General features: G+C 40.2%; 3 protein-coding genes and 1 long non-coding RNA gene across 5 annotated transcripts; 2 read left to right on the top strand and 2 right to left on the bottom strand.

Annotated features, from left to right (window-relative positions):
- Nucleotides 1–69059: 69059 nt before the first annotated feature.
- Nucleotides 69060–106078, bottom strand: znf638 (zinc finger protein 638). Of its 2 annotated transcripts, XM_034149610.1 has the most exons (35): nucleotides 106005–106078; nucleotides 99321–101517; nucleotides 97894–97955; nucleotides 97637–97675; nucleotides 97357–97551; nucleotides 96408–96706; nucleotides 96013–96173; nucleotides 95031–95165; nucleotides 94567–94665; nucleotides 94448–94470; nucleotides 92667–93424; nucleotides 91014–91136; nucleotides 90868–90920; nucleotides 90538–90690; nucleotides 89966–90094; nucleotides 89786–89824; nucleotides 89429–89560; nucleotides 89220–89346; nucleotides 88273–88368; nucleotides 88112–88146; nucleotides 87074–87238; nucleotides 85836–85970; nucleotides 85709–85747; nucleotides 85482–85622; nucleotides 84156–84238; nucleotides 84023–84046; nucleotides 81981–82380; nucleotides 80338–80400; nucleotides 77588–80128; nucleotides 76486–76591; nucleotides 76271–76378; nucleotides 71983–72276; nucleotides 70525–70641; nucleotides 70097–70218; nucleotides 69060–69774 (listed from the first exon to the last, which is right to left on the bottom strand). In XM_034149610.1, the coding sequence occupies exons 2-35, from the start codon at nucleotides 101238–101240 to the stop codon at nucleotides 69703–69705; spliced, it is 8988 nt and encodes a 2995-aa protein (XP_034005501.1). In that variant the 5' UTR covers nucleotides 101241–101517; nucleotides 106005–106078; the 3' UTR covers nucleotides 69060–69702. The 2 variants fall into 2 exon arrangements, with proteins under 2 accessions (XP_034005501.1, XP_034005503.1); XM_034149612.1 differs by lacking the exons at nucleotides 69060–69774; nucleotides 70097–70218; nucleotides 70525–70641; nucleotides 71983–72276 and adding an exon at nucleotides 73686–74618.
- Nucleotides 106079–118124: 12046 nt separating this feature from the next.
- On the bottom strand, nucleotides 118125–124423 carry LOC117497656 (type I phosphatidylinositol 4,5-bisphosphate 4-phosphatase-B-like). The gene is made up of 7 exons (XM_034149655.1): nucleotides 124176–124423; nucleotides 122774–122949; nucleotides 122262–122368; nucleotides 120909–121020; nucleotides 120655–120707; nucleotides 120477–120567; nucleotides 118125–119532 (listed from the first exon to the last, which is right to left on the bottom strand). Exons 1-7 carry the CDS (start codon nucleotides 124276–124278, stop codon nucleotides 119389–119391), a joined length of 786 nt encoding a protein of 261 aa, XP_034005546.1. The 5' UTR covers nucleotides 124279–124423; the 3' UTR covers nucleotides 118125–119388.
- Nucleotides 124424–135459: 11036 nt separating this feature from the next.
- On the top strand, nucleotides 135460–136315 carry LOC117497672. Its single transcript, XR_004557452.1, has 3 exons — nucleotides 135460–135561; nucleotides 135909–136050; nucleotides 136276–136315. It is a non-coding gene; the product is annotated as an uncharacterized LOC117497672 (long non-coding RNA).
- A 3342-nt stretch (nucleotides 136316–139657) lies between these two features.
- On the top strand, nucleotides 139658–143938 carry LOC117497671 (the record flags this gene model as incomplete). Its single annotated transcript, XM_034149673.1, is given in 7 exon segments — nucleotides 139658–139842; nucleotides 140170–140357; nucleotides 140893–141030; nucleotides 141200–141338; nucleotides 141453–141621; nucleotides 143064–143205; nucleotides 143795–143938. Coding segments are annotated over 7 exon segments (1034 nt in total), but the record flags the coding sequence as incomplete, so codon positions are not given.
- Nucleotides 143939–144179: the final 241 nt, after the last annotated feature.

Here is a 144179-nt window from a genome sequence, read left to right as displayed (position 1 = left end):
ATAGACAGCATAGATGCAGAAGTTGAACCCTAAGAAACAAATTAGCTCCATGACGACCATGTGGAAAGTGACGATGTCCGAGTGACTGTTCGTTGAGGCTGTTGAAGACGTGGAGCTCTGCTGACGCCATCGTTGGAGACCCAGGTAGAGGACGAAGATGCAGAGAGGGAGGAGGAGGAGGATGAAGGTGATGCCATATGAGATTAATTGAAAGAAGCCTGGCATGACGACGTAGCACTCGATGCCAAATGTAAAGTATGGCTGAGGAAGGGACTCATTGGTGGAGGAAGAGTTAACTTCCATATCTGGAGGAGAAAAAGAGATATATTCAAGTATTTATTTCCATTTATTTGTAGGCCTAGTTAGCTTCACCCTGGTTCCCTCAACGAAAAGGGAAAACATGGGAATTGGCTTTTGGGATATTGCAGAAAATATTCTCTGTGGCGAACAATCGTTGTTTGCAAAATCATCTCCACATCTTAAAGGTAGGGTAGGTAAGAATGGAGAAACCAGCTCGAGGGTGCTAGAATTTGAAAGAACGCAGCCGAAAAAAATCTGCCCCTTCCTTCAGACTTCCTTACAGAGCCCCTCCTCCAACACACACAAACGCGCACATGACCAATGAGGGCACGAGATTAGTTTTTATGTATTTATTGTCAAAGCATTTCATATATTCATTGCTATCGGGATGTTAAGAGCATTCCATGTAATATAACAAAAAGTGTTTCTGAAGTGAATTACCTACCCCACCTTTAACTACACTTTTGTGATTTTTGAAGTGTTAAGGCAATCTCTTAGAAGTTAAAAGCTAACGTTAGGCTATAATAATAATAATAATATTAATAATAATAATAATAATAATAATAATAATAATAATCATAATAATCATAATAATAATAATACGTTTATTTATTATAGCACCTTTCACATAAATAGATTTCAAAAAGTGCTTCACAAGTCAAAAGTAAAAATTAAGACCACAGAAACATGAATACAATAACCACATGAGGCATACATTTAAGGTTAACATAAAAACAAAACACAGACCACGTGGTGTCCTGAAAGGAACAAACATAATAACAGGACACATCACACACATTTCAAACAGAAATAAAAGCCAATGTAAAGAAATATAAAGGAACTACAGCACGGTCACATGACTAAAAGCAGCTAATGTTGGGCGTGATGACGTTTAGTCGTCTCATTTAGACATGTGAGCAACCGCTTATTTAAAATTCAACAGTGGGGTATTTACTGACGTATTTTATGTAGTAGAATAAAAATCTCTCCAGCTTGTGTTAACCACAGACCTTATTTCAGTAACCCATCCAAAAACCATTGACAAAGGGAGCTTGGAAAGACTGAAACGACTCAAATTAGACTTACTGTAGCAGCAAACAGACAACGTGAGTGACTATCTGCAGAACATAGTCAAATATTTATCCAGAGACAGTGATTTACAAAGCTAAAAATGCTTCAAAGAAAAATAATTCGTATATTTGTTGTGAGGTTCAATATCGCTTAATCCTACATTTCCCATAATGCAACACTAATAATCTTTCACTAGATGGTAACCAGTTAAATGCCTATTGCTCTATAAATTCAAGCCGACTTTATAATGCATATTTTTGCCCGAATATTTGAATTCTCAAGCCCAAACCTCCGCTAGAAACGCAGAAGACATTATGACGTAAGCATTTTGAGTAAACTGAAATCAAATTGTATAAAAAATGACTATGAAAACCTACCTTAAGTATAAGTTTCCTGTCTTCCTTCCTCTGTGACGTCCCTTGTATGAGTTTATGATTTAAACATACTGCACTGGATGTATATACCTCTCTCATTCTGTGTGTGTGTCTCTCTCTTTTAAGGGTCTTTTCAAATTCAAATATGTCTAAAACAACATGTGAACAACACAGCTGCCGTCACGCGTTCCTATGGAAAACACAGAAAACAAGGAGTGTATGGCCGTGACCCCATATCACATATCAACACACCTGTATGTAGGGCTTCCACGATTTGGACACACACAAACACACACACACACACACACACACACACACACACACACACACACACACTAAATGTGCACCAGTTTTACTCACACATGATTTGAATGTTGTCAAGCTGATGATAAATGAAGCATTGTTTGTTCTGTTGGAAAGTATAGAGTAGGTATGACATATTGTATTTTGTCTCTCTGTAGGGTTGCACTTCATATTCCATTAACCATCATCTGTGTATGGTTGTATGGTTTTAGCAAATTGCCTGAGTCTATGCACAATGTAATCAAAGCACTTTCAGTGCACTGCGTAGCTGTGCAATATTGTCCATTGTCGTGCATTGAATTACTCCAAAAATCAGTATTGTAAGGTGGTTTTTGCAGCATTTAAACTTTCTTTGACCATGTTAAGCATAGAGAAAAGTCAAAGGAGTTGAATGAGGTTTGTAGTCTTTCATGCCATCTGGAGGCCATTTGTATATCTCAGCACTATCCTGCAGAAGTCAGGGAATCTCTGCAGTGGGGAGCATTTGCATGGATTCAGGACTGTATGATACTTCGATTTAGTGAGTTTGTTTCTCTTGAAAACATGTTTTTCCTGCAGCTTATTTGACGTGCTTTGATTGTGACATGTTAGGAAAAGGACGTAGAAAATGCACAAACATCTAATGGGGAAGCAGTACTTTATTAGTATCCATTGTTGTTGATATTGCTCTCCATCTTCTAAAAACAAATGCTTCAGAAAATGGTGTTTAACCTTAATTCACTTCATCCTAAAAATTGCTCTTCACGGCTTCAGCTCTCAGCTACCTTGAGTAACTCAGCCAATAAGATCATTTCTGCCAGGGAGGCATTTTAGTAAAGCTCAAAATCTTTCCTTGTTCATTCTTACTGTTTCTTCTCACACACACACTCGTATTCTCTCCATTCTTTATCGGCATGTGTCCTCACACCTTGCGGAAATGAAAATATGGTAACTTCATTCATCTTGTGATAACCTGTAACAGTCAACTGCATGAGGAGTTGGAAAGGTAGTTCAGTAAATCAGTAATATCTTTAAAAACTACAAGTCCCTTTCTATCAGCTGTGCACCGTTATGGTGTAAATATAACCTATCTACCAATTGGATCAAATATAAAAGTCAGCCGAATTAGTATTGATACTGCAAGGAGACGTATTGTGTGAAAATAAATGTAAGATGTTGTGTAATTGCTGATATATTTATGATCCACGTCACATATTCAGTTTTGGCGGCATTTCTTCCAGTTTGTCCAGAAGTCTTCTCATCAGGGCTCTATAAATAAGGAACTACGGCAGATGTGTAATATTTAATGCAGCCGAACCGTGTATTACAATGGGTTAGGGTTAGGAGTAGGGTTAGGGTTAGGGTTAGGGTTAGGGTTAGGGTTTAGGGTTACAGAATTTTTTTTGTCCGATTTCATATCACATACACACCATATCCCAACATGCATTGCAGCTAAAACATCCAGGATTATGGGTGTAGTTCGATGTTTTCAAAACCTCTGAAAAAATAAATATGTCTCTCAGAATCGAAAGAGAAAAACCTATGGGAAAAACCCAAAAGCATTGTACACAATTTAAACCAATTAATGTCGTATAATTAACAAGGATAAACTGATGTTTTTTAGTGGATGAGTACTGATATCACTATTAAATCATTTGATCATTGGTTTTATTATGAAAACGTAGAGACCGGAAATACTGTTTTCAACCCGTAACTTTACATGGAAGCTGCCGCATACCTCAAATCATCTTCGTAATATCTATCAAACTATAGATCCTACATATCGACTGGACGTGGATTCTAAAAGTACAATATACACTTCTCGCTAGAAATCTAATCAAAAAGCATTTTAATGGCCAAACTATCCTAAAATGTAGGATTTTACAGAGAGGGTTATTTGTGAATAAACGACCCTCTGTAACGTTTGCATTCAACGGGAGCACTAGAGGTAGAAAACTTTAAAAGGTGATTATAGGTCGTATTAAGCGCTTGAACAAACGACATATTTGGTCTTATAAGGGCTTGAACAATCGACCCATTTGGTCGTATGAGTTGGAGGACTTGTTGATTTATTTGGAGTTGATTTTATGGATAAGTGGTTTTGTAAAGAAGAGGAAGGAAGACCAGACAACCCTCCTGGATAAAGTGAGTTTCATTCATCCATCTGAACATGTTGGGTACCTGATTTCTTACTTTTTTAGAGACATTCGATCATATTACTGGGGTTTTATCTTGGTGACAGTGTCTGCTGGACTTATTTTAATACTTATGTTGCAAATGCATGGTGCCACATCACATTTAAGACAAAAGGAAGGAGCATTTTGATGTCAAATATCTTCTTTAAACTTAAAAATATGCATTCATACCATAAATTAAATACGTCAAACTTTTAATTTGTTAGATTTATTACGGGGTGTGCAGGTGTTGCTGTTGTATTTTTATTTTATCTGCTTGTGAAACACTTTTATAGTGTTTCTTTTGATAACATATGATTTGATTATGTTGAAAATGTGTCTTACAGCATGAATCATATCCAGCTATCCTGTGCTACCAGGAGGAGGGGCTTCATGAAGACATTGTGTTTAAATTGTTTTAATATCAGTAAAAGTTCTGCAATAGAAATGTTAAAAATTGTGAATAAAAAATCAACAAAATTAAGCAAAAACATCATATTTTACTTCATATTTTCATGCCAAACTTATAATTTGGAAAGCTGTTAAATAAAAGTAGTGAAGTAAAAATATGATGAAACCTTTACAAAGTTTACATTTTCTACTCACAGCCGGACAGGTGTTGTTCCACATCTCACCTGAGAGGAGCGCTACCTGGCTGTCATTGGTCCAATCAGGTACCTGAGAAAGGTGGGCGGAGCCTCAGCACTTCTTTCTACAGCCTCTAGTTCTCTACACTCTGATTGGTCCAGGGCCAGGAAGGGGGCAAGGCCAGAGACAGGATGGACCAATCAAAGAGGAGGGCTTTCCAGTTTCAACTGGCTGTAATAACTGGAACTCTGAAATAAATGTATAGATGATCAGAATTATACAGATTATGGGATGTTATTGCACACACTACTTTGTTTACTGGAGTTAAAGTTAACTCCTCAAAGTAACCAACACTAATATAGTGCCTGAACAAATCCAAAAAGTCGTGTTTTCTTACTGCATGTAAACAAAAGTTAATAAATAGTTGAACACTTTTTTTTTTAAAGATGCATGCTGGGAGTTGCAGTCCATTTTCCTTTTTGTAGTTGAAGTTGAATGAGCAAAAGATGAGTCACCATGATGGTTAAGTGAACTCTTCACCGTCCGGTTGGGACTAAGTGTGATTTGCAAGTTGTTCAGGTATTAAAATAACACAAAGCACACAGAGACGTGTTGGGTCTTAATCATTTGAATGAGTTCACGTTTTAAGTTTCAACTCATTTGAATCCACTTTAATGGAAACATTAAGGAAAGAACAGCGAAGTGTGTACATTTCTGCACTTAATAACGTCTTGAATTAAAAATCGTATGGCTCTTTTTAATCCTCTTTATACGTATTTACCTTGCTTTCCTTTTGTATTTTGTATTAATGCATTCATGTCTCATCTTTAAAAGTGTAACATAAAACAAATTGAGCTCTCCTCGCTCTGTTGGAGTGTCTTTAAACAAACACTGTCCTGGAGATGATCCTGAATTTGCCTTCGAAACGCTGACAGAAACAATAGTTTTTCCAACATGCAAAAATCACGCAGTCACCCGTCTTGTCACACACACACATACAAAAAGTGTTACAGTATATAAAGACAAGACACCAGTGTTTCTGAGGAGACGCTGAGACAGAAGGACCAGAGACTCAAACACTGATGATGAGGTTAGTGTTCTCTAAAACGATATAATATGTTTAATTCATATCTCATTGTATTTTAAAGTTTCAGTTCTGGTGTTTATCATCTTCAAATATGTTGAGTTTTTCACACAGATTCTCTAAATGGGCTAAAACAGGGATTTTAATACTGCTTTTATTTTTGTTTCATAAAATACATAACAAATATAATTTATAAATATAGAAATTATTTATATTTCAATAATGAATTCCATGTGATTTCAATATGTTGTCTTTTTTTAAGTTTGTAAGGTCCTAAAAATTAAAGGCATTGGTACAATATTCAGATTGAATTATAACAATAAACACCTCATTATTATTTACTCTTAATTTAATACATATTTTAATATTATTTATATGTAAAATATATTGTTAAATATTTGTACTTTTATTTATTCTTGAATTGAGCATCTTTCCCCCGGGACAGAAATGATTAAAAAAAAAAAAACTCTTTTTCCTTCGCCCCCTTCTCTCCTCTTCTTCAGCGCCATGGACGCCAACACCTCTTCCTCCCAGAACTCCTCCCAAACCCCCTCCTCCTGCTTCAGTTCTCCTCCTGGTTCCTCCATCTTCGCCGTCTTCACCATCACCAACCTCCTCCTCCTGCTCCCTCTCTCCACCTTCATCCTGGGCTTCGGGTTTCTGCGCTGGAGGAAGCAACGCCCGGCGGCCATGAATCCTTTGGACGTCTTCACCTTCCACATGGTGGTCATGGAGCTCTTCGGCATGTCCTCCTCCGTCACCTGCTTCACTGGCGCCTACAAAAACTACCAAAACATGGTCAAGGTGGGGTGCAACATGTTCGCCATCACCTCCTGTGTGAAGATGTTCTTCCACGTGCTGACATGTATGGAGCGCTACATGGCCGTGGTTCACCCGCTCACCTACAGAAACCTGAGTAAATCGGGCGGGGTTATGATCAGAAACATCTGCGTGGGGTTTGTTTGGTTCCTTCTCGCCGGGTTGATCGCGTTAAGGCTTCAAATGGGCAATAATTTCAACATGATTCTGTTTTTCTGCAATCTGGTTTTGTCGTTGATCGTCAGCTCTTTCTGCAACATCTCCGTTGTCCGCGTGCTGAATCGTGCAGGGCCGGGGGAAGAAGGTGCGAACGCGGGAAAGACGGATACATTAAAGCAGAAGGCGCTCGTCACAATCACGGCTATAATGGCGGTTCTGTTGGTGAGGTTTAGTGGGAATCTGATTTGTTTGTCTCTGGGGTCGTCTCACGTGTTGAGCAGCTACGACACATGTGTTGTTTTAACATCTGGAGTCTGGTTCTGTCTGCCCAGCAGTTATGTGCTGCCGCTGCTGTTCCTGCACAGAGAGGAAAAACTACCATGTTTGAAATACAACAAGAATTAATTTGGGATCGGGAATCGGGCTGAAGGAGCATTATAGTTGCTCAGAGGTTAAATCTCAGACCATGGAGCAATGTTTTGCAAACTGCGGGAAACCAAAGTTGCATGACATTCTCCGTGCCTCTTTTACTTTCTTATCTTGTCTTTATTTCTATGTAACCTTAAACACTGTTATGCACTTGAAATGTATGTATAAAGTGATTTAGTTTTATTTTTCCCAATCCTTTATCTCATCACAATTGAGCATATATATTGGAGAAACGTATCTTTACCCACAATCCTCTTTTACATATATGTATACAATGTTATAATTTAATATATTGTAATGTCTGTAATTCTTATGTTATCCTGTATGACATGCTTTTTGACCTGTAAGCCATGACTCATAAAGTAAACCATGATAATAAAGGAATAAATATACACATGTGCCTAATGTCTCCTGTGATTGAGGGCTGTTTTTCTAGTCATTCATGTGCATGTTAAACCTCTCTGTGTAACTGTATTTGTAGTGCTTCTACAAAGAAAAGGTGGAGCTCTGCTGACGCCCTCGTTGGAGACCGGTAGTGGATGGAAATAGAGAGAGGGAGGATAAGGAGGGGGCTGGTGACGTAGTTTAAGGTAAAGATAAAGGTGCCTGGTCTTTTGAAGAAGCAATCAATGTCCACGTAGAGTAACGTGTGTAGAAAGGAGTCTTTGACTGCCATGTCTGGAAGAGAAAAGCCCATTCAAATGACACATTTATTTCATTTACTCCCATGAGTTTCTTCCTTCTACTATACCAATATCCAGAGAGGTTCTTTAAGTCAAACCACTGATTTTAAAATAAAGAATCAACTGTGCAAGTGTCCAAAATAATGTACACTCAATAAAACTATAAAAAAGTAGTAAGAAAAACCCTTATCGGTGTCACTTTCTGATCTTCTTCCCTCTGTGGCTTCCCGTATCTGAGTATATGAACCAAATATTTGTCTGTATTATATTTTAAAAAACACACATCCACCTTCCTCTCTCTATAAAACCAATCCAAATTCAAAACTGATATTTGAATAAAATCAAAGTCACATTGACATGCTGCCTGATGGCCTGATAAATCAACAATTACAGTGACACTCCAAATAAAAACACATCAATATATAATATACATGAATGCATTTATGTTATTTAAGATAGACAAACTATAGGGTGTTGCATGATGCACACATGCCACTCCATACCATTTGTGTTCAACTATAATATACTGAGGCTAACTTTGTCATGGTTTCCCTATCAACAAATTGGGCACCAGAATCTGGATTGTTCTGGTTTTACCTTGGTAAAAACATTGTCCGATGAACTAAAGCAGAGCCTTTAATATGTCTTGGCAATAATCTGAGTGTTCCCATCATAATACTGTGGTAAACAGATCTTTATTCACCATATTTTTTAAGCATATCAAATCCGATACATTTACCCAAGGTGGTCATACAATTTATTTTAAGCCAGTTATTAATGTTTTAATGTATAATTTAACTGGTTCTGTACAATACAGAGTCGTCAGCATAGAGAGAAAATGTTCTGTAAAAATACTCTAAAACCTTAATATATAAAAGAAAGAGCAGAGGACCTAAGACGCTTCCCACCACAGGTTGTTTCTTAACCTGTTAAGCCCTGAGCCTGTTTTTCAGGTCTCAGGCTCGAAAATGACATTCCCAGAACAAATGACCATATCTTCACTTCTAAAAGGGAAATTATTATTATTATTATTATTATTATTATTATTATTATTATTATTATTAGTTATATTAATAATCTTTTTTCTCAAAGTAATGATAAACCTGTGAGTTGGATGTAGAAAAGTCAGAATCAATATAGATGTTTTTTATTTTAAAGAAAATTCAGATTTTACATAGTAAAAAACTGTAAATTATAGTGTCCGTCCAAAAATTATTTTTTACTTATAATGAAAACCACCCTTGGATGATGGGTTAGTAGACTAAAAGCTTTAGGAATCCAAAGTACAACATATAATAAGTACCCTGTATCAAGATTGATGCAAAACAAGTGACATTTGACCTTTTTAGAGAGATTTAGCAAAAAGAAACCACTTCTGGGGTCATTTAGGTGGATTTTCCATATCTCTGGCTTCCCTTGCTCGATTTTGATGGTTGACACCTCTTTCTGACCGTTAGAGCCAATAGAATCGAAGGGGGAGTCCCGCACACACACTCATTGTAAAGAGAAAAAGTGGGGGCTTCACGCATGTAATTTTCCATCAGAGTGAACCTATCTCTAGCTTTGACATCTGGAAACGGAAAAGCAGTTTTAATGCTTATGGATTATCAGAAATCATTTCAAAGGAACACAGACACATTAGATTCACCTATGGATTAACTTCAGCAGCGTTTTTATCGTTTTAATGCCATTGAAGACCACTTTGGAGAGACTACAGAGCCAAGGTAAAAATGTTAGCATTTTTAGCTACCTAGCGTCAAATGTTTTGATATCCGTTTTTGCTTATAACGTCGCAAATACGTATAATTCAGTGATAATGTCGGTGTCAATCGATTCTGTGTCACCTCACGATGTGAAATGATGTTTTGGAATTGGTGAAAAGATAAATAATAAGGTTTTGTGAGTGATTTTTGGTGCAGTAAGGTGTTAGCATTTTTCGCTCGTTGCTAATTCAGAGGCTCAGTGTTAGCATTGTGGGTTTTCTTTTGAAAAAAAAAAAAGAATGATCAGTTAGATGAGTTTCTTCCCGTTACATGGATATAAAACATTCATAGTTTTATTAAATGAACATGCCCTCAGACACTGTTTCCTGCAAGATGTTGCGGCAGTGCCCCGGTACCGGGGTCTCTCGGGCTTAACAGGACTCATATAAAGTGCTGTTTATATGAACTCTTGCTCTTATCAGCCAAATATGACTGAATGCACTCCAGCTCAACAAAATCAAATCAAATCAAAGTTTATTTATAAAGCACATTTAAAAGCGATTTTTGGTCGGGCCAAAGTGCTGTACATGTAATGAATACTACAATCACATAAAAACACAATACTACAATCACAATAAAAGACAATAAATTACAACAGATATATAAAAAAACACAGGGAAAATCTCCTGAAAATCAGGAGTCGTGCTCTGCTCTGACTAAAAGGCCAGGGAGAAGAAGTGTGTTTTAAGAGTAGATTTAAAAACCCCTAGGGTCTGGGCCGACCTCACAGGGAGGGGCAGAGTGTTCCAGAGCCAACAACATATTGATGCATCTGTAGTTTATTTAGTCAATCCAATAGATGGACAGTTGACCAAATACAAATTATGCTAAGACAAAGCCTGCTGAGTAAACAAATCAAATCGAGTCATGAACTGTTTTGCATGGTTTTTCTTTTTCAAACAAACTTTTGTTTCCTGTATACACAGCTTGTGTGCTCTAAGTTGAACCTCTTCAGGTGGCATCAACTTTGTGAACACATGAATCAAACAAGTACGGTGCAATCACCATACAGTACAACATCAATCACTATAACTTATACAGTCTAATATATAAAGGCAAGGCAAGTTCACTTATATAGCACCTTTCAACACAAGGCAATTCAAAGTGCTTTACAAAAATGAAAGACATTAAGAAAATGGCATTTAAAAACATAAACTTGAATTGGATATAAAAAATGTACTGACAAATGTATGAATATGCCTTATATACTTGGCATTTGTACATAATGCAACTTGTAAAACCACTAACCCTAACCATCTCCAAACTGCTTATGCATGAACCTAACCACCTCACCCCCCATCACAAATACCCCCTGAGGCTCAATCTAGCAATGCAAAATAGCACAATTTCTCTCAAGATGGCCCTTCATTTTTCAGCATACACATGGCAATGGAATTAATTTGACGTGGACTAATTCACTGCGAGACGGCGGTGAAAAAATAAGGTAGAAAAAAGCCAAACACAATATGAAATCAGTAAACCATCAACTGCCAGTATACCACCTTAGGCTCAGAGGTCCAATAGCAGAAGAATATTCAAATGAGTTTGATTGGCAAGGTTTACTCTATTATATTCATCGCTATCCTTAACCCCGACCACTAAACTTAACCCCCCTCACACCTGGACACAGATTTTCACAACATTTTACAATTGAGGCGCAATGACAGCTACATCAAAGGAAGCAACTACAAACACTAAACTTGCTGCACATCAGCAAGGGGAGCAGACAATCATGCACACCACATTTGGTGATTGTACCTCTTACCTATTGGCAGCTATATGAGGGTCTTACCGTTTTTTCTACAATGGCCGTCAATGACAGGTACATCAAAGGAAGAGGCTAGAGGCACCAAATTGGGCACACATGAGAGGAAGGAGGACACCATCACACATGCAAAATGTCACCACTCTAGCCTCACCCTGTGAGAGTTATATGAGGATCACACCTTTTTTTTCTGGTCGTATCGCCTATATCTAACCCTAACTATTTAAAACTTGCTTATTTTGACCCAAACTATGTTTTTAATCCCAAACCTAATGAGTTTTGTTGCCTAAACAGATTCTACACGGCAGGGGTTTGGACAGGTGCTTGCGTGTTTAGCAACCAGTAGGATATAAGGAACACAGCCAGATGGTTTCTTTTGAACAGGTGGAGAACAAAACAAGACGTATTTCTGAAGGGATTTCATGCAACTGTAAAAAAATCCTAATCCTCATTTGGTGTTTTTCTTACAAAAGGCACATTTTCCTGCTCTGTGCAGGAAAAGCAGAGGTAACACCAGACTGCAGGGGAGAGAAACCCAGTCTTCAGATGTAATTCCCTCACATTTCATTTCCTTTTTGACAAAAAGAGCAAAATAAACCATATTCCCACAAAACCTGATCAACAGCACTCCCAGTATAGCCACTATGGTGTAAAAGGCCCTGCGCTTTGATTGGTCAACTCTTTTCCTGTCCCCTCCCTGTTCTCCCGGCCCTGGACGAATCAGCTCGCGGAGAACAGCAAGGCTGCAGAAGGCAACGACCATCAATGAGAATATCATCAGGCTTAAATTAAAGAATAACACATATTTTCTTAAAGACACCGGAATTATTGCTGCAATGCAAAGCAGCCAAACACACCCAATGCAGATGTTTCTGATTCTGACCCCTCTCTGTCCTTTCAGGTTCAGGTAGGTGACGGGATGCACGACAGCCAGGTAACGCTCCACACAGGTGAGGACGTGACAGGAATTCTTTCCATACCTGGTGAATAAACAAATATAGGACCCCACACCAAATATTTTGTGATTCACCGAATAGATTGCATAGATGCAAAGGGTGCACCCTAGGCAGTGCCATAGCTCAAACACGACCATGTGGAAAGTGAAGATGTCCGAGTGACTGTTCGTTGACGCTGCTGCAGACGTGGTGCTCCGCTGACGACATCGTTGGAGACCCAGGTAGAGGACGAAGATGCAGATAGGGAGGAGGACGAGGATTTTGGTGATGTAGGCTGAGGTAAAGATTAAGGAGCCTGGTCTGTTGAAGAAGCAGTTGTCCCAAGGTGGATAAGAATGTGCAGTGAAGTTATTTGAGTCATTTACGGCCATATCTGAAAGAGAAAAAGACAATCAAAGGACAAAACATATAAATGGACTCCCGTGTTGTATTTCCTTCTGCAACATCGATATCCAAAGAGATTTTCATAAGGAAGTTTCACCTGTGCAAGAGTCATAGAAACGTTGCCAGTCCAGTTAAGTCATCCACAAAAATGTGGATTCAACAAGACTTTAATAAAAGTGTAGAGAAGAACAAGACAACCAACCTTTATCAGTTATAGTTTCTGATCTTCTTCTCTCTGTGAATTCCCGTTTCTGAGCACATGCTCCAAATAAACGTCAGTATTATATTAAAACCTGACACATCCTCCTTCCTCTCCCTCTCTCTCTCCAAATGAAATACAAATTCAAATCTGATATTTGAATGAAGTCACAGTGGCACTAATGAATAACCTGTTGAAAAAAACGACAGAAAAGAAAAACCCTGTGTCATTAGTCAAAGTGTGGCTGCATTAAAACTGAACCTCTTCATGCTTTCCTTTTCCAAACATTGGACCTGATGAGCCAGAAATGAGATGTTCTGGTTCATCTTGGTAAAGATCTTTGACCCATACTCTTTAAAACGTTTTTAACAATTAAAAACGTTCCACTATAAAACTGAGGTCCTAGGACATCCTTACCCCTATTTGGAACCAAATAAAATAGATTACTATCAGATTTAATGATTTTAAATGAATCATTTCAACTCATTCTCTACAAAGTATTCGTCCTTGGTTAGAAAGGAATAAAGCTGCGTCTTCAGCATGGAGGAACATATCTGCTATAAATATGTTCCGATCATCTTTTGCACCATAACACTCTGTTTCTAAATACAATATCTTTGTTGTTTCTTCTTAATAGGGTCCAAAATATTGTCTAGTTAAAAAAGAAATAACAAACAAATAAATTGCAAGTACATTTTATTGTATTGATCCATTAGATGGAGAGCTGACAGCATTCAAATGAAGCGAGGACAAAGCCTGCTGCGTAAACAAATCAGAGTCATTAACTGTTTTGCATATTTCTATATCTTATACAGTCTAATATATGTATATGTTCATCATTTGGATAGCTTCAACTTACTGACAAAGATATGATATGCTATATACGGTGCATATTCACACAATTAGTTTAGTTTAGTTTATTTTTTTTTTTCGAGCGTGTAAAACCAAAGAAAATACAAATGAAACAAAAGGTGATACAGACATGATACAGTACTATACAAATGAATGCAATAACAAAACGAAACATTTAATTAATAATTGAATAATCTGTAGTATCATTGTCTGATATCAATAAACAACAAAGATGTAGCTCATTACACGTCCGAAAAGGGGTCGGAAGAAGTTTACACTTATTTAATCCGACCCCTTCTCCCTTTTTACATCTTAATATTGTGAACACCCTAACATTAGTGAATATAAATGAACCCCGTAAATAAGAATTCCCTTGTCTTTCATTGAACAATATCTGAATATTCCCAGGTAATTGAAAGTTTTTTGCCTTAAACATGATTTGTGCGATTTGGAATTCAACAAGATCTGTGGTTACAATGGAACTTAAAACACGATCAATGCCCTTTATTATGGTTTCTTTTTACTCCTAAAACTATTCAAACCACAGTTCATCTTTTACAGGAAACTCAGTTTCCAGATCCTTGGATTATTTCAGGATGTTTTCACACATTGTTCACTCGTATACCTAAGTTAAATCAAGCTATATAATAAATGAATAAACAATAATTCTCCCCAGTCGTTGTAACAGAAATACAGACGAGATGTTTGTCTCTGGAACGGTTGAAGACTAAGCCAACATGTTTCCAAATGGTTTTCGTGCAAAGCTGATTGAATCCTCATCCTCATTTGCTGATTTTCTTACAACAGGTTAATGTACCCGCCCTGTGCAGAAACAGCAGAGGTAAAACCAGACTGCCGGGGAGAGAGAGCCAGTTATCAGCCACCGCCATCTCACAAATAGTTTCCCCTGACACAGCAGAAACAAACCACATCAGATTCGCACAACAATTCACTAACATAACGGCAAGTATGGCCATTATGGTGAAGAAAGCCCTGCGCTTTGATTGGTCAACTCTTTTCCTGTCCCCACCCTGCTCCCCTGGCCCTGGACGAATCAGAACGCAGAGAACAGACATGCTGCAGAAGAAGACAATGCCCAAGGAGATAATCGTGAGGCTGAGATCGAAGTAAAACAAAGGTTTCTCTACGTTCAGAGGTGTCACTGCAATGAAAATCAGCCAAACACACCCAATGCAGATATTTCTGATTCTGACCCCTCTCTCTCCTTTCAGGTTCATGTAGGTGACGGGATGCACGACAGCCAGGTAACGCTCCACACAGGTCAGGACGTGAAATGAATTCCTTCCATACCAGGTAAAGCACACAACAAAATAACCAACACGGTATATAATGACATGAACTGTATAGAGACCATACAGGTAGAGCGTGAACCCTGAGTAATCCACCAGCTCAATCAGCACCATGTGGAAAGTGAAGATGTCCGAGTGACTGGTCGTTGATGACGTGGAGCTCCGCTGACGCCATCGTTGGAGACCCAGGTAGAGGACGAAGATGCAGATAGGGAGGATGAGGAGGGTGATGGTGATGTAGAATGAGAGGAAGATTAAGGAGCTTGGTCTGCTGATGAGGCACTCCATTTCCTTTGGGAGGATTTGATGAAGAAGGGAGTCATTGGAAGATGGAGAATCGAGTGCCATGTCTGCAAGAGAAAAAGTCAATCAAGAAAACATGAATGTAATCCTGTGATGCTCTTCCTGCTATACCGATAGCCGGAGCATATTTTAGGAAAGCCACTGAGTTTGAAAAAATAAAAAATCATCTGTGCAAGTAATCATCCATAATACTGTTAAATTCGGAGACAGTTTCTTCCCGCGGGCAGTGAGACTGTTAAACAATTGAACTGCTAAAACAATTTCATAACATTCATCAGTAATATATATCTACTATCTAATATATATCATTCCAATAACTTGTATATAGACTCGTACTGTACTATTCCACTTTTTTTTTCTCTCTCACTTTATTTTAGAACTATTTTTCTTTTTGTATTACTTTTACTATCTGTATTATTATGTTGCATTGTTGGAGAAGCCTGTGACCTAAGATTTTCAACGACATAATTACTCTGTAGCTATGTTAGTTTGACAATAAAGAACCTTGAACCTTGAACCTTGAAATTAGAAAATGATAATAAAAGTGGTAAGAAAAACAAAGTGACCAACCTTCATGAGGACTAGATTCTGATCTTCTAGCATCTGCTGATTCCCGTATCTGAGCGTCTGATCCAAATCACCCTCTGTATTATATTAAAACCCCACTCCTCTTCCTGCCTCTTTCTCTCTCCCAATAAAATACAAAACTGATATTTGAATAAAATCAAAGTGGCACTGACGGTGACAACAATGACATTGATTGAGTTGTGTTCAGTGTTAATGTACTGACACAACTTAGAAAGACTTTGTGTGGAGGGTAAGGTAAGGTATGTTTATTTATACAGCACATTTTTACAGACACAGAGGCAATTCCAAGTGCTTTACCTCAACATTAACACACAATAGGAAGCACTTACTCTAAAATTGGAACAGAGACTGGTTTGATTTGATTCATCTGAAAAATCAATTATAGTACTAGTGTGCCATTAGAAGCTAATCAAATTGGGCTGTGTTCAAACTGATGCAACTTTTTCATGCCTTCCTTTTCTATAAATTGGTCTTTAGCCACTAAAAAGTAGAGTTTCTGCTTCACCTTGTAATCTGTCCACCACGAGATATTTATGATGTTTTGGCAACAATCCGAACATTTCCCACTGAAATACTTAAATCTGAGGACCTACATAACCTCCAAATGTAGATTGAGTTTTTCAAAGGTGTAAATACAATGTATAAAAGACAATAAGACATTCAGTTCCTTATGTTTTTTATTTATTTATCTTTTAACTGGTTCTGTACAATGTCTTAGTGTTTTTGGGGGAAAGAGATAAAGCTGAGTTGCCAGCATAGAGGACAATGTTTTTGTAAACAAATGTAAAATTAGAAAGAGCTGAGTTTCAAATACTGATGAAGTTTCTTGAGGTTACTCCTGACTTCAGTTATTTTATCACGGAAAAATTGCCAGTATCCTTTCTGATCATATTTGCTACTATTCAACACAGTTTATAACTGGAATATCTCTGTTGTTTCTTGAATAAAAAGGGTCTAAAACAGGGGTGTCCAAACTACGGCCCGGGGGCCAAATGCGGCCCGCGGACCATTTTGAATCGGCCCTTAGCAAATTCAAAAAGTATAATATGAATATGGCCCACAAATGAAACTTGTGCTTGTCTTATATTGTACTTCTTAACTATACATGTAAACATACATTACACAGTATAGTATTCATGTGTTAATAAGACCGCTTTTCAAAAATAAAAGCAGTCAATTAAAGTTGGAAACATTTTCTAACATATCTTAGTTGATAAGAAAAAAGCCCAATGACTTATTTACATGACAACCTTGAAATACACCCTTCATATTTCCCCTTATTATATCTGAGGCTTCTGTTTTAAGGGATGAGCTGCCAACACTCACAAGAATCATTTACCTACATTTGATGGATTTTACTAAATTATAACTGAACTTATGAGGCAATATACCTCTATAAGGGGCCCAGCCCTTCGTATCTTTTTCTGTATGTGGCCCTCAGTGAAAAAGGTTTGGACACCCCTGGTCTAAAATAATGTGTGGTTCAACACGTGCAAGAACCTCTTTATGCAACTGAGGTTTGTTTAACCGATCCAGCAGATGGACAGTTGACCAAATTCAAATGGAGCGAGGACAAAGCCTGCTGCGTAAACAAATCAAAGAGTCAGGAGCTGTTTTGCATGGTCGTGTTAGTTTAATCACATCGGCAGCATCACTGTCATAAACATACAAATCAATCATGGGTAGGGTTATATGAGTTCCTGTAAATCAAAATCATCTACTACCATATATGTCTAATATACATTATTTAGATAGTATCAATATACTTGCAAAGGTATCAATGCTTATAAACTGTGCATATGAACGTAATGTTACTAATATCAAAGCTATATTTATTCTATCAGTCTTTCAAATCCTTAAACCATTCAAACATTTATGGAAACTTGCATTATTTCAAGATACAATGTACATTTATATATAAAAATGTATTAATTCAGTTTCTAACCCACATAATTAACTATACAGGACAAAAAAGTCTACGTAATTCCAAACAAAAATGCCCTTTCTTGTGTCCTGTTGGAAACCACAAGTCAACATTGAAATTGCATATCTTCCGTTGCAAACTGAAAACGCATCTATTTAAAAAAAAAAGAAAAGCACTTTAATTGACTTAATTTAGGCCTTGTATCTGATTCACCAGCACTTGATGGTATGATCTTGCTTGAAGTGAATATATCTACAGTTTCCTTGTTGTTCGGAGTTTGATTCTTTATGGTTTTTGCACTTATTGTTATTCGCTTTGGACAAAAGCATCAGCAAAATGATATTTAATGTAATGAATATTTTTGTTACATGACATCCGTACCAAACTAAGGCCATCTCCAAAGTTATTCGACCCCAAATGTTGACGTATTTGTTACGTAATCCTGAAGTTATTTGAAAGTAAACCACAATATTTCCCTTACGACGACCGAGGAGTTTCTTATTTTGACCCTAACCAGCAAATCTAATTGAATCCATATCCTCATTTGGGGTTTTTCTTGCAACAGGATAGCTTCCCTGCTCTGTGCAGAAACAGCAGAGGTAACACCAGACTGCTGGGGAGAGTGAACCAAGAGTCAGACACTATCATCACACATATCCCTTCATTAAACACTTTAAGAACAACCAAAGTCATATGCCCACACGACCTGAACAACAGCACTCCCATTATGGCCACTATGGTGTAGAAAGCCCTACGTTTTGATTGGTCAACTAGTGTCCTGTCCCCGCCCTGCTCTCCTGGCCCTGGACGAATCAGAACATGGAGAACAGAAAGGCTGCAGAAGCAGACAATGATCAAGGAGATAATCAAGAGGCACAAATCAAAATAAAAAAACACATTTTTGAACAAGGAAAACAGAGTTGTTCCTGCAATGCTAAGCAGCCAAACACACCCAATGCAGATGTTTCTGATTCTGACCCCTCTCTGTCCTTTCAGGCTCAGGTAGGTGACGGGATGCACGACAGCCAGGTAACGCTCCACACAGGTGAGGACGTGAAAGTAAGCCCGTCCATACCAGGGTAAGAGCGTTATAATGAACCCGGCTCTGTATGCATTCTCATTAACCAAATGGAAACCCAGGTTGACTAGCGTGAACCCTAAATAATCCACCAGCTCCATCAGCACCATGTGGAGAGTGAAGATGTCCGAGTGACTGGTCGTTGATGATGTGGAGCTCTGCTGACGCCATCGTTTGAAACCCAGGTAGAGGATGAAGACGCAGAGAGGGAGGATGAGGAGGGTGCTGGTGATGTAGGCTGATATGAGGATAAGGGAGCCTGATCTGCTGATGAGACAATCCTTGTCCGAAGACCCCGAGTTGTTGAAAGAGGAAACATTTACGGCCATATCTGGAAGAATTTGAATGGCAAAAAAACATAAAACTGACTGACTATCCAAAAAAAATCGTTAGGGTTTCATTACCAGGTATTAATTGTGCAAGTGTCCAACAGTAAAACCTTGTTTTGTCCGATCCCTCGCAAGAAGATGACCAACCCGAATCAGAAACTGTTTATGCTCCTCTTCCCTGTGTGGATTCCCGTGACTGATTATCTGATCTAAATAAACATCTGTATGATATTGAAACCCAACTCCTCCTCCTTCCTCTCCCTCTCTCTCAAAATAAAATCCAAAGTCAAATCTGATATTTGCATGAAATCAACTTGGCACTCATGAATAACCCGTTTATAAAAACAATGTACTTATTCTAATATTGGAACAGACAATGGTGTTGTGAATTATTTGAGTAATCATATAACTTGTGCTCCATTAAAGGATAGTTAAAGTGTGGCTGTATTAAAGCTTAAACTTTCCTTATCCAAACATTGGACCTCATGCGCCAGACACAATACTTTCTGGTTCATTTTGGTAAAAGATCTATGGCCAGTGGCGGCTGGCCCATAGGGGGCGATAGGGCGCCACCGTCCCTAAACCACACACAAAAACATTATTATTAATAATAACAATAATACTAATTAATTATATAAATTGTCAATATTTGTGTGTTTAAAATATGTTACAACCCGGCTCTTGGGCTGCAACAAAAAGCTGGGAGGCGAGACGAGGGGTCTGAAAGTATAACGACCCTTTATTTAGTGGGCACCAAAAAGACAGCCGCGACGGGGAGTGTGCGAGAGGAATGAGAGGGGCCTCCCGAAACGCGATGGGCTGTCTTATAACAGCTGCCCAGGTGCAGCTCGTCAGTCCATGATCACCCACAACACTGGAACATGCAAACAAGGAGAGAGAGATAACGGAACACCTAGTGGTGTGGAGGGGTTGTCACACTCCCCCCCATAAAGAAAGGAGTTCCATTAGAACACCGTCAACTACCTAACAGTACCCTCTTCACACCAACAATAATTATAATTATCCCCTTGAAATATGTTTCCCTTTTTTTAAAGGAAGCGTTTAACAAGTCAAAAGACTTGTCGCTACCTCCTCACCGAGATGTTGACTGTCCTATTGATCTCCTACCGGGAGCCCCCATTCCCAAGGGGAGACTATATTCGATTTCGAGACCTGAGAGAGCAGCAATGGACGACTACATCTCCTCTTCACTCAAGTCAGGGATTATCCGTCCTTCATCTTCTCCAGCCGGAGCGGGGTTTTTCTTCGTGGGAAAGAAAGACGGGTCCCTGAGACCTTGCATAGACTACAGTCCACTAAATGACATTACGGTGAAAAACCGCTATCCTCTGCCACTCATGTCATCTGCTTTTGAACTGCTTCAAACTGCCAAGATATTCACCAAGTTAGATTTCAGAAATGCATATCACTTGGTTAGAATAAGAAAGGGGGATGAGTAGAAGACAGGATTCAATACTCAGAGTGGTCACTATGAGTACCTAGTAATGCCTTTTGGACTATGCAATGCACAGGCTGTGTTTCAAGCTTTTGTGAATGAGGTTTTGCGGAAATGTTTGAATATTTCGGCGTTCGTGTATCTTGATGATATTTTGATTTTCTCCCCAGACGCTAAATCTCATGTTAACCATGTCCGCCAGGTTTTGCAGAAACTGCTTGAGAATCAGCTATATGTCAAGGCAGAGAAATGTGAGTTCCACACAGAAGAGGTGTCTTTCTTAGGATACATAATCTCACCCAATCATATCCAGATGGATCCTGCTAAAATCAGTGCAGTTTCCCAGTGGCCCACACCAGACTCCTGGAAGAAAGTTCAGCAGTTTCTAGGGTTTGCTAACTTCTATAGGAAGTTTATTAGGAATGTCAGTTCTGTTGCTGCCCCTCTGCATGTTCTGACTTCTCCTAAGGTTCCCTTCAAGTGGACTCCCCAGGCAAATTTCGCTTTCCAGCGCCTCAGAGAGAGATTCACATCAGCTCCTATACTCATCATTCCAGATCCCCAGCGCCAGTTTGTGGTCGAGGTTGATGCTTCCAATGAGGGAATTGGAGGGGTATTGTCTCAGCGTTCTGTAGAAGACAACAAGATGCATCCATGTGCTTACCTGTCGCGGAAGTTGACAACGGCAGAAAGGAATTATGATGTGGGAAATAAGGAACTGTTAGCCGTAAAAGCTGCCCTCGAGGAATGGAGACACTGGCTAGAGGGGGCAGAGCAGCCGTTTTTAGTCTGGACAGACCACAAGAATCTGGAGTACATAAGAAAGGCTAAACGCCTCAACTCCCGTCAGGCCAGGTGGACACTATTTTTTAGTAGGTTCAACTTCACACTCTCTTTTCGTCCCGGATCCCAGAATCAAAAACCTGATGCTTTGTCTCATCTTTACGATCCAGAACCACTTGCTGTAGAGCCCAAGACCATCCTTTCACTTAACCGAGTGGTCGGAGCCTTTTTCTGGCAGGTGGAGTCGGACGTTAAAAAGGTGAATGTCATGAATCCAGCACCTAGCGAGTGTCCCAACAATCTGCTGTTTGTTCCTCAGTCTCTTCACTCCAAGGTCATCCACTGGGCTCACTCGTCTGTGCTTTCGTGCCATCTGGGAGTAACAAGGACAATGTTCAAGATAAAACAGCGTTTCTGGTGGCCAGCCATGAGGAAGGATGAGACGGAGTATGTAGCGGCTTGTCCGGTGTGTGCGTGTAATAAGACCTCGTCTCAGGTCAAGATGGGCTTGCTCCAGCCGCTGCCGGTTCCCCAACGTCCTTGGTCACACATATCAATGGACTTTGTGACAGGACTTCCCTCATCCAGAGGCAAGACTACGGTCCTAACAGTGGTGGATCGATTCTCAAAGATGGCTCACTTCATCCCATTGACCAAGCTTCCCTCTGCCAAAGTCACCGCAGAGGTCATGATGAATCAGGTATTCAGGATCCATGGATTCCCTGATGACATTGTTTCCGACAGGGGTCCCAATTCATTTCCATTTTTTGGAAGGAGTTTTGCCGACTCATAAGGAAGTTACTAATGTTACCCTTTAAAACATGATTTGCTGAGTCGTCAGCATAGAGTCAAATGTTTTTGAAAACATATTTTATGACGATGTATACCAGAAAGAGCAGAGGACCTAGGACACTTCCCTGTGGCACACCACATTTGATTTATTAAGCCCCACATAAAAAGCTGTTAAGATGAAAGTACATTTCCCAAAATTAGAACATACCTCTGATCTGTCTGATTTGATTTATTTGACTATTTAAATATAGTACTAGTGAACCAATAAAGGCTAATCGAAGCGTAGCTGTATTAAAACTGAGGCTAACTTTTTCATGGTGTCCTTTACTAAATATGGGGCCTTCTATTCAGAAATATGATGCTCTGGTTTACATTGGAAAAAGACAATGACATCGTTTTGTCGCATAAGCTGTCCACTCAGAGATCTGTAACGTTTTTATTAACCAAGTTACTAATGTTACTTATTAAAAGATGATTTAACTTGCTCTCCGCAATGTCCAAGTCCTTGTGTGGAATAAATAAAGCAGAGTCGTCAGCAAAGAGTACATTTTTTGAAAAAATACACTATGACGATGTATACCAGAAATAGCAGAGGACCTAGGATGCTTCCCTGTGGCACACCACATTTGATTTTTTTAGCCCCATATAAGCTGCTGCTTGGATGAACTGTTGATCCTATTGGTCAAATATTACTGAATGCATTTGAAAACCATGTTATTTCAACCATTAGTTTAGTAGGCTGGTGGTCAACGATGTTTCAAAGACTGATGTTTCTTATGGTTTCTCTCGACATGTCTTGTTTGTGTTACATGTTTTATTTCAAAATGTATTTTCTATTTGTGACTTGTCTTGTGTTATGCTTCCTGTATTTTGTGTTTTTTCCTGTCTTTGTAATTGTCTGCCCTGATTCTTTCCGCCTGTGTTCCCTTGTGTTTGTACCTGCCCTCTTCAGCTGTTTCGTGTATAACAAGTCATGTCACTATAAATTACTGTCTTTCTAGGTGTTCTTTGTCAGTCCGTTTTCCTCGTGTCCCATGGATATTTTCTGCCGTCATAGTCTTCCCCGGTGTGGTTCGACTTCCCAAATGTCCTGTGTCTTGAATATTCCTCGTCTCTGCCTGGGTTGTCCGTCGTTTTGTTTCCTACTTTACCTTTGTTTACCTTGCCTGCTCTTTTAGTTGTATTTGTTTTGGTACCAGCTTTAATTTAATATAGCCTGCTTTTGGTTTTTCGTACCTGCCTCCCCTGTTTTGTACCGCATTTAGGTCCTGGTGTTCAGTTATTCTTCACGGAGAAATGCCCATACCCTTTCTGACAGTTTTTTGCACCATATCACTCAGTCTCTTCTACAATAGCCAACAACCTCTTTATGCAAGTGTGGTTTATTCATCAGATGGACAGTTGACAGAAGTCAAATGATGTAAACACATAGCCTGCTGCGTAAACAAATCAAATAGAGTCATGAACTGTTTTGCATGGTTGTGGTATTTTAATGACATCTTTTTCAAACAGCCCTTTGTTTCCTGTATACACAGTATGTGTGCTCTAGGTTGAACCTCTTCACCTAAGCATCACTGTCAAAAACATATAAATCTAATCACGGTGGGATTTATTCCTATTCCTCTGCAATAACCCTGTAATACAAAATCATCTACTGCACTTGTACACCATAAACAGTCTAATATATTTGCTAAAAATCATTTGAATGGTATAATTATATTGAAAAAGGTATTAATATGTGTTATATATTGTGCATAATGTAACATAATAACATGCTATATTTGTGGTAGCACTCTTTTTGCTCCTCAAACCATTCAAACCCTTTTTCATTTTTTACAGAAAACTCACAATACAGCAACTTAAATGAATTCATTTAAGTTGATGTTTTTTATATAATGTTAAAACAAACACCTACGGAAAATAATGCACTATAATTCATATATAAACAATGCAACATTATATAGCCCACCTGAATGTGTACATGAAGTATACAAAGCAAAAAAGTCAGTATGGGACCGTGAAACCACAAGCCAACATTAACTTGTTTGTTGCATAACATCCATACAATAATAACGCCATTTCCCTAGTTATTCTAACCAAAAACGTTAACTAAATGTCATATAATCAGTTATTTTAAAGTAAACCACTGTATTTTCTTGTGTGGTGAGTCTTTTTGACCCTAACCCTAACTCCCCAACGCCAACCCTTACGAAGTCTCTGGAACTGGCGAAGACCAAACCAAAAAAAGGGATTTCATGCAACTCTAAGTGAATTCATATTCTTATTTGTTGTTGTTCTTACAACAGGCTAATTTCCCTGCTCTGTGAAGAAACAGCAGAGGTAACACCAGACTGCTGGGGAGAGTGAACCAGACTTCGGCCGCCATCAAAACACAATCCTCAGGTTGGTCTAACAAATAAAATACAGTCCTAACAAGAATAACAAAACACCTGACCAACAGCACTCCCAGTATGGCCACTATGGTGAAGAAAGCCCTGCGCTTTGATTGGTCAACTATCGTCCTGTCCCCGCCCTGCTCCCCTGGCCCTGGACGAATCAGAACGCAGAGAACAGAAAGGCTGAAGAAGGAAACTACGATCATGCAGAAAATCATCAGCCCGAGATCAAAGACCATTGAGAGGTTAGGAGGTAGATATGACATTGCAAAGCTAAGCAGCCAAACACACCCAATGCAGATGTTTCTGATTCTGACCCCTCTCTGTCCTTTCAGATTCAGGTAGGTGACGGGATGCACGACAGCCAGATAACGCTCCACACAGGTCAGGATGTGAAAACTATTCTGTACATACCAGGCAAAACACCAAATAACGAACCCGACAGATAACATTTTGTAATTCTCCACATAGACAACATAGACGCAGAAGTTGAACCCTAAGAAACAAATTAGCTCCATGACGACCATGTGGAAAGTGACGATGTCCGAGTGACTGTTCGTTGAGGCTGTTGAAGACGTGGAGCTCTGCTGACGCCATCGTTGGAGACCCAGGTAGAGGACGAAGATGCAGAGAGGGAGGAGGAGGAGGATGAAGGTGATGCCATATGAGATTAATTGAAAGAAGCCTGGCATGACGACGTAGCACTCGATGCCAAATGTAAAGTAAGGCTGAGGAAGGGACTCATTGGTGGAGGAAGAGTTAACTTCCATATCTGGAGGAGAAAAAGAGATATATTCAAGTATTTATTTCCATTTATTTCTAGGCCTAGTTAGCTTCACCCTGGTTCCCTCAACGAAAAGGGAAAACATGGGAATTGGCTTTTGGGATATTGTAAAAAATATTCGCTGTGGCGAACAATCGTTGTTTGCAAAATAATCTCCACATCTTAAAGGTAGGGTAGGTAAGAATGGAGAAACCAGCTCGAGTGTGCTAGAATTTGAAAGAACGCAGCCGAAAAAAATCTGCCCCTTCCTTCAGACTTCCTTACAGAGCCCCTCCTCCAACACACACAAACGCGCACATGACCAATGAGGGCACGAGATTAGTTTTTATGTATTTATTGTCAAAGCATTTCATATATTCATTGCTATCGGGATGTTAAGAGCATTCCATGTAATATAACAAAAAGCGTTTCTGAAGTGAATTACCTACCCCACCTTTAACTACACTTTTGTGATTTTTGAAGTGTTAAGGCAATCTCTTAGAAGTTAAAAGCTAACGTTAGGCTATAATAATAATAACAATAACAATAATAATAATAATAATAATAATAATAATAATAATAATAATAATAATAATAATAATAATAATAATAATAATAATAATAATAATAATAATAATACGTTTATTTATTATAGCACCTTTCACATAAATAGATTTCAAAAAGTGGTTCACAAGTCAAAAGTAAAAATTAAGACCACAGAAACATGAATACAATAACCACATGAGGCATACATTTAAGGTTAACATAAAAACAAAACACAGACGACGTGGTGTCCTGAAAGGAACAAACATAATAACAGGACACATCACACACATTTCAAACAGAAATAAAAGCCAATGTAAACAAATATAAAGGAACTACAGCACGGTCACATGACTAAAAGCAGCTAATGTTGGGCGTGATGACGCTTAGTCGTCTCATTTAGACACTTGTGAGCAACCGCTTATTTAAAATTCAACAGTGGGGTATTTACTGACGTATTTTATGTAGTAGAATAAAAATCTCTCCAGCTTGTGTTAACCACAGACCTTATTTCAGTAACCCATCCTAAAACCATTGACAAAGGGAGCTTGGAAAGACTGAAACGACTCAAATTAGACTTACTGTAGCAGCAAACAGACAACGTGAGTGACTATCTGCAGAACATAGTCAAATATTTATCCAGAGACAGTGATTTACAAAGCTAAAAATGCTTCAAAGAAAAATAATTCGTATATTTGTTGTGAGGTTCAATATCGCTTAATCCTACATTTCCCATAATGCAACACTAATAATCTTTCACTAGATGGTAACCAGTTAAATGCCTATTGCTCTATAAATTCAAGCCGACTTTATAATGCATATTTTTGCCCAAATATTTGAATTCTCAAGCCCAAACCTCCGCTAGAAACGCAGAAGACATTATGACGTAAGCATTTTGAGTAAACTGAAATCAAATCGTATAAAAAATGACTATGAAAACCTACCTTAAGTATAAGTTTCCTGTCTTCCTTCCTCTGTGGCGTCCCTTGTATGAGTTTATGATTTGAATATACTGCACTGGATATATATACCTCTCTCATTCTGTGTGTGTCTCTCTCTTTTAAGGGTCTTTTCAAATTCAAATATGTCTAAAACAACATGTGAACAACACAGCTGCCGTCACGCGTTCCTATGGAAAACACAGAAAACAAGGAGTGTATGGCCGTGACCCCATATCACATATCAACACACCTGTATGTAGGGCTTCCATGATTTGGACACACACACACACACACACACACACACACACACACACACACACACACACACACACACACACACACACACTAAATGTGCACCAGTTTTACTCACACATGATTTGAATGTTGTCAAGCTGATGATAAATGAAGCGTTGTTTGTTCTGTTGGAAAGTATAGAGTAGGTATGACATATTGTATTTTGTCTCTCTGTAGGGTTGCACTTCATATTCCATTAACCATCATCTGTGTATTGAGGCATGGTTTTAGCAAATTGCCTGAGTCTATGCACAATGTAATCAAAGCACTTTCAGTGCACTGCGTAGCTGTGCAATATTGTCCATTGTCGTGCATTGAATTACTCCAAAAATCAGTATTGTAAGGTGGTTTTTGCAGCATTTAAACTTTCTTTGACCATGTTAAGCATAGAGAAAAGTCAAAGGAGTTGAATGAGGTTTGTAGTCTTTCATGCCATCTGGAGGCCATTTGTATATCTCAGCACTATCCTGCAGAAGTCAGGGAATTCAGGACTGTATGATACTTCGATTTAGTGAGTTTGTTTCTCTTGAAAACATGTTTTTCCTGCAGCTTATTTGACGTGCTTTGATTGTGACATGTTAGGAAAAGGACGTAGAAAATGCACAAACATCTAATGGGGAAGCAGTACTTTATTAGTATCCATTGTTGTTGATATTGCTCTCCATCTTCTAAAAACAAATGCTTCAGAAAATGGTGTTTAACCTTAATTCACTCCATCCTAAAAATTACTCTTCAAGGCTTCAGCTCTCAGCTACCTTGAGTAACTCAGCCAATAAGATCATTTCTGCCAGGGAGGCATTTTAGTAAAGCTCAAAATCTTTCCTTGTTCATTCTTACTGTTTCTTCTCACACACACACTCGTATTCTCTCCATTCTTCATCGGCATGTGTCCTCACACCTTGCGGAAATGAAAATATGGTAACTTCATTCATCTTGTGATAACCTGTAACAGTCAACTGCATGAGGAGTTGGAAAAGTAGTTCAGTAAATCAGTAATATCTTTAAAAACTACAAGCCCCTTTCTATCAGCTGTGCACCGTTATGGTGTAAATACAACCTATCTACCAATTGGATCAAATATAAAAGTCAGCCGAATTAGTATTGATACTGCAAGGAGACGTATTGTGTGAAAATAAATGTAAGATGTTGTGTAATTGCTAATATATTTATGATCCACGTCACGTATTCAGTTTTGGCGCCATTTCTTCCAGTTTGTCCAGAAGTCTTGTCATCAGGGCTCTATAAATAAGGAACTACGGCAGATGTTTAATATTTAATGCAGCCGAACCATGTATTACAATGGGTTAGGGTTAGGAGTAGGGTTAGGGTTAGGGTTAGGGTTAGGGTTTAGGGTTACAGAATTTTTTTTTTTTTTTTTAAATCTTTTCCGATTTCATATCACATACACACCATATCCCAACATGCATTGCAGCTAAAACATCCAGGATTATGGGTGTAGTTCGATGTTTTCAAAAACCTCTGAAAAAATAAATGTGTCTCTCAGAATCAAAAGAGAAAAACCTATGGGAAAAACCCAAAAGCATTGTACACAATTTAAACCAATTAATGTCGTATAATTAACAAGGATAAACTGATGTTTTTTAGTGGATGAGTACTGATATCACTGTTAAATCATTTGATCATTGGTTTTATTATGAAAACGTAGAGACCGGAAATACTGTTTTCAACCCGTAACTTTACATGGAAGCTGCCGCATACCTCAAATCATCTTCGTAATATCTATCAAACTATAGATCCTACATATCGACTGGACGTGGATTCTAAAAGTACAATATACACTTCTCGCTAGAAATCTAATCAAAAAGCATTTTAATGGCCAAACTATCCTAAAATGTAGGATTTTACAGAGAGGGTTATTTGTGAATAAACGACCCTCTGTAACGTTTGCATTCAACGGGAGCACTAGAGGTAGAAAACTTTAAAACGTGATTATAGGTCGTATTAAGCGCTTGAACAAACGACATATTTGGTCTTATAAGGGCTTGAACAATCGACCCATTTGGTCGTATGAGTTGGAGGACTTGTTGATTTATTTGGAGTTGATTTTATGGATAAGTGGTTTTGTAAAGAAGAGGAAGGAAGACTAGACAACCCTCCTGGATAAAGTGAGTTTCATTCATCCATCTGAACATGTTGGGTACCTGATTTCTTACTTTTTTAGAGACATTCGATCATATTACTGGGGTTTTATCTTGGTGACAGTGTCTGCTGGACTTATTTTAATACTTATGTTGCAAATGCATGGTGCCGCATTTTGATGTAAAATATCTTCTTTAAACTTAAAAATATGCATTCATACCATAAATTAAATACGTCAAACTTTTAATTTTTTAGATTTATTACGGGGTGTGCAGGTGTTGCTGTTTTTATTTTATCTGCTTGTGAAACACTTTTATAGTGTTTCTTTTGATAACATATGATTTGATTATGTTGAAAATGTGTCTTACAGCATGAATCATATCCAGCTGTGCTACCAGGAGGAGGGGCTTCATGTAGACATTGTGTTTAAATTGTTTTAATATCAGTAAAAGTTCTGCATTAGAAATGTTAAAAATTGTGAATAAAAAATCAACAAAATTAAGCAAACACATCATATTTTATTTCATGTTTTCATGCCAAACTTATAATTTGGAAAGTACGAAGCTGTTAAATAAAAGTAGTGAAGTAAAAATATGATGAAACCTTTACAAAGTTTACATTTTCTACTCACAGCCAGACAGGTGTTGTTCCACATCTCACCTGAGAGGAGCGCTACCTGGCTGTCATTGGTCCAATCAGGTACCTGAGAAAGGTGGGCGGAGCCTCAGCACTTCTTTCTACAGCCTCTAGTTCTCTACACTCTGATTGGTCCAGGGCCAGGAAGGGGGCAAGGCCAGAGACAGGATGGACCAATCAAAGAGGAGGGCTTTCCAGTTTCAACTGGCTGTAATAACTGGAACTCTGAAATAAATGTATAGATGATCAGAATTATACAGATTATGGGATGTTATTGCACACACTACTTTGTTTACTGGAGTTAAAGTTAACTCCTCAAAGTAACCAACACTAATATGGTGCCTGAACAAATCCAAAAAGTTGTGTTTTCTTACTGCATGTAAACAAAAGTTAAGAAATAGTTGAACACTTTTTTTTTTAAGATGCATGCTGGGAGTTGCAGTCCATTTTCCTTTTTGTAGTTGAAGTTGAATGAGCAAAAGATGAGTCACCATGATGGTTAAGTGAACTCTTCACCGTCCGGTTGGGACTAAGTGTGATTTGCAAGTTGTTCAGGTATTAAAATAACACAAAACACACAGAGACATGTTGGGTCTTAATCATTTGAATGAGTTCACGTTTTAAGTTTCAACTCATTTGAATCCACTTTAATGGAAAAATTAAGGAAAGAACAGCGAAGTGTGTACATTTCTGCACTTAATAACGTCTTGAATTAAAAATCGTATGGCTCTTTTTAATCCTCTTTATAAGTATTTACCTTGCTTTCCTTTTGTATTTTGTATTAATGCATTTATGTCTCATCTTTAAAAGTGTAACATAAAACAAATTGAGCTCTCCTTGCTCTGTTGGAGTGTCTTTAAACAAACACTGTCCTGGAGATGATCCTGAATTTGCCTTCAAAACGCTGACAGAAATAATAGTTTTTCCAACATGCAAAAATCACGCAGTCACCCGTCTTGTCACACACACACATACAGTATATAGTAGTGTTACAGTATATAAAGACAAGACACCAGTGTTTCTGAGGAGACGCTGAGACAGAAGGACCAGAGACTCAAACACTGATGATGAGGTTAGTGTTCTCTAAAACGATATAATATGTTTAATTCATATCTCATTGTATTTTAAAGTTTCAGTTCTGGTGTTTATCATCTTCAAATATGTTGAGTTTTTCACACAGATTCTCTAAATGGGCTAAAACAGGGATTTTAATACTGCTTTTATTTTTGTTTCATAAAATACATAACAAATATAATTTATAAATATAGAAATTATTTATATTTCAATAATGAATTCCATGTGATTTCAATATGTTGTCTTTTTTTAAGTTTGTAAGGTCCTAAAAATTAAAGGCATTGGTACAATATTCAGATTGAATTATAACAATAAACACCTCATTATTATTTACTCTTAATTTAATACATATTTTAATATTATTTATATGTATTCAATTTAAAAATATTTTATTCAATAATTTGTTTTGTATTAAACTTAATTCATTATTAGTAAAATATATTGTTAAATATTTGTACTTTTATTTATTCTTGAATTGAGCATCTTTCCCCCGGGTCAGAAATGATTAAAAAAAAAAAACTATTTTTCCTTCGCCCCCTTCTCTCCTCTTCTTCAGTGCCATGGACGCCAACACCTCTTCCTCCCAAACCCCCTCCTCCTGCTTCAGTTCTCCTCCTGGTTCCTCCATCTTCGCCGTCTTCACCATCACCAACCTCCTCCTCCTGCTCCCTCTCTCCACCTTCATCCTGGGCTTCGGGTTTCTGCGCTGGAGGAAGCAACGCCCGGCGGCCATGAATCCTTTGGACGTCTTCACCTTCCACATGGTGGTCATGGAGCTCTTCGGCATGTCCTCCTCCATCACCTGCTTCACTGGCGCCTACAAAAACCACCAAAACATGGTCAAGGTGGGGTGCAACATGTTCGCCATCACCTCCTGTGTGAAGATGTTCTTCCACGTGCTGACATGTATGGAGCGCTACATGGCCGTGGTTCACCCGCTCACCTACAGAAACCTGAGTAAATCGGGCGGGGTTATGATCAGAAACATCTGCGTGGGGTTTGTTTGGTTCCTTCTCGCCGGGTTGATCGCGTTAAGGCTTCAAATGGGCAATCATTTCAACATGATTCTGTTTTTTCTGCAATCTGGTTTTGTCGTTGATCGTCAGCTCTTTCTGTAACATCTCCGTTGTCCGCGTGCTGAATCGTGCAGGGCCGGGGGAAGAAGGTGCGAACGCGGGAAAGACGGATACATTAAAGCAGAAGGCGCTCGTCACAATCACGGCTATAATGGCGGTTCTGTTGGTGAGGTTTAGTGGGAATCTGATTTGTTTGTCTCTGGGGTCGTCTCACGTGTTGAGCAGCTACGACACATGTGTTGTTTTAACATCCGGAGTCTGGTTCTGTCTGCCCAGCAGTTATGTGCTGCCGCTGCTGTTCCTGCACAGAGAGGAAAAACAACCATGTTTGAAATACAACAAGAATTAATTTGGGATCGGGAATCGGGCTGAAGGAGCATTATAGTTGCTCAGAGGTTAAATCTCAGACCATGGAGCAATGTTTTGCAAACTGCGGGAAACCAAAGTTGCATGACATTCTCCGTGCCTCTTTTACTTTCTTATCTTGTCTTTATTTCTATGTAACCTTAAACACTGTTATGCACTTGAAATGTATGTATAAAGTGATTTAGTTTTATTTTTCCCAATCCTTTATCTCATGACAATTGAGCATATATATTGGAGAAACGTATCTTTACCCACAATCCTCTTTTACATATATGTATACAATGTTATAATTTAATATATTGTAATGGCTGTAATTCTTATGTTATCCTGTATGACATGCTTTTTGACCTGTAAGCCATGACTCATAAAGTAAACCATTATAATAAAGGAATAAATATACACATGTGCCTAATGTCTCCTGTGATTGAGTGCTGTTTTTCTAGTCATTCATGTGCATGTTAAACCTCTCTGTGTAACTGTATTTGTAGTGCTTCTACAAAGAAAACGTGGAGCTCTGCTGACGCCCTCGTTGGAGACCTAGGTAGTGGACGGAAATAGAGAGAGGGAGGATAAGGAGGGGGTTGGTGACGTAGTTTAAGGTAAAGATAAAGGTGCCTGGTCTTTTGAAGAAGCAATCAATGTCCACGTAGAGGAACGTGTGTAGAAAGGAGTCTTTGACTGCCATGTCTGGAAGAGAAAAGCCCATTCAAATGACACATTTATTTCATTTACTCCCATGAGTTTCTTCCTTCTACTATACCAATATCCAGAGAGGTTCTTTAAGTCAAACCACTGATTTTAAAATAAAGAATCAACTGTGCAAGTGTCCAAAATAATGTACACTCAATAAAACTATAAAAAAGTAGTAAGAAAAACCCTTATCGTGTCACTTTCTGATCTTCTTCCCTCTGTGGCTTCCCGTATCTGAGTATATGAACCAAATATTTGTCTGTATTATATTTTAAAAAACACACATCCACCTTCCTCTCTCTATAAAACCAATCCAAATTCAAAACTGATATTTGAATAAAATCAAAGTCACATTGACATGGCCTGATAAATCAACAATTACAGTGACACTCCAAATAAAAACACATCAATATATAATATACATGAATGCATTTATGTTATTTAAGATAGACAAACTATAGGGTGTTGCATGATGCACACATGCCACTCCATACCATTTGTGTTCAACTATAATATACTGAGGCTAACTTTGTCATGGTTTCCCTATCAACAAATTGGGCACCAGAATCTGGATTGTTCTGGTTATATCTCTCACAGGCTCCGCCCTCTACTGGACTCTATGGGTACTACTCTCTATCATGCTGTGCGTGCTTTCACCTACTGAATTTACGTAAACGTAGCCGGCCAATCGGGGCGAGCCTACCTGAATGCTCGCGCAGGCCCACAGTATATAAGGCGGCTCCAGCCGCCGCCCCACTATCATTTTTCTCTTCAGACGAGCTGACAACCGAAGAGTTAAATAAAAGTACGAAGATTAGAAGAAACGAAAAATGGACTCACCATTACTGGAATCTCGGCCATGCCCCACCTGCCTTGGTTTGATCGCGGGCACCGATCTCCACCACCTCTGTAGAGTGTTTGGGGGACCAGGATATGGCCGAGGCGGTGCCATTCACGTTCGCCATTCCAGCGGGGCGGATGGCTCCGTTTGCCGTTGTCAGGCACTTCCGGGTTCGGTCCATGGAGGTCCACCGCCCTAGGTGATGACCATGGCGGCGGAGCGCAGCTGCTCCCAGCGGGCAGCAGGCTGGGCAGGGAGCTGAAAAGAGCTCTGCTACGCTACCGCGTGACAGGGCGACTGCAGATAAACACGGGTGTGTTGGGCATCTCGCTCATTGCTGGAGATGCCCCCACCTCGCCAGATCAGCGCGATTATTTGTAGCTTGATCGTGGCCGCCGTGTGGTATCCCGGTGAGGGATCATTTCCATTTTTCACCATAATGTCCGTTTCAAAGAGATGGCAGTTGACAGAGCCGCGGCCCCACGGGAGCTGCCGCGGTGCGTTCAAGAACCTCATTAGAAAATCGGCCCCTTTTCCTGTGTCAGGCCCCATGCCAAAACTCCCTTTTATGGAAGGTTTGGCAGCGGAGTAGGCCACCAGAGAATACTACAGCTTCTTAGCTGTGGCTCCAAAGTTGAGTGATTTGTGTGTGAAAAATGCATTTAGTAAAACCAATTGCATTTATCCCAGAGTAAGAGTCATATCTCTCCACAATTCCACATTTTCCCATAATGTCTCGTTGAGATCGGCAAGGCCGCTTTCATACGATGTTAATTGGACACCCATTATGAGGCGCGGCCCCCGTGAGAGTGGCCGCGGTGCGTTCAGGGACCTCCGCAGAAGAACAGTGCGTTACGTAGTGTAAACTCTAGTTCTAAAGTGATATGTGTGTGTAAAATGCATTCAGTAAAAACGATTGCATTTATCCCAGAGTAAGAGTCATCTCTCTCCACATTCCACATTTCCCCATAATGTCCGTTTCAAGGAGACGGCATTATGACGACGCGCGCCCCCCCCCGTGAGAGTGGCCGCGGTGCGTTCAGGGACCTCCGCAGAAGAACAGTGGGTTACGTAGTGTAACTCTAGTTCTTGAGTGATATGTGTGTGTAAAATGCATTCGGTAAAAACGATTGCATTTATCCCAGAGTAAGAGTCATCTCTCTCCACATTCCACATTTTCCACATTTCCCCATAATGTCCGTTTCAAGAGACGGCATTATGACGACGCGCGGCCCCCCCCCCGAGAGCGGGCCGCGGCGCGTTCATGGACAGAAGAAGCTCCGATTAATGCTTATTTCTCTCTAAGAGAAAACAGCATTATGGTGGAGCGCGCGCTCTCACGGGAGCATGCCGTGGTGCGTTCAGGGACCTCAGTTAAAAATCGGCCGTTTTTTTCTCTGAGTGGAAACTACATTATAGAAAAACGGCCCTTTCTGTGTCAGCCCCCCATGGGTCAAACTTCCTTTTATGGAGGGTTTGACGGCGGAGTGGGCCACCAGAAAGTACCACAGCTTCATAGCTGCGGCGCCGCAGCTGATTGCACATCCCCTAACACAATGTTATGGGGAATGGAAAATCAGTGGTGTATTAACAGAGCGCATGGACAGGACACTGAGACTGGGTTATTCACTCCAGTTTTGCAGCATCCCTCCTCCGTTCAGAGGCAGGAGAGAAGCACATCTGTCATCCCAGGAGGAGGTTTCCTCTCAGCATGTGCACTCTCAAGTCAGAGAGAAGGGGCATTATTCCCTGTACTTCCTGGTTCCCAAGAAGACAGGAGAATTCAGGCCCATTCTGGATCTTCAATGCCTGAACCAGCACATTGCATGCAAGAAGTTCCATATGTTAACTATGAAACAGTTACTGAGACTGGTGCAGCCAGGCGATTGGTTCACAACCATCGACCTGAAGAACGCTTACTTTCATGGCAAAATTGCTCCAAGAGCACAGAAAGTATTCGCGTTTTGCCTTCCAGGGGGTAGCCTACGAGTACAACAGACTGCCGTTCGGCTACTCCCTATCCCCACGCACGTTCAGCCATGACGCTGCAACCGCTGCGGGACCATGGCATGAGGGACGACCTCATAGTTATAGCCAGGTCCAGGGAATGGGCAATACTGCACACAGCCCAATTGATCCTACACCTAACCAAGTTGGGTTGAAAAAGAAGTTGCGGTCAATTGGAAGAAGAGCTCCCCCATACCTCACCAGCAGGTAGAATATCTGGGGGTGATGCTCGATGCAGGCAGACTACGTGTCACCCTGACAGAAAGCAGACAGGCATCCCTGCTGCGGGCAGTCTGCAGGCTGCGTCAGGGGGCGACGGTGACAGCTTTGATTATCATGCAGACTTTGGGTCTCATGACGGCTGCTCACTCCGTAGTGCCACTCGGACTGCTGCATGCACGTCGCATGCAGATGTGGTTTACCGGCCTTCGTTTAGATCTTAAGACACAAACGACGTCTGGTGGCCATCCCCCCCCCCCTCAGTAGAGAGCAACCTCCGATTCTGGGGGTCCCCAGAGAATCTGCGGAGGGGAGCTCCACTGGGGCAGGTAACCTCCTATATCACAGTCTTCACAGACGCTTCAAAGAAAAAGAAAGTGACAGGATGGGGGGGGGGACGTGTCTAGAAAGGGCTGTGGGTGGTTGCTGGCCTCTGGCGGAACAGCAACCTCCTGGAGCTGCAAGCAGTGATGTTGGTCCTACAGCACTGCAAACCCTTAATACAGGGAAAACAGGTGCTAGTAAGGAGCGACAACCGCACCACAGTGGCGTACATCAACAGGCAGGGCGGAGTCCGCTCAATAGCCTGGTTGACCGCAGCAGAGAACCTGTGGCTGTGGGTTTCACAGATTGTGTTGTCTCTAAGGGCTCTTCACATCCCGGGACGGGAGAACAGGGGGGCCGACCTCATGTCAAGAGGCGGACCCCTGCCAGACGAGTGGAGGCTTCACCCGGAGGTGGTGAAGCAGGTCTGGACTCAGTTCGGTAGAGCAGAGGTGGACCTGTTCGCCAATCGGCGCAACAGCCACTGTGCCCTGTGGTTCTCCCTGGCTCGGTGGGACAACCCGCCCTTGGGGGTCGACACGTTTGCACACGAGCCATGGCCAAGAAAGCTGCTTTACGCCTTTCCACCGCTGCACCTTATCCCCCCCCTCCTGGAGAGGGTGAGGCGGGAACAGCTGTCAATCATCCTGGTGGCCCCAGATCGCCGCCTGGCGCCGTGGTAACGCGGGGGTAACACAGATGATGGTGGGCCAGCCCTGAGGGATTCCTCAGGTCTGGGGAGCGCTGTCTCAGGAAGCAGGTGCAATAGGGGCGTTACCCACTCCGGGCCAACCTCTCCAGGCTTGGCTCCTGAGAGGGACAGGCTGAGACAGGTGGGGCTGTCTGATAACGTTATTCAGACTATCCAAGCAGCAAGAGCAGAATCCACCACAGCTTGTTACAGGCCAAAGTGGGCGGGATTCCGGCGATGGTGTGAAGGAAGGAGTCTAGAGCCTCTGTCGTGCACGCTGGGCTCTATTCTTACCTACTTACAGATACTGGTGGACAGGGGGCTGGCTCATTCCACAATTAAGGTGTATGCAGCAGCCATTTCGTCCTGCCATGAGGGATTTGGAGGCAGGTCAGCCTTCAGTCAGCCGCTTATGACGCGGTTTTTGCAGGGGGTCAGGAGGCAGCGCCCGGTAGTGCACGCCTCCGCCCTGCAGTGGGACCTGCCGTTGGTGCTCGAGGCTCTGGTCACAGAACCATTTGAGCCTCTGGAGCTTTCCTCCCTAGTAGCACTGTCATGGAAGACAGCATTGCTACTTGCCTTGACTTCGGCTAAAAGAGTGTCCGAGCTGACCGCTCTGTCGGTACACCCAAGTTGTCTTTGATCCGGGGTGACCGTAGCGGGGCGACACTTAGGCCGAACCACTCCTTTACTCCTAAGAGTATCAGAAGTTCATTCAGAGCAAGGGCTATTCAGTGAGGTGGCTTTAATCTTCCACCCCATATTGGGGCCAGGGAGGCTAAATTGCACCTCCTCTGCCCAGTGCGTGCGCTAGCATGCTATGTAGAGCGCACGGCTGCCATTAGGCGCACTGAACAACTGTTTGTGTGCTTTGGGGATGGTGTGGCTGGAAAAGCCCTCTCAAAGAAGCGCCTAACAGGATGGCTATGCAGGTGCATTACACATGCCTATGGACGGGCGGGGAGAGCCCTCCCCACTGGGGTCCGTGCACATTCTACATGGGCTGTGGCTGTGTCAACAGCCTTATTCAGCGGCGTGAGTGTAGAAGATATATGCACGGCAGCGTCTTGGTCTACGCCAGGCCCCTTCATAAAATGTTATCTCCTGGACATGTCTGGCTCCTTCTCGTCGTCGGTGCTTGCCGAGGCAACGCATGACTGGTGAGAGGGGGGTGGCTGTGGGTCAGCAGGTATCTGACCCCCCCCCTGGACATAAAACACTTGTGTTTTCCCATGCTCCTGAGGGACTCGGGAGACATGGTGTACAATCAGCCCCATACAGGGCTGGAGGACTCTCCCCGCCTGCCCATGGGCAGGCTGGGAGAGCCTTCCTCACTATTGTCCATGCCCACTCTACACGGAGCGTGTGTGAGTGTGGGGGATGTGGTGCACTTATGTTTTCCCATGCTCCTGAGGGACCTGGGGAACATGGTGCGCGGTAGGCTTCAGACGGAGTCTCCGCACAATTTTTTTCCATGCACACTCTACACGAGGTAAGCGTGTGTGAGTGTGCCTTATCCAAGTTGCGGCCCCGACTTCTCCACGGTTACAACCGGATGCGAGGAAGTGGGGATGCAGTGGATATTAGCCAAAAGCCGGTCAGGGACGGTGTGGTGGGTCGATGTTGTTGGACGACAGGGCGTTTATACATCGGGGCTCCACCCACTGTACCCATAGAGTCCAGTAGAGGGCGGAGCCTGTGAGAGATATAACGGGGGGTTACGTATTGTAACCCTAGTTATATAAACACAGGCGGAGCCCTCTACCTGGAGGCCCTGTCTTTCCTAGTCCGCTCGCTGAAGAGTGTATAAGATAGTGGGGCGGCGGCTGGAGCCGCCTTATATACTGTGGGCCTGCGCGCGCATTCAGGTAGGCTCGCCCCGATTGGCCGGCTACGTTTACGTAAATTCAGTAGGTGAAAGCACGCACAGCATGATAGAGAGTAGTACCCATAGAGTCCAGTAGAGGGCTCCGCCTGTGTTTATATAACTAGGGTTACAATACGTAACCCCCCGTTTTACCTTGGTAAAAACATTGTCCGATGAACTTGGCAATAATCTGAGTGTTCCCATCATAATACTGTGGTAAACAGATCTTTATTCACCATATTTTTTAAGCATATCAAATCCGATACATTTACCCAAGGTGGTCATACAATTTATTTTAAGCCAGTTATTAATGTTTTAATGTATAATTTAACTGGTTCTGTACAATACAGAGTCGTCAGCATAGAGAGAAAATGTTCTGTAAAAATACTCTAAAACCTTAATATATAAAAGAAAGAGCAGAGGACCTAAGACGCTTCCCACCACAGGTTGTTTCTTAACCTGTTAAGCCCTGAGCCTGTTTTTCAGGTCTCAGGCTCGAAAATGACATTCCCAGAACAAATGACCATATCTTCACTTCTAAAAGGGAAATTATTATTATTATTATTATTATTATTATTATTATTATTATTATTAGTTAAATTAATAATCTTTTTTCTCAAAGTAATGATAAACCTGTGAGTTGGATGTAGAAAAGTCAGAATCAATATAGATGTTTTTTATTTTAAAGAAAATTCAGATTTTACATAGTAAAAAACTGTAAATTATAGTGTCCGTCCAAAAATTATTTTTTACTTATAATGAAAACCACCCTTGGATGATGGGTTAGTAGACTAAAAGCTTTAGGAATCCAAAGTACAACATATAATAAGTACCCTGTATCAAGATTGATGCAAAACAAGTGACATTTGACCTTTTTAGAGAGATTTAGCAAAAAGAAACCACTTCTGGGGTCATTTAGGTGGATTTTCCATATCTCTGGCTTCCCTTGCTCGATTTTGATGGTTGACACCTCTTTCTGACCGTTAGAGCCAATAGAATCGAAGGGGGAGTCCCGCACACACACTCATTGTAAAGAGAAAAAGTGGGGGCTTCACGCATGTAATTTTCCATCAGAGTGAACCTATCTCTAGCTTTGACATCTGGAAACGGAAAAGCAGTTTTAATGCTTATGGATTATCAGAAATCATTTCAAAGGGACAGACACATTGGATTAACCTATGGATTAACTTCAGCAGCGTTTTTATCGTTTTAATGCCATTGAAGACCACTTTGGAGAGACTACAGAGCCAAGGTAAAAATGTTAGCATTTTTAGCTACCTAGCGTCAAATGTTTTGATATCCGTTTTTGCTTATAACGTCGCAAATACGTATAATTCAGTGATAATGTCGGTGTCAATCGATTCTGTGTCACCTCACGATGTGAAATGATGTTTTGGAATTGGTGAAAAGATAAATAATAAGGTTTTGTGAGTGATTTTTGGTGCAGTAAGGTGTTAGCATTTTTCGCTCGTTGCTAATTCAGAGGCTCAGTGTTAGCATTGTGGGTTTTCTTTTGAAAAAAAAAAAAAATGATCAGTTAGATGAGTTTCTTCCCGTTACATGGATATAAAACATTCATAGTTTTATTAAATGAACATGCCCTCAGACACTGTTTCCTGCAAGATGTTGCGGCAGTGCCCCGGTACCGGGGTCTCTCGGGCTTAACAGGACTCATATAAAGTGCTGTTTATATGAACTCTTGCTCTTATCAGCCAAATATGACTGAATGCACTCCAGCTCAACAAAATCAAATCAAATCAAAGTTTATTTATAAAGCACATTTAAAAGCGATTTTTGGTCGGGCCAAAGTGCTGTACATGTAATGAATACTACAATCACATAAAAACACAATACTACAATCACAATAAAAGACAATAAATTACAACAGATATATAAAAAAACACAGGGAAAATCTCCTGAAAATCAGGAGTCGTGCTCTGCTCTGACTAAAAGGCCAGGGAGAAGAAGTGTGTTTTAAGAGTAGATTTAAAAACCCCTAGGGTCTGGGCCGACCTCACATGGAGGGGCAGAGTGTTCCAGAGCCAACAACATATTGATGCATCTGTAGTTTATTTAGTCAATCCAATAGATGGACAGTTGACCAAATACAAATTATGCTAAGACAAAGCCTGCTAAGTAAACAAATCAAATCGAGTCATGAACTGTTTTGCATGGTTTTTCTTTTTCAAACAAACTTTTGTTTCCTGTATACACAGCTTGTGTGCTCTAAGTTGAACCTCTTCAGGTGGCATCAACTTTGTGAACACATGAATCAAACAAGTACGGTGCAATCACCATACAGTACAACATCAATCACTATAACTTATACAGTCTAATATATAAAGGCAAGGCAAGTTCACTTATATAGCACCTTTCAACACAAGGCAATTCAAAGTGCTTTACAAAAATGAAAGACATTAAGAAAATGGCATTTAAAAACATAAACTTGAATTGGATATAAAAAATGTACTGACAAATGTATGAATATGCCTTATATACTTGGCATTTGTACATAATGCAACTTGTAAAACCACTAACCCTAACCATCTCCAAACTGCTTATGCATGAACCTAACCACCTCACCCCCCATCACAAATACCCCCTGAGGCTCAATCTAGCAATGCAAAATAGCACAATTTCTCTCAAGATGGCCCTTCATTTTTCAGCATACACATGGCAATGGAATTAATTTGACGTGAACTAATTCACTGCGAGACGGCGGTGAAAAAATAAGGTAGAAAAAAGCCAAACACAATATGAAATCAGTAAACCATCAACTGCCAGTATACCACCTTAGGCTCAGAGGTCCAATAGCAGAAGAATATTCAAATGAGTTTGATTGGCAAGGTTTACTCTATTATATTCATCGCTATCCTTAACCCCGACCACTAAACTTAACCCCCCTCACACCTGGACACAGATTTTCACAACATTTTACAATTGAGGCGCAATGACAGCTACATCAAAGGAAGCAACTACAAACACTAAACTTGCTGCACATCAGCAGGGGGAGCAGACAATCATGCACACCACATTTGGTGATTGTACCTCTTACCTATTGGCAGCTATATGAGGGTCTTACCGTTTTTTTCTACAATGGCCGTCAATGACAGGTACATCAAAGGAAGAGGCTAGAGGCACCAAATTGGGCACACATGAGAGGAAGGAGGACACCATCACACATGCAAAAATGTCACCACTCTAGCCTCACCCTCTGAGAGTTATATGAGGATCACACCTTTTTTTTCTGGTCGTATCGCCTATATCTAACCCTAACTATTTAAAACTTGCTTATTTTGACCCAAACCATGTTTTTAATCCCAAACCTAATGAGTTTTGTTGCCTAAACAGATTCTGCACGGCAGGGGTTTGGACAGGTGCTTGTGTGTTTAGCAACCAGTAGGATATAAGGAACACAGCCAGATTGTTTCTTTTGAACAGGTGGAGAACAAAACAAGACGTATTTCTGAAGGGATTTCATGCAACTGTAAAAAAATCCTAATCCTCATTTGGTGTTTTTCTTACAAAAGGCACATTTTCCTGCTCTGTGCAGGAAAAGCAGAGGTAACACCAGACTGCAGGGGAGAGAAACCCAGTCTTCAGATGTAATTCCCTCACATTTCATTTCCTTTTTGACAGAAAGAGCAAACCAAACCATATTCCCACAAAACCTGATCAACAGCACTCCCAGTATAGCCACTATGGTGTAAAAGGCCCTGCGCTTTGATTGGTCAACTCTTTTCCTGTCCCCTCCCTGTTCTCCCGGCCCTGGACGAATCAGCTCGCGGAGAACAGCAAGGTTGCAGAAGGCAACGACCATCAATGAGAATATCATCAGGCTTAAATTAAAGAATAACACATATTTTCTTAAGGACACCGGAATTATTGCTGCAATGCAAAGCAGCCAAACACACCCAATGCAGATGTTTCTGATTCTGACCCCTCTCTGTCCTTTCAGGTTCAAGTAGGTGACGGGATGCACGACAGCCAGGTAACGCTCCACACAGGTGAGGACGTGACAGGAATTCTTTCCATACCTGGTGAATAAACAAATATAGGACCCCACACCAAATATTTTGTGATTCACCGAATAGATTGCATAGATGCAAAGGGTGCGCCCTAGGAAGTGCCATAGCTCAAACACGACCATGTGGAAAGTGAAGATGTCCGAGTGACTGTTCGTTGACGCTGCTGCAGACGTGGTGCTCCGCTGACGACATCGTTGGAGACCCAGGTAGAGGACGAAGATGCAGATAGGGAGGAGGACGAGGATTTTGGTGATGTAGGCTGAGGTAAAGATTAAGGAGCCTGGTCTGTTGAAGAAGCAGTTGTCCCAAGGTGGATAAGAATGTGCAGTGAAGTTATTTGAGTCATTTACGGCCATATCTGAAAGAGAAAAAGACAATCAAAGGACAAAACATATAAATGGACTCCCGCGTTGTATTTCCTTCTGCAACATCGATATCCAAAGAGATTTTCATAAGGAAGTTTCACCTGTGCAAGAGTCATAGAAACGTTGCCAGTCCAGTTAAGTCATCCACAAAAATGTGGATTCAACAAGAATGTAATAAAAGTGTAGAGAAGAACAAGACAACCAACCTTTATCAGTTATAGTTTCTGATCTTCTTCTCTCTGTGAATTCCCGTTTCTGAGCACATGCTCCAAATAAACGTCAGTATTATATTAAAACCTGACACATCCTCCTTCCTCTCCCTCTCTCTCTCCAAATGAAATACAAATTCAAATCTGATATTTGAATGAAGTCACAGTGGCACTAATGAATAACCTGTTGAAAAAAAACGACAGAAAATAAAAACCCTGTGTCATTAGTCAAAGTGTGGCTGCATTAAAACTGAACCTCTTCATGCTTTCCTTTTCCAAACATTGGACCTGATGAGCCAGAAATGAGATGTTCTGGTTCATCTTGGTAAAGATCTTTGACCCATACTCTTTAAAACGTTTTTAACAATTAAAAATGTTCCACTATAAAACTGAGGTCCTAGGACATCCTTACCCCTATTTGGAACCAAATAAAATAGATTACTATCAGATTTAATGATTTTAAATGAATCATTTCAACTCATTCTCTACAAAGTATTCGTCCTTGGTTAGAAAGGAATAAAGCTGCGTCGTCAGCATGGAGGAACATATCTGCTATAAATATGTTCCGATCATCTTTTGCACCATAACACTCTGTTTCTAAATACAATATCTTTGTTGTTTCTTCTTAATAGGTTCCAAAATATTGTCTAGTTAAAAAAGAAATAACAAAGAAAGAAATTGCAAGTACATTTTATTGTATTGATCCATTAGATGGAGAGCTGACAGCATTCAAATGAAGCGAAGACAGAGCCTGCTGCGTAAACAAATCAGAGTCATTAACTGTTTTGCATATTTCTATATCTTATACAGTCTAATATATGTGTATGTACATCATTTGGAAGCTTCAACTTACTGACAAAGATATAATATGCTATATACGGTGCATATTTAACTTATCCGACCACTTCTCCCTTTTTTTTTTTTTTGACATCTTAATATTGTGAACACCCTAACATTAGTGAATATAAATGAATCCCGTAAATAATAATTCCCTTGTCTTTCATTGAACAATATCTGAATATTCCCAGGTAATTGAACGTTTTTTGCCTTAAACATGATTTGTGCGATTTGGAATTCAACAAGATCTGTGGTTACAATGGAACTTAAAACACGATCAATGTCCTTTATTATGGTTTCTTTTTACTCCTAAAACTATTCAAACCTCAGTTCATCTTTTACAGGAAACTCAGTTTCCAGATCCTTGGATTATTTCAGGATGTTTTCACACATTGTTCACTCGTATACCTAAGTTAACATTTTATTGTATTGATCCATTAAATGGAGAGCTGACAGCATTCAAATGAAGCGAGGACAAAGCCTGCTGCGTAAACAAATCAGAGTCATTAACTGTTTTGCATATTTCTATATCTTATACAGTCTAATATATGTGTATGAACATCATTTGGATAGCTTCAACTTACTGACAAAGATATAATATGCTATATATACGGTGCATATCCACACAATGTAACTCAAAACACGATCAATGCCCTTTATTATGGTTTCTTTTTACTCCTAAAACTATTCAAACCACAGTTCATCTTTTACAGGAAACTCAGTTTACAGATCCTTGGATTATTTCAGGATGTTTTCACACATTGTTCACTCGTATACCTAAGTTAAATCAAGCTATACAATAAATGAATAAACAATAATTCTCCCCAGTCGTTGTAACAGAAATACAGACGAGATGTTTGTCTCTGGAACGGTTGAAGACTAAGCCAACATGTTTCCAAATGGTTTTCGTGCAGAGCTGATTGAATCCTCATCCTCATTTGCTGATTTTCTTACAACAGGTTAATGTACCAGCCCTGTGCAGAAACAGCAGAGGTAAAACCAGACTGCCGGGGAGAGAGAGCCAGTTATCAGCCACCGCCATCTCACAAATAGTTTCCCCTGACACAGCAGAAACAAACCACATCAGATTCGCACAACAATTCACCAACATAACGGCAAGTATGGCCATTATGGTGAAGAAAGCCCTGCGCTTTGATTGGTCAACTATTGTCCTGTCCCCACCCTGCTCCCCTGGCCCTGGACGAATCAGAACGCAGAGAACAGACATGCTGCAGAAGAAGACAATGCCCAAGGAGATAATGGTGAGGCTGAGATCGAAGTAAAACAAAGGTTTCTCTATGTTCAGAGGTGTCACTGCAATGAAAATCAGCCAAACACAACCAATGCAGATATTTCTGATTCTGACCCCTCTCCCTCCTTTCAGGTTCACGTACTGTAGGTGACGGGATGCACGACAGCCAGGTAACGCTCCACACAGGTCAGGACGTGAAATGTATTCCTTCCATACCAGGTAAAGTACACAACAAAATAACCAACACGGTATATAATGACATGAACTGTATAGAGACCATACAGGTAGAGCGTGAACCCTGAGTAATCCACCAGCTCAATCAGCACCATGTGGAAAGTGAAGATGTCCGAGTGACTGGTCGTTGATGACGTGGAGCTCCGCTGACGCCATCGTTGGAGACCCAGGTAGAGGACGAAGATGCAGATAGGGAGGATGAGGAGGGTGATGGTGATGTAGAATGAGAGGAAGATTAAGGAGCTTGGTCTGCTGATGAGGCACTCCATTTCCTTTGGGAGGATTTGATGAAGAAGGGAGTCATTGGAAGATGGAGAATCGAGTGCCATGTTTGCAAGAGAAAAAGTCAATCAAGAAAACATGAATGTAATCCTGTGATGCTCTTCCTGCTATACCGATAGCCGGAGCATATTTTAGGAAAGCCACTGAGTTTGAAAAAATAAAAAATCATCTGTGCAAGTAATCATCCATAATACTGTTAAATTCGGAGACAGTTTCTTCCCGCGGGCAGTGAGACTGTTAAACAATTGAACTGCTAAAACAATTTCATAACATTCATCAGTAATATATATCTACTATCTAATATATATCATTCCAATAACTTGTATATAGACTCGTACTGCACTATTCCACTTTTTATTTCTCTCTCACTTTATTTTAGAACTATTTTTCTTTTTGTATTACTTTTACTATCTGTATTATTATGTTGCATTGTTGGAGAAGCCTGTGACCTAAGATTTTCAATGACATAATTACTCTGTAGCTATGTTAGTTTGACAATAAAGAACCTTTAACCTTGAACCTTGAAATTAGAAAATGATAATAAAAGTGGTAAGAAAAACAAAGTGACCAACCTTCATGAGGACTAGATTCTGATCTTCTAGCATCTGCTGATTCCCGTATCTGAGCGTCTGATCCAAATCACCATCTGCATTATATTAAAACCCCACTCCTCTTCCTGCCTCTTTCTCTCTCCCAATAAAATACAAAACTGATATTTGAATAAAATTAAAGTGGCACTGACGGTGACAACAATGACATTGATTGAGTTGTGTTCAGTGTTAATGTACTGACACAACTTAGAAAGACTTTGTGTGGAGGGTAAGGTAAGGTATGTTTATTTATACAGCACATTTTTACAGACACAGAGGCAATTCCAAGTGCTTTACCTCAACATTAACACACAATAGGAAGCACTTATTCTAAAATTGGAACAGATACTGGTTTGATTTGATTCATCTGAAAAATCAATTATAGTACTAGTGTGCCATTAGAAGCTATTCAAATTGGGCTGTGTTCAAACTGATGCAACTTTTTCATGCCTTCCTTTTCTATAAATTGGTCTTTAGCCACTAAAGAGTAGAGTTTCTGCTTCACCTTGTAATCTGTCCACCACGAGATATTTATGATGTTTTGGCAACAATCCGAACATTTCCCACTGAAATACTTAAATCTGAGGACCTACATAACCTCCAAATGTAGATTGAGTTTTTCAAAGGTGTAAATACAATGTATAAAAGACAATAAGACATTCAGTTCCTTATGTTTTTTATTTATTTATCTTTTAACTGGTTCTGTACAATGTCTTAGTGTTTGGGGGGAAAGAGATAAAGCTGAGTTGCCAGCATAGAGGACGATGTTTTTGTAAACAAATGTAAAATTAGAAAGAGCAGAGTTTCAAATACTGATGAAGTTTCTTGAGGTTACTCCTGACTTCAGTTATTTTATCACGGAAAAATTGCCAGTATCCTTTCTGATCATATTTGCTACTATTCAACACAGTTTATAACTGGAATATCTCTGTTGTTTCTTGAATAAAAAGGGTCTAAAACAGGGGTGTCCAAACTACGGCCCGGGGGCCAAATGCGGCCCGCGGACCATTTTGAATCGGCCCTTAGCAAATTCAAAAAGTATAATATGAATATGGCCCACAAATTAAACTTGTGCTTGTCTTATATTGTACTTCTTAACTATAAATGTAAACATACATTACACAGTATAGTATTCATGTGTTAATAAGACCGCTTTTCAAAAATAAATTCAGTCAATTAAAGTTGGAAACATTTTCTAACATATCTTAGTTGATAAGAAAAAAGCCCAATGACTTATTTACATGACAACCTTGAAATACACCCTTCATATTTCCCCTTATTATATCTGAGGCTTCTGTTTTAAGGGATGAGCTGCCAACACTCACAAGAATCATTTACCTACATTTGATGGATTTTGCTAACTTATAACTGAACTTATGAGGCAATATACCTCTATAAGGGGCCCAGCCCTTCGTATCTTTTTCTGTATGTGGCCCTCAGTGAAAAAGGTTTGGACACCCCTGGTCTAAAATAATGTGTGTTTCAACACGTGCAAGAACCTCTTTATGCAACTGAGGTTTGTTTAACCGATCCAGCAGATGGACAGTTGACCAAATTCAAATGGAGCGAGGACAAAGCCTGCTGCGTAAACAAATCAAAGAGTCAGGAGCTGTTTTGCATCGTGTTAGTTTAATCACATCGGCATCATCACTGTCATAAACATACAAATCAATCATGGGTAGGGTTATATGAGTTCCTGTAAATCAAAATCATCTACTACCATATATGTCTAATATACATTATTTAGATAGTATCAATATACTTGCAAAGGTATCAATGCTTATAAACTGTGCATATGAACGTAATGTTACTAATATCAAAGCTATATTTATTCTATCAGTCTTTCAAATCCTTAAACCATTCAAACATTTATGGAAACTTGCATTATTTCAAGATACAATGTACATTTATATATAAACAATGTATTAATTCAGTTTCTAACCCACATAATTAACTATACAGGACAAAAAAGTCTACGTAATTCCAAACAAAAATGCCCTTTCTTGTGTCCTGTTGGAAACCACAAGTCAACATTGAAATTGCATATCTTCCGTTGCAAACTGAAAACGCATCTATTTAAAAAAAAAAGAAAAGCACTTTAATTGATTTAATTTAGGCCTTGTATCTGATTCACCAGCACTTGATGGTATGATCTTGCTTGAAGTGAATATATCTACAGTTTCCTTGTTGTTCGGAGTTTGATTCTTTATGGTTTTTTGCACTTATTGTTATTCGCTTTGGACAAAAGCATCAGCAAAATGATATTTAATGTAATGAATATTTTTGTTACATGACATCCGTACCAAACTAAGGCCATCTCCAAAGTTATTCGACCCCAAATGTTGACGTATTTGTTACGTAATCCTGAAGTTATTTGAAAGTAAACCACAATATTTCCCTTACGACGACCGAGGAGTTTCTTATTTTGACCCTAACCAGCAAATCTAATTGAATCCATATCCTCATTTGGGGTTTTTCTTGCAACAGGATAGCTTCCCTGCTCTGTGCAGAAACAGCAGAGGTAACACCAGACTGCTGGGGAGAGTGAACCAAGAGTCAGACACTATCATCACACATATCCCTTCATTAAACACTTTAAGAACAACCAAAGTCATATGCCCACACGACCTGAACAACAGCACTCCCATTATGGCCACTATGGTGTAGAAAGCCCTACGTTTTGATTGGTCAACTAGTGTCCTGTCCCCGCCCTGCTCTCCTGGCCCTGGACGAATCAGAACATGGAGAACAGAAAGGCTGCAGAAGCAGACAATGATCAAGGAGATAATCAAGAGGCACAAATCAAAATAAAAAAACACATTTTTGAACAAGGAAAACAGAGTTGTTCCTGCAATGCTAAGCAGCCAAACACACCCACTGCAGATGTTTCTGATTCTGACCCCTCTCTGTCCTTTCAGGCTCAGGTAGGTGACGGGATGCACGACAGCCAGGTAACGCTCCACACAGGTGAGGACGTGAAAGTAAGCCCGTCCATACCAGGGTAAGAGCGTTATAATGAACCCGGCTCTGTATGCATTCTCATTAACCAAATGGAAACCCAGGTTGACTAGCGTGAACCCTAAATAATCCACCAGCTCCATCAGCACCATGTGGAGAGTGAAGATGTCCGAGTGACTGGTCGTTGATGATGTGGAGCTCTGCTGACGCCATCGTTTGAAACCCAGGTAGAGGACGAAGACGCAGAGAGGGAGGATGAGGAGGGTGCTGGTTATGTAGGCTGATATGAGGATAAGGGAGCCTGATCTGCTGATGAGACAATCCTTGTCCGAAGACCCCGAGTTGTTGAAAGAGGAAACATTTACGGCCATATCTGGAAGAATTTGAATGGCAAAAAAACATAAAACTGACTGACAATCAAAAAAAAATCGTTAAGGTTTCATTACCAGGTATTAATTGTGCAAGTGTCCAACAGTAAAACCTTGTTTTGTCCGATCCCTCGCAAGAAGATGACCAACCCGAATCAGAAACTGTTTATGCTCCTCTTCCCTGTGTGGATTCCCGTGACTGATTATCTGATCTAAATAAACATCTGTTTGATATTGAAACCCAACTCCTCCTCCTTCCTCTCCCTCTCTTTCCAAATAAAATCCAAATTCAAATCTAATATTTGTATGAAATCAACTTGGCACTCATGAATAACCCGTTTATAAAAACACTACTTATTATAATATTGGAACAGACAATGGTGTTGTGATTTATTTGACTAATCATATATATATAACTTGTACTCCATTAAAGGATAGTTAAAGTGTGGCTGTATTAAAACCTGTTAACCTGTTAAGCCCTGAGCCTGTTTTTCAGGTCTCAGGCTCGAAAATGGCATTCCCAGAACAAATGAATATATCTTCACTTCTAAAAGGGGAAAATGAATAATCTTTTTTCTCAAAGCAATGATAAACCTGTGAGTTGGATGTAGAAAAGTCAGAATCAATATAGATGTTTTTATTTTAAAGTAAATTCCGATTGAACATAGTAAAAAAATGTAAATTATAGTTTCCGTCCAAAAAAAACCCCATTACTTATAGTGAAAATAGGTAAAACTTTATATTAAGGTATACAAATTCACCATCAACTAGTTGTTAATTAACATGCATATTAGCAGTATATTGGCACTGTATTAGTCATTATAAAACAGTTATGAATGGGTTATTCTACATGACCATATTCTACAAGTAATAAGCCATTAGTTGAGAGTTTTTCCTCAATAACCCTCTAATTAGTGCTTATTTATTGCAAGTAAGGAAGTTGTTGAGTTTTGGTCTTAATATGCTAGCATTTGCGTTAGCATTCGCGCTAGTGGTAGCATACATGCTAGCGTTAGCCATACTAGCCTGTATACATGCTTATTGCACAGCTAGCATTAGCTATATTTACCTTGTTTACACTAAGCGGTCCTATGTGTTCATCTGTGTATGTTACACTTGCATGTATGAGATCATTAAGTGCCTTGTAACTTCTTTTTTATAGTTTCACTCTGTTTGAATGTCAGTGGACTGCAAATAAGTCAATAAAGGAGCATGGCTGCTCATTCCCTGGCTCTCAAAAGAGTTTGGCTGGCTGTTTAATCTATGTTCACACTGAGACAGTACAACACATAGAGAGAACAGTACACCTATTGTGTAAGTACATACAAGCAAGGTCACACAGTATGATCACAAATACATAACATCTGTTTTTATTAAAAAGTATACAGGCTGCATGTGTGTTCTCAGCCTTGGAGGAACTTGACATGTTTTGGTATGTGTCTAAACCTCTCTTTAGTGGTTCATTAATAAAACAGATATTTCAACGTGTGCCTACTTTGTTCATGTGCTGTTGAGGATAATTTCAGTAGTTGTGTTCTATAATGTATTTACAAAGTGTGAAGAGGAGGCAACTTTAGAATAGGGAACCTGTTCAGGTCAATTAGAGTCAAACTACTAGCTTATTGGTTATGAACAAGACTTCACTTTAAAATAGGGAACATGTTCTTAGATATAAATACCTAATTTTTAGTTATTTAGACTTAATTAACACTTATTGTTTCATGTCTTGTTACATAAGAATAGATCATATTTGTTAAGTGTTATTATGGGAGAATTACTATTCTTGTGGTCCTGCCTTATTAGGCCCATATTGAGCAGCGCATATTAAGACCAAAACTCATGTACAACAACTTCCTTACTTGCAATAAATCAGCACTAATGAGAGGGTTATTGAGGGAAAACTCTCAACAAATGGCTTATTACTTGTAGAATATGGTCATGTAGAATAAGGCATTAATAAGTGTTTTATAATGACTAATAAAGAGCCAATATACTGCTAATATGCATGTTAATTAACAACTAGTTGATGGTGAATTAGTGTACCTTAATATAAAGTGTTACCAATATTACACATCTGGCTTAGTTCTTTATTTATCTACAGAGATTGGGCCTCAGAATAGACCGGAAACTATATTGTGCTGGAAGGAGAACTAATGGAATCTGCTGGTATGTCAAGTATGGTGGTGAATCTTGAAAGCTCAGAGATGGGCAATTCACTTACCAGTATATTGGGTTTTCATCTTCATCAGTGTCTTCATCAGTGATTTTTTAGATGTTCTGTGTTGGAACGAGTTATGGGCTTGCGGATTTGTGTCGGAATTGGGATTTCTGGGGCAGATAGGTAAGGAAGAAGAAGATCTCTATGTAATGTACGTTGCGGACTATCTTTTTTCTCTGGCCTGACTGTGCAATGTTCCAGCTCTTTTGGTAACAACATACACTTCAGATTCCCATTTGTCTGATAGCTTATGTTTTCCTCTCAGACGTACATTTCTGACGAGGACACGGTCTCCAACGGAAAGATCAGCAGCAATGACATGTTTGTCAAATCTTACTTTGTTCTTCTGCATGATCTTTTCTGCGTTTCCAGTTGCTATCTTGTAGCCCTCCTCCAAATGAGACTTTAGATCTTGGACATACTGAGAGTGAGATGTATGTTGTTTGTTTGTAAGAGGTAGTCCAAAGGCTAAGTCAATTGGTCGGCGTGGTTGCCGCTATCCTGTTTTAAGAAAAACACCAAATGAGGATAAGGATCAATTAGATTTGCTGGTTAGGGTCAAAATAAGAAACTCCTTGGTCGTCGTAAGGGAAATATTGTGGTTTACTTTCAAATAACTTCAAAACTACGTAACAAATAAGCAGGGCCGTCCCTCCCTACAGAGGTCTAATAATGTATATTAGACATATATGGTAGTAGATGATTTTGATTTACAGGAACTCACATAACCCTACCCATGATTGATTTGTATGTTTATGACAGTGATGCTGCCGATGTGATTAAACTAACACGACCATGCAAAACAGCTCCTGACTCTTTGATTTGTTTACGCAGCAGGCTTTGTCCTCGCTCCATTTGAATTTGGTCAACTGTCCATCTGCTGGATCGGTTAAACAAACCTCAGTTGCATAAAGAGGTTCTTGCACGTGTTGAAACAGACATTATTTTAGACCAGGGGTGTCCAAACCTTTTTCACTGAGGGCCACATACAGAAAAATACACGAAGGGCTGGGCCCCTTATAGAGGTATATTACCTCATAAGTTCAGTTATAAGTTAGCAAAATCCATCAAATGTAGTTAAATGATTCTTGTGAGTGTTGGCAGCTCATCCCTTAAAACAGAAGCCTCAGATATAATAAGGGGAAATATGAAGGGTGTATTTCAAGGTTGTCATGTAAATAAGTCATTGGGCTTTTTTCTTATCAACTAAGATATGTTAGAAAATGTTTCCAACTTGAATTGACTTAATTTATTTGAAAAGCGGTCTTATTAACACATGAATACTATAATGTGTAATATATGTGTACATGTATAGTTAGGAAGTACAATATAAGACAAGCACAAGTTTCATTTGTGGGCCATATTCATATTATACTTTTTGAATTTGCTAAGGGCCGATTGAAAATGGTCCGTGGGCCGCATTTGGCCCCCGGGCCGTAGTTTGGACACCCCTGTTTTAGACCCTTTTTATTCAAGAAACAACAGAGATATTCCAGTTATAAACTGTGTTGAATAGTAGCAAATATGATCAGAAAGGATACTGGCAATTTTCCGTGATAAAATAACTGAAGTCAGGAGTAACCTCAAGAAACTTCATCAGTATTTGAAACTCTGCTCTTTCTAATTTTACATTTGTTTACAAAAACTATGCTGACAAATCAGCTTTATCTCTTTCCCCCAAACACTAAGATATTGTACAGAACCAGTTAACGCTGGACATAACTCAGTCAATGTCATTGTTGTCAGTGCCACTTTGATTTTATTCAAATATCAGATTTGTATTTTATTGGGAGAGAGAAAGAGGCAGGAGGAGTGGTGTTTTAATATAATACAGAGGGTGATTTGGATCAGATGCTCAGATACGGGAATCAGCAGATGGTAGAAGATCAGAATCTAGTCCTCATGAAGGTTGGTCACTTTGTTTTTCTTACCACTTTTTTTTATCATATTTTAATTTAACATTATTATTGATGATTGACATGATCAGAAAAGTTTGTACTTGCACAGATGATGTTTTATTTTTTCAAACTCAGTGGGTTTCCTAAAAGATACTTCGGCTATCGGTATAGCAGGAAGAGAATCTAAGAATTACATTAATGTTTTCTTGATTGACTTTTCTCTTGCAGACATGGCACTCGATTCTCCATCTTCCAATGACTCCCTTCTTCATCAACACCTCCTTTGGAAAATGGAGTGCCTCATCAGCAGACCAGGCTCCTTAATCTTCCTCTCATTCTACATCACCATCACCCTCCTCATCCTCCCTATCTGCATCTTCGTCCTCTACCTGGGTTTCCAACGATGGCGTCAGCAGAGCTCCACGTCATCAACGACCAGTCACTCGGACATCTTCACTTTCCACATGGTCGTCATGGAGCTACTTGGTTTCTTAGGGTTCAATCTCTGCGTCTATGCTGTCTATGTCGAAAATTACAAAATGTTATCTGTCGGGTTTGTTGTTAGTTTTTTTACCTGGTATGTACAGCATAGTTTTCACATCCTGACCTGTGTGGAGCGTTATCTGGCTGTCGTGCATCCCGTCACCTACCTGAATCTGAAAGGACAGAGAGGGGTCAGAATCAGAAACATCTGCATTGGGTGTGTTTGGCTGCTTAGCTTTGCAATGTCATATCTACCTGATGACTTCTCATTTGTCTTTGATCTCGGGCTGATGATTTTCTCCTTGATCGTAGTGTCCTTCTTCAGCCTTTCTGTTCTCTGCGTTCTGATTCGTCCAGGGCCAGGGGAGCAGGGCGGGGACAGGACGATAGTTGACCAATCAAAGCGCAGGGCTTTCTTCACCATAGTGGCCATACTGGGAGTGCTGTTGGTCAGGTGTTTTGTTAGTCTTGTTAAGGTTGTATTTGATTTGTCAGACCAACCTGAGGGTTGTGTTTTGATTGCGGCCGAAGTCTGGTTCACTCTCCCCAGCAGTCTGGTGTTACCTCTGCTGTTTCTTCACAGAGCAGGGAAATTAGCCTGTTGTAAGAACAACAACAAATAAGAATATGAATTAACTTAGAGTTGCATGAAATCCCTGTTTTTGGTTTGGTCTTCGCCAGTTCCAGAGACTTCGTAAGGGTTGGCGTTGGGGAGTTAGGGTTAGGGTCAAAAAGACTCACCACACAAGAAAATACAGTGGTTTACTTTAAAATAACTACCTGATTATATGACATTTAGTTAACGTTTTTGGTTAGAATAACTAGGGAAATGGCGTTATTATTGTATCATGTTGTGCAACAAACAACTTAATGGCTTGTGGTTTCACGGTCCCATACTGACTTTTTTGCTTTGTATACTTGATGTGGGGATAGTGTGCTGGACTTCGAATCAGGGGGTAGCAAGTTCGAGTCCCACTGCAGTCAGCATGTCGTTGTGTCCCTGGGCACCTGTGGGGATTGTCCATAGTACTGAATGTATGTACGTTGCTTTGGATAAAAGTGTCTAACAAATGACATGTAATGTAATGTACACATTCAGCTGGGCTATATAATGTTGCATTGTTTATATATGAATTATAGTGCATTATTTTCCGTAGGTGTTTGTTTTAACATTATATAAAAAACATCATGAATTAATTTAAGTTGCTGTATTGTGAGTTTTCTGAAAAAAATGAAAAAGGGTTTGAATGGTTTGAGGAGCAAAAAGAGTGCTACCACAAATATAGCATGTTATTATGTTACATTATGCACAATATATAACGCAGATTAATTCCCTTTTCAATACAATTATACCATTCAAATGATTTATAGCAAATATATTAGACTGTTTATGGTGTACAGGTGCAGTAGATGATGTTGTATTACAGGGTTATTGCAGATGAACAGGAATAAATCCCACCGTGATTAGATTTATATGTTTATGACAGTGATGCTTAGGTGAAGAGGTTCAACCTAGAGCACACATACTGTGTATACAGGAAACAAAGGGCTGTTTGAAAAAGATGTAATTAAAATACCACAACCATGCAAAACGGTTCATGACTCTATTTGATTTGTTTACGCAGCAGGCTATGTGTTTACATCAACTGTCCATCTTTTTATTTCATTATAGTGTACACTACAGTAATTGATGCCATTTCATTTATATTGTAATATCACAGTACACTCACTACACTCCCCCCTCCCTCCCTCCACCCACACATACCCGCACAGGCAAAACCAAAAAATGCTTATCAATATAACTTAAACAACAGAGCCATGAAAATAAACAAGTAAAACAAACAAATAATTATACAATACAAATAATTATACAATACAGTGACAATGTAGACAATGACAACACCATAACACGTATTTCCGGCCGTCAGGACAAATAGCCACAGAATGCACCATTCCATCACTGGTCATATCTCAATGTGTTTCCCAAGTAAGAAAACAATGGCAACCACAGAGCTTGAAAAATATGTCCACGATTATATTTTTCCAATGTCATTTTCTCCAGAGGTAAAAAATGTGTTATCTGATCAATGAAAAGTTTAAATGTTGGGGGACGTTCATTCTTCCAGAATAAAAGTATACATTTCTTGGCAAAATATGTTATTGTGATTAGTATTCTGTAATGTTTTGGGTTCAGTTTCATGTCATTTAACAGGAAAAAACATGGATTTAGGCTAATTTCGATGTCTAAAACGGCTTTTGTGAGAGCATGAATCGAATCCCAGAAATGTTTCAAGACATCACAATCCCAAAACAGATGCATAAATGTTCCTTCCTTTATTTTACATCTCGGACATTTTGGAGAGTTTTCTTTGGAAATGTTATGCATCTTTATGGGTGTGAGGTAGAATTTGTTGATACATTTAAAGTTTGCTTCTTTGATTTTATTGCTTGTGAATGGAAAATGTGTTCTTTCACAAATATTCAGCCAAGTAGTTTCATCTATCCGTATCCCTAAGTCCTTTTCCCAGATCTTTTTTAAAGTTAGAAATGATGACTGAGCTCTTTTAGAAAAAACTGCATTAAATTCACTAATGTTACCTTTGATCGTGCTCAATGACATCAATATCTCCTCCTCTTCTAACAATCCCATCTCAATTTATTGCTTTTAATAATTGATTGGATCACGTTCCTAATTTGCAGGTATCTGAAAAAATCCTTATTTGAAATGTCATATTCTGCTCTTAAATCATTAAATGATTTCATTGTTATATCTTTGTGAAACAAATGTTTCAATTGCTTTATACCTGATTTCGTCCATTTGTTTATATCGATTGACAACAAATATTTGCTAAGATCAGGATTGTTCAAAATAGGAGAACAGATGGAAATACCAGAGTTAACATGAGCTTTTTTTGTACAGTCCCTCCAGGCTAAAAGTGTATTGACCACTGTAAAAGATTTGTCCATATTTTTCACCTTATTGAAATCTTTAACAAATATAAGAGTTTCCACTGGCAACGGGTCAAAGACATTCGCTTCTGTCTGAACCCATGGTGAATCCTTTCTTCCCAGAGACCATGATAGTACATTTCTTAATTGAGCTGACCAGAAGTAGTGTTGAAAGTTGGGAAGACCAAGTCCCCCCATAGTTTCTGGTTTCATAAGAGTAATTAACTTGATTCTTGGTTTTTTATTACACCAGATACATTTTGAGATATGTCTATTGAGAGATTTAAAATAGTCAGCGGATAAATAGCATGGTGTAGTGCCGAGAGAAGGGAGTCGGAGGCGGTGCATCGAAGGTGCAAATCTCACTTTATTGAGCAGCAGAAATTGACATGCTGTCGGGTCGCAGCCAGAGAAGAGAAGAGAAAGTGAAAGGGACACACACACAGTAGGTACCCCGGAGGTACCGTCAACCTATCTGTCTGTGCGGAAACAATACCCCCAACCTGTAGTTCCTGGATTGAATTATGTAACCCCGTTAATTAATGATCACTACACAAGCCCCCCCAGAATTCAACCATGGACACAATCCTCGCGTCCGGGAGGAAGCACCACAGGGGCCGAGGAGGGCCGGGCCATGTAACGGGGCCGCAGGAGAGGGTAGGGGCCCCAACGAGGGCGAGGGCATCCCCACCGGGGGGTGGGGGGCAGGCCGGAACGGGCCGTCGTCAGGGGGCTGCAGAAAGCAGGGTCGCTGTGTTGCGACGTGGGGACGGGCGTGAAAAACCCGGAGGTCCCCAGCAGGGAGGAGCGCCGCCCGGCCGCTGGCGAAGGCACAGCGGCGGCGGGTACGAAGTCCTCGGGAGGAAGGAGCCGTGTCCCCGGGAGGAGGGAGCCGTGGACAGGGGAGAGGCCAGACGGGGCGCCGTCGAGGCGAACCGTGAGCCGCGGTTAGAGGAGAGGCCAGGCAGGGTCCGGGAGTGCACCACCCACGGGCCGATGAAGGCGTGGGCCACGTCCGAAGCTGCTGCCGAGGCGAAGGAAGAGGCCAGACAGGGTCCCGAAGCGCGCCACCCACGGGCCGAAGAAGGCGTGTGTGACGTCCGAAACCGTAGAGTCGAGGCGAGACGGGGTCCAGAAGCGCGCCACCCACGGGCCGAAGAAGGCGTGTGTGACGTCCGAAGCCGCCGTCGAGATGGTGAAAAAGCGAGAGGGTCCACACGAGGCCGACCAGACATGGTCGAACCTCCTCTCAGGCACCACAAAAAACAAAAATAAATAAAAAAACAGTCGGATGTCGATAGCCGCTAGCTGCTGTGGCCAGCCGTCGTTAGCTGTTGCCAGCTGCTAGCTGTTAGCAGTCGTGGCTAGCCGTTCTCGACGGCCGGTAGTCGCTGTCGTCGTCGTCGGCCCCGGAGCCTCTGCTAGGCGGCGTGCCCCCACCAGGGAAGGTGCTGCAGCGTGCAGTGGCAAGCACCTCAGGGGTAAATCGCGGGGTGGCCAGGAGGAACCGGCCAGCATCTTCGGCCAAAGCGCGGGGCTCAACACTAGCCGAGTTAGCTAGCGCAGCCTGGACATGCAGCCGCATGTCCCGAAGAACCAGCTCCACGAGGCAGAAGTCGGGCCCCTCCATACCTAGCAGGTCGTGCATCGTCTCCACGTAGCAGGAAGGCTTGCTGCCCTCCAGCGCCGAGACGAAGCGGGAATGGTGAGCGACGTCCTCAGCCATTCCGTGGGGCGCACCGAGCCTCAGTCTGTGCGCACGTGGCAGCCACGGAGGTCTCCAAAAATCTCCGGCATTTCGAGAAAAACAAGAGTTTTTTGCCGTGTTCGGTTCAGTCTCGGAACCTTCGCGAGACTTATGTCAGGGTCACCAATGTAGTGCCGAGAGAAGGGAGTCGGAGGCGGTGCATCGAAGGTGCAAATCTCACTTTATTGAGCAGCAGAAATTGACATGCTGTCGGGTCGCAGCCAGAGAAGAGAAGAGAAAGTGAAAGGGACGCACACACAGTAGGTACCCCGGAGGTACCGTCAACATATCTGTCCGTGCGGAAACAATACCCCCAACCTGTAGTTCCTGGATTGAATTATGTAACCCCGTTAATTAATGATCACTACAATGGTAACATTTGAAAAAGAAAATTACATCTCGGTAGAATATTCATTTTTATGACATTGATTCTTCCCAGTGGCGTTTTTATATGTACAAAAGTGGTGGGGCACAAAAAACTTAGATGTCTATATATAAGCTTCTGCAGTGATGTGCAGTGAGGTTCATGGCTGGCCACAAATATTATATTTTGACCTAAACCAAAATATAATATTATTTTCAAAAGCTTTTTTTGTCTGATGCTTCGATTAATTTTAAACAGACAGTTCAACAAAAGGATACCCAAAAAATGTAATTTTATCATTTAAATATTGAATTGTTCTCTCTTAGTAAGATCCCATTTTCAAAAAATTGCGGTCTTACCTTGACTTGAAGATGAAGTCCATTTGCCTATCCTTCTGGACAAACATTTCTATAACTTTTTTGTAAAAGTCTTCCTTATCTTCTTGTAGTTTCAAAAGTCTATCATAAATCGAATCGATAGATTTATGATAAAAAATGTATAAAAGTAGGGTAGACATGTGGATGTTATCCGGCTGAACAAAACGTGCATTTATCTAACAGGTACGTTTCCCACAGATCTTATTTCCAGCTCTTTTCTAAAATCCTATGGAGAAACCTCATTGCTTTTTTACAGCTTACTTCCTGGTTTTAGGACGCGTCACTGCAGCTCTCTCGTCTCCTCTTCAAGCACCACACTTTTCGCGGCACACGTACTTACAGCCAATCAGCTCTGAATGATGTGAGATGACGTATGGTGGGGATGGCAGCTCTGTACCCCTATGGTCTTTTTTTTTTTGCCACACACATTACATTGAAAAATACTCTGAGCATGCGCAGTGTAGTTTTTACAGTCACCGTTCACTTTGACAGTGAGAGGGAGGGGCACGATCAGGTTTTGTCCCACATGGCTCAAAACGGCACTGTAGACACTAATTAGAAGAACACAGACTAAAACAGCAATGTACAGACGAATCAGATGATTAAACATGACCTTAAAATATATTTTATATATTTTTTTATTTCTTTTTTTGCATCTCTTTGCATTTTTTGTAATCATTATGTGTAATACTTTCTGCTGACACTAGGTGGGGCTGTGCCCCACCTGCCCCTAATGACCAGTCGCCACTGCGTAGGAGCCCTGTGACCATCAGATTTGACGACGCTGATTGGCTGAAATTATGTTTCGGCGGCATAGTTTAAAGATAGCAACAGTTGGCTTCTGCTGCACTTGCTGCACTCTCGTCTGGGCGCTGTGCATAGCGCCCAGACGAGAGGGAGTAATGATACACGGGCAAGGCCAGGCAGGAAACATGTGACTTATCAGTAACTTTAGACATCGTAACACAATTTTAAACGAGATTTTATTGTAGATTATACATTTTACTGATACCAATTATATAATATTTACCTTGTTTATTAAAAATAAAAATAAAAATAAAAAATATATTTTTTAAATATATATATATTTATTTTTTATTTTTAATGTGGGAAGAGGGGGGGCGGCGCCCCTAGCGCCCCTATGGGCCGGCCGCCACTGGAATGTGGATAAGGTACTATATAAAAGAAAACAATGACCCCTCTATAGATCCGAATATTATTTGGGAAGCTGCAAAAGCTACTTTAAGAGGACTTATTATCTCATACACATCTTTTAAAAAACGTGAAAAAATCAGGCTCAGACAAGAACTTGAAAGAGAAGTAAACAGATGTGAAGCACTTCATAAATACGCATCAACAGATGAAAACTGGAAACAATTAAACACAGCCAGAGCTAAATTAAATATTGACTTAACAAATGAAAACATAACACAAATGAATCTTATCAGACAAAAGAATTATGAATTCGGCAATAAACCAAGTAAACTACTTGCCTATCAATTCAAGAAGGAGCAAGCAGAAAGGGCTATAAAAGCAATTAGTCTGAAAGACAACGAAATAAGCTACCACCCAAAACAGATGAACCAGACTTTCTATCAATTTTATAACAAATTATACAAATCTCAATCTGATTACTCACAAGATGAACTGGACAATTATCTCCATAACATTAATTTACCTACGTTATCTGATTTAGATCAAGAGTATCTAAACTCATCAATTACAGAAGTAGAAGTTTTGGCTGCAATTAAATCTATGCCTATAAATAAAAGCCCAGGTCCAGATGGCTTCTCGGCAGAATTTTATAAAGAGTTTTGGACTGAACTTCAACCTATATTTATGTCAATGGTTAACAACTTCTCTCACAACAGAACACTTCCTCAAACAATGAATCTTGCATATATTACTGTACTACATAAAGATGGAAAAGACCCCTTGAATTGTTCCTCATTTAGGCCTATAAGCCTCTTGGATCATGATTATAAGATTATCACCAAATTATTAGCAAAACGACTGGAAATTATTTTACCTAAACTAATTAGTCCTGATCAAACAGGTTTTGTCAAGGGCAGATATTCTTCTGATAATATAAGGAGACTTTTGAATATTATAAACCATTTGGACACCTGTCAGAGGCCTTCTCTGCTTCTTTCTTTAGATGCCGAGAAGGCTTTTGACAGGGTAGAGTGGAATTTTCTTTTTGCTATCTTGAACAGATTAAATATGGGCTCTCGGGTTCATAGAGTGGGTCAAATCAATTTATAAAAATCCTAAAGCAGCGGTTATCACTAACTGCAGTTCCTCAGATGTTTTTCCACTAACAAGGGGGACAAGACAGGGATGCCCACTGTCGCCTTTGCTTTTTGCTATTGTAATTGAACCACTGGCGTCATGTGTGCGAGACAACATGGGTATTAAAGGAGTGAAGATTAACGATGAACCCAACATTTCTCTGTATGCTGACGATATTCTTTACTTAACAGACCCAGAAATTCAGTTCCACATCTGCACGACACGATAGAGCAATTTGGAAGATACTCAGGATATAAAATTTATTTTAAGAAATCTAATGCTTGTTTCTTACATATGACGCCAACAGCAAATCTGGAAAAGTCTTGTTCTTTTAATTTGTCACCAGGTGGCTTTAAATACTTTGGAATAAATATAACACCACACCTGGATAATCTGTTTAAAGAGAATTACAATCCGCTCAATGACAAAATCAAACAGGATTTATCTAAATGGTCCACATTACCAATATCACTGCTAGGAAGAATCAGTGGCGACTGGTCATTAGGGGGCTGTGCCCCACCTGCCCCACGTAGTGTCAGCAGAAAGTATTACTCATAATGATTACAAAAAATGCAAAGAGATGCAAAAAAAGAAATAAAAAAATATATAAAATATATTTTAAGGTCATGTTTAATCATCTGATTCGTCTGTACATTGCTGTTTTAGTCTGTGTTCTTCTAATTAGTGTCTACAGTGCCGTTTTGAGCCATGTGGGACAAAACCTGATCATGCCCCTCCCTCTCACTGTCAAAGTGAACGGTGACTGTAAAAACTACACTGCGCATGCTCAGAGTATTTTTCAATGTAATGTGTGTGGCAAAAAAAAAAAGACCAAAGGGGCACAGAGCTGCCATCCCCACCATACGTCATCTCACATAATTCAGAGCTGATTGGCTGTAAGTACGTGTGCCGCGAAAAGTGTGGTGCTTGAAGAGGAGACGAGAGAGCTGCAGTGACGCGTCCTAAAACCAGGAAGTAAGCTGCAAAAAAGCAATGAGGTTTCTCCATAGGATTAGAAAAGAGCTGGAAATAAGATCTGTGGGAAACGTACCTGTTAGATAAATGCACGTTTTGTTCAGCCGGATAATATCCACATGTCTACCCTACTTTTATACATTTTTTATCATAAATCTATCGATTAGATTTATGATAGACTTTTGAAACTACAAGAAGATAAGGAAGACTTTTACAAAAAAGTAATAGAAATGTTTGTCCAGAAGGATAGGCAAATGGACTTCATCTTCAAGTCAAGGTAAGACCGCAATTTTATTGAAAATGGGATCTTACTAAGAGAGAACAATTCAATATTTAAATGATAAAATTACATTTTTTGGGTATCCTTTTGTTGAACTGTCTGTTTAAAATTAATCGAAGCATCAGACAAAAAAAGCTTTTGAAAATAATATTATATTTTGGTTTAGGTCAAAATATAATATTTATAAACCTGAAGAGTCAGTGCCAGTGCCTCAGCAGCCATGAACCTCACTGCACGTCACTGCAGAAGCTTATATATAGACATCTAAGTTTTTTGTGCCCCACCACCTTTGTACATATAAAAACGCAACTGCTGCTACGTGAGCGCCCGGTGCAGTCTGTGAGTTGTTTGGACTCGTATCCAAGGAGACAAAACAGGAAGCTGTCATACACTCTGGAAGCTACCATTAGCAGCTAATGAAAACTCAGTTTTTGACATAAAAATGGAATTATGGATCATCAATCATTTTTCAAAGTGACAGACACATTGGATTAACCTATGGATTAACCTTCAGCTGCGTTTTTCTCGTTTTTGATCAGAATTGTTATTCTGCAAAAGGTGAGCATATCTCCATGTTTTGCTACCTAAAGCTACGTCGTGTGATGTCTGTATTTGCTTCCCCTGTCGCGAGTTCTGATCGCTCAGTGATGATACTTATATTTCTAGAATTTGTGGAATCTCAGCTTGTAAGCTTGTTTGTGCATATCCGATAAGTATATCGATTGATTTATACCTAGAGTGCGTTAGCATTTTTTCGCTCAGGGCTCATTTAGACGCTTCTTGTGAGACTTGTGTTTTGTTTCGGTAAACATGGTTCATATCATCAGTTAGATGCGTTTCCTCTGAGTAGGACACATGAATAGTTTATTACATTTTAAGAAGCCCTGAGACACAGTTTCGTGAGAAAAAAAACGGGGGAAAAAAGCCCCTTAACAGGTTAAATGGGAATTAAATCAGTGTTCCCAAAGCCCCGGTGTTCTGCAGTTTGTGTGGGCATACTGTACTGTTGCACAGTTTATGCTGTAGAAACTATGTCCAGAACAAGGTGTTTGGAAGTTTTGGAAGATTCATAGCTAACCACACTGAAGTTATGGAGGTATTGATCAGTTTTCTCATATTTTTAAGCCTCAAATTGTCCTTCTCCCCCCCTCTAACATCAGCAGAAGTCATAATTTAAGGGGTCTTTTCTCCAAAAAAATTACCGGGGGAGCATCCCCCAGGACCCCCCTAGTATTGTTTGATCACCATTTCCACAGCCCCACCTAAAATATTTTCCACCAGCCGCCACTGCCACATTCGCATTTTTTATTTGAATTTTTCGTCTCTAAGTAAGGACTTATCAAATTTCCAGCGCCCGGATACAAATTCTCCACTCTCCAAGTGAATAGTTAAATGAACTCTTGCATGATCCGAAATATTAATGGAATCAATTTTACATTCTTTTACCCTATGCATGTATTTTGAGGGAATCAAAAAATAATTTATTCTAGAATAAGAGTTGTGGACATTTGAAAAGAAAGTGTAATCTTTGACATCCTGATTTAGTTGACGCCATACATCAATAAGGCCACATTCTGCACAAAGCCCCTGAAGGACCTTTGAGGATTTAAGATTGTGGCTCTTGGACTGGTTAGATTGATCTAATGTAGGGTTAAGAGTGCAGTTGAAATCGCCGCCCATCAGTCCTAATCCTTTACAATTTTCACTGAAGAGCAGCACCATGTCAGACATGAACATTGGTTCATATGTTGGGAGCATAGATATTTAAAAAGGTGATTGGGGTTCCAAAAATAGTACCGACAACCAAAACAAACCGACCATTTGGGTCCGTAACTAATTTTTCTAATTCGAATGGGCAAGTTTTGTTTATCACAATAGCTGTCCCTCTACTATGGGTTTTATATGATGAAAAATACACCTGACCTATCCAATCTCTTTTCAATTTCAGGTGTTCAGTATCTGAGAGAAAGGTTTCTTGTAAGAAGACCACATCAGCTTTGTCTTTTTTAAGAAGAGATAGTACTTTATTCCTTTTTATGGGATTTCCCAAGCCTTTAATATTCCAAGAATATATTTTCATATTTTGCATGGTGACTGCTGCATATCTGTGGGATTATATTTAATACGTTGTATATTTTGGCCCCATACACAAAAGGGATTGTCACTGCTTTTATTATTTACCATTAAAACTAATGTAACAAAAACGTAAAACACAAAAAGAAAACAATATAACATCCCACTCAAACCAGGGTCTTCCGACCCTGGCAATTCATCTACCCAATTTGTTGTAGCCCAGACAGAAACAAACGTCAGAAAAATGTGCATCTCAGAACTAACGAAATGTCCTCTTTGTGTCAGCTTGGAGCTCCCATCCTCAGTTCTCATTGAAAATAAATACATTTCTTCATAATGTTCCTCCTAAACAGAGGACGGGTAGATAGAACAAATAATGGAAACAACTTTCCCTCATATTGAAAACCCGTCCGCATCCCAAATGTCATCATGGTATGTTCCATCCGATTATTTACATGTCAAACAATAAATTGCCATAAAAAACAAGACAAATCAAAAAATAATGATCGGAGGAGTGTACATGGTGTCAACTGTACATCTGATGAATAAACCACACTTGCATAAAGAGGTTGTGAGTAATATGCTGCAAAAAAAATTGTTTTGGTAAAAATGGTTTGTATCGTCAGTTAGCTGAGTTTCTTCCCGTTAATCGGGTATGACACATTAATAGGTTTTTAAATGTTAAGAAGCCCTGAGACACAGTTTCGTGAAAAAAAAACCCGCAGCCTCTCTCGGGCTAAACAGGTTAAAGCTGAAACGTTCCTTATCCAAACATTGGACCTCATGCGCCAGACACAATACTTTCTGGTTCAGTTTGGTCAAATATCTATGGCCAGTGGCAGCTGGCCTATAGGGAGCGATAGGGCGCCGCCGTCCCTAAACCACACACAAAACATTATTATTAATACAAATAATAATACTAATTAATTATATAAACTGTCAATATTTCTGTGTTTGAAATATGGAATGCACCCAGAAATATGAGTAAAATAAGATTTTTAAATAATTTGCGCAAAATATATGCTTTTCCTAGTACACTGTATGACTGAAGTTCTGTGCTGGGGCAATGGAGAAATCGCCCCACGGAGGCGGGTCTCTGTAGCAGGTTAGCCAATTGCTGATTCAAGATATGAACATGTGTCATAAAATATAGCCAATCAGTGTCCTCAAAACTACTACCGGAGGGGCGATTATTTTATCGCCGCGAGTAAGCAACTGCTACGCAGCTGGACGATGGCCACAGGATTGCGGTGAGGAAACACTATGAGGAGGTGGATAAAAACAGCCATATTTATACTATCCCTTAACCCCGTGACGTTTCACACAGAGGTCAAGGGATAGACGATATGGATAGACGATAGGAGCTGATTTTTGGACTATTCGACCGCAACCGTTGTGTCCCTGAGACACTTCACCCCACATTGCTCCTGTGGGGATTGTCCACAGTATTGAGTATGTAAGTCACTTTGGATAAAAGCGTCTAACAAGTGACATGTAATGTAATGTAATAATGTAATGTAATGTAGAAGATGGCATTATGAAATAAATGGCCCTTGAATAAATACATATGAATTCAAGAAATTGTTCTCCTGAAATTAATTTTAAAATAAGAACGCGGACCCATTTCTACTTTTGGGAAAATTAAGGGGAACATAATTTAGACTAAATAGACCACCTAGAACACATTTCTGACAAGAACCTCCCCCTAGTGTCAAATATCTGAAATGTGATATATGTCACATTGGGCTTTAATGGTAAAATCACTCTTATATATAACTTCATTAATGAGGAAGATTTTTTGGTTAATTAGTTTGAACATTCTTTGAATTGAAGAATGAGAAGAACATATGAACTCAATATAATTGAATCAGCTAAATTAACTGAGCAGATCATAATCATATTTCTAATTGTGCATATATGTCACTTTGGGTTTACTCTGAACGTTTAGGGTTAACGTCCCGATCAGTGTCACAGCGATGTTTGTCTCATTTGTTTCATATCAATTTGATCAAGAAATGTTTCCACAACAGGTTAAATGTAATAAAGCACATGTTATGTAGGCATTTTCATTCTTAAATGGCTTACATTTTCCCTTTAGCAACAAAAAAAAAAGCTTTTGAAATGTAGCTCGTTATGTCACATGTGTTGGACATGGACATCTTGGACATGTTGTTATGGGAACACAAAGTCACATGACCTGGACCAGGACCCACCAGACTGTTCAGGGTGTGTCACTGAGGGACTTCATGCGATAAAATAAAGACTAAAACTGTAGAAGGAACTTTCCAGAACATTTAAAGTTCATGTGACACCCAGGGTTCATACACTTTTTCACCAATGACTTATCCATGACCTTTACCTAAGTTTCCATGACCAAAGAAATGACTCTTTCTCAGCGGTACCACTGAAAATGGATTATTTTAACATGGAACAGGAAAATAAGGTCTGCATATGAAACATGTTGTGCCTATCTAAAACAAATCAAATAGGCTTACTAGCTTCTACACGCTAAAGCAACTCAAATCTCTCACCAGCAAAACACCTCGACAGTTAAATGCCATTTCACGTTTCATTACTATACCATACAGTATTTATTATCATTATAGTATTACTATTTTGGCGATTAGATAAAATATAAATTATATTTGATGCAACTTTAGTTAAATTTCCATGACTTTTCCATAACTTTGAGAAAAATATTGTTTTCCATGATTTTTCCAGGGCCTGGAATTAGCTTTTTGAATTTCCATGACTTTTCCAGGTTTTTAATGACCGTAAGAACCCTGGAAACCTGTGGGTCCTTTTGGGATAAAGTCATTTATTTTTTAGGGTTTATTTCATATATCATCATTTATTAAGGTATTGAGTTTATTATGATTTTAATGACTAACATATTTTATCGCTTTTTGACGAAACTCAGCAGTTTTGTTTGCATGAATTAAAATTAGAGACACTTCAAAGTAATAACGCTCAGGTGTTCGTGATGGAAGTGAAAAGGCAAGCGGTGCAGCTTCAGGTGAACACATTTTAATATCATTAGCAGAAACTGGGAGATAGTTTCAGATACATATACTAAGAAAGGGACTTCTTTATGATTTGTATTAACTTTTACAAGCAAAAGAAAATGACATCCGAAACAAAAAACAATAAGAAACTGTCGACACGTTTTCACAGAGTAACAAAAGAATAAATCACATTATTTATAACGTCGCTAATGTTCGTCGAAGTTAAAAAAAAAAAAGGCAGTCTGGTGCTTTACTCAATAAAGAGATATAACTGATGGGAATTAATTTCAATTCTAGGCTTCATATGATACACAATTTAAAAAAACAAGAGATGAAGCTCCAACAGAAACAGGTTACACACACACACACAGACCGTTCAACATATTTAGCGCAAATCAAAAAGTAAATTAATCGTACGTTATGTAAAAAAAAAAAATCGTATTTATTATTAATTTTTTTGTGCAAGGCACCGAACCTGTAGAGTTTGAATACATGCTCAAATATGTACTGAGTTTTTATGGTAGATAATATACACATCGATTCCTCTGCAGGTGTGTGTGAAGCTACACACACACACACACACACACACACAGGTCCAGCTTGACATGATTTTGCAAAAAAAGAAATAGTTAGAAGTCGCCGGGATCAATCGGAAACAGATCCTTGGAAACTCTGCGAGGAATCGGAAGGTTTCTGCTGCAGCTTCTCGTAATGTTTCTAGAGGGAGAGAAGTGGAGCAAAGGGTGTGTTTCAGATCAGATGGACGAGATCAAACAGCAACAGGGTGAGAGTGAAAAACAGGACGGCACAGATTCACACAAGATTAAAGATTAGTACAATTAAAGATAACAGTGACATACAGGTAAGTAACTTCTAAAATAAGAAATGAATTAAATGAACATTCATACATATTTGAGTCATATTTACATTTAAAAAAAAAAGTTATTGTTAATATATATATTAAGAGTGTGGAGTGTGTGTGTGTGTGTGTGTGTGTGTGTGTGTGTGTGTGTGTGTGTGTGTGTGTGTGTGTATATACCTGCAGGTTGTCGTAGTGTCTCTGGCTGCCGCAGTGTCGGTCCCGGGCCGTACTCTCGTTCAGGTAGAACATCGAGCACAGGTTACAGAAATATCCAGATTTAGGGACGACAAACTCCTGACCTGCAGGGGGAGACAAAGAGGGGGAGACAAAGAGGGGGAGACAAAGAGGGTGAGACAGTGACACAGGAGGAAAGTGTGACAAATACTTGGATAATGTGTGTGTTTTTAAAGATCTCCTATCATGCTATTTTTAGGCATATATTATGGGTCTCAGATATTTTTTTATTTCCTGCTTCTTCACACACATGCTCTCCAGTACAGGTTAGCTCTGAGTGTTAGCGATGCTAATGTAAACAAAGACCATATTACGTGTGTGTGTGTGTGTGTGTGTGTGTGTGTGTGTGTGTGTGTGTGTGTGTGTGTTACCGAGGGGGTTGTTGGGTTTGAATGAAGGCAGTTTGACGTGGATAGAGACGGAGGGAGACTGAGAGCGGGATCTTTTTGCTTCCGGACCGACGGGCTCCTTCCTCAGTTTACTCACAGCTACAGAGACGCAGAAACAAACAATATACATTCAGTCATTTGAGTCCACCAAAAACAGACATTCAATTAAAAATAAAACCATACTTAATAAACAGAGAGAGAGACAGAGAGAGAGAGAGAGAGAGAGAGATGGAATGCTTAGTTGATCGGAAGAAATTAGAAAGTATTTTGCAGCAATTTTGATAATACTTTTTGAGCTAAACTGACAAAAAAAATACACTAGTTTCAGCTCAAATGTGAACATTTGCTGCCTTTCTATATTATCTATGATAGGAAATAACATTTTGGGCAGGTTGAGGTCAGTTTTTCAGTAATCGTTAATGGAAATAATGTTTATTTTGCGATTGTATCCACTTATTATTCATATTTCTAATAGCTGCTCCAGGTCAGAAATAAGACGTTAACTCAATTTTCCTGACAATCAAACATTAACTTAAAGTGGACCTATCATGCTATATTTGAATAATATAGTGTAGGACCATACCTATATAAGGCATATTTATACTTTTTTTTCTTCAAAATACCAAACAGATCATGCATTTTAGCCATGCCTCATTTCGCTCAATTTGACATTTTTTAGCTCTGTTTTTGTAAGGGCTGATTTAGTGAGAACAGCACCACCTACAGGCCTGGCATATGTACTACAGCATCTCCAGCGCTTTCGAACGGCAATGGCCGTGGCCGTCTCCTCCTGATTGGTGGAGTTGGCCCAATAGCCGTAGCGCCACCGTCCTGACGTCAGGACAGTGTTCAAATCTGGATCAGTTTTTATCAGATCCGTTGCAGCCCCTTTTTTAGAGATTTGGGTATGGAGGAAAATAGAGAGGGTTGTGTTTTCTGAGACTTGGTGAGTTCCCTGGAACACCGGGGACACATATTCATGTAGAAAAGACGTACTAAAGTGCATTTTGCATGATAGGTCCCCTTTAATTTGCACATTTTAAAGACTAGCTTGTATTTTCTCAACTATTCACTAGAAAAAATACAAGTTTATGCTAGGGCTGTGCGATTATGGCAAAAATCATAATCACGATTATTTTTGGTCAATAATTGATATCACGATTATTAAAAAACAATTATCCATTTACTTTAAAAACATCCATTTATTGAAAAAAAAAAACGTGAACAATGTTTTTAACAGTTGATTACCCTGAACTTTAATTCAACTGAAAAACCAATAAAAATAATATAAAAAAATTATAATGGTTTAATTTTCGTAATCGTTGCGAGCCAAAATTGTAATCGAGATTAAAATACGATTATTTGCACAGCCCTAGTTTATGTTTAAACTAAAGATTAAAAAGTGTTTAATTTAGTCCATGTTCCTTCAGCTCTTTGTACCTTTAAAGTCCGGTTTGCTTTGCTCTTCCTCCTCCACACACTCCTCAAGACTCTGGTCCTCAGGGGGCTCCTCGGTCAGATCCTGCCCAGGAAAAGAAGCAGCCTCGATGTGGGGGACAATCGCAGCTTCCCCCCCCTCCTCCTCCTCCTCTGTCTGCTGGAGGTCACATGACAGCTCAGCGTCTCTGTCCAATGAGGAGACATCGAGGGGAGCAGGAGGCGGGACATCTGACTCCGCTTCTTCTGCTTCATCGTCTTCTGCGGTTACGTTTCTCCCTCTGGTGGATTTTCTCGCTGTGGTTAAAGATAAGAACTCCGTTAAGCACACAGACACTTCTAGTTTCAGAGAATAGAGTCGTTAAGTGTGTGTGTGGTCAAATAAACACTTTTGTTAAACCACTTGGCTAATGTCTCCTATAAATGACAAGCCAATAGAACATAATTTAAATTAAAAATTAAAACCTTCGATATTTATATTTGAACAAATAACTGTGTGCAATAATAATGTTTACTTTGTGTGTATTAAAAGGCATACAAATAGAGTCACTTAGTAAGAGGTATTGGGAGTCGGGAGGCCTGATCATTTATTCCGGCGAATGACTCAGACCTACTAATTGACCTAACAGAAGTTATTGAGATTATGTAAGTTTACTGCTTGGCTCAGATCCACCAACGTCAGCAAGATCTCACCTCTATTAACTCCTGAAGAACCAGGTTCAATTAACTGCTGTTTCAATTCAGACGACCCGCTAAATTTGTTTAAGCGACCCCGAAGGATTTTGATATCAGCAATGAGGTGTGGCCCTACCTAAGTGTGAGTGTGGCAGTGTGCAGTCTTACCTTTGAAGCAGGAGAGGAGAGCGCATATGTATTTTAAGTTGTCCCAATCCAAAAGGTGGGATGAGTTTATTTGAAGAAAAATTGGTCTACACGTATACTGGGTTTCTACCTTCTCTCGTTACAACATGACAATCCTACAAAACATATCATGCTGTGATCATGTTCTAATATGCAACCCTAATTCACAGTTTTACATTTATTACACTAAATTGTAACTTCAACTGCCCAATTCAGTCGTGACATTTAAAATCGTCCGACAGAATTTAGAGGCATCTCCTCATAAATGACCGGTGATAATAAAAAGCAAATTCAAACATTCATTCAACAAATCACTCGGCATTCAATAAACCCGATTTAATTTAGACATTAAAGTCTTCCGACATAATCCAAAGGAATCCCCTCATGGATCGAAGGTGCTATACATTCACACCTAGAGTCCGACAGCATTCAGAGGCAGTTCCTCGTAAATGGTCAGTGGAATCTAACAGTTTCAAACTTTCATCCAACAATTCACTCGGCCAGCATTCAACAAATAAATTCGAGAGATATTTACCAAGTTTGAGAGAACCTTACCGAGGCAAAACCCAGCTCTCGATCGCTCTCTCTCTCTCTCTCTCATAGAGTGATAATGTATGTACCCATCGATTCTGTGTCATCTCACGATCAGAACGATGGGTTGGATGTGCAGAAAAGATCAATAATAAGGTTTTATGAGTGAGTTTCGGTGCAGTAAATCTGTTAGCATTTTCGCTCGTTGCTAATTGAGAGGCTCAGTGTCATGTAAAAATGATCAGTTTGATGAGTTTCTTCCCGTTACATGGATATAAAACATTCATAGTTTATTAAATGAACATGCCCTCAGACACTGTTTCCTGCAAGATGTTGCGGGAGGGGCCCGGTACCGGGGTCTCTCGGGCTTAACAGGTTAAAGTATTGAGTTTATTATGATTTTAATGACTACATCTGCAACACCGTATATCGCTTTTTGCCGAAACTCAGCAGTTTTGTTTGCATGAATTAAAATTAGAGACACTTCAAAGTAATAACGCTCAGGTGTTCATGATGGAAGTGAAAAGGCAAGCGGTGCAGCTTCAGGTGAACACATTTTAATATCATTAGCAGAAACTGGGAGATAGTTTCAGATACATATACTAAGAAAGGGAAAGACAAGAACTTCTTTATGATTTGTTTTAACTTTTACAAGCAAAAAAACTTACGAAACTAAAAACATGTTCGTCGAAGTTAAAAAAAAAAACGCAGTCTGGTGCTTTACTCAATAAAGAGATATAACCGATGGGAATTAACACCGTTTTACTTTTCACCGAAAACATAGTAGCTCACAGGAATGTTCTTGTTGTCACAGAGGTCAGGCACCAGAGTAAAAAGAGCCCATGGGCCGTCTTGATGATGGTATATTTGTGTGCGTACTCCCACTTTGCCTGATATCTGCAAGGGCGGTGGGCCGTTCACTTGTATCAACGAAGACTCCTCTATCCATGTTGCAACCTGTTGTATATCCGTGACCCTGACCATGGAGGGGTTGCTGTTCTTTCCTGGACGACACCTCGAAACGAAAGGCCAGCTAGCTGGATCGACCATGCAGTTATCAAGTAGTCGTCGTTTTGTTTTGGAAATCCACTGCAATCTGAGTGGTTTAGTGTGTAGATACGCAGTCTGTCCCACAGAATTGGAAGAAACGTCACCCTCCGCTGGCAGGGGTACAGGTGACTCAGCCGCTGATTCATGCTGCGCAGGTTTGCTGGGTCCAGGAGTCAGCTTCCCTGGAGATACTGTGACTGAAGCAGTCCCGTTGGACAGGTTAAAATCCTCTTGGTAGATTCCTGAGGTTTTAAGCTCAACAATATAGTATACATTTGTTCTCCGATTCATAACGAGTTGTTTCAGTTGAAACAAATTCCCTAAGAATTTCTTCAAGGGGTACTTGTGTTCCATATTGCTCTGGAATCTCTATAGACACCAGGGTGATTGTTTCTTCCTCTTACTCAGTTGGCCTCTAACGGCAGAAAGCACTGGGCCATATTTTACTCTGATCAGTTTAACGACCTGACAGCACTACACCTCCATGCTGTGTGAAAATCAGCAAACAAAAGGGATAGATGTGTTCAAAAAAAATCTAATTTAAATGAATACTGTTGTAGGGTGTAGGCATATAACAATTTAAAATAACTGAAGAGAAGAATAATAATGTAAAATGAAAAACAATGAGAAAAATAATATAACGGTTCTTTTGCCATTTCCTCTTTGATTTTGAGGTTTTATATAAAATATCCCTTGGTACCAAACTTACCAAGACAAATTCTAAATTCTTGCGGGAATTTTGTGGGATCTTCATCCAACAATTCACTCAGCCAGCATTCAACAAATACATTTGAGAGATATTTACCAAGTTTGAGAGAACCTAAAGACCCCTCCTCCATACCCATGTTTGTGTAAAAAGGTCATGAACTCTAGTGTGCAGGACTGCAAAATATTATTCTCGGCTATGGCATAAACACCTTTTCGGGGCCTCAGTATTTCTCCAACAAGTCAGGAGCCCCCCTCCCTGTGTACTGCTGTGAGGGGAGAGACTGTCTCCTCTCTCTTATCAGTGACACCCATAAACCATAATAGGCCTTACGGGCCGTCTCCACAGCAGCGTTAAAAAAATCTTGAAACGCTTCTGCCCATTCACTTTGAATGGGGTGACGTCACTTTGCCTCACTTTTCGCCGAAATGCATTGTGGGCAGGCGAGCGGAGATTCTCAGGATTTTCAAGATTAAAAGTTGAACAATGTTCAACTTTTGAAGTTGAGGTGGAAGCGTCAGCCAATCAAATCCCGTGTACGCAAATCTGGCAGTTCAAGCTCTAGCCAATCAAACGGCGTGTATGCTGGGAGAGACATACCGCAGGTCATTTCCTCATATTCCAAAAAATGGAGGAGAAATTAGCGGTAGCGAATCACCCGATGCTTTATGACCAGACCTACCGGGATATAAACCGGAGGAGCCAGGCATGGAGGGAGGTGGCAGAGACAGTGGTATGTTTTCGCCTGTTTTGGGGAGTTTATATCCAGTTTACTTCGGGCTTTTTGGCTTCGTATGTCGCGGGCGGGAGATTCATGTGATTGGTTGATCGCAAAAAAATCCCCAAGCCTCAGATACGCCCACCTCCAAGATTTTTTTAATGCTGCTGTGGAGACGGTCCCTTACACTCAACTTAACAAACCACTTGTGTTTTGTATATACTGTAAATAAAGAAAATCATAAAATATGAAGCATTTTCATTGTGGGTTATACAAGAATATAATTGATTATAACTAACTTTCGTTTTAAGTATTCAACCTAATATGGAGATCTCAACAGAGGCAAGCACACAGGAATAAAATCAAATAGGTTCACATCCATGGTAAAAAATATGTGTGTGTGTGTGTGTGTGTGTGTGTGTTACCGGGGGTTTGTCTGGCTCTCTTCTTGGCCGGTGTTCTTGTCTTGGTTTTAATCGCCTCCTCCTCGCCCTCTCCCACCTCATCTACCGTCACGAAGTTTGCACTTTCCTCTAAAACAGGACATAAAACATTTACGCACATTAGATAATGAAACCTTCTATTGTCTTCCTATGTTGAATTCCATTTATGTGTTGGGCCGTTTGTGCTAAATACACACCTGGGTCGTCATCATGTTTGCGTTTGGCAGGTATGGAGGCATCTTCCTCTTCCTCCTGCTTCTCCTCATCATCGTTGTCGACTGCTTCGTCTAAAGTCACCAACGTCTGAAAACCGAGACACGACAATCTGTAGCGTCTGTGTTCGTACTAGGGATGGGAACGATTAATCGAATATTCAAAATTATTCAGGTATTCGAATATGAGTTATGAATATTTTTATTGTAATTCTTATTTTTTTGGGAGGGGTGCCTAAGTTGATTACATATTATCAAATGGAATAATTCAATGTATACGACAGTGCCATAGCTAAGTGTGTTAGGTCTAAAGGTGTGTTTTGCTCCGCTCACCGGTCCCTCACAGCGGGCAGAGCTGCAGGTGCTGATCTCTCTCTCTCTCGTCCGGTTATACTTCACTCGCGTTTATGTCCACATCCATCAGATCTAGCTAGTTCTAGCTAATGATATGTCTGCTGCCCCTCCCTACACGCAGACCACGCAGACTCAAACCTCATCTTATGCCCAAATTCCAGCTGAGAGGGTCTTCTCTACAGCCGGCCTGATTGTGAATCGCCTCCGCACCCGCCTCTCCCCTGAGTAGACATGCTCATATTCTTAAACAAGAATGAGTATTGAATAGCTGCATTCTGTGCATAGGCCCTGTTACAGGTTGATCTCTGTTGTGATAGGGTTACGTTACCCTAACCCGTTATGTTCTTCGTGTATGATCCCTCTGTCATTTAAAAAACAAGTTATGTTTTAAGCATGAAAGCTGTTGGCCTATAGCTGTCAACTGTTCAAACTGATCACCAGTTCAATACATTTGACAAATTCGACTTGGTTTCTATTCTTATTTGAACATGTATTTATTTATTTTTCTAAATTAAAACGTTTGTTTTTTTTTGTCAACATTTCTCCCACTTTTATTTTTTTTTTTAATAGGATATGTACATTTCGGTTAATCGTTTTTTTGGGGGTCGAATATTCAAATATACATTTGCTTTAAAATTCCCATCCCTAGTTCGTACAGCTGTAGTTTATGTTTCTCTAAATGTTCGCTTCCCTGGCAGAAAAAAATAATAATAAATGTTGATTTTTTTTTTACCTCTGGGTTTAAGAAGTCTTCTGATTGGTCCTCCTGGCTCAGTGGGCGGGTCTCTGGCGTGTTTAGCTCCACCTCCTCTACGAACTCATCCAGAGTGACGAGTGCCTGCAGCTCTCCCTCGCCCACCTCATCTGCTCCCACCTCATCCAGAGTCACCAGCTCTTCCTCCTCCTCCTCCTCCTTCGTCCTCCTCGCTCTTCCTCCTCCTCTGCTGCTGCTGTTGTTGCTATGGCTCCTCCTCTCTCTCTCCTCTCTCCTCCTCTCCTTGCTCCTCCTCTCCTCTCTCTCCTTGCTCCTCCTCTCCTTGCTCCTCCTCTCCTCCCTCTCCTTTGAGATCTGCCTCTCTTTGGCGGCCACATGTCGCCTCCTCAGCTCTTCCTCCTCGGCGTGGTCGTCGGGGTAATCCTCCTCCTCATCGCTCACCTCGTCCAGACCCGTTATGTCTTTCTCCGGGGGGTCTTCTTCGTTAGTCTTTTCAAATGTAGCGGCATCACTCTGGGATTCAGTGGTTGGATTCTCCTCCACCTTTTCAGACGTCTCTTCCAGAGAATCCACGATCTGATACATAGGCTCCTCCTCCTCCTCCTTCTTCTTAGGAGCGATGGATGCTCTTTCCTCCGTTTGTTTCTCGTTGCTTTTACACGTCTCGTCCATCGTCTCGTCCTCCACAGAATCGAGGATCTGGTACGCCGTTGTTGTTTCTTGAGCAGCTGCCTCTTTCTCGGCTTTCTTCATCGCTGCCGTCTCTTTTTTAGTCATTTTCTTTGGTCTTCCTCGTTTTCCTTTTGGTTTTTTAGCGGGCGGTTCGTCCTTAGCAACCTCGTCCTTAGCAACCTCGTCCTTAGCAACCTCGTCCTTAGCAACCTCGTCCTTCACTTCTACTAAGGTAGCATCCTCTCCTACAGCCACGTCACTCTTCTTCGGTGGTGTGCTAGTGTTCCTCCTCCGTGCTGGCGTGTCTCTCTTAGCCGATCTTCCTCTCGTTCCTCTGGTAGATCGCGTTGCAGTCGGTTCATCGCCGGCATCCTCCACGGAGTCTATGATCTCGTACGTAGCCTCCTCAGACACTTCCGTCTCCTTCTTTCCTCTTGCACTCCGTCTTCTACCAGATTGTTCTGTGCCGGCGGCGACATCGTGAACTGGTTTGTCTTCAACCGAATCGATTATCTCATACACAACGTCCTCCGCGGTGGCGTCTTTGTCTTTTTCCGAAGCTTCACTTCTGGACGCTCTGGTTGAGGGAACGCTCTTCGTCGATGCTTTATCGTCTTTCCTCGCCTCCCCTCTCCCGTTTCTTCTCCCCGTGTTGTCCGTCGGCTGATCTTCAACAGAATCAATCACCCGATACGTCGCTTCCTCCTCCTCCACGGACTCCATTTCTTCTTTAGGCATCTGACCACCGGGGGTTTCCAGGTCTTCTGTCGCCGTCTGATCGCCTATCGAGTCTAAAATCTCAAAGGTTTCTAATCCAGCATCTCTGCTTTCAAGATCTTTGTCAGGAAGGGTGTTGACTTCTTTGCTTTTCATCTCTTCTCCCATTTGCACAGAAGCTTCTTCACTTCCTGTATTTACATTATTAGCTTCTTGATCTTTAATAGATTTGTCAGATTTGTCATCCTCGCACAGTTTCTCTACGGTGGAGCTTTCCTGTTCACCTGTAGCCGTTTGGTCTTCGGTCACTTCCATTTCCTGTGCGCGGGCTTTGCCTTCATCTCCAAATGTGTCCAGAACCTGAAAGCTCTGCTCCTTCTCTCCCTCGGGGTCAGTCGGTTTGGCTTCAGATACACCATCTTGTTCCCCACAATCCATCGGTTCATCAGTTTCATCCAGGATTTGGTATTTCTCTCCCTCCTTGCTTTTCTTATCCTCCTCAACCTCTGCGCTTGACTCTAACCCTTGTTCCCGCAGAGGTGGACGCATCTCTGATGATGTTTCCATTTCTGACTCAACAGTTTTTGCAGGAACGTCCTCTGCTGAAACCTTGTGGTCGGACGTTGCCACTGCGCTCTGATTGTCTTTCACCAACTCTCTCTCTGAATGAGTCTCCTTTGAAGCCTCGACAGTTGCTGCAGATGAACGGGAGCCAGAGGACGCGGTTTCTGATGCTTTGGATGGAGACTTAGTTTTGCTCCGTTGTGTTTTCTGAATAGGGGAAGAAGGGGAGGTCTTACTGGAACTGGCGGAGGATTTAGTGGGAGATTTAGTGGGCTCTGATGAGGATTTCTTTGACTTTTTCGGTGACTCTGAGCGATAAGAGCTTGGGCCTCTCGTCGACCTGGATGACGAAGAGGAGGAAATGGCAGATCTTTTGCCATCTTTTGAATACCGCGATGAAGAGTGTCTGTCGGCGGAGCTGTGCCTCTCTCTCCTCGCTCTCGAAGACGTCCTGGAGGAGGAGGAGGAGGAGCCGTGAGTTCGGTGACTGGAAGATGGAGTCTCATCGTCGCGGACTTCATCCACCGTCACAAACTCATCCATGTCCAAATTATCCTCATCAAAACCATCGTAGTCTGACGCAGGAATGTCACTGGTTAAATCATCCTGAGGCGGAGAAGACAAAGGGAGGATCAGAAAGTGACACAAGGGATCAAATAGTGTACTTCAAGAGAAATGAATGCAATTTAATACATGTTGGAGCCATTCTTTTATTGCATAGGATTGTTTCATATCTCATCCCCTGTCTATATGAAAGGTTAGGTAAAGCAAATAAGGTCTGAGGTGTTTGAGGGAATAAAATACGTTTTGTTTACCCCTCTCCGTGGTGCTTTGCCATCCGATTCATGTCCAGAAGTTCCTCTGCTTTTGCTGTGGCTCTGAGAAAATACACATTTATATAAACATTAAAGGTAGGGTAGGTAAGAATGGAGAAACCAGCTCGAGTGCGCTAGAATTTGAAAATACACAACCGGAAAAAATCTGCCCCTTCCTTCAGACTTCCTTAAAGAGCCCCTCCTCCAACACACAGGAACGCACACATGACCAATGAGGGCACAAGATAAGTTTGTGCACAGATGGAAGGCTGACAGGCAGGTAGGCCATCCAGTTACTTTAGCCGGGCCGGCTCAGATGATTGGTCGTGCTTTTTACAGTATTACAGCTTCCACAGATGATATATATTTATGGATTTATTGTCAAAGCATTTAATGTATTCATTGCTATCGGGGTGTTAAGAGCATTCCATGGAATATAACAAAACGTGTTTCTGAAGTATGTTGATGTTGATTCAATGACCGAACCCAGACTTATATAAAAATGTAAAGCTCGATTTCACATTTTAGCGCCGACAGAATATATTATTGCCAAATGTTGATTCATGTTTAATCAAATCAAATGTATGAAGCATTGTTTATACACTAAGGTAACTCAAAGTGCTTCATTAACAAAAAACAGACAATTTACAAAATAAAATGTTGTAAAAATCTCCCCATTCCCAGGTAATAACCAGAGTAATACATCGCTTCGATATAACACAGAAATGAAAAAGTAATGAAATAAAAATAATGTCTTCTTGCTTTGTAATATGTATGTTTTGTTTGAGTGTGTCTTATAAGCATTTCCAGTATGTTGCATGTTTTCACTGATTATATTTGTATTGTATCTTAATGTGTGCATATATGTAAATGTGTCTGTTGATTGTATATATATATATATATATATATATATAATACAAATATATACATATTTGTATTATTGTATTTTGTATTCGGGATTGTTAGAAACGTTATTTCGATCTCTCCGTCTGTACAAACACAAAATAAAATGGACATTAAAGTTGACTTTATAATTACCCGTTATTTTAAATGAAATTTGTCTTTAAGGTAATTTACAACATCTGTCGGGGTTTACAGATGAAATGTTGCCTCTTGGTTAGCTCTGGCACATTTACAGAAATGTTTATGACTGTGCACTGTGCCCGTTAAATAAATAAATACAAATAAAATAAGATTAAACTACAGTTCACAGGCTTCATACACTTTTTCACCAATGATTTTCAATGACTTTTCCATGACCGTTACCTAATTTTCCATGACCAAAAAAAAAATTACTCTTTTTCCGTCGTACCACTGAAAATAGTTTATGTTAAAGGTCTCCTATTATGCAAGCTCCACTTGTTCACGTCTCTTCTACATCAACATGTGTCCCCTCTGTGGAAAGAGACTCTGAAAGTTTCAGGAACAAAGATTCTCTCTCTTTTTGTCCTGATCCATTTTTATAAAAACCTGTCTGAAAATGAGCTGATCAGATTTTGGCCACTTTATGATGTCATAACGATGTTTTGGCTTGTGTAACATTAGCCAATCACCAACCAAGATAACTTTTCCATAACCTAGAATTTGCATTTTGAATTCCCATTACTTTTCGAACCCTGAGTTCAGTTAAATGGCGGCCTCACCTTCTTCTCCTCGCTCTGGGAGCAGCGGGCCCGGCTGAGTCGGTGGTTACGGACGGCTGCCGTGAGAACCTGGAAAACATCCGTGTTGATCGGAGGAAGATCTGCGCTCCGCTTGGTTTCTGAGGAGGCCGGACTGAGAGCAGCCTCCTCTGCCTTCACTCCATCTTCTTTAGACTCTGAAAGAACCACAGAGTCTGTGTTGATGTCACTTCCTGGTTTCTCGCTGTCCTCCTTCATTTGTTCCTCGCTGGATCCTTCGAGGACTTGCAGAGCGGCTTGTGACCCATTATCGAAAAGTTCAGGAAGAGAAGAGTGGGATTTCCCTTTTGCATCAGTAGAGCGGGTCAAGTTTTTTCTGGCCTCATTTGTAAACTGCAGAACCTGTTTTAGGGGGTCCAGTCTAAAATGACAAACAAAATGGGTTATGAGTTGTTAGAACTTATAACTGGACTTTTCTTCACACTGTACATTTTACATTTAGGCCCCGGCCACACGGAGACGAAAACGAACCGAAGTCGATATCAAAAAAGTCTTTGGTCCACACGGAATCGGCTCAAGAAACGTGTCCGTCCACACGAGACCGCTCAACCCGCTGGAGACGCTGTAGGCCTGTAAGTGGCGCTGTACTTCCACCACAAAATACACCAAAAGCAGCGAATAAGACCCCCCGAGCATGGTTGCCCTTCTGGTTATTCTCCGCGGTGGATTTAGCAACATGTAGTTCATGTAGTTCTCCATGTCCACTTGTTGCTGATGGTTGTGGTAGAGGAGCTGTAGATTTTTGCACTAACATCTGTAGCATGGTCAGTAGCGTCTGGAGCACGAACGCAAACCTGTGATACGCCATTGTTGTTGTTGTTGGCGAAACCATGGATGAATAATAAGAACTGGATACAGCGTGGGAGGCGGGGTCTCGTTCTTTCCTATGAGAGCTGCTCAATGGAGCATGAGGACAAAATGGCCCAACATTTGAGAGAGCGAAACGTCACAGATTACCCATCATGCCTGGCTGCCAGAGCCGAAGAACCCGTATGTGCGCTCAGAGAATGCGCCCCTTAAGCCCCGCCCCCGGAGCTCCCACTCTCGGCCCAGTAGAATGAATGGAGACAGAACATGAATCTAGATTCGGCTTTTAGTGCATTTTACAACTTTAAGGACCTAATGATTTTAATAAGGGCTATAAAATAGTTCATACTGGGTAGTTTATTTAGTTTAAAAAAAATTATCCGCTGATTTACAGACGTCTCTTTCCCAATGTTAGTCAATGGGAAAAAGTATTTCTGGGCCCAGTGACGTCACGGACTGATACGGAAATTGTAGTACCGCCGTTTGGACACAACGAATATTTTCATCAGAGTCCGGCGCACTTCCTGGGGGCTTGGGCGAAACACATCAGCAATGACGCGGGTGACGCGGGAGTGAGCAGCAGAGGTGGGGAGAGGCGCGATCGTTATCAGGAAATGATCGTATAGGGCGTACACACGGAGCCGTTTGGCCCCCCAGAGCGTTGCGTCAGCAGATCTACCCACCTTGGGACCCGTTATCGTTATCCGCGTTTCCCTGTCGGCCTCGTGTGGCCGAACCGTCTATAAGATAGAGAACTGTAACGGATACGACCCGTTTCGTCTCCGTGTGGCCAGGGCCTCAATTAATATGACATTCCTCACACACTCCTACTTTTACATTTTGTTGGCTGTAATTTTGCCCTTCATATTGTTTGACAGATATTTATCTTTCACGTTCAACTTATATATATATATTTCACTTTTTAGTGCCGTTTCATTTTCTATTTTTAGATATTTTACATTTGTATATTTTCTACTTTATTTTTTAAATGATGTGCAATGCCTTTGTTTAAACATGCTGCTGTAACGAAAACATTTCCCCATTTCCATATCTTATCTTACAAGAGGAGGGATTTTCTTTCAAAATAAGTTATCTTTCAGTGACCCTGAAGTCATTGGTCAGTAATCTCCTTTAAAGCCCAATAAGTTAAGGGTTTTTTAACATATTTAATGTATTCAAAGAAGAGATATACTCACGATTCAATACTTTGAACTTTATCCCTAAAGAAAGAAACAAAAGGTTATTGTCAGTGAGAGGAATCAGGGAATAAAAATACATTAACGTACAAAATCCAATTTAATTCTACGCTCCTACATTTGAATTGCTTACCAATAATGTGCGACTGGCGGGATAGCTTGGAGCTCCTCTAACACTTTAGTAACACCACTGGAGTCGGCCATCTCAATGTACATCTGAAGAAGAAATCATGGACACAGAGGAGGGGAGAAGATCAATTACAGGCACATACACACAATCTCTAAACACACACTCTTAATCTCACAATATGAATACTACCTCTCCATTAAAGCAGCTTTGATATATATATATATATATATATATATAAATAAAATAGAAACGGAACTAAAAAGTAAAATATATATATATATATATATATATATATATATATATATATATATATATTTTACTTTTTAGTTCCGTTTCTATTTTTTAGACGTTCATATTTTACGTTTGATTACTTTTTCAAACTAAGTGCAATGCCTTTCTTTTAACATGCTGCTGTAACGAAAACATTTTAGGATCAATAAAGTTTATCTTATCTTGAGCTAAGTGTCGGAAACTTGCTGGACTTCATAAAATTCAGAAATTAAGAGTTAAAAACCCTCTGATTTCTCTTGCCAGTTTGTCATGCATTTCTTTATTACGGCACGGCATGTTTAATCTCCCCCTAAAATACAAGTTCATTCTAGTATTTTAAACTTGTGATAAATCATGATTGATCACAGAATATATATTTCTTTAATTGAAGGACTGAACCAAACAAAAAACAGAGATATAATGCATTTTTAAGCTTTTTAATAGATTCTAAGGGAGCTAAATTGAATACTTGTAAAGACGACTTAACCTGTTTTTCAGGTTTCAGGCTCAAAAATGACATGCCCAAAACAAATGACTACAACTTCACTTCTAAAAGGGTTATATGAATAATGTCTTTTATCAAAGCAAGGTTACATCTGTGAGTTGGATGTAGAAGTGTCAGAATCAATATAGATTTTTCTCAGTCAGAGTAAATTCAGATGGAACATCGTAAAAAAAGGTAAATTCTTACCTCCGCCTAAAGAAAAAACATTACTTATAGTGAAAACCACCCTTGAATTATAGGATGGTAGACTAAAAGCTTTAGGAATCCAAACTATAACATATAATAAGTACCCTGTATCAAGATTGAGGCAAAACAAGTTAAATTTGACCTTTTTAGAGAGGTTTAGCAAAAAACAGTTCCAGGCGGATGAAGCTTTCGGCACATTTGGGTATATCTGGTTCCATCAGTGCCATTTGACCTTTTTCAGGTACCAGACTATAAAAATGATGACCCGCCGACGGGGGCTTTGGGGCTTAACAGGTTAAGGTCTGACGACACATGGTAGTGTTTGCAACAATGAAATGTGAAAAGTGCAGATGTGTGTGTTCCTGTACCCTGTTGGCCAGCGTCAGGAAGTTGACATATGGCGCAGCGGAGACAACGAGTTCCAAAACCGCGGTGATGACGACTCGTTGACAATCGAGAAACTGCACACGCAACAAGCGCTCCTGCAGAAACTCTGGCTCTGGAACTCTCTGAAGAAGCAGAAACAAGGTGGTGTTAATGAGCAGGAGAAGAAACACTCGACAAAAGATTGACATGAGTGTTGCTAAAGACTTACACCGTCGCTTAACTTCATCATAGTCGTGTACATCATTTCCTGCAACAACAAAAAACAACAAGTCAGATTGTTTTCCCATCCTGATGATGACAAGTGTCGCAGTGTGTTTTTCCCCAAGAGTCCGTACCTCACTGGATGCAGGAAGTATTGGTTCCAAGACGAAGTGAATGTTGATTGTGTGGCATCCGAACATGACTGGTTTTGAGATGTGACTTCGAGCAAATTTGCAGCACATCGTCCAGTCAGCGAATAACACAAAGGCCTAGAGGTGAAGAGAACAACAGATCTCCATTTGAATCGAATCGAGAGGTAATCTGCACAGGAAAAATTTGATGTTTTTCTTCCACTCCCTTATGCTTTTACTAGGTTTTGTTTCATTAAATGGGACCTATCATGCAAAATGCACTTGTGTACGTCTTTTCTACATGAATATGTGTCCCCGGTGTTCCAGGGAACTCACCAAGTGTCAGAAAACACAACCCTCTCTATTTTCCTCCATACCCAAATCTCTAAAAAAGGGGCTGCAACGGATCTGATAAAAACTGATCCAGATTTGAACACTGTCCTGACGTCAGGACGGTGGGGCTACGGCTATTGGGCCAACTCCACCAATCAGGAGGAGACAGCCACGGCCATTGCCGTTCCAAAGCGCTGGAGACGCTGTAGTACATATGCCAGGCCTGTAGGTGGTGCTGTTCTCACTGAATCAGCCCTTGCTAAAACAGATCTAAAAAAAGTCAAATTGAGCAAAATGAGGCATGGCTAAAATGCATGATCTGTTTGGTATTTTGAAAAAAAAAAAGTATAAATATGCCTTATATAGGTATGGTCCTACACTATGTTATTATAATATAGCATGATAGGTCCACTTTAAGATAAGCGGTAGGTGGCGCCAATTCTCCAGTCAGAATCTATCTAGCAGCAAGATGACGAATACTCCGTTCCTTAAGTCATGTTTTCAGTTCAATGAAATATTTTAAACCAGTATTTCTACTCTTATTCATCCAGGTACTTTTTACACCATTTTCTCCACCAATCATAGAACCTTTCGTTGCATTGTTTCTAGTTTAACTCAAACAATGATTGAAAAACAAACAGACGTGCGATCGTGTGCTGCTATATTGTATTGCCATGTCATAAATACTTCGGTATTCTACTCTTACTCTTGCATTTTATGTATTTGTACTGCTATGTTTGTAATTTTCTTAATGTTTTATGTGAGGGAAAGTAGCTCAAAGCTAAATCCGGCATATTTACACTTGGCACATTTCATGTATTATGTGTTCAGTAATGTGCAATAGATAAATAAACGAATAAATAAATAAATAAAGTGTATACAGATTAGACTTTTGGTCTTCCCCTTACCCTCTTCTGCAGCGGTAAGATCAGCACGTTGTAGTACAGGGAGTCCAGGTCCTGTTCGGGGAAATAGCTCAGGAACACCCTTGCCACGTCCTCGTATTTGTAGAATCCGTCTGGTAGACCGGTCAACATGATGGTGGGAAACATGGAGCCACTACCACTGGCCTTCTGGAGAAACACAACGTACACAAGACATGGTGGATTCATATGACGAGCAGAAACACACAACGTGACTCACCAGAATGTAAGGAAAACCGTCTGGAACTATTTAGGTTTATTTATGCTTTCTTGATACTATCGTATTGAGCCGGTTGTTTTTCCTATAAGAAAATCTGACAAAAGAGGGGGTCGTCTTATATTTGGGGTCTAGACTTTTCGATGTAGTCACAACAACAGATCGCGCCAAACGAGACACCGTCTTAAAGTACGTTAACAGCAACAGGAGAGAAAGAGATGGAGAGAGACAGAGACCAACTTAACAAAGTGGATCAAAAGTTACTAAACAAGAGATGAGAAGTTACGATGCCAATTTTAAAGGTCACCTATCATGCTATTTTTAGGCAGTCTCTAATGTCTCATTAATAACTATAATGATCATATCAAGGTGTGCCTTAACCTCACTGAGCTGAGGTTATTTGAGCCTCTCAGGAGAGAGCTCTCTTCCACCTGGTTGTAGAAAAGCTCTTTAAATTCGTTAGCATAGCTAGCTAACCAGATGCTAACAACAGATCGCAGACACAGCCACGCAAACACTGCGGCATGTGTACGGCTCCTTATGGGTACTGCAATATTTGAAGAGCTGGAGCGGCGTTCCGGTGCTCTCCGTCTACACTACACTCCTTTCAGACGAGACATACCACGTGAGGACACGTTACGCTCGTGTTGTGTTCAAGGAACCTGTCCTTGGCTAGGAAAAACAGGCATAATAGTATCGAATAATCGATTAATATTCGCCAGGGCTGTCCGATTTTGATCATGGTCAGTTTCTGGCATCCCTAGTATATAATATAAAATAGGAAAGCTGAACTTAAATGTGCTTACCTCAATGTCGTCCTGTCCTCTGACCGTCAGGTAATCTTGGGGTTAAAAGTAAACATTCTGTTACTCTACTGAATACGTAAACATGGTAGTATCAGATCATCGCATTGAATGAGGTCATGATAATCAACTTGTGGAAATGATATTGTAACAAGGTCTCTTACCAGGAATGACAAAGGTAGGAGTCGTGGTAGGAAACATGAAGGGGAGACTCTTCAGAGTGAGAAAAAAACTTCCAGGTTCTTCTTGCGGTGTGTTTCCTGTATGTGGTTAGAGTTGTGTCAATAATATGTGTGTGAATTGTAAATGTAAAACACCTTCCACAAATGCATTCAAAAGATTTGCAAACTCTCTCAATTACTATAATAGACAGCGGTACGTTATGTGCATTCTTTATTATCATCATGTCAGTGATACAGTTAGTTTGTGTACAGCCTATATCGAATATATAACTCTTCATTATTGTGTCATTACACTAATGTAGATGTTTACGGTTAACATTGTTGAAGGTTTTGTTGTCCTTTTTATACTGTAGGCTAGTTTAATATACACCTATGCATTATATTGTTTCAAGGCATGATATAAGTTTCTCAGAGATTGTGACTGCGTATTTGTATAAGATGGTACAAGGAAAACAAATCAGGAATTAACTAAAGGTGATACATAAATGAAGTGGAGTAAAAAGTAAGAATAATCCATAAAATGTGTGTACTCTGCGTTCATTTCAACATCCATCCGGCAATAAGTGTAGGGTTAGGTGCCGGTAAAGAGCAATACAGGGACAATACCATTCAAAATAATTTACATCTACCCACAAATTATAATACACAAATCTAACCCCATATTCCTGGCACTTTGTCCTCAGAACGTTTTTCGTTTATTAGTCTTTGTCGTACAGCAAAAAGGAAAAAAAGTAAAGTAGTGTCTACATGTTTGTTTGTTTTTTTCGCCATTGCCATATCACCGATACAGAAATGTGTGGGAGAGAAACTCCCTCTGGAGGTAACACAGGGATGTTAGCCTTTGCAGACCATTTACATGCATTAAAAAACAATATAACACACTACAGGAAAGGGAAAACCCCTAAAAAAACAGGCCCTTTGAGACTTACCTCTTAGTGGAAGCATTTTTTTGAAACACTTTTTTAGTCTGTGGATTTCGTGGCAGGGGTCTCCGTTCTGACTGTACCAAGCTCCGAGTCGATTAACATCATCTTTGAGATCGAATTCTATAAATACCTGGAACACACACACACCTACAGGTAAGACAAAAAGGACGTCCTTTTTCAAAAGCCACATCCTTGCATGTGTTGGTTCATACCTTTTCGAGGAGAGGGAGGAAGTTCCTGACCGAATGAATACCAACTTCTTTCAAAGTTTCTCTCAACTTCTGGGAATCTGTCCGCGAAATGTTGTTGATGAGGACTATTTTCTCTCCATCACGATCCGCGCTCTGCATCAAGAACAGGAAGTGAACAAGCAAACCGCAAAGTTAACAAGGAAAGAGCCAATGTCTTAATTTGAGCTTTTAATGTATCTGAATGCAGGTATATATAAAACTCTACTGAGCATATTTTAGAGTAAAAAAATGGAATTTAGGATTACTTTTACCTACTTGATCATAAAGTTTATGAATGAGCACAAGTTAGGAGTGTGTGTGTGTGTGTGTTTTACTTACCTCACCGATCAGCTTCATCAGCCAGTTATAAAACCCAAGCTATAACAGAGACATTAGAGTAGACAGTGTTAAGATGCCTGCTGATAATTGGGTAAAACAATATTTTCTGTCTTTCTTTGAACGGACGACGACTACTGGAAGACTAGGATAATAATCAGCCCTGGTTGTCTCAATGCTTACCGGTCTCATTACAAATGGGGGCTTGATGCCGTTGCAAGTAAGGTCACAACCATGTAACTTTAACGCTTTCTTCTGAGAGGCTTCCACTAGCTCCAGCACTTGCTTACATGATGGCAGACAGACGAATGCCTGAGAAAAAAAACAGAGAAATATAACTGCTTGTGGCTTTACTGCTAGCATTTCAAATCTTTCAATATGCATAAAAACTGTCTGAAACAGGTAATAGTGTATATAAGATCTTGGTAATAGTGTATATAAGATCTTGGTGATAGTGTATATAAGATCTTGGTAATAGTGTATATAAGATCTTGGTAATAGTGTATATAAGATCTTGGTAATAGTGTATATAAGATCTTGGTAATAGTGTATATAAGATCTTGGTAATAGTGTATATAAGATCTTGGTGATAGTGTATACAAGATCTTGGTGATAGTGTATATAAGATCTTGGTGATAGTGTATATAAGATCTTGGTGATAGTGTATATAAGATCTTGGAAAAAATAAAAACCCAATAAAATTCGGCAGAAACACGAGATTAATAAACCAAACAGATTTATAACCGTGTACCTACCAAACGCGACTGAGGAAAGGCATAGATTAATCTTTCAGAGCTGCCAACTGTATATGTAATAAGTTGCTGGACGATGTCGTTTAAAGTGTAGCTGCACTCGCGATAATCCGGCAGGTTGGAAATGAGCACGTGCGGGACATTCTTTTTATGAAACTGGAAAAAAGAGAGGAAAAGATGGTCATAATTACAGGTTGCTTGTTTAATGAAGATGTTTTGAGTTCAGAGTAAACCGTATGGTGCTGGAGCAGTACGGTACAAAAGACATGTCTACTAGATTGATTTATATCTTTAGAAAAAAAACACATTTGTAAAACTAGCAAGACTTATTACAATAGATTGTAGTAGTTGTAGTGGCTCATACACGAGGTCCGGCAAGAGCGTCCCTGTGAAAGAGAGACAATGAAAATGTGAAACTAAATAAGAGAAAAGAGGCTAAATGTATAAATCGCATGCAGACCATGTTGAGGAATTCTTACTTATTCTCGATGGACACAGGTATTGGTCTACAAGTTCCCCGTAAGTCAGCGATTCATCTTGACATACTTCAGAGGCATTCTCGGCTCGTGAACCCCTTTGTTTCTTCGCTTTGGTCTCAGGACCTTCAAAAGATCAAATTGAAATAAAAGATTAATGTCAGGAAGTGGTGAACACCTACATGCTGGCTACTTGTTCTCTTGTGGTGTTTGATAAATAAAAGTCACCATGGTTTGCAACTCCACCTCCTCTCGTGGTCCATTATTTCACTGGAAATCCAGCCGCTAAAGGGTCGCTGTCTCACAAATGTCTTTCTCCTTGACATACATCCGTCTTTTTACGGCACCATTGTTCTACAAAACACTACAACTGTACATGTCGTCTGTCATAATAGGCCTGAAGTTTAATGGATGAGCTTAACATAACCTTAAGTCAACATAATGTTATACAAGATCATTTTCAATTCAAATGAAAGCTAAAGCGTGGCTATCCAAAAAGCCATATACTTTTGGACACCCTCATTTATCGGAGACTCTGGTTTGAGTAATTGGGAATGAACATATTAAAGATTTCCATCCTTATCCTTTCCTGAAAAAAGGGCAGGCCATATTTGTATTTCTTCATCCAAAGAACTGGAACATGGAGTAAATGATGTCAGGCACTGAAGATTTATTGGAGGCTATGGAGAGAGAATTGACAATGTTGAAACACCGTACGTGACACATCTTCAACTTCGAGGTTCTCTTGCTCACTTCTGAATATTGAAATCGTCATTATACGACAAGATACAGCAAATCCTGTCCCTAGCAGAGATTAATTGGTTCATTAGATCGACTCCAAGAAGTCCCTCCTGCTCGTTGACGCTGTGCCTGAAATATGTCCTGTTTTGATCTGAAGAAAATATTGCTTTTGACTCCGTTTAAGGACAAGAAGATTCAACTATTGGGTCATATCTGGCCTTATTATACCGGGAGAAGCTGCTCTCCCAAGGGCTTTTACCTGTGCTTGTTAGGAGAAGAGTAAGAGGTAAAGGCTAAATCATCTAAACTAAGTCGAGAGACTTTATTGATCCCAATTTGAGAAATGTTTGCATTGCAGCCAATCCCCCAGGAAGTGCGCCGGACTCTGAGGCACGTTCATGTGACATGTTCAGTACTACATGCATTTTACCTTTACCCATGGATGCACAATAAGAACGGATTATATGATTATATGAATACTTTCGTGACGTTTCGCTCTCTCAAAAGTTGGGCCATTTTGTCTTCATGCGCCAATGAGCAACTCTCATAGGAAGGAACGAGGCCCCGCCTCCCACGCTGTATCCAGTTCTTATTATACATCCATGGTTGCAAGAGCATTATAAACAACGAAACAAAACAAGACATGTAGAAATTAAGGAGTGGAAATAAACAATACTAGAATTTAAACATCTCAAAATAGAATTAAAGCAGTATTAAAAAAGTAGAACATATACAGTAGGCCGTGAAGATAAGAAATCTATAATCTCAAACAATAAAACACTATTGAACGGCTTTAGACACAATGTAAAGCAGGACATTATTTACATTTAGAATTGACTAACCCTAACCCATGGAATTAAATATTAAATAAAAAATATGCCAAGTGCCAAATAAACAAATCCCTATCAAACGTACCTTTCTGAATTGTTTTCGTCTCCACCTCTACTTCTGGAAGATGTGCCTCCACAGGTGCTTCGGTGGAGCTTCCTGCAGTTTCCTGTTGAGCATCTGAAGCCTCGGTGTTGGTCTCCGATGCTTCAGCCGTGGACTCTGGCTCTGTGACGGTGCTCTGCTCGACCTCTGGTGAAGCTTTGACAGAGCTTTCCATCGGCTGGGTCTCCTCTGCTGGTTCACTCTCACTGCATTTGTCTACTGAGTTTTCTGGAACAGCCTCTGTAGTAGTTTCTTCTTGGGAACAACTTTCAACATCCATGGGTTCTTCCACTTTAACTCCCACTCCCTCAACCTCCATTGGTTTAGCATCTCCTGCATCTTTAGCTTTGTCATGTTCTTCCTGGGGTTCAATAAGGATCACATCATCAACAACAATAATAGGTGAGTCTTTCGGCACAGCTTCTTGAACTGTGGTTTCAGATGGTTTTTCGACATCGGGCTGTTTTTCTGGAGCAGTGGAAGGTTTTTTTTTCACCACGGTCTTTTTCACAGCTCCCTTCGCAGGAACCTTTCCCGTTTTAGATATCTGCTTGGTAGAGACGTTTTTCGCTTTGGAAACCAAGACTTTGGTTTTAGTGGCACCCGTTAGGCCTTTAGCTGCACTTTGCTGATTGGTAGGCTTGCCTGTTGCAGCTCCAGAAGGTTTTTTAAGGTCTTTCTGAAGAGGCTTGGTGTTAGCTGTAGTTTGACGTGTGGAGGACTTGGACGTGGCAGGATTTCTGTAAAGGAAAAATAATGACATGGGTTAAACAGGAGAAAATTGAGAAATTGAGAATCAAGGTATTAATGTTTTTATTAGGGCTGTCCATAGTTAATCGCAAATTAATCGCACATTTTTTATCTGTTCTAAATGTACCTTAGAGGAATTGTTCAAGTTTGTAATACTCTTATCAACATATGAATGGACAAATATGCTTTATGCAAATGTTTGTTTATTATCATTGGAACAATGACAAATATTCTCCTGAAGATTTTCAATACAACAACCTGGAACCTCTCTCTCTCTTCACTCTCTCTCAACCCTGTCTACTTCTCTGCACTGAGCCAGTTGCTCAAACAGACAAGCCTGTTTACAGTTGTCGGCGAAATGCCGCTCCTCTGTCTTCATCTTCAGTCAAAGCATGAGACTGAAGTTCCCACCTAAGGTCAAAATAATGCGCTGTGATGTGCAGTCGACACGTTGGATGCGATCCGAATTATCTAACGCAGCCCCTCGTCCTCCACAATGTTAAGCTGTAGCCACCCATTTAGCTATCGCTGTTGAAAGCTTGCTGCTCGTAGACGCCGTGTCCAGGCGTCTCCCCGACAAACTTTAAAGCGTGGTCTGCCGCAAGCGAGCGGCAGGAGCGGGGCTGTCAGCATCAGCTGTGTGCTTGGCTTGCTGTTTAAAACATATTTTTTTGTATCCATATCTCTCGCTAGAATCTCCCACCATCCAACTAACAACAACAACGCCAAGCCTTTGGGCTCTGAAACTACGGGGCGGGCCGAGGACAAATACACATGCGTTAATCGCACATTAAAATAATTTGTGGCGTTAACAAAAATGTTCGTTATTAACGCGTTAACTTGACAGCCCTAGTTTTTATATGTTGTTCATTATTCTATCCCCTGTGCAAAGAAACATAAATACATCATTTGGTACATTTTTATTTTCAACAAGGACATAAATAAACAACAATATTTATAGTAATAAATATAATAAAAACGGTTAAAAGAGATCCGAGTAAAACATATCTTACTTCTGATGAGGCGTCCTTTGCTCCTGTAAACAAAATAATTTAGATTTGTGATTTTAACTTGAGCAAACAAATGAGAACATTTACATAATCCAGGGACAGAAAGTCAAAAAGGGCGATACCTTTTCAGTGCCAATTTCGATCAAATTTCCTTTCACCACAAAGTCCTTAAGGGTCCTTAATTTCGGAGCGTCTGCTGCTTTCTCGAAACGCACCACTGCCTACATGGGCACATACACAAAAGCACATATTCGTACGTTACTTTTAAAACAAAAGCATTAGTGGATTAGATTTGGGAATCTATTTTGTACTACCGATGAGTTTATGACTAAACGGTTAAAAAAAAATGATGACCCTAAAATGGTTTACAACAGGTTCATCAAAGATCGGACGCTTTTATTTTGCTCTTAAAGTGCACCAGACTTTATGTTAAAATGTATAAAATGTTCAACCCCGGTATAGATTTCTTTGCAGATAGATTAGGGGTTTAATTCCCTGGTCAATGCTATACAAGCACTGTGGATAAAAGCAACAGATGTCAAGAGGAAACTTACATTGTGTAGTATCTTTTGTATATTAAACATACCTCACATGTGGATCGAAACATTACAATTGACTCTGTTTTTCCAAAGTGCTCCACAGCAAGCTTGATATCTGTGTAAGATAGGGATCTAGGAACACATTTTAGCCTCACAACGTTTCCAGGTAGAATTTCAGCATCCTGAGAAAGCGAAAGATAAACACGTAATTAGGAAAATAGACTACTGAAACCGTTTGTCTTTTAAAAATGGTTTGAACAAAATGCATCCTACTAAAGAAGTGACCAATCTATCCTTTAAGTAATCTGGAATGTAACCCCTAGATTCCACCGGGTCCGTCTGCACCGCGTTACGGCCGCGCCGTTCACAGCCACTCTAGTCAATGGGTGCTATTCCACCAGACGCGCCGCGTTACGGCTAGAAGCGTCCCAGAAGCGTCTCGGCTCTGGGCTCCGCAAAAAGGCAGCTGGTCTATTTTTTACGCGACGGGAGGCGTTGCATAGCACCAGGCAGGAAGTGGACCGGTCAGAGCATCCAGTCAAACCCCGGTAGGGTTTGACGTTGGGCTGCTCAATTAATCGTATTTTAAATCGGAATTACGATTATGGCTTGCAACAATTACGAAAACAACGTAATCGCAATAAAACGATTATTTTTTTATTATTACTTTTATTTTTTTTAATTACATTTATTTTTAATTGGTTTTTCAGTTGAATTATACTTAAAGTTCAGGGTAATCAACTGTTAAAAACATACTGTTAAAAAAAAAAATCTCCAATAGATTGATGTTTTCAAAGTAAATGGATAATCGTTTTTAATAATCGTGATATCAATTATTGACCCATATAATCGAGATTATGATTTTTGCCATAATCGAGCAGCCCTAGTTTGACGCTGGAGGAGGTCGGAACAACTTTCGGATCCGAAAATACAATTTAAATATTTTGCACACGTATTCCTAGTGTGGTGGCACGCGTGCCAGGGGTTGCCGACCCCTGGTCTAGGACTTGCCATGTTCTTCAGATTTACCTTAGAGGGCTTTTTAGTCCTAGGCTTTCCTGCTGTTGCAGAGGTGGAGGAGGAAGAAGATGCATTTGTAGACTTCAGCTTGGCTAGCTCGGCCAGTAAGGCAGGAGCCAGAGATTTAACCACGGCCTCCAGGTCAGAAGGGTTCGCCAAAGACTGCGCAGCTAAAGAGAGGGAAACAAAAAGAGCGTCAGGGAAAATTGTTGTGTTTCGGCCTCAATGGTACTTTCTTACGTTGCATTCAATAAAATGCCAAATATGGTGTTCCACAGGGATTAGTACTCGGTCCTCTTGTTTTGTGTTTACTTATTGCCTCTGAGATTCAAGGGTACAATCGACACACAATACATCTTTAAACCTGGGCTACAAGTCTTTCAAATGTTGTGAATTTCTCAAACCTGTTGCTCCCAGGAGTTTCTTAGCCAGGTTTTCTGCACTGCTTGCCCTCTTTTGCCGATTCCTCCTTGGTGGCGATCGTCTCTCGTCATTTCTCCTCAGAGGTGATCGTCTCTCACGGCTATTGCTCGGAGATGACCATCTCTCGTGGCTACTCCTTGGAGATAATCGTCTGTCGTCTCTCCTCCATGGTGAGGACCTTTGGTCGTCTCTCCTTGGCGACCATTTTCTCTCAGAGCTCCTTGATCGTGATCGATAGCGGGAGGAGTTATACCGCGGAGAAAATGAACGAGACCGGGACCTGATGAAAGTACAGATGAAATCTTATGATAATCCAGAATCATAGTTAACATTTCAAGCTTTGGTTTCTCCAGGGGGAGCTAAATGCTAACGCTGATTCAGATAATCTTCTAGAGCAGGGGTGTCAAACTCAAATACACAGTGGGCCAAAATAAAAAAATGGGTACTAGTCGAGGGCCGGACTGGTTCAATGTTTATTGCAAAACTTATTGAAGTTAACTTATTGCACATATTAAACCTGGAACTAACAAAGCTTAAATTATTGCCTATAAAAACAACATTAAATAATCAGTTGCATTCATTTCTTATGGCTCGATCTGCAGCTTTTCCGGAGTCATTTCTTGGGATTACATTTTTCCACAGGCCAACAACAGCTTCAAAAAAACAATTTCCCTCAAAGAAAAAACCAAACATGCCCTGTTGTCTCAAGAGAAAAAGTGCAGAAGGAAACATCCATTGAAACTCAGTGTGCTGCTCTGTGATGCTAGTTCAAGCCAGATACTGAGAAATTATCCTGCGGGCCGAAATTAAATCCACCACGGGCCTGATTTGGCCCCCGGGCCTTGAGTTTGACACATGTGTTCTAGAGGAACATATTTGTTAATGGAAATGTACTGTTATTGGCCTAATAAGAATGTATGCATCACACACCTGCGATTGTGTCTGGAGCTGTGCGGCGAGCGCGATGAACTCCTGCGTTTTTCCCTTTTACCCTCCGAGCCATGGCGACGGGGGCTTGGCGAATGGGAATAAGAACGAGAGCGGCTTCCACGTCTGGTGTTCTGACGCTGCTGGTAAGACTGTGAAGAGGTTTTGGGCGAGGGCTTGGTATCTTTACCTGCAGGACTGAAGGGGGCAATGGACGAGAAAAAGCTCAGTGAAGGGTCTCATCCAAATGTGTATGCACAAGACAAATAAAATCTCACAGTACCTGGACTTGAACCCTATCTCACCATCCCACAGTGGGTGTCTGTGAAGAAAGAAAAAACAGACATGCATATTAAAAACCGGTCAAAAGAGGCTTAGGTTAGAAAGCAAATATGTTTTATTATTTAATCTTGTTAGTCAAGACACTTATTTAAGTAAATAGAATCCACAGTTGGTGTAAATATAACTGAAATGATGCTTCCCAGTGTAGTCTGAGATACAGTAGTCAGAAATGGACGTAGATAAAAAAAAAAGACTGACTGTGTTCGGAGGAGTCTGCAGTTCTCAAGGTGAAGGGGGGTGTTCTGGTGTGAGATCCAATCCTATTAGAATGACAAGCGCAGCATTTAGATAAAACTCATTATCGACACATCTGTTATCGGCTCTTACATCTGAACTGTCCTTTTTGTGACGTCTGAAAACAGATATCCTTTATTAGACATCAGGAGCACGTCGTTCTGTCGAGTGTCAATTTCAAATGTCCATTTCGATTTCTCCCCACTTGTGTAGAGTGATTGTTGATAAGTGTTCATGTAAAAAAAAAAAAAAAATATGGTTTCTTTAAACCTTCAGCAGTCTTTCAGGTTACAGGAACAATCGGGAGCCCAAGAGACGCTGAGACATTAGCCAACAGTATATAAATGGTGGCTTTGTTATAAGCCAAAACAAATGTTATCTTATGGACAAAATAAGGGACATGAAATCCTACTTTGGCAACAATTCCCTTTAAAAAAAAAAGTCAGCAATTCTTTAGCCTGAAATATAACACATACAGGGGTGCCAGTAACAAACATAACAATTTCTCCTTCTTGGGTTCTTGATGGTACGATCACAGTCTGGTTCTTCTGTCCTCTGGGGTTTTAGAAGATTTCCTGATGTTTGTAGAAGGTAATCTCAGCAGAAATCACCCAGACGGGAAGATGTGGAAAGGGGTGGGCCGGTGCATCTTTTCTTTTATTAGACAAAATGTGAATTGCACAAAAGGGTTGGATAGTGAACGCTAAATGATTGCGTGATTCATGAAGTAAGATGCTTTGGGGTTGATGTATTCGCAGTTGGAATTCCTTTTGGGTAATTTTTTGGGGCAAAAGAGGGGCTAAGCTTCAAATAGTAGTATCAGTATTGCAACAAAAGATTGATACTTAATGTTGGATAAAACAATGTTTTACCGAGAGCTCCGATATTAGGAATAAAAGATAGAAATTGTCACTATCTACTTTTTAAAAAAATGTAGAAATGAAAATACAAATTTTGGCAGAAAAAAGATAAAAAGGGAACAGCCATCTTCGCCACGTCTTCTTGGTCCCGTGTTCAAAAACCGTCTCAAACGTTGGTCGCATCTCATTTTATCAAACAATGCAACATTAAAAAGTTAGTGTAAATCTGACAATTGCTACAACATAACAATGACTGTTATCTCTCGTAAATAGACAATACAAAATAATAATAATTATAATAAGTTTGTAACTTTGTTTTTTGCACACACACAACAAAAAAAGTGGTACAAAAGTTATACTTCACCAGCATTTCTGAGTTATTGTTGGTAAATTCAGAAAATATAAATACTTTGACCTTTCACATTTTTTCAACCCTTTTCCAACTCCCAAAGACATAACATTTAAATTGATGACAAATTGAAAACAAACCCACAACTTCCATAAGTGAACAGGGTGCAGACTTCCACTCACCTTCATACGAGTACATTCTTTGTTACACAGACAACAGGTATGTGGAAAGATTCTTGGCGAGGCCGCCGCATAGTCATGCATCATGGCAACAGTCAGCAGACCTATGGGGACGTCACGAATTGCTTGAGTCTGCGTCTTGGATGCTGGCACCGACGGAGGAGGGAGGTTCATCAGGCCCGGGATCTGCTGTGTTGCAGCTGGAGGAGCACTGGCGGGGAAACCACCACCAGGATGCTGCATGACACCAGTCACAGAATAACCAGGAGGCCACAGAGATTGTCCTATCAGCGGTATTAGATGCTGCTGCTGAGCCTGATGCTGCCTCGGCTGCTGCATCTGCTGCTGCTGAACTGGTTGCTGCTGCTTTTTCATCTGCTCCGGAACTGTAGACCCTTGTCCTTGAGTTTTACCCTGAACCTTGCTGCCACTGGCCTGATTACTGCCAATGAGCACCAGGCCAGGTCTGCTGGGATGCACACCGTGGTACTGAGAAACAGGTGGTTGGGTTTTGGACGTCGGCTGCCGATCTGCAGGTAGTTCTTTCAAAGTACCGTGTTTAGGGGGCTCAGACTTGAGAAGCCTGATGTCTGTGTCTTTCTTCGGCAGAGAGAAAGAGCTGAGGAGGGATTGGGGAGTCTGATTTGGCGGGTTCTGCAATCGTTTAGTCTGATCATGGATTTGGGGAGCCCCAGAGCTCAGTCGTGAACCGTATGAAGAACTGAGACTGGAAACAGAGCTCATCTGGTCTCGTGAAGAACCCAAAGCACTGCTTTTCACCTCCGCTGAGCTTGTTTGCAGTAGTTCTCGACTGCGTCTGCTACTATCGTAAGAGTCCATTTGCATCAGACTTCCACTACCACCACTGGCTCTCCCAATCTCATCTCCAACACCTCCTGTATATTTGCCAGTATGTCCATAGTCTATCACTTTACTTAGCTGGTTAACAGCTGATGATGTTTCCTCCTGCCGCATCCTTGGCCCTCCAGAACTGCTCAAATGTTGAGTGTCCAATCCACTCACAGTTCTGGGGGGTTGGGGTTTTGCCTGAGAGTCATCCGTGGCTCTCTTGGTCTTCTCAATGCGGATTTGCCTCAAGATGAACGGCAGGTTAGCGGGGGTGATCTGGTCTTCGGGGTAGGAGATGAGATGTTCCAAGTCCTCTTTCTGAAGTCCAAAGTGCACAAGGATGTTGGACGCTGATTCAGAGGTGTACTTGGGTCGACTGGACTCTGTAGGCGCAGGAGCAGGTTTATCTGGCCGTGGGTAGTCAAAATCACCTAAGCCTGGAATGGACTGCCTGTCACGTTCTCTTTCACTGGAGGCATTGAACCTACCGTTATCAGCGCTTGCATAGTTGGACGAAGCAGGTGGTGGAAAAAATGTATTGTAATCTTCAGAAGGGGGCCTTTTGTAGAGTGATGACCAGTCCATTGAGCTACTGCCACTTTCAGCTCCTGATTGTCTTTGTCCTACAGAGGCAGAGCTGGAGGGCATTGGGTAGGAGGACCTCCCTGTGCCTTGTGAGGAGAGAAACCCCTCGCTTGGAGGGCTGGTATAGCGAGGGCCCTGGTCTATGGGCGGATGTGTTGGTTGGTTAAGAAGCCTCACCTCCTCTCTGGCCCTGCTAATTTGCATGTCTATGGACCTCTCTATGTTCTCATCTATGTTGGCCCGATCCTGGTCAGGCCTGTAGCTCATGTTTGGGGGCAGCAGTGATAGGGACAGCAGTGATGGGAGCATCGCCCCAGAGTTGGCAGGAGCCGCAGGAGAAGCTCCGGCAGGGCCGAAGCCAGACCCAGGAAGAAGGTGAGAGGCTACCCTCCGAGGGTCCCTCTCTGCCGGGATGTTAGGGAGTCCATACTGCCCCTGGGAGGAACTTTGGTTCCCATGGGCATAGGGGTTGTACATTGGATGGGACATGGCGTTTGCGAACTTCAGAAGGTTGAGGAGGTTGATCGCCGCTGCAGTTGGGGAGGGGGCTGTCGTGGGTATAAAGGGAGCAAGGGTGTTTGAATTGGTTGTCAAGTTCGACGGTCGGCTGCGGACGGTGAAAGCGTTGTTTATCTGCGTCAGTGCTAGCTGGGCTTTCAGTTGAGCCAGCAGCAGGAGCGCGCACCCTGGGAGGCCTCCGAGTAGGGGGCCAGTTAGGGGCCCTGCAGCAGGAGAGGGGGCACAACGCTCCGATACCAATGCAAAGCTGAAAAGTTAGAAAACAAAAAGGAAGGGGTTAATGAATGGGACAGGGCTGCAGCTTCTTGGACGGGTAAAATCCTTCATCCGGTTGGTCCTGGCTCAAGTTGTCCACTCTGGTCTTGTCGAACACACATTTAATTTGTTGTTCTCTTCCAGGTCGACACTAGCGAGAAAGAACAGAGGAGGCAAAAGCACCAAGCATAGAAAAAGAGAAAACACAAGGTCACTGCTGTTAACATGAAATACCAAAACAAACTTATGCATTTCCTATTAATGCTTGTCTGTGAAGGAAAGAGTTGAGAGTGGCACCAGCAGACACGCAAAGCACGATGTAATAAGTCACAATTGCTATTTTTATTGCAGAATGTTACATTAAATCAAACTGATAGATCAACCTAAAAACACTGCGCTGAGTAATGGTAGTGAAAGACATTCGTAATAGGATTAAACTTCCCGTAGTCAGCAATATCTGACTTTCTTCTGAAGACACATAAAAAAAGAAAAGTGTTTTCATTCCATAAGACAAACACAGAGAATATTGTTTTGTAGCTGACAAATCCCATGTCAGAGTTGGGCAGATTTGGTACAAAACACCAACTCTGAGACGTAGAAGCTATGTCGAACACTGAATACAAGGATATGGAGGCGTGTGGCGCAGTGGATTGTGCGTTGGTGTTCGGATCAAGGGAGCACAGGTTCAAACCCCACTGCAGTCAGCATGTCGTTGTGTCCCTGAGACACTTCACCCCAAATTGCTCCTGTGGGGATTGCCCACAGTATTGAGTATGTAAGTCGCTTTGGATAAAAGCGTCTAACAAGTAACATGTAATGTAATGTCGCTCATGATGCATTTTAACTAACCCTGACAGTAGCATCATGAGTACCCAGGCCTAGATGAAGGCAACATTCAGACTGACTTTAGTTCTGCTTGATGTTGGATGTGATATAGCAGGGGTGATGGTGTCGAAGAAAATGCAGGACACACAACACCAGCAATTTCCTCAGTCAAGGGTTGGGTTGGACAGGTGTAAAAATCTTCAAACCGGTATGATTTGAACCCAAACACCAGACTGCTGTTGAAGGCTACTTTTGGCTGGCTAATACATGTGGCTAAAATGCCAGAATGTGTCATTATAACAAATGCCAGTTTGCAACCCTCTATGGCATACTGTTGCCCTCAGGCAACACACCACTTTTTTCGACCTCACACTGGCCCTCTAAATATTTTTAAATATACACAATGTCACCTGACATGCTGGTGTCCAATAAAATGAGGGAATTATATGGGTGTGGCATTTTGTCTGGGGGTGGAGCAGTCCTTTCTGCAAGCAAAGCTGCAGGGGACTCAGGGCCACCACTTGGTAAGATACATTTCACTTATTTCACATATTAGAAATAGGGCTGCAACAAACGACTAATTAAATAAATAATATTTCACATCAAAAGAAACAACAATGTTTTAACAAATCGTATTAAATAATGTGATGACAGAATTGTAAACAGAATAGCTGAAACTTTAACAAACTAAATAACTCAGTTCCCTCTAATCATTAACCCATGTTTGTATAGTTTAGTTAGCTCCGTGTTGCTGCTAGCATACATAACACCTGACGTGGAAACGTTACTCGTGGATGGGGCTGCAGAGCTACTAGAAAGACAGTCGAACCCGGTGCATTTCTCCGTCTGAATGTGGAGCACTTTTGCTAAATGTTTCGACAAATTGCTCGTGTTACCGCCCTGACATGCTAAACTCTTATTGCACTTTTGGTAACGAGCATTGTCCACATCGAGACGGGTAAAGTTTAACCACACCTTGGAGCGCTTAGTTCTCTCCGCCATCCCCTCCGTGTGTGTGTTGCTGCATGTAGCAGCCGGGTGTGTGTGTGTTTTGCATGTAGCAGCCGGGTGTGTGTGTGTGTGTGTTGCTGCATGTAGCAGCCGCATGCGTGTAAACCGCCCCGCCCCCTCGCACACAGACGGGGGAGAGAGATCTCTCGTCTGGATTTGAAAGATCGAAAATACATCATGGACGCATTTTGTTGTCTTTTTGCATATTAGAAACGAGTTGGCGACACTGAGACTGCGATATAATGTTTATGTAGCAATAATACATACGACATGTTTTAAATGTCTCCAGTACCGATAAAAAGACCGATAACGTTGGAGCTTAACGGCGCGTAAAACACACGTGATGACGTCACCAACAAACCGACGACTGAATTAGTTGGCAACTAATTTGGTCATCGAGTTTAATCGATTAAGTCGATTAGTTGTTGCACCCCTAATTAGAAATGTACACAACTTAAAATAAAAAATACATGCATGTGCATGAATACCTAAAGAAGTATATTTGATTGTTTAAAGACTTATTATGTATTTATTAATTAGCTAAAACTATGTTTTTTTGTTCGTTGTCTCAGGGCAACACTGTGCCACTTGGACCACTTTTTTCCAGGCAATATAATGCAAATGTGCCCAGCTGTAAATTGATAAACCTAGTCAATGTTTTTACTTTACCATCTACTGATATTTACAGGAAATGGACACCAAAACATGTTATGGGCAGAAGGGACACGATCAGGCTGTTAGGGCTATTCCGTCTGACAGTGAGGACAGTGAAGGTCAAGATAGGGTTAGGCACACAGATAGACACACACAGACAGACACACACACACACACACACAGACATACACGCACAGACACACACAGAAAACCTTTTGAATTCATATAAAGTTGTTTTTTCTATTTCTTCTGAATTGTAGAAATCCTTGGTGTTTCAATACCCTCGTAGCACATTGTTGCCCTGAGGCAACTAAGGCGCCGTTTACACGAGGAGAAAACTGCTTGTATCTGCATAGTTTCGCGTGCGTATAGCCCTATTATTTACACGAGGCCGATAGAAACGGACCCCACAAACGATAACGGGTCCCAAGGTGGATAGATTTGCAAACGAAACGCTCTGGGGGGTCAACAGAGTCCGTGTAATCACCTCTATACGAATATTTCCTGAAAAAATAACGATAGCCCCACCTCTCCTGCTCACTGCTGTAGCATGGCTGTGTTAATTAAACGCACAAGGGGTTCTTGAATGAAATAATATTATAAAAGGCAAACCAGAATTGTTAACGCCCAATATACTCCTTAAACAAAATAAACAGAGTCAGATTTCATGCATTGATCCATTATATTGACAAAGGAGGATCTCACCCGGTGTTTGTAGAGAATATCTCTCTGAGCGAGTCCTCTCCACAGAGACATGCTCCTCCTCCTGTCAGTAGCTACTGCTACTGACCATGCTACAGATATTAGTGCAAAAATCTACAGCTCCTCTACCACAACCATCAGCAACAAGTGGACATGGAGAAATACATGAACTACATGTTGCTAAATCCACGGCGGGGCGTAAACAGAAGGGTAGCCATGGCAACATTGCTGCGGGGCTGCTGCGGAGTCTTCTTCACTGCTTTTGGTGTATTTTGTGGCGGAAGTTACAGCGCCACTTACAGTCCCGGCATATGTACTACAGCGTTTCCAGCGGTCTCGTTTGAACAGACACGTTAAATGAAACAAATGCATGTGAACGGAACACTTTTTTGAATACGCATACTGTGCATAAACGCAAACGGTCCCGTGTGAGCGGGGCCTCAACCAACCCCTGGTTGAGGGGTCACATTTTATAATTGATATAAGCTCCTAAAACACATGGTGAAACATTTTTTTCCTCCCAAAATAAAAAGTCATGCCATCGAGGGTTAAATCAAACTGGTTTAAGTTTGGAAACAAGTCCATACCGGTAAATCTCTAAATCAACCCAACTTTACTATCAACAACAACATTTGATCTACCTGTATATTACATTTGACCATAGTTTGTCAGTGTGAGAATGCCCTTTTCCACTCAAAATAGCCAAATATAAGTCAATGCAAGTTGAGACACCATACAACACATCTTCAAATTACACTAGATTTAATTTAGATGACGCTTTTATTCAAAGCCGGTTTACAGATGGCAGAACACACACACAGTTGTGATCACACACTGCAACCTGCACATATGGGCTACACAGAGGAGGAAGAAGTACTCAGATCTTGTACTTTACTTAAAATTGCATTAAAATACAGTACTTGAGTAAATGTACTTGTGTACGCCTCTGATGGTGACGCAGCCGTTTGATATAAAATACAGGCCTGAGCACACGTTAAGACTGTCCAGATCTCATTTTAACACACAGAAAACACAACCAAACATCTGAAATGTTGTTTAAAAGTTATGTTTACTTCTTCGCGTTTATTATGGTCTGTTTGCAAGTAAAAAAATACAGATAAAATAGCTGAACTAGTCCGGCGTGCTGCTGCTAGCCTAAAGCTAACAGCACGGCCCGGTTAATAACAACCGTTAAAGACGGTTTTTAAATGTACATGGTTAATAATCAAGTTTATTAAGCATTGTTTCGCTCCGGGTTTTATTATAATACCGTGGTTTGTTTCATACCTTCCGTTATTTGTGGATTTCTTGCGTCGCTGATGTGTGGAAACTCATCTTCGAGCTGTTAGCAGGCAGGAAATTCTATCAAGACGACTTCCTGTTTTGGTGTCGAACTTTTCCTTTTGAGAGGCGAAGTCCCTCCCCTTCCGGTGGGACTCATGGGACCTTATAGAGTGGCGAAGTCCCTCCCCTTCCGGTTGAGCCCCATGGGACCTTATTTCGGAAAAAGTTTGTATTGAAGTCAATGGAGAGAGAAATATTATCATTCGATCCCGTTTGAATTGTGCCACGAATTACACATATGATGTTTGTCAATCTTAAATAATAATTTCCATGTCAAAAAAGTCACAGTTTGTTGTAAAACTGTTGAAATATAAGACTATGAAAAATATGCAACTAGAAAGACTACAAATCTCAGAATCCCGGTCCCGCATGCTGGCTCTTACGGAACCGACTAACTCCCCTTGTGTGTATGTACAGCTCTCAACATGCCCAGACTTGGAGTGATTTTCACCTCTTTTAATACTTTTCGCCTCATTCTGAAAGAAAGAAGTGAGATGTGCCAACGTGACGGCCGTCTTGGTGTGTGGTGCGAGACGGGAGATGTAGTTCATTGAGCGGTTTCACACAAAAAAAGTGTTACTTCACAGTTTTACGACATATTTTTATTTTTTTGACTTGTAAAATTATCTTTTAAATTGACAAACATCATATGTGTAATTCGTGGCACAATTCAAACGGGATCGAAAGATAATCTTTCTCTCTCCATTGACTTCAATGCATAACTTTTCAGAAATAAAGCACGAGCGTTTGAAGGCGATGTGAGCACGAGGCAGTCAACTGAAGGTTTCATATTTAAAGTGCAATTTAATAAAAAATATATTAAAAAAATAGGAATACTGCCAATAAAATGTCGATGCATTCCCTATGTCTTACTAAATTCATATTATTTTAAGTACTCGTTATTTAATTAAAGGTGGGGTAGGTAATTTTGGAGAAACCAGCTCGAGTGCACTAGAATTTGAAAATACACAGCCGGAGAAAATCTGCCACTTCCTTACAGAGCCCCTCCTCCAACACACATGAACGCGCACATGACCAATGAGGGCACGAGATAAGTTTGTGCACAGATGGAAGGCTGACAGGCAGGTAGGCCATCCAATCATTTTAGCCGGGCCGGCTAAAATGATTGGTCGTGCTTTTTACAGTACTACGGCTTCCACAGATTAAATATTTTTATGGATTTTTTGTCAAAGCACTTCAGATATTCATTGCTATCGGGATGTTAAGAGCATTCCATGGAATATAACAAAAAGTGTATCTCGAGCCGGTTTCTCAAACTTACCTACCCCACCTTTAAGTAAAAGTTATACAATTTAATAAAGAAATCATAATAATAATATTGAAAAGTCTATGCATTTAATATGTCTTACTGTTATAAAAAAAAATGTACACAGGTAGGCTAATGCATAATGGCCTATGCCATAATAATTGTTGGAATAGCCATGAATTGTTAATGCATTATAAATAAGCCTTACTGGTGCTGCATATGGGGAAGCACATGTGTTATATTTACTGCTAAGTAACCTAATCTATTGTAATATAACATCATTTTTTAATGTATTTATATTAATTTCAACACTGTCTAAAGGGATTTCAATAAATACTGCACTTAAACTTTTCTTCTTCATTTAATTTAAATACAACAGAAAATAAGATGAGGTGTGTTAACCCTGCCAGACAGCGGCGCTATTCTCACATAAATGTATTTTTTGTACCATAAACATTGCACATGTTTTGATAAAGAGGAACCGCACTTTTATGACAAACTTTAAAAGAGTAGTGTTGATGTATTTCATCGCTAGACATTTTTGCAAGGCTATCCTTAGTGATATTTCATCCATAGATGTAATGTTCAACTCATGTATGTGTGTACAGTATTGGTAGTGTTAGGTAAACCCAAATACAAATGTAATAAACCCTCATCCTGCAATTAAAAACGTGAATTAAAGAGGATTTTGTTGCGATTACAAGCCAATCGAGTTCAAAATCACAATGTGACTCACACCGAGACGCATCCCGTACACAATATTTATAGACCTTAAGTCTTTAATCAGAAAAGCTGTTGACTGTACAGAGTGTTAAATCAACAGTTTATTAAAGGTGATGATGAATATTTTCATTATAGGATCACTCTCTTTGGGGGATTGCAGTAAATTAATAATATATCCCCTTGTATCCCATCCCCTGGACCACAGGGCTTAGCGCCCAAACCACGACACAACAGCTGACTGGCAGTGCTTCAGTGTGTGTGTGTGTGTGTGTGTGTGTGTGTGTGTGTGTGTGTGTTTGTCTGTGTCTGGAAGGGGACTTGTGCTCAAAGATTTTTATTTTCGGCTGTCATCGCTACCCTGACAGAGGCCTGGTCTCAAGGCGGTGACCTCACTATGGATCACACACACACACACACACACACACACACACACACACACACACACACACACACACACACACACACAGGACTTAATAACTAATTTAGTTTGTGCGTGATTTTGATCACAGCTCCAAATTTCTCCAGTAAAATTTCCATTTCTATATTACTGCAGAGTGGATACTACTACTTGTCAGACTATAATTGTATTTTGCCCATTTTACTTTGACTTAAGTTAGGTTTTGATGCTTACTTTAGTGAAATATCTTAATGCTTCCTTAACCACCGGTGCACTGGGAATACTTTTTAAGTGTCTACAAGCCTAAATTCAATGCAGTGTAAAAAAATATTTAATGAGCTGCTGTTTGATTGACACCCGTAGCTGTGATGCTAATGATGAGATAAGTTGATCCTTTACACACAACACACACACACACACACACACACACACACACACACACACACACACACACACACACACACACACACACACACACACACACACACACACACACACACACACACACACACACACACACACACATTCATCTGTGTCGCGACATGAATGTGCAGCATCCCCCCCCCCCCGCCCAATAACGTCAGATCCTCTCTAATTATCTCAACATTCCTGCTGCAGGTAAGCTGGCCCCGGATCAGTGGTGACGCTATGACTGATGACGAGGAATGAGAAATCTGAAATGAGTATCTTCAAGAGAGGGGGAAACGTGAGAGACTAATGGACTGAGGATGTACAGTAAGTGTCTAAAAATGCAGACAAAACTAATACGTTTGATTAAGTTGAATCCGTGAAAATGTAACATCAAACCGTGAGTGTGTGTGTGTGTGTGTGTGTGTGTGTGTGTGTGTGTGTGTGTACTGTATAGCTTTTCCATCCACCGAGGGGTGGTTATCAGCCCATTTAATAAATGCTGATGACATCAAATCACAGCCAGCTTAAACTGAGACTTGCTCTCACTCAGCACCACTGAGTGTGTGTGTGTGTGTGTGTGTGTGTGTGTGTGTGTGTGTGTGTGTGTGTGTGTGTGTGTGTGTGTGTGTGTGTGTGTGTGTGTGTGTGTGTGTGTGTGTGATTAAAGGACACACACACATATGCACAGAGACATATTGAGATGCATGAGGGTGTTGGTTATAAATACTGAACATTTATTACTTTTTATAGAGCTGTTGCAAGTCTTTTGGGAGCCAAGTCTGCTCTGATTGGTTAGCTGGCCGGCTCTGTGTGTGATTGGTCAACTGCTTAGAGATGTCCCGCCCCTTAGACTATCAGGTAACAATGTGTTGGAGCACTAGCCAAAACAAGTGCGACAGTCACACAGTGATGTCACTATGTTCCTGAAGTAAAGGGGGGAGTGTGTGAGAGAGTCTTTTTAGCCTTTGCAGACCATTTACATGCACTAAAACCTACACTAAAAGCTAGGAAAGACCCAAAAAAAGCAGAGTCGGACCTCTTTAAACGATCAAAAAAGTTGCAAGTGAATTTTCTAGTTGTTTCATCACTTTCATAAGCTATATGTATGTTTTTGGTGTACAAATCCGAATCTGTAAAGAATATCAGATTTTTATTTCCTTCAAATGCCACTTGAGGAAAATCGGGGCAACACGAGTAGCTACGTGACTGCATCGTCTCGTGTAAAAATCTGACTTCACCGGGAGCTCGACAGCTGAAAATGAAAGTGATACGGCGTCATGTAGCTTGGCGTGAATATGTGTGTGTGTGTGTGTGTGTGTGTGTGTGTGTGTGTGTGTGTGTGTGTGTGTGTGTGTGTGTGTATGTGTGTGTGTGTGTGTGTGTGTGGTGTGTGTGTGTGTGTGTGTGTGTGTGTGTGTGTGTGTGTGTGTGTGTGTGTGTGGTTCGAGTTACATCATTACACATGGGCTTCTCTTACAGCTGAGGAGAGTTTTCATCACGGGCGAGAGGCGTGTCACCGTCTCAGACATGAAATATACTTGACATATATCAACTGATATGCTGAGCTGTCTTCAAGACGTTTTTAGGAGACTAAAAATATACGTTTAAGAAGATATAATTCTCCTGCCACAGAAACATGACTGTGTCCAGCGACGAGGCTTATAAACGTGTATATGTTAATCTAGTTTATTGTTTACTACACAAACATAACAGATAAAAAACGATGACAGGGCCGAAGAGGCAGAAAACCAAGCTTTCAACTAAATAACGTTAATAAAAACAAAAAGGACATTAATGTAAAAACATTTTTTATAAAAAGGTATTAAAAGTAAATATTATTAAAACAACATGTAATGAAAACAACAATAAAATAGCAAATGTAATAATAATCAAATAAATCAATAATCTTTAATTTTTTACATATTTTATGTTATTTTATTCTGTTAGAATTTAGAAAATCTCTAAAATATAAGTTATTATTTATAAAAGGTTAGGTAATCGATTTGAACTTTAAATGAAGTGTCAAAACAAGGCGATACAGAGATGAGAATTATTCATGTAATTCATATCTTCTCTTTTCTGAGATTAGTAAAGCGCTTTGAGCACCAGGAAAAGAGCTATATAAATAACATGTATTATTATTATTATTATTATTATTATTATTATTACCTGCGCTCTATTTTCTCGCATCTTAAAACCATGTCACTGACTTCCTGTCCACAGTCATCACAGTTAATGTCCTCAGTGAGAGTTTGGCAGACTGACCCAGAAACAGTTTCACAAGTGGAGGAGCTAAAGGACTCTCAAACACTAACGGGGTCTAACACAAATCTGTACTGAAGTTATTTCCACAACATCACACATGTGACAGGATGCTGTGGATGCTCCTGCTTTCAAACTCCAGAAAATATCTAGTTTTGAGATGAAAGCGTCTGCATTTAAACAAAATGAAAATGGGGGATTTCCTTCAATAACTCCAGCATACTAAACATTAATTAAATGTAATAAATGTTTTCTATGTCACCAAATCACATCCATTATATATATGTCTTATACTCAATGTTTTACTCTTGTTCAGGGTTAAGTACGGAGGCTTATATGTACCAAAAATACAAAGTAATGCACAGCTAGCCTTTTTTTTTTTTTTGCTGTAGTTTATGATTTCAACGTATTTATGTTGTCTTTTTGTAAGTGATATTGGAAAATAAACTTAAGCTTTTTTTGGGTGGTACCCTCATGAGCAAATTACAAGTCAAGAGGTCTTTAATGAGCAACTTCTCACCTATTAAAATGTCCTTTACATCAAGCCTGTATAACGTATATAGAGTGTGTATATACATAAAGCTGAGGGCAACTATTATAAAGTTACTGAGGAGTGACAAATGCTTAATTTATTGCTTAATACTTGCTAGTAGGGATGCTCCGATCGATCGGCCGCCGATAGATATCGGCCGATACTCACTCTCTGCCGATCGATCGGTGCTCTCTAAAAATGGCGATCTACTGAAGCCTTCCGAGTAAATCGCCAGAACGCCGACACCTCCTCATCTCCACCGCTCCCATGTTTTCTTTTGTGTTGCCATAAGTTAGTCTCTCTCCGTTGGTGCGCGGGGCTAATGCTAATGCTAGTAATGCTAATGCCAGCAAATACAATGGCGGCTTCACAAAACTTTTCCGAGTTTTACGGGGCGTGGTTTGCAATCCGCCCAGCCAATCAGAAATGGGAACCTTTTTCTCCCATGAAAGTACCTGCTCTCTAGCAGGGACTGAAAAGGGGGTGAAAAGGTTCTCATGAACTAAGTTCTAGTTCCGGATTTTTTTGGTGTGAACGCACATTTCAAGAACTATCGGAACTATACTGGGAAAAGTACTCCGGTGTGAAAGCGCCTATTGAGGAGTGACAAATGCTTAATTTCATGTAATAGATACTTGCTAGATGCTCGATAGGATTGATATACCAGAAAGATCAAGATGACCTTGTGCAATGCCTAGTTTACATGCTGCTGTAACGAAACAATTTCCCGAAGTGGGATCAATAAAGTAAATCTAAAATCTAAATATGAAGCTGCAGCTAAGTACGGAGGCCTATATGTGCCAAAAATGAAAAGTAATGCACTCTGGGAATCTTTTTTTGTTGCCTTTGTTTCTCTTGTTTTGGGTTTGGACAACACGCATGAGCTAATTACAACAGCTCGTTTTTTACGAACTTCTCACCTATTAAAATGTCCTTTACAACAAGGTTTTATAACTTATATAGAGTGTTTATTTACATAGAGCTGAGGGGAACGTTTCTAAAGATATTGAGGAGTGCTGCTTCAAGTGACTTAATGTCTTGTAACAGATACTTGTTAGATTGGATTGATATTCCAGGAAGATCAAGTTCAAGTCAGAAACACACTGACCTTGTAGTGGAACAAAGTCACACACACACATTTAGCCTCGGTTACACACTCCCCATACAGTATGACCGGCGAACACCTCGTAAACGTTTGAGAGCGCCTTGGTTTTTACAGCGTGACAGGTGTGATTAACACGTGGCGTGTGTCCGAAGGAGAAACAGGTGGATTAAAAAAAAATGCAGCTGCTGCCTTTCCTTCATCCTTCAATTTTTACTATTGCTCATCATATCTCCATCACTTGAAGGTACTCAAACTCCCGTCTTGTTTGGACAGTGTCCTGTTCTCTCACACCTGTCGGCCGTTAACACTTTAACAAGGAGACCCTCCTCCAGTCTGCTGGGTTTACGGCTTCAAGTTTAGCATCACAGGTGATAAAGAGAGTGCTCTTGTAAACTACAAGAGTTAGCAATATATACTTTGCAAATATAAAATAAAACATGTGATATCAGGTTAAGGGGTCTTAAAGGGGCAGTTGACTTAAAAAGGAATGAGTCCTAAAGCTGTGAATGAGTTAGCATTTTGGCCCTTGTTGTCATCTAAGTCAATGTTTTTTTGAATGCCTGGAAGATTGTTTAAAACTGTCACTGTAATTTCGACCTTTGTCACTAATGTGTGTGTAAGACGAGCTGAGATCCAAAAGACAAGATCAAATATAGACGACAGGCACGAATATAAATCTAAGCGGAGCAATAACGAGGAATAGAAACACTCCAAGAACCTGTGTGTGTGTGTGTGTGTGTGTGTGTGTGTGTGTGTGTGTGTGTGTGTGTGTGTGTGTGTGTGTGTGTGTGTGTGTGTGTGTGTGTGTGTGTGTGTGTGGCTGTAAATTGGTATTGACATGACTTGTGCTTCAAGCATCAGATGACAGAGCTGTGATAAAACCTGAAAATAGAGACAAGGAGGACACAGAGGTAAATCAGATTTGCTCTCTCTCACACACACACACACACACACACACACACACACACACACACACACTCACACACTCACACACACACTCACACACTCACACACACACACACACACACACATACACACACACACACACACACACACACACACACACAACACTCCTAAATCCACAGCAACAGAGAGCTCAGAGCAAAGCCTTGCTTCAGACCGAAGATATTTCACACCTTACATCAACTAGACACTCTGACACTATCTCCGTTTTATTCTGTCCATTTTTATTTCTTGACTTCTTCTCCTCTTCATCAGTCCATCTTCATCACCTTCCCCTCTCTTGTCCACTTGTAACCGTCACACGGTTGATATTCTTATGAAAATACTTCCTTTTATACTATCATCCCATCAAGACCCAGCTAAGTCCAATAATGTCCCCGAGGCATGGGATGGTAACACATACACACACGCACACACACACACACACACACACACACACACACACACACACACACACACACACAATGATTTACACTGTTGATCATTATGTTGATTATTATCTACAATAATGGATTAATTGTTGGTCTATAAAGTGTCTTAAAAGAGTAACAATGTATATCCCGGTGTAACAAAGCACAAGGTTTTAACCCTAAGTCTTTATATAACTTGTAAGGTCAGTAAAAAAAACAAATCTATTCACTTTATTATGATTTAAAACAGAGAAAAGCAGGACACTTACATATTATATGTATATATATATTATATTTTCTCCCATCTTTTGCATGAAAAACCACTTAAATTATTATTGTTTACTGTCAATTGTTACTTAATGGTGTAAAACTGCTTTCAGCTCGCTCATTTTTGCAGACTTAAAAACCCACCAGTTTTAACTGTACCTAAAATAAAAATAAAATAAAGTTAATTAAATCATATCAAATGAAAAAGATCAACTAAAAAAACAAATTAATAAATAAATAAACGAATAAATAAATTAATGTAGCGCTACCAATGATTTGACCTTTATAGCTAATTTACTAGCATTTTAAAATTAGTTTCTTCATGGTTTAATGCACTTATTATGGGTCCATTTTGGATACAAGCGTCTGCTAAATGTGATAAAATGTGATATGCTGAAGCTTCGATCACTTGAATGAATCTTTAGGAACCTCTTCCCGCCACATAGCCTACTGCCTGCCATCGGATGAAATTGAGCAACATGTGTGTGTAGATTCTGGATGATACGCATAGCTGAGTGAAACTCTTAAACCCCGGGCTTTAGACACATGAGGCCTCCTCTCGTATCGTACACACAACGCTCATACAGTTGTCGTCTTGTTTTAGCTTCAGGCTAGGCGGAGCAGCCGGGGTTAAAACCAGAGGAACATTTCACGCCTGCTAATTGCTCCGTATGCACACATGGCCCAACCAGAATGTGGTCACTATACACTAAACGTGGATAGACTCCTATTGAAGTGTATACATCAAGACTATCCACATAACCCATCTCTTCAACTCTGTCTATCCATAAGCCCCTCAATCAACTGCCTTTTCTGTTTATTTTATTTCTATTTTCAATGATATATCTACATGTACAAATGACAATAAAAGCCTTGAATCTTGAATAATCTACCAGTCCTCCACATATCAAGTTTATATGACTGAGACACTTTTGGTTTTATGTTTTAGCAGGTGTAGGTAACATTATCTAGTTTATAAAAGTGATAAATAAGTATATTTTTGTTCTTACCGGTGTGCACCGCTGCTGTTTGGGATGAGGTTGGTTTTAATCGTGCTGTTGTGGATCTTTTTTGGGTGACTTGCGTCCGTTGATCCCGGGCCCTTCTTTTCCTCCAGCATGGCCACAAAAACACACACAAACAAACACACTCTCTTAATCACACACTTGCAACACTAAACATGTCCACTTTTGAGTCAGTTTGCGTTAAAATCCAAATGGAAATCCAAAAGAGAAATAGGGTGTTATCCAACAGGTCCTCCAGGAATCCTCCCGCAGTTCTGGAGAATTAAGGCAATGAATCCATTAGGGTCCAATTTTAAAACAGGATAAAAAAAGTTAAAAGTAAATACACCGATGCAAAACTATAAGTCTTTAAATCAGAGCAGAAGAAAATTGTTGAATCCTCTTCCTGTGTTTTATCCCAGGTGTTTCTGGACTCGAGCGTTTTGCATTTCTGAGGCTTAAAGCCATTTCGTGGCTCAGTGGGATTTAAGCAGCGAGACACTGAAGGGCCAGAGAGAGGACACACACACACACACACACACACACACACACACACACACACACACACACACACACACACACACACACACACACACACACACACACACACACACACACACACACACACACACACACACACACACACTCCCTCTGAGACAGCAGCTGGAGGGGGAGAGAGGGGGAGAACGCCAGGACTCACATCTCTTTTATTTCTTGTACATACTAAGTGTATATATTATCAATATTATAAAATGTAATTAATCATGACTAATCCCACATTTAAAATACAATTTTTTTTATAATTTAATGCCACAAAATGTGTTTTAAAAAAGAATCATGCAACATATTCCTGATTTAAAGTAAGGGATAATGTGCAGCGAGGCGGTCATTATGGGGAAAAGAACACCCGACAGGCAGATCAGGAGCCCGACGCGGAGGGATCTTGATCAGCCTGTCGGGTGTTCTTTTCCCCATAATGACCGCCTCGCTGCACATTATCCCGCTTATTACAAGGCCACATTCTCAACAAAGTAACGACATGACTCCCAATATTAAAGGTGGGGTAGGTAAGTTTGAGAAACCGGCTCGAGATACACTTTTTGTTATATTCCATGGAATGCTCTTAACATCCTGATAGCAATGAATATCTGAAGTGCTTTGACAAAAAATCCATAAATAAATATCATCTGTGGAAGCCGTAGTACTGTAAAAAGCACGACCAATCATCTGAGCCGGCCCGGCTAAAATAACTGGATGGCCTACCTGCCTGTCAGCCTTCCATCTGTGCACAAACTGATCTCGTGCCCTCATTGGTCATATGCGCGTTCGTGTTTTGGAGGCGGGGCTCTGTAAGGAAGTGGCAGATTTTCTCCGGTCGTGTATTTTCAAATTCTAGCGCACTCGAGCTGGTTTCTCCAAAATGACCTACCCCACCTTTAAGTGAAATGCTTTTATAGATTTAGAATTTTTTTTTATTGATTTAAAAAATAGTAGGCTATTATTTATTTAAAATGACATGCATCTAAGGAAAATAGTCCGTTGTTACCGTTTGAACTACGTCAACGGCAGGAACTGCTTCGATGGCGTTTTTGCCGAGCTTTTTGATTACAGATTTGAAAACATCGTTGCTTGCTTTAAAAGTAGCACAATTCATTATGTCAAACCTTGGAAAGTATCTAGATATCCCTGCCCTAATGCCAAAGTAACTGGCAACTGAATATGTTTTGCCGTTTGATGTCTATGCCTGGACCGTTGCGTAAAAAGGAGGGTTTCTGCCCCGTTACTTCTCCGCTGTTTTCTTGTCCCAGTTCGAAAAGCAAAGTGCATGCAGTTAAATCGACCGGACTTCTTTCTGCAGATGTGAGCGTCCTTAACAACGATCAATAAATCCTTGACAGCGGTCTGTCTGTTCTGGATTAACAACTTGTCACGTGTTCTGAAGTGACCAATCAGAATCGAGTATTCAACTAAGCCATGTAATAATGCTTGATAAATGTGCCCATATACATCATATATTTATTATATTTCTGTCGTCACAATGCCCCAAAAAAAAACATTTCGTAGTCCATCCCGAAAATGTCCTGCATGAAAACTGTGCAATAACGTTTTCCCAGTTAGTTATCGGAAATGATGTGTGAAAGATAGACGTGTCGACTTCTTCCTAAACGGATTTAAACCTGACTGAGTGCATCACACATGTTGTCATTTGATGCTTGAGGCACATGGCAGGTGTGTTTTTAAATCCCACTTGTGTTTTAGGGTCAGTTTGAAGGATTTGGTGACACCTAGTGGTGAAGTTGCAGATTGCATCAAACTGGATACCCCTGTGCTTAATAAGATGTTTACTTTAATCTCCAGCTTTTATATAAATATGTTAATTATGTTATTTTTATATGGCATATCCTTAATTAAACTTCTTATGTTTTAATAAATATCTTAAATTCTATCGTTTTTTTCATTCTGTTCTTAAATAGAGTAATTGTTACAAAGAAAATCTTGTTTTTCCTCAGGATAAAGTATTCTTATTATTACTATAATTATATATTACTAAGTTGTGCAGCTTCTGTGCAATTTGTACAGTTCAGGCAGGACGATGTTGATGTCAGGGGTCAAACATGTGACCAATGGAGGCCCCTATAAATACAAATATTTACTTTTATATTGCTAATATGTTTCCCATGTTTCCAAATCACAAAATATTCAGTAATAATAGACAAATAAATCACAAAAACCTGTCAATTTATATCTGAAAATAAGACACATTTGAGTCAGAGCACGTTGTTAAAAGTATTACTTCTTTGTTTCACAATATACAAAAAAAAAAAATCCATCCACCGGAACAATATGGACAACAGCATATAGTAGTATTTATCAGAACGATGTAGTGCAACAGGTTTCAGTTAGCAGGTACTTACACCACTCAGCCACAAGGGGGCGCAACAGCTGGATCATTCTGTACAGACCATAATAATCAACACCTGAATATATATTTATTTACACTTTTACAGAGGAGACACACAGAGAGACGAGTAAATAGATCCTTCCCTGTGTGTGGTTAATAGTTAAAAAGCATTTAGATATTAGATCTTATCTTTGACTCGTTTCCAGTGACGTTTAGAAGATCAGCTGCAGGTTTCTCTGATATGAATCATTTTCAAGCAAAGAAATAAATAATTAAATGCCCCAAAATGAATATGTGAGATGATTAATGAAAAATAATGCCACTTAATCCTGAATGAATGCCTTATAAATGTCCCAACATTAATTCATTATATATCCGACATAATATAATGCGCGTTATCTAACAAACAATGCCCCAAAAACATGTAGTTCTTTGTAATTAAATTATCCCCTGTATTTCATTTTCTGATCCCGAAGAAAATCAGCTCAAATTTGAATTTAAATGCGAATATAAATGTATTTCTGAAGGAATTTTCATATTTATTTTTGTTCGTTTGTAGTACAGTGAGAACAACAAAAGAAAAATGACTCAAAAACAAGAGTTGAGTCAAAAGATTGGACTTAAATATTTGGTAATGATTATATAACTTAACATGAACTAAAACCCCTCCTTCACTGTGACCTATCCACACGAATCTTAACTGAATCCTATTTCTCTATTATTTCATTATAATTTGGGGCACATCATGTTTAAATAACATTGTCGTGAACATTAGTCTAATTGAAACAACATAAAGGGGAAACTACCGGGTCAAAAGAAATAATTTAAACATTTCTTTCTTTCAATTAACTATTTTCTCTGCATCCTCTTCGCAAACAGACACCCCCAGTTAGTTATGGGGTCAAACATCTGCATGTCTTACTCATCATGAATATTTCTTTGTGTTAAATCCCCTTGAGTTTGAAGTTTTATTTTTCATGTTGAATGCATCTTCTCCTCTCTCCTTGTCTCATCTATGCTTTGTTCCTTTCCTCTCTTCCTTCACTAACCCTCTCACCTTCCTTTCTTCCTTTCCTCCCCCTCTCTACGTGACATTGGATATGGGGTCGCTGATCTTCAGACACCTCCAGTAGACGGTTCTGAACATGGTGAAGAGAGCGAGGAGGATCAGAAAAACCCAGGAGACGTAGATCCCTTTAGAGTCCTGAGCGGGACGCCACGTTCCAGCCTGAAGAGAGAGATTAGATTAACCTGTTAAACTTGTTTTTCAGGTCTCAGGCTCGAAAATGACATTCCCAGAACAAATGACCATATCTTCCCTTCTAAAAGGGTTAAATTCATAATCTTTTTTCTCAAAGTAATGATAAACCTGTGAGTTGGATGTAGAAAAGTCAGAATCAATATAGATGTTTTTATATTTTAAAGAAAATTTAGATTTTACATAGTAAAAAACTGTAAATTATAGTGTCCGTCCAAAAATTATTTTTTACAGATAGTGAAAACTACCCTTGGATGATGGGTTAGTAGACTAAAAGCTTTAGGAATCCAAAGTACAACATATAATAAGTACCCTGTATCAAGATTGATGCAAAACAAGTGACATTTGATCTTTTTAGAGAGATTTAGCAAAAAGAAACCACTTCTGGGGTCATTTGGGTGGATTTTCCATATCTCTGGCTTCCCTTGCTCGATTTTGATGGTTGACACCTCTTTCTGACCGTTAGAGCCAATAGAATCGAAGGAGGAGTCCCCCACACACACGTTGTGAAGAGAAGAGGTGGGGGCTTCGCGCATGTAATTTTCCATCAGAGTGGACCTATCTCTAGCTTTGACATCTGGAAACGGAAAAGCAGTTTTAATGCTTATGGATTATCAGAAATCATTTCAAAGGGACACAGACACATTAGATTAACCTATGGATTAACTTCAGCAGCGTTTTTATCGTTTTAATGCCATTGAAGACCACTTTGGAGAGACTACAGAGACAAGGTAAAAATGTTAGCATTTTTAGCTACCTAGCGTCAAATGTTTTGATGTCCGTTTTTGCTTATAACGTCTATTAGGAGACACACACACAGAGACACAGAGACACACACACAGAGACACAGAGACACACACAGAGAGACACAGAGACACACACACAGAGACATACACACACACACACACACACACCACGAGTCCTGCAGTGGAGGCGGCGAGGACGATGAAGAGCAGGAAGCACAGCACGCTCCTCCTCCTGGGGTAATGTCGACCAATAGAAGAGCTGGAAATAAAAAACGTGAATAAATGAGTTGTCAAGGCAACGGAACATTTCTGGTGGTATTTTAAGAGGAATTATTGAAGCTCTTACACTTTTCTGCAGTGTGGACATCGGGCCAAAGTCCGGTCTGAAAACTCCGTCCACTGGAAAAGAAACAGGAAGTGAGATTTCAAAATACTCTGCAACAACTTTAGATATTAAATTATAGAGAAGTTAAATGTGCAATGTCATTTATAATGGTGTGTGTGTGTGTGTGTGTGTGTGTGTGTGTCTGTGTGTGTGAGCGAGCGAGTGCGTGTGTCTCTGTGTGTGTCTGTGTGTGTGTGTCTGTGTGTGTGTGTTACCAGGAAAGTGTTGGAGCAGTGTCCACAGATGATCCTGATGCCGACGGGCTGGTTCCGAGGCTCCGGACTCTCCCTCCCGATGTGAACCGGTCCCAGGTTGATGACACGTTTACTGAACAGAGAAAACCCAAATACACTAAATAATAATAATGAAAAACAACTAAAAGCTGGTGTTGCTTTTAGACAACCCTGACACATTCTACCTACAACTGCTTAAGATACAGGAAAGTGTGAGAAAGTCCATGATTCTTATGCATTTAGGTTTTATTTGTTGATGCTATACATATCAGAACCATCTGATGAGGCCTTCATTTCAAACTGCTTGAAAAAAGGCGGGTGCACTATGACAGGATGAACCATCTGTCAATCAAACTATTGCCAAAGCCAGGAGAACCAGAAAAGCCTACAGAGAAAATTTTTTGCACACACACACACACACACACACACACACACACACACACACACACACACACACACACACACACACACACACACACACACACACACACACACACACACACACACACACACACACACACACACACACACACACACACACACACACACACACACACACACACACACACACACACACACACACACACACACACACACACACACACACACACACACACACACACACACACACACACACACACACACACACACACACACCTTAGGACCTCATTTAAAAAAAAAAAAAAAATTCTTACAAAATACTCAATTCTTTCACCTTTTTAGGCTTCAGAAGCTTGCTCAAATGAAGACAACATGACAAGGGAAAATATATCTTACTCTACAGATTGTAAACTTCAGACTAGACACATATATCAAGTTTGTTTAAACTCCTTTAAGACGGGCCTAAACTTGTGTTTATGTAAAGTATATTAAACCCCTTGTAGCACTTTCAGATTACTTTTAGCAATGAACGGTGCTTTTACAAATAAAATGTATTATTATTAAACTGATAATATGGCTGCACATAAAGCAATTGGGGGTTAATGGACAAGCAGACCATAAAGAAGATTTACATTTTATATGTTACTATTTGTGGTGATGATCACTGTTATTACTAGTTAAGTAATAAAGGGGTATAACCATTTTGAATATCAGTAGTAGAGGAAAAACCAGGGTCTCCCCTCTCTCCTGCAGGATGCTACAAACGTTCCCTTTCTGTATTTTATACGTCTGGTAATCTTTATTGGGAAACTGCTGCTGACTTAATTTGCACAGCAGCTCCTTCACTGTCTCATGATGGCCGTGTGTTGCTGTTCAATGACTGTCTCCTCCCGCACAGATTAACAGCCAAATATGAGAAGGTGAAAATGATCTCATTCTGTTTCTGTTCCTCACCAGTACGGCCTCGGACAGGCGATCCTCTGAGACGTGACTTTGCAGATCAGGAGACAGTTACAGGGACAGCGGACGTACTTCTTCCCAACCGGAGCGTTCTTTATAGGCTGCAGAGAAACGAGATGAAGAAAGAGGGCGGAGGAGTAAGAAAAACGTCCAACACAGCACTTTTTCAGTTTCTGTCTCGAGGCTTTTCCCCATTTCTGGGTTCTTAAATAGTTCACTTTTGATCCTATCAGCAACTCTTCTGTGATGAGACGAAGGGAACGAGACACTGCCGACGTCTGGGTTGAGAAACTTGACACTGAAGTTTGAGCGTCTGACTGCAGTCTTTCTAAAACCCTAATCTGGCATGTGTGTCAGTCTCACAATGTGTTTTAATACTCACTGTAACACAGATATACTGGGGAAGAAGGTACGACAAGCAGGACTAATGTTGGGATACACCCTTTAATGCTCTGTGAGAGAACATAGATAGTTTTCCCCGCTGATAATCTGTGTGTGTGACTCACCGTGGCTTCGTTGCAGATGCTGCACTTCACCACGTGCTGGTGCGTCTTGCCCTCCACGGAGATGGCGCTCTGACACACCCGGCAGCTGATCACCGGAGAGCTGCCGCTGTCCGGGCTGCCCTGAGGGGAGTACGGGGGTGGGGGCTCATCTGGTGCCACCGAGTTGGGGAACGCCGCTGTTAGAAAAATATCACTCGTCACCGGCTTGAGCTTCAATAATCAGGATCCATGTATTTCTGATCCTCTCCAGAATGGAAGTAGTCATCACATACAGAGCATCAACTAGTTCCTGAACAGTGTCCTTCACATACTGATATCCAAGAGAGGGAGTTACACAGTCACAAGATGGAGGAATAGAAAGCAGTATTCAATGTTTGGTTCAGATTAGCTCCACGTCAGAAATGATCATGCTTGTCATATGTCTATCTCCATAGAGGCTGAATCATCATGTTAATCACATAGCTATCATATGCCTCAAACAGTCCTGATGCTCTTCTAGGTAATCATACATCCTGTCATGTTCACAGCTACAGTTGGGATACCTTTGTTAGCATGTGGACTCTGATATTAGAAGAGTACATTCAGTAGAAGAGTCTCTAATGAAAACAGATGTACAAGAACGTTGCATGTTATTTTTAATATAAATATTAGTACATGAAGTGATACTAATAATGTTGTATTAAAGCAACCTTTAGTATGCAGAATTGTTTCTTATAGTGGAGTATTTTCAGTGTGGTCCTCCTTTACTTAAGGTACTTCCACTTAAGTAAAAGGACATGAACACTTCCGCCTATGCAACTGTTGTATAGGCTATTTGGGATCATGTCATTACATTGTGGCAGCCTTAAAAGGTTTCCAGACCTTAAAAACAAATCGTAAAGTGAATTTCCATGAGTGAAACCTCTTTATCTGTGACTGTAAATGCATGACTTAGTGCTAACTTTAGCAACATTGCTAACGTCAGCTAGCTAGCTAACATTGGTTTTCAAGTGGTCGACATTCAGCAGCTTGAATACAAAAATAAAGTCCTCATATGTTCCTTCTATAATAGCTTCAGTTCACAGCCTTAAAACGTTGCCAGACTTTCATAACAAAACCTAAAGTGAGTTCCCTTTGAGTTAAACCTCTTTACCTGTGACTGCACGTTCATTATCAAAAAACTAAATGCAGTTTAATGCAATGCAATGTATTGTATTGTAATGTATTGTAATGTAATGTAATGTAATGATTTAGTGCTAATAGCTAGCTAGCTTGCGAGCCACAACTGACACTAGCTAACGTTTGTTTACAAGTTTGTTTTCAAGTTGTCGACATTGTCCAGCTTGAATTAAACAATAAAATCCTTGAATGTTGATGTTATAACAACTTTAAATATGTCTGAATGGTTTCGGCGGACACATACTCTGTGTTTTTCTCTGATATCCATGTCCAATCTGACCGGTAGAGAAGCCGTTGGTCTCGTCATGTTGATCAGACAGAAGAGGCGACCGTTCCCCGTCCGACATCCCGTCCTCAACAACAGTCCTGGGGGGAGAAATCCCGAGGTAGAGATAAATTAACCTTATTTCAACCTTAAAAAGCCAGTCAGGGGTTTTGACATCCACGTGATGAGGCGATAACACTGAAGGCAGGAAGCGAACAAAAACATCTGTCACATGACTGGGATCTGAGTCACGGCTGTGATTGACAGCACGCTCTACCAATGAGCGAGCGCGCTGGTGGGTTTGGGCGGGATCTGTTTTGGATTGGACCGTTTGACAGTTGGCCCGTTTTTTTATTATATTTTGTATTAATCAATTACAATTTACAACATTAAAGGCACTCATTTTCGGTCAATAACATTGAATAGTGCACTTACAGTATGGATACAATTAAGCTTTAATTGAGCATTTAAGCATTACTCTATTCCACAACAAAAACATCTGTCACATGACTGGGATTTGAGTCATGGATGTATAATAAGAACGATCTGAGTCACGGCTGTGATTGACAGCACGCTCGACCAATGAGTGAGCGCGCTGGTGGAGATGGGCGGGATCTGTTTTCGATTTGATCCGTTTAACAGTAGGGCCGCGTTCCAATGCTAAAACAGGGTGCATCCCAACCCTCTTTTTACATTACATCTGATGCTTTTATCCAAAGCGACGTACAATAAGTGCAACCAGTGGCGGCCGCCCCCCCTCTTTCCACATTAAAAATAAAAAAATAAAAAAATATATATTTCAAAAATATATTTTTTATTTTTATTTTTAATAAACAAGGTAAATATTATATAATTGGTATCAGTAAAATGTATAATCTACAATAAAATCTCGTTTAAAATTGTGTTACGATGTCTATAGTTACTGATAAGTCACATGTTTCCTGCCTGGCCTTGCCCGTGTATCATTACTCCCTCTCGTGTGGGCGCTATGCACAGCGCCCAGACGAGAGTGCAGCAAGTGCAGCAGAAGCCAACTGTTGCTATCTTTAAACTATGCCGCCGAAACATAATTTCAGCCAATCAGCGTCGTCAAATCTGATGGTCACAGGGCTCCTACGTGAGCGCCCGGGGCAGTCTGTGAGTTGTTTGGACTCGTATCCAAGGAGACAAAACAGGAAGCTGTCATACACTCTGGAAGCTACCATTAGCAGCTAATGAAAACTCAGTTTTTGACATAAAAATGGAATTATGGATCATCAATCATTTTTCAAAGTGACAGCATGGGCGTCGCAACCATTATATGAGGGTGGGACAAGTCCCCCCCACTTTTTCAAATGATTAGTTTGGACCCCCCCACTTTTACTATGCGGAAAGTCCGTGAATCGGTCTATCCACTCGCCGCTCTTTGCAGAGCGCTGTGTCAGTGCTTCACTATCAAATCCATTCCACTTGCTTATTGAGAGAATGCCCAAATCAATGAAACTCCGTACCATGTTTTCACTGCTACTTTGTACCAAGGCAGATTCTCACATAGCGCGCGCATGTTCAAGGAGTGTTGTCATAGTTGGACAGCTCAGATTCTGTTGTATGAAGGATGCCGGTGTTACCGTTTAACTGGTGACGCGGGGGAACTCGTGACGTTCTATAAAATACATATACACATTTCGATCGTTTCTTCTGTCGTTTACATTAATCTTTTGGTATATTTGGCTGGATAGGAACACTTTGATGCACATTCAGTACCAGTGTGTGAGGTTGTGTTTGCGATGCCGATATCCGGACGCGTACAGCGAGGACTACAAAAAGACACATGAGGTGACTGGGGATGTGTGTGTTCAAAACATTGCACGCTTGAATAAATCATTTAAACCAGCTATTTTTGCCAGACTTATTACTGAATATCGTTCTTAATGTGATACCAAGTCCATCTGAGACCTGTGTACACCTTCAGACAGCCTCCAAGTGAAGCACACGTTGTTTGTTTACTCACAGTTTGAAAGCAGCGTGGAGAAGTCTTCAGCTGAGCTGTGATCCGCCCAGTTTAACTTGTGATACGACTTCTGTTCTGTGGCTATCAACCAGCGATCATGTTTAATATTAAAGACTACACACATGTATCCCTTATCAAAACGGTATTCTGCACTTTGCAGCACTTATCCAGATAAGATGTGACTGTTTACTTGGTTAACTTTCGTTATGCATCGATACAGCGACACAAACCGAATGACGAGGATACTCACATACGTTGAGAACTACAAACACATATATTCATAATTTTTACTCTGCTGTGAACATGTTTTCGTTTCTATCTTAACGTTTATGCTTTTATCTTTGTGTTATTTTGTCTTATATGTTGTATCTATTTCTGTGTAACTTGATAATATTAATATGAATTCCTTGTTATTGTTGTCTTTCCATCTGTCGGTGATGATTATACTACATAACGAAACACATGGCCTGATTAGCATATTTTATATTTATATATAACTTAATGTGTGCACTGGAATACATTTATATGTAAAATGACCACTTATCACAACATAATGTGGGCTCGCAGGCTGATAAACTAGGATATCTGATCTCGGTGGGTCTTAATACATGAGACTTGATACAGACCTCAGTCAGTAGGCCATACTATTTAAAAGCAAATGCCTACCATAATATGTATATTATATGGCTTAAGTGTACATAAATTCGCTCGCATTATAAATGATAGTTGGCTTGCATTTTTCTGAATCTTTTAACAATGTTAATGTGTAAAAATGTAGCTGTGATGAACGAATATCTTGTAATGATTCGTGGCTCACTCACAACGCGCAGGACTAAAGTGATTTTTGCTGTTGGGACTCGGGCTTGAGTCCAGCATGAACTTTTTAGTTATTTTCATGTCGATGGACACTGCATTATATGTTTGAATAGAGGATTCATAATATTGTTTGCGGAGACCAAAATTAATGACCAAGCAGCATTTTACAGTCTAAATATCCCTACACATGCAGCAATTACATTTCTGCTGCTATCTTTGCAAAACGAGTTAACAGTCACAACTTATCTGGATAAGTGCTGCAAAGTGCAGAATACCGTTTTGATAAGGGATACATGTGTGTAGTCTTTAATATTAAACATGATTGCTGGTTGATAGCCACAGAACAGAAGTCGTGTCACAAGTTATCCTGGGCGGATCACAGCTCAGCTGAAGACTTCTCCACGCTGCTTTCAAACTGTGAGTAAACAACGTGTGCTTCACTTGGAGGCTGTCTGAAGGTGTACACGGGTCTCAGATGGACTTGGTATCACATTAAGAACGATATTCAGTAATAAGTGGCAAAAATAACTGGTTTAAATGATTTATTCAAACGTGCAATGGTTTGAACAGACATCCCCAGTCACCTCATTGTCATTTTGTAGTCCTCGCTGTACGCGTCCGGATATCGGCATCGCAAACACAACCTCACACACTGGTACTGAATGTGCATCAAAGTGTTCCTATCCAGCCAAATATACCAAAAGATTAATGTAAACGACAGAAGAAGCGATCGAAATGTGTATATGTATTTTATAGAACGTCACGAGTTCCCCCGCGTCACCAGTTAAACGGTAACACCGGTAGCGGAGGTAAGGCACACACACCAAATGTTCAGGAAATGGTTAATACAGCGAAAATCAAAGCTGACTATCTCTTGGTTTGATATGTTTTCTCCCCCAGACAACATGGACATAAGAACATTTTTTGCAAAGAAGAGGAAAGTAAGTCATCAGCTGGTAGCAGTTAATCAGTTAACACTGTTAACTTAACAGTGATGGCGGTGGTGGCGGCAAATGCGTCTCACTTCTGGAGAGGAGTTTCGTCTTTATGTCATGATAGAGAAATACAAATACTGAATAGTTTAGATGAGAAAAGGCATCGAAATGCCAGGTTACTAGTATTTATCATGTAAACAGGGAACATGAATAACCCGATCTCTCTGCTCATGTAAACACATCATAACCGGGATAATACTCTTAAACGGCTTACTGATGTCCATGTAGAGACGCAGTCAGTGTGTTTTACTGGAGCCTCAGTTCGATACGAGATTATTTTCTGAGTTCTTTAATTTAGGTACTCTCTCTCAAAATGGTAATGTGCATTATGTTTTAATTATACTTCTTATCATTCAGAAGCTTTTTGTGTGTGTTTATGTTTTACTGAGTGCTTATAGGCAATTTCCATCCCAGTATTCAGTTAACTATTTATTTTCTGTGCACATTACATAGACTAGCTAATATTCTACCTACTGCTTGGGACTTTGAGTCTTCAAAATGTCTAATGTCACAGACTGGGATTTACTTTAGAGTCAGTTGTATTTACATTCAGTATGACTTGTTATGATTCAATGTGAAAGAGTATACTGCTCAATAAATAATTATCACTTCACCACCTCTCTTGACATCTAGGCACTTGAGAGTGAGTCAGAGGCAGAATACAGGGACAGTGGAGAGAGGTCCATTGCTGAGGTGAGTGATGAAAGGGAAATGACAGTTTAGAGTAAATTGTGATGTGGACTCTCATCCCAGGATTTTAAGGAAATCAGTGGGGATATTGAACAGGAAACATTTCAGTCAAGGGGCATCATATGACCAATATAGACAGAAGAGCAACATTTATTTGAACATTTAAGTCAATGATACCATTCCTAGGTGAACTTAACATCCGTATGGAGTCAGATCAGTCTCAATATTAATAAATGCTCACAGAAGGATTCACAAATGTATTTTGCGATTTATATATAAATGACTCTCCACAACAATATCTCTCAATGCACTCACAAATATTTATTGTTGTATATAAATGTACAAAAAATGGGCCTTTAAACTGCTTTTTATTAATTCAAAGACGGCTCTGAATTAATAATCAAATATGTTTCCTTTCTTTACTACTGGATGAAATTACAAAATGTACCCATCATTTTCCTCATGCTAGTATAGCCACATAAAAGTATCAAACCACCTGTTAAAATGCACCAGAATACAGGAAATCTATTTTTTTTTTCGCCCCCACACCCCCCGTTAAAAATGTCCCCCCCACATTCAGGATGCTTCCTACGCCCATGAGTGACAGACACATTGGATTAACCTTCAGCTGCGTTTTTCTCATTTTTGATCAGTATTGTTATTCTGCAAAAGGTGAGCATATCTCCGTGTTTTGCTACCTAAAGCTACGTCGTGTGATGTCTGTATTTGATTCCCCTGTCGCGAGTTCTGATCGCTCAGTGATGATACTTATATTTCTAGAATCTGTGGAATCTCAGCTTGTTAGCACAGTTTATGCTGTAGAAACTATGTCCAGGACAAGGTGTTTGGAAGTTTTGGAAGATTCATAGCTAACCACACTGAAGTTATGGAGGTATTGATCAGTCTTCTCATATTTTTAAGCCTCAAATTGTCCTTCCCCCCCCCCCCTCTAACATCACCAGAAGTCATAATGTAGGGGGTCTTTTCTAAAAAAAATGCCCCCTAGTATTGTTTGATCACCATTTCCACAGCCCCACCTAAAATATTTTCCACCAGCCGCCACTCACCCCCACTTAAGATCACATGGATAGGTTCCTAAATACATTTACAATTTGTTTTAAATAGTAACCCATGTCCATATGTTTATTTGTGGGTAGTAGATTTAAACTATAGGGCTATCACTATGGGCCCTGCCTGTACCTGTTCGCTCTGCCATGGCGTGAAGGGTCTGCTAACAAGCGACCAACAGAAAGGTTAATGTTAATGTTGTTGCACGTCCCGCCCCCCCCCCCCCCCCCCCCGAACCAGCATAGCCCATTGTGTTTCGGATGAACATGCTTTCATGTTTTCAAGTATGTATTTGATTCTGAATTAGATAGCTCAAGCTCATTGAAAGTCTTTTATAGAAATGTGTGTGAAAGGTGTGTGGAAGTATTTGTTTCAACTTGTGCCAAGAACCATTTAAAAAAAAGATCTAAATCTGACCTCTGTAACTTACTCAATTGTTGGTGCACCAAACATCCCTAGGGTTAGGGTTAGTGCTTGTTTGAGATACTAGACCATGTTTTAATTTTTTTTATTCTAGTGATGTTCACGTATGCGCCTTCAGAAACATAAGCACGCAAACAGGCACCAGAATAACCCCATTCTGTGTTTCTGTTGAACAGGCTTTGATTCTTAAAGCATCCATTTGATTCTGGAGTAGATAGTTCAAGCTCATTGCATTTTGTTCGATATAAATGTGTGTGAAAGATGTATGTGGAAGTATTTGTTTCATCTTATGCCAAGAAGCATTTAAAACAAATCTAAATCTGACTTCTGAAACTTTAAACCACTCACTTTTTGGGACAGCGACCATCCCTAGGGTTAGGGTTATTGATTGTGAAAAACACTAGACCATTTTTCTTTTCTTATTTGAGAAAAACTTGATTATGGGGACATGATCAAATAAATAAAAAACTGTTTTTCCTATGTTATTCTGGTGAAGTATGTGCTTTCAAAAACCAAAACACGGACCAGAATAACCCATCCCACTGTTTCGGTTGAACAGGCGTTGATTATTTTCAAGTTTGCATTTGGTTCTAAGTATAATGATAGTTCAAGCTCGTACAAATTGTTTCTTCAGAACTTTTTGAGACCTTTGCAAACTATTTGTTCGACTGTAACTGACTCCAATTTTGGTGCATCTCACAAACAAATGTCTTTTTTGGGAAAGACTTCATTACGGGGAGATCAGTGAACAGAATTTTAATTTTTTCAAGAAGCACATAAAGATCAGTTTGAAGGAAAAGGCTGTTTTTTTCTTCCTAGGCCTATATTTAAAAAACCAAAACAATGAGGAACTCTCAACACTTTCTAACATCCCTACCCCTTTTTTTTAGCTAATTAATTTCTACTGTAAATATTTAAAACAGATCAAAAATATAACATTTCATATTTTAACAAGACTGACTATAAAGAGAGCTACATGCTAACAGGCTAAGCAAGTATAGTGTTTGCCGTGTTCAGTGCAGCTTATGGTGGTGGAAAAAGACCAATTATTAAAAGATATCTTGTAAAGTAGTAAATAGTATATATATTTTCAGCTGATGATTCAATTTGGTTCACTTGTGTAGCAAATGTGTATTTACAGTATCACAATCGCGTATGTGGACAAATACAAAGTACAGTACCAATGTTTGACGTTATCAATCTTTTCTCCAGTGCACCATGCTGTGTGAATTTGTTTATGTACTTTACTGACCTGATAAGGAACACACTCTAGATGTCAATCTGTCGGTCAGAATGTGTTATTCAAACTGAGTCACACGGAACAATTGCACAATAGTAACATGGTGTGCTTTGAAATGGGCGAGTGGGAATGTGTTCAGGAAGGGTGTGTGTGTGTGTGTGTGTGTGTGTGTGTGTGTGTGTGTGTGTGTGTGTGTGTGTGTGTGTGTGTGTGTGTGTGTGTGTGTGTGTGTGTGTGTGTGTGTGTGTGTGTGTGTGTGTGTGTGTGTGTGTGTGTGTGTGTGTGTGTGTGTGTGTGTGTGTGTGTGTGTGTGTGTGTGTGTGTGTGTGTGTGTGTGTGTGTGTGTGTGTGTGTGTGTGTGTGTGTGTGTGTGTGCAAGTTTCAGTGTTTTTTCATATTGGAAATGGTATGTTATTGGTTATGGCCATGATTTTATGATTATTTAAATGTATACAGTTCTGTTTCATATGGGTGTTCCCATAGATCTAGTCTCTTTATTTGCCCCTCAAAGTGCACCAGATTGATGCATTTAACTCCAAAATGAAATAAATAAATAAATCTTACCAGGGGAGCATGCCCCCGGACCCCATTGAGGATTTGAGGTCCACCCCCACCAGTGGCGGCCGGCCCATAGGGGCGCTAGGGGCGCCGCCCCCCCTCTTCCCACATTAAAAAAAAAATATATATATATATATATATATATTTAAAAAAAAAATATTTATTTTTTATTTTTAATAAACAAGGTAAATATTATATAATTGGTATCAGTAAAATGTATAATCTACAGTAAAATCTCGTTTAAAATTGTGTTACGATGTCTAAAGTTACTGATAAGTCACATGTTTCCTGCCTGGCCTTGCCAGTGTATCATTACTCCCTCTCGTCTGGGCGCTATGCACAGCGCCCAGACGAGAGGGCAGCAAGTGCAGCAGAAGCCAACTGTTGCTATCTTTAAACTATGCCGCCGAAACATAATTTCAGCCAATCAGCGTTGTCAAATCTGATGGTCACAGGGCTCCTACGTGAGCGCCCGGTGCAGTCTGTGAGTTGTTTGGACTCGTATCCAAGGAGACAAAACAGGAAGCTGTCATACACTCTGGAAGCTACCATTAGCAGCTAATGAAAACTCAGTTTTTGACATAAAAATGGAATTATGGATCATCAATCATTTTTCAAAGTGACAGACACATTGGATTAACCTATGGATTAACCTTCAGCTGCGTTTTTCTCATTTTTGATCAGAATTGTTATTCTGCAAAAGGTGAGCATATCTCCATGTTTTGCTACCTAAAGCTACGTCGTGTGATGTCTGTATTTGCTTCCCCTGTCGCGAGTTCTGATCGCTCAGTGATGATACTTATATTTCTAGAATCTGTGGAATCTCAGCTTGTTAGCACAGTTTATGCTGTAGAAACTATGTCCAGGACAAGGTGTTTGGAAGTTTTGGAAGATTCATAGCTAACCACACTGAAGTTATGGAGGTATTGATCAATCTTCTCATATTTTTAAGCCTCAAATTGTCCTTCCCCCCCCCCCCCCCTCTAACATCACCAGAAGTCATAATTTAGGGGGTCTTTTCTCAAAAAAATGCCCCCTAGTATTGTTTGATCACCATTTCCACAGCCCCACCTAAAATATTTTCCACCAACCGCCACTGAGTGCAACAGACCATAAAGATTCAAACTAAGGACAAAAAGAACAGCTGACATATTAGCTTCAAACAAGCAAGGTAAGTGCTGGTGCATTAGATAAACTATGGCCCCCCCTTTCTCATTTCTCTAATTCCCCTCCTCGACTCCCCTCCTCGTGTCTTAGTCCCGCCCACAGGAGATGCGAGCGGAGGAGTCGAGGAGGGGAACCGAGGAGAGAGGAGGGGAAGCAGCAGGCGGTTAGAGAAATGAGTTTTCCTAATATCCCTATATTCTCATGTGTACCGGTGTTTTTTCTCTTATTCTGTTGCCACTATAACACATGATGTGAGTGAGTAGCCTAAAAGGTTTTTAGAGAAATTAGACGTCCATTCCTTTGCATGAAGTCAGAGCTGCAGGAACTTTGTAAGCCATTTGTTTCCATAACTTGTCTCTAACTGTTAACTACCATAAATATTTCTTCTTAAATGAGGTCCGCCGGTGGTCCAGCACTTTGCCTGGTTGCAATTTAATATACAAAAGTGTAATTTAGTTTGAATGTATTGTTTTAAATTGCTAATGCACTTTGGCTTTGACTATTCAATGGTCAACGTTCCCTTAAGGTTCTCTAAATGTGAATGTGAAAATGACTATTCTCTAATGGTTCTTTAAGGTTTGTTTATCCTCAATCTAGTCTCATTGCTTCACACAGTTTAATTCAACCTTCTGTTTCTGTACTTTTGTCACATTGAGGATAACTGCAATATCCGCACCCACTAATTTGTCAAATGTGATCACCTGGAATTTGGAATAAACTATTTTACGTAACGTTTCCTCATACCAGTCCCCTTAACACATGTGTGCACAACGCCGTCTGTTCTCAGCCTCTCAGAAGTAAGTAGCTAAAGTCACTGATGCTTGAAGATGACGTTATAATGCAATTTGAATAATATTGATTTGACCACTTAATGTAAAATCAGCTTACCGTAGAACAACTGCAATGAAGGCATGAAAAACAGCATTAAAGGGCCCATGTCATGGCCATTTCCACTGATCATAATTCCATTGTTGAGGTCTACTAGAATAGATTTATATTGTGCAATTTTCCAAACTCACATTGGTTTCTCAAACAGCATCTCTGTAAACTACGTGTATTCACTGAATTTCACTCTCTGCCTTTAACGGCTCGTTGTAGCTCCAATAGCTCCAGCCCCCACCCTCCCTGTGAGCACAGTGTGCTCTGATTGGTCGGGACGTTGTGAATCGCGCTGAGCTCCGTGGAGGTGTCGTTTCCTTGTTAGCGATACACAGCCAAACACAGCCAAACTCATCCTGAGCACACACAAAGTCACAGCCGAAGTAAAAACATTAAGTGTGGCTTGATATTGAGTAAGAAAAAGGTTGATAAACGCTGTGAGAAAGGGTCTGCAGAGAGAATGGGTCTGCAGAGAGAATGGGTCTGCAGAGAGAATGGGTCTGCAGAGAGAATGGGTCTGCAGAGAGAATGGGTCTGCAGAGAGAATGGGTCAGCAGAGAGAATGGGTCAGCAGAGAGAATGGGTCTGCAGAGAGAATTTTGCCGCGATCCCAACTGTCTGTTATCAGCCTGCAGCCAGGGAGGAGAAATCAGCTGAGCTGCCTGCTCCCTGCACACAGATGTGTGTGTGAGGAAGTCCGTGGATTGGTCAATTTGGACCAATCAGCGGGGGCTTAACGTAACGGCTCCGCGGACGTAACGTAACGGCTCCACGGATTGGTCCATTTCGTTCCGGGTACGGCTTGACATCATGCCGTACCCGGAACGAAATGGAAGAATCAAATGGACAATGACGTATCTCCAACGAGGCGTTTTGGGGAGGTATTTTCTGTGTTAGAGTTTTACTCGCTACAGGGTGTACTTTGAGGGTTTTGACTCTGCACACCGTTTACATGCATAAAAACCTTCATAACACACAAGGGGACGGGTAATAACCGGAAAAGCATGACATGGACCCTTTAAAAAAAAAAGTTTAGTCAGGAACTTGGATTACCAAACACACAGGGAGAGCAACTTCGGTCGTTACTTCACTATATATTTATATAAAAAACTTGTTTTGTTGCTACAATAATGCTCTAGAATTAGAATTGATAACATTGAACTCTGTTTTGTCATCCAATCAATCACGAGGTCAGTCGCTTGATCGGCTGAACATTAAGAATAAATATAAAAGATAAGAAAGGATATGGGGAGGAATTTAGTTTTTAACTTCCTAAAATAATTTAAATGAATATATTATATTGGTGGTAAAGATTTGTGTCACCATTTTGTAAATGACCCTAACTTCCACAGTTCAACCACCAAATATCAGTCTGAGCTCCGATGCGTCATTGTGAGTGTTGAAAATGGTGAGTCAAACCGTCTTAGCTTCTACTTTTACATTCCATTTATATTTTCCTGGTAATCTTTCTTGTATTTTCCTTTCCGCCTTACAGAGCCAACAATAACCACAGCCGTTCCATCAACAACGTTATACGAGGTAAGAGTTTTTATTTTGCAATGCCAGCTTTCAGAACGAGATAGTTATCAATAACAAGTATGGCGTCCAGTTAGCCGATGATGACATACAGCTTAATCAAAAACTCAGTCTCTGTAAGCAAATAGCAAGTTTGTTCCATAAAATATGGTAGAAGTCAAGATTTTTCAAAGAATAAGTGAACATGCTGGTGGAAAACGTCACTATAAACATTAGAATTCATTAGCACCATGAACAACATTTTATGGTAATCTAGAGTTACCAATATGTCTGGACCAAAGTGGTGTTGCATAGGCGACCCTAGAGGCTTGCATTCCTTGGAAACAGTTTGCTTTTCTTTATTTTTCCAGTGGACCCCGCAGTGCCCTCCTGCACAGAGGGACTCTATCTGCCCAGGTTCCTGACACCAACTCCAGCCAACAAAGCTCAACTGTACGCCCCTGTCAATCAGACCCTTTCTATCAGCGTCACTGCAGAGGCAACTGTCTCCACGTAAGTCTAACATAAATCAAATTGTTGGAAACTCCATAGCTTAATGACACATGAAGTGCGTGTTAAAGTAAAAGTTAATCAAGTATCATGTGTCTCCAAAAACCATTTGAGACGTTGTGTAAGGACTATGCAATATAAGAATAACAGCACTCACTTTACACAGAACTATGATATCTGATTGTTGCCATGATCATATCTCAGCACTACTGTTACTTTTCTTTTTAGACCCTCCAGAAAAACGCGATTATGCGATCGCATAATGTAGCGCATAATCAGCAAAATGGCACAGATTTTTAAAAGGGCGCATATTTATTAAAAGGTCGCATAATCCCCGCATTTTTCCACACAAAGTTGAGGGAAAAAAAAGTTAACGTGAAGTAGTGATGTCATCAGCTCGCGCAGGTAAACAACACCGTAGAGTGAATGTGTGGAACTCACACGAGAGAGAAAACAACAAGATCAGTGCCATATAGATTATTATATACTATTATACTATTATTATTATATACTATTATACTATTATACGGCTCTGACCAAGATGAACAAATCGAATCCATCTCATTTGCCTACGAACATTTCTGCTAAAGACCGGGCAAAGCAGTACCCCGATGTCTTGCACGAAAGTGGGGCGAAACTATTCTGCACCCCGTGCAACTGTGTGTTGGAGCATAAGAGAAAATCGACGGTGACGACCCACTTTGATTCATTCAAACATTCTAAAATGCTTTTTGCTGCTGCGGACAAGAAAGTCAAACAACTCACGTTCACCGAGGCATCAACCTCCAAAACCCTTTCGAGGGCTACAAGAAACGAGGTGAGTAGTAGTGATGTGTCGGTCGCGAACGAGCCGGCTCAAAGAGCCGGCTCTTTTAAGTGAACGACGGGAGCCGGCTCGCGCCCGCGAACGAGCCGTTTTTTTGTTTTTGTTATTTTTTGTTAAGTAATACAAGACAGAATGATATGATGATCTCCGCGCTACAGCTGCTCCGTGCATGCATGCAGTGACATGTAATATCCAAGGATTAGAGACTGTTGGATGCTGCTGTTTTGAGCATTGCAATATATTTATTTGTATTATGTTTTTTTATGATTAGAGACGGTTGGATGCTGCTGTACTGAGCATTGCAATATATTTATTTTCACTATGTTATTTATTTATGATTATCCTTGGGCTCAGCAAAGATTTGATGTCAGCTGTTGCTGTCTTTTTTTCTATAGTTAATACTGAAATAGAGCCCTGCTGTTTTGTCAGGGCCTTTTCTTTAAATATAATTTTAAAATGTCGATACAGTAGCCCCTTTTATTAAATGTCTATGCTTAAGTTTTTATAGGTGTTGCTATCTGCTTTGTGTAGCGTGGTTCTACAAGCAAGTCTATGCATTCATTGGGTGGTATCAGAGAGATACAAGGGTCTGTAAATGCAATGAAAACAATTGGCCACAGCAAATAATTGATATTAAACATGTAATTTTTACTTTTGAATGCTTCAGTACAAAGGATGTATTGAATAATTTAAGTGACATGTGTACACATATAAATCATTAGTCAAAACAGGGCTACATTTGATTGAATTATAAAAGGTATAATATGTGGTAAACTGAAGAGCCGTTTGGGAGCCGAAAGAGCCGGCTCTTCTTGGTGAGCCGAGCCAAATGATCCGGCTCACCAAGAAGAGCCGGAATTCCCATCACTAGTGAGTAGTCTACAAGATTGAAGCTGGTCAGATAACGAATGAGTAAATGAAAACAGAATGAGGCGGAGAAGAGTGTGTGTGTGTGTGTGTGTGTGTGTGTGTGTGTGTGTGTGTGTGTGTGTGTGTGTGTGTGTGTGTGTGTGTGTGTGAGAGAGAGAGTGATTAAAATAGCCCATATATAAATACATAAATAACACTTTGTGATGTAGCTTGCTTCTAGTATGCTTGTTTATCATAGGAACTCTTTAAAAGGGCTCACTTTCATTCAGTAGTAGCCTAGTAACAGGGTGTGGGAGAAGAATCACCTTTTTTCCGCCTCCCGCATATTTCGCAACTTTTCGCATATTTAGCATATTTCCGCATATTTCGCAACTTCACCGCATAAAATCACATAAAAACCCTGCATGTTTAATCGCATAATCAAGGATTTTAGCCCGCGTTTTTCTGGAGGGTCTATCTTTTGCAGATAAGAGATGAACTTGTAAGACAAGGGCTGACATCAGACATGACTCTACGCCTCGTCAGAGCAACCGCTCTTCAAATGTGTGAGGAAGATCCAAATTCCTCTCTCACTGTCTGCTAAAAAAATGTTTGTAAAGAGGAGTTAATGATAAACAGATAATCTATCATGAAATCCATGAGCTGAGTTTCAGTTCTCCTTCAGTCTTGATATGTGGTTTGAGAGTGGGCGGGGTCTAAACTGTGATTGGTCAAATGATGATGATGAAGTTGAATTGATGACACTCAAAGATGCATGGTTAAAACGTATTATTTGAAAGTAAATAATGTAATTATGACAATAAATTAGTAATTGACGTTTTTGTTTATTTGTTTGTTAATTTTGTGACCAATCACAACTAATCAAGTGACCTGATTGGCCAATTTGAATTGGGAAGGCGGGCTCTATTGCTTTGTATGTGACTGGAATGAGAGGAAAGAGGAATCTTGTTTTTGAGACAGTTTACCGCCGGGACATCCTCCCATTTATATCCAAAAACACTGAGTAACAAATAAACTAGGAGCATGGTGAACATACAGTAGCTTGGAGCCAAAATTGATAATTTTATGGTCGGGCCGCATTCCAATACTGAATCCAATTCTCTTTATTTAATAGGTGCACAATTTAAAGAGCAGTCCCTGCATTTTTTTAATTTACCTAAACGGTTTAATGAACAGTTCCCTGAGTGTTATTTGAATTTTTAATTTTTAAATGTCTTCTGGTCCGTTAAAGGTTCATTTAGGTATTTCTTTATAATAAACAACCCTTTAAGTCAATCTAGTCTAATTGTTTCATACAATAGATTTTTACCTGGACTCACCCATCTGTCAATAATCATCTCTTCTTATGAAGGTAGATATGGTGCAAAATGCGAGAGTTTGTAAAACCTGATGTGAGCACTTGCAGAAAAAAAATCTGAGCTGGTGTGCATACATTTACACTTTAAAATATCCACGTATCTGTGAACCAAATTTGAAGTGACAGGAAAAAAAAAAGTGTTGTAGCTTGTGAAATGAAATGTTCACTTACAGAAAAATATATATTTTTTAAATATATTTTCCATTAGAACTGCAACTTGGTTATTACAACCTCTCAAATCAGTCATTACAACTTCACAAATCTGCTCTGTGGCAGTATTCGACGAATCTGAGGCCTAGATTTTTCCTACACTTCTTGCGATGAATGTGTCGCTAAAGTAAGTTTCACCTGTAGACACAAATCACATCAGGTTTTACAAGTTCTCGCATTCTGCATCATATTTACCTTCACCTCTTCTTTGGAATAAACCGTATCATCAAACAGTTCCTCATACCCGGCAGTTTCCTGGTTTATTGTTCTACTATAAACTCAAAAGATCTTCTGAGTGGAAGACAGCCAAAAAGCAAAAAGGGGAAGGGAGGGACGAAGAAGGGCTGTCTTTTGAAGTAAATGATTTTGTCTTGGTAGTCATTTACTCTCATTGTGTGGAGAAAGTAACACCTTTACTATGTTTGTCTCTCTGCTGCTGCTACTGCTGGTCTGCAGCGCCCAGTCGTCTCATTTTTACGGGACAGTAATGACTTATTACCCAAAAAACACTAATGCAGATGGATCTCTCACGGTACGTAAAGTTTTCTTTTAATTCAATATTTATCTGTTGAAATGTGACAATACATAAATAGAATAACTTCACATAACTAACTGTTTGTGAATTAATAATAGCTGAAAAAGTAAAAACAGCAATTTTGGAAAATGTTATTCTTAGAAAACTACAATTAGAGGGATTCACAAGGATTTTTTTTGCATTACCTTTGAATGAGGTGCTTGTTGTCTCTGTATGGAGCCTGGACCATTCATGTTATCTAAAAAAACACGATAGATTTTTTTCCCCCCAACTTTTTATGTTTTCTTTCCCTGGAATAACACTCGGCCACTGTAATAACTACAGGTTGTCCTTCGGTATAAGCTGAGCTTCCACCTTTGTTCTACGAACGACTCCTGGGACTGCTCTTCTCAAAATTGCGGGACTCAGACTTCTCTGGTGCTAAACGTGGTGGACCAGGAGAGCAGTGAGTGGTGTCAAAGAGAGGGAATCATGACTCGGCGGGTTCCCAGCTACTCTCAGTTCCAATTAGAGTGAGTTACATACAGTAATAATAGACATAACGTAGTCTGTTGTTTAAAAGAGGGTACAAAATCACAATTAAAACGTTTGAAGACCTTTAAAGAAAAGATTGTTGATTGCAAAAACAGAAAATTAAGGTTCATTTAATTGGTGGTGGTTTATACAAATTCGAATTGCTTTATTATTATTACAATATTGAAACTTAGCGTTGCCAAAGCATGTTGTAAAGGTGGTAAAACAGTAAGACATACATGTTAACTATTATGTAATGAGAAATCAAGGAAAGAAACCACCACCATATTTAGGTTTTTGTAAGTTATTGTAAATCGCTTTGAATAAAAGTGTCAGCTAAATGAAAAGTAATGCAAGGTAAAGCTTTTGGTGTCACAACAATATTGTTCCAATCATTGCTTTCGCTCTGGTCATAATGATTTTTAAACATATTTAATATTAGAATAGTTTCCAAGTTACAGGAACGCTTATGCAAGACATGGGTACATGTGCCAGGTTCTGTTCAGCATGTTAAAACTTGACTTTCTCATGAAGGTTGACTGGCAATGCCTGGATAAATAATAAGAATAGCATCTCAAGTTGGAGAGCTGTGACTGGAGTGGAGCTGAGGAACAGGTCGGACATCGGACAAGCCAACACATCGCCCCAGACCACAATCCTGCCAGTCTTGAGGTGACCCCCCTCACGGTTTCTTTGTCTATCTATTTGTCAGCAGTTCTACCATTTTATGCCACAACACATCCTTTGACATTTAATAGTTAACTCTGTCTAGACAAAATTGAGCAACAGCAGATCGGTTGGCTGCCTGGCTCGTGCTTCACATATTGTTTCTCTCTGTCAGAGTTCCTTCAAACTGTCGGAGAGATTTCCACCTGCTGGACTTTGATCCTGATGGAGATGAGGTCAGATGCAGATACGCAAACTTCTCCCTGTCAGAGTGTTCCCAGTGCACTACGCCGTCTGTTCTCAGCCTCTTAGAAGTGAGTAGCTACAGTCACTGATGCTTGAAGATGACGTTATAAAAAAATTGGATTTCATTACTTGACAGGAAAACCTTTTTTTTTTACCTCTTGTCCCCTTTTGTCCTCTTTCAGTCCTGTATTCTGTCCTTCAGCCCCACCAGCAGCGTAAACGAAGGTTCGTACATTGTACAGATGGTGATGGAGGACTTTCCCAGGCAGACCATCTCTCTGACTCAAAACGGAGGAGGGCTGACAGTCAACAGTGCTATCAGCAAAATACCTGTCCAGTTTGTTGTAAGGGGTAAGATGTGTTATTATTTTGCCTGAAGTTATTTATCATGGAGCTTGTTGATAATCAGTTATTTGAGAGTAAATTGTCAAAGTCATAACTTTTGGGGTCTTTCATTAACGAACATGATCGATTGGATGATTCCTCTGCTAGCTAGCGATGGATACGGTTTGAATTTGTTTTATTCTTCCAATTTATGCTTTCAACAAAAAAAGGAATCAGTTCTCAAAGAGTTAAATGCTGAGTTAAAATGGGTCTATGTTTGACAAAAGGTTATGGCAATCAAACAGTAGGCAAGATATTTTAAAGTGTCAGAACAACTGATGCATAGACGACCCTAAAGGCATTGCCGTCCTTAACCTGTTAAGCCCTGAGCCTGTTTTTCAAGTCTCAGGCTCGAAAATGACATTCCCAGAACAAATGACCATATCTTCCCTTCTAAAAGGGTTAAATTAATAATCTTTTTTCTCAAATTAATGATAAATGTGTGAGTTGGATGTAGAAAAGTCAGAATCAATATAGATGTTTTTTATTTTAAAGAAAATTCAGATTTTACATAGTAAAAAACTGTAAATTATAGTGTCCGTCCAAAGATTCTTTTTTACTTATAGTGAAAACTACCCTTGGATGATGGTAAGGTAGACTAAAAGCTTTAGGAATCCAAAGTACAACATATAATAAGTACCCTGTATCAAGATTGATGCAAAACAAGTGAAATTTGACCTTTTTAGAGAGATTTAGCAAAAACAAACCACTTCTGGGGTAATTTGGGTGGATTTTCCATATCTCTGGGGCTTTGCACATGTAATTTTGCATTAGAGTGAAGCTACATTCTAGCTCTGACATCTAGAAACGGAATAGCATGGATTATCCGTCTTATTGATCATGGATTATCAGAAATCATTTCAAAGGGACACAGACACATTAGATTAACCTATGGATTAACTTCAGCAGCGTTTTTATCGTTTTAATGCCATTGAAGACCACTTTGGAGAGACTACAGAGCCAAGGTAACCTTGTTAGCATTTTTAGCTACCTAGCGTCAAATGTTTTGATGTCTGTTTTTGCTTATAACTTGGCCATTTCGTATAATTCAGTGATAATGAGGGTACCCATCGATTCTGTGTCACCTCACGATGTGAATCGATGTCATGGATGTAGAGAAAAGATAAATAATAAGGTTTTGTGAGTGATCTTCGGTGCAGTAATCTGTTAGCATTTTTCGCTCGTTGCTAATTCAGAGGCTCAGTGTTAGCATTGTGGGTTTTCTTTTGAAAAAAAATAAACAATGATCAGTTAGATGAGTTTCTTCCCGTTACATGGATATAAAACATTCATAGTTTTATTAAATGAACATGCCCTCAGACACTGTTTCCTGCAAGATGTTGCGGCAGTGCCCCGGTACCGGGGTCTCTCGGGCTTAACAGGTTAAAAACGTTTCTTTATTTTTCCAGTGGACTCCGCAGTGCCATCCTGCACAGAGGGACTCTATCTGCCCAGGTTCCTGACACCAACTCCAGCCAACAAAGCTCAACTGTACGCCCCTGTCGATCAGACCCTTTCTATCAGCGTCAATGCAGAGGCAAATGTCTCCACGTAAGTCTTACATACAACTAAATGTAAAGAACTTGCATATCAAAATACAAAAGGTTAATTACATAGGACATTCTCTGGTTAGATGACAAATAATTGTACCCACACACAATAGGGCGGGCACATACACAAATTGTAATCATTCTTTAAAGATTTTCAGGTGCACAAGGAATCTGATAAGTCGTCTTGTGTAATTTAGACGTACAAGACAGGTTTGACAAGAGTGCACGTTTAACTGAACCAACCAACTGTATGGTGCTAATATTTTTACACACAGTGGGTAATGCAATCAGGGCCCTAGAGTAAATTGTGCATGTTGTCTCAGTAGTTTTACAAGCTCAGATTTTAAAAGGCATATATTGATTTGACCACTTAATGTAAAATCAGCTTACCGTAGAACAACTGCAATGAAGGCATGAAAAACAGCATTAAAAAAAAAAGTTTAGTCAGGAACTTGGATTACCAAACACACAGGGAGAGCAACTGCGGTCGTTACTTCACTATATATTTATATAAAAAAAAAAATGTGTTGCTACAATAATGCTCTAGAATTAGAATTGATAACATTTAACTCTTCTTCTGTTTTTTAAAGAACGTTTGAGCTGCTGTTCAGCGGGCCGCACAACATAATCAAGAGTTCATTAGGAGCAGGACAGTTCCTCCTGAGATGGACGCCGTCTCAAGAAGAAGACGGAGAAAGCCATCCCATCTGTTTTGTCATCCAATCAATCACGAGGTCAGTCACTTGATCGTCTGAACATTAGCCTATAGCAACGTATAAGGAAAGCTTTAAACTGAAGGCAAATGTGTTTAGGTCTGTCAGTATAAATACAAAAGATAAGAAAGGATATGGGGAGGAATTTAGTTTTTAACTTCCTAAAATAATTTAAATTAATATATTATATTGGTGGTAAAGATTTGTGTCACCGTTTTGTAAATGACCCTAACTTCCACAGTTCAACCACCAAATATCAGTC

This window comes from Trematomus bernacchii, unplaced genomic scaffold, assembly GCF_902827165.1.
Source record: "Trematomus bernacchii unplaced genomic scaffold, fTreBer1.1, whole genome shotgun sequence".
NCBI lineage: Eukaryota > Metazoa > Chordata > Actinopteri > Perciformes > Nototheniidae > Trematomus > Trematomus bernacchii.
Note: the sequence above shows the minus strand (reverse complement) of the source record. Positions and strands in the feature narration are given on the sequence as shown.

Bases quoted from the DNA above. Each gene is read 5' to 3' on its own strand.
- znf638 (XM_034149610.1), bottom strand. From the start codon at position 101,240: ATGTCCCATCCAATGTACAACCCCTATGCCCATGGGAACCAAAGTTCC. The intron at 97,676-97,893 runs GTCAGTCTTTTT...CTTTCTTCACAG, and splicing joins TGCAGACTCCTCCGAACACA to ACACCCACTGTGGGATGGTG. The intron at 96,707-97,356 runs GTGTGTGATGCA...TACTTTCATCAG, and splicing joins AGCTCCAGACACAATCGCAG to GTCCCGGTCTCGTTCATTTT.
- LOC117497656 (XM_034149655.1), bottom strand. From the start codon at position 124,278: ATGTCGGACGGGGAACGGTCGCCTCTTCTGTCTGATCAACATGACGAG. The intron at 121,021-122,261 runs GTGAGGAACAGA...TTCTCTGTTCAG, and splicing joins GCCTGTCCGAGGCCGTACTG to TAAACGTGTCATCAACCTGG. The intron at 119,533-120,476 runs GTGTGTGTGTGT...CTCTCTCTTCAG, and splicing joins CCTCCACTGCAGGACTCGTG to GCTGGAACGTGGCGTCCCGC.